General features: G+C 45.6%; 1 protein-coding gene across 1 annotated transcript; it reads left to right on the top strand.

Moving 5' to 3' along the window:
* The first annotated feature begins 30,978 nt into the window (after positions 1-30,978).
* Positions 30,979-81,209, top strand: LOC8035218. Its single transcript, XM_040205828.3, has 31 exons — positions 30,979-31,043; positions 39,844-39,885; positions 41,313-41,473; positions 42,560-42,808; positions 43,327-43,473; positions 44,712-44,907; positions 45,691-45,931; positions 47,328-47,493; positions 48,132-48,299; positions 49,096-49,245; positions 49,680-49,824; positions 50,457-50,740; positions 51,244-51,366; positions 51,786-52,114; positions 55,137-55,319; positions 56,052-56,322; positions 56,884-57,025; positions 58,334-58,440; positions 58,554-58,707; positions 59,566-65,945; positions 67,458-67,778; positions 68,694-68,859; positions 70,170-70,345; positions 71,858-72,141; positions 72,537-72,877; positions 73,937-74,172; positions 75,901-76,267; positions 76,815-77,582; positions 77,887-78,329; positions 78,993-79,430; positions 80,554-81,209. Exons 1-31 carry the CDS (start codon positions 30,998-31,000, stop codon positions 80,641-80,643), a joined length of 13,314 nt encoding a protein of 4,437 aa, XP_040061762.1. The 5' UTR covers positions 30,979-30,997; the 3' UTR covers positions 80,644-81,209.
* The last annotated feature ends 62,970 nt before the right edge of the window (positions 81,210-144,179 follow it).

The raw sequence follows: 144,179 nt of genomic DNA, 5'->3' as shown, positions 1-144,179 counted from the left end.
ATTTTGGAAATTGTTTTCGCAGCTTTGAAGAAGAGAGGCATGGCAAAGATAATGGCAGTGCAAGCGAAACCAAACACCACCGTGTGACGTGCGTCTTTAGTTTGAGTACAGAATGGTCCGATAAATTTGACGAGTGATCGGCGCCTCACGCTACTTGTCCGCGTTCTTTTCAAAACGGCTTTGAGCAAACGAAGACGCGGAGGAGCCCCCGACATTCTGGGTGTGTCCATCCTTCTTTAGAGGGAGAGAAAAAAAGAGGAAAATACCATAAATGTCTTCTCCCTCTGTCCTACTCAAGCTCGTGCAAACACATTTGGGAAGCGCGGCCTTCGATGCTGCCTAGCGAAGGGGACATAGCCCTCATATCCCCAGCAGTCTTAATGAAGTTTGCCCTAATTCAACTCAGAAAGATGACCTAAACCTTTTTTTTTTTTTAAAGCGCAGCTCTCAAGCGCCCGTTTCCGGCTTGAGCGGTGTCGCCGTCGCCGTCGCCGTCGGCGTAACCGCGCTTTGCATTATGGGACGTTTCCCATAATGAATGCGCATAATTCTTAGTGACGTCACGTTTGACGTCACTAAGATCACGAGCGACGTCACGAAGGCCACTCGTGAAGGTCACGACGAAGGTAGCGACCTTTACAGTGACCTTTCACGAGGCCATCGCGAGTGACCTTCGTGGCGTCACTCATGACCTTAGTGACGTCATCATGAAAAACGTCCATAATGACGTAGCGGGAGGGAGCGGGAGGAGGTGGAGGGGGAGGAGGAGAGGAGGATTAGAGGATACCCTTCTCTCCGTACCCTCCCCTCCTCCTCCTCAAGTGCTGCGCTCTAATTCGGCATGACAGGAAATTGTAAACGTTTTTCTTTCTTTTTTTTTTCATGGGGTCTTTTTATGCTCTGATATAGGAACAATAATGGGCCCTTAGTCAAGTCTATTTACGCTGAAAGTTTCAGACATGATTTTATTTCTCAGTGTGTTAACGGTTTTGTATTAAACCTTTGAGCAACCTGGATAACGCTTTTTATATAACAATGAGTTTAAAATGTTTCTGTGTCTTATAAGCCAGAATAAATGCCTTTGGCCTTCCAGAAGGAAGTTACATATTCAAATGTTCCTTAGAATTCACGGAAAGAAAAAGGGAAAGGAGACTGCGCAACAAACAACAAATGAACGACATCTTTAGTTACTGGGTTCTTGTTTCTGCCTGATTGGTTGATTTGGACGAATCAGAGATGGAAAGTATAAGGTAGCCAACCAGATCAGATCATCCATCTGCACCAGCCATATTTTAGTGCTTTGGTTTGAGTCACGAAAACACGGATTGTGACAAGGCATTGGTCTTCCGGTTGTGGCGTTCTTTTTAAGTTGTAGTTCGAATGCCAGGTCGCATGCATCTAACTCTGTGTGTGCGTGTGCGTGTGTGTGTGTGGGGGGGGGGGGGGGGAGAAGGCGGAGAAGAAGTGAAAGTATAGTCTAGTGAAAAAGGGTGTGAGAAAAGCTACCAAATACAACCAGTTGTCTCAAGACTTTCAGTGAAGACTTGCCACCTGGATCCTCAATAAATCTAGACAATGACTACCAAGTGCGATCCATCGATCATTTTAGAGAGACTGGTAAAGATGCTGGTCCGCCTGCTCTGTCCTTCCCGCTCAATACAACACGTGAGCGACTACCGCGGGCATCGAGGCAAAAAGGAGAGGACGCGACATACCGGCTCAACCCGTGGCCAAGAGAGAAAAAAGGTGAAGCGGGAAGTATAGATCGCTGTCAGTGGGAACTCCCTGAAGGTGACGAAAACAGCCGTTGGCGCCAAATCAGCTTTATTTTGCGTCCAATAGCGTCTTTTGATTTTGGTCATCGTTGGCGGCGTGTCCCTCCAAACCGGCAGTTTCACCCGACTTGACCTCTGGTGGTGTTATGTCGCCTCTAGAAGATTCCTATACCTCCGAAGCCACGAGCCATCTTTCAATCTGCCATCATAGCAACCGAGAACCGAGCACTATTGAGCACAATACTGGTAAAAAGATAGTTCGGCACTTCTAACCCAGGGCGCTTAGTGGAAATCGAGTCATAGGAGTCATTAGATTACCGCGTTTTGTTTGCCCATAAATACTTTGCTTGAAGTTATGATAGAATTTGACCCTTTTTTGAGCGACGCCATAGCTCGAGGCACAAACGTAATATATATAAAAATAACTTCGGCTTTCCAAAGAGTACTGTGTTAGCCAGTCATATCATCAGCATCATTGTTGTTGTCGTCGTCATCATCGCGAGGACCTTAGAAGAAACCTTAGACTAGGGCCCCGAAATCTCTTCGTTCGGCTCTGACAATTCGACCAGTGCACTATGACCGATAGCGTTTCGTCTTCAACACACACCACGCCGTAGTGACTACCCTAAAGCCGTGGTCACATTATTAATAGACCATAGAAGAAAAACACTGCAGACGCTGTCTGAGACGTGTTTCTTCCTTGTCTGCCAATCCTGTCACATCAGTCACATAAACAAACTGTCTGCACACATGTTTGTGTCCATGTTTGAAGTGTATCCTCAGATAAGTTTCTCATGTGTCCCTAAAAAAAACTTCGTGCAAAGAACCTCGACGGATACCGCATGATGGTGAGCTATTGTAGCTGTCTGATTGGTCTCATCATCTCGTACACTTTAACGAATAGGAGGTGTTTAGGTGTACATCCCTTGTCTCATATATAACGCCCCAAAACAGCAATTCGACGCAGACGTCGAACCGACGACCGCAACTATCAAGAGCGTCTTGATAGTCGCCCGATACAACTTATTAAAATAACTAATGTACGCATTAAAGGCTTCAGTAAGACAATCAAGGTTTTTTGGCCCTGCAGCAAAACCTCAGTGTTTTTTTTAGTCTGGATTACGCACATTAACTATTTAGTACGTTATATCCAACAGCTATCAAGCCGCTTGTAAAAGTTGGCACCACCTGCTCGACGTCGGTGGACTGAACGGCGAAATGCAGTTTTGGGGTGTTACATACGGGACAAGGGCTGTACTCCTATACACCCTCTATTTCTAAGAGTGCAGCGTCGGCTGCGTCTGGACTTAAGCTGTAACGAAGCTAGAGTGTGATGAAGTTACGTGAAGGGGGCTGTTCGCAAGCTTTTATTCTTCTAGGTGGTGTTGGTGGTTCAGTACACCGAATTATCCAGACACCCTCCTTCCCCTTCGCCCCCTTCACCCCTTTTTTACAATAAGAACAAGAAAAACGCTTCTGGATAGATCACGTTATCTGCGCGGAGAAAATGAAGTCTTAAAAAAGTTCATGTTGGTGTCCATGCGCAAGTCATAATTTCCAGCCCCCCAGAAATGTGTTTTCGAACTCTCCTTTGGCCGGACGCCTTCCAACATTCGCAGCCGCTGGCCTATCCACTTGCCGGAAAAAGCGGCCACGAGTGAATGCAACACCGCCTAGATATCAAGGCCGTTTTCTTAAATTTTTGACGTCATCCCACCAGACGCGAATGCGGTGAACAGGTAAGGTTTGTTCACACATATGCAACCGAGTAAGACCGAGAAAGACCAGGCCGGTTTTTAAGCCTCTTGCGACGTCTTAGGACCGGATGCGCTGCAGCGGAGCTGCAGCTGAGTAAGACCGAGTAAGACTGGGTAAGACCCAGCAGCAGCTCCGCTGCAGCTCGGTCTTACTCAGTTGCATATGTGTGAACGGCGCTTTAGACAGGAGTGCTGTGTCAGACGAACGCCAACGCGGCAATCGTTCCGAAGCCGAGTCCCGCGCTGGATTCGCGTTGACGACCCAGAAAACCCGGACCTAGTCTCTGGATAAGAGTATCCTACAATTACCGACATTCTTTGAAGCGCCGACTGCGTGACGGTGCCGGTTTCAGGAAGCAAATGGCGGCGCACGGCAGAGGTTTGAACTGAATGCCGCCATTTTGTTCCAGCGGAATGTGCTTTATCATTTGTTGTCGTGACTTGTGAAAGAAGTCTCAAGGGTCTTTAGGCGCTTCGGTCTGGTTATCTAAGGAGTGTTGGTGAATATCGAAATGGACCTTTTGCCCTTCGGGTGTGCGTGACTGTTTCTATACTTGCTGATGGAACCAATCCGGTGTCGGACAAAATACTCGACAAATGTATTTAAGATAAGTTACGAACTATCTGCTTCATATGGTATTTAGACTACAACTCAAGGTACTTCTGCTGCAAAATATCTTGAGTAGAGTACAAATATTTTTAGTCCGTTGCAACCTAAGAACGAAGGGCGACGGTAAGACGGGCCGGGGAGGAGGAAGCAGACGGAACGCTGGACAAGAGAGGGGGAACCCTCGTTCTCTCTTCAGCGTTCCATCTGCCTCCTCCTCCCCGGCCCTTCTTACCCTCGCCCTTCGTTCTTAGGTTACAACGGACTATAGATTGCTGAGTGAATTACTTTTGACGATATTTCCGCACTGTATAATTTTGATCAATTTCAGTGGCACAGAATACTTTATTTGTAAGAAACAGAAGGAAAGTAAACAAACTCGCATTGCTATTCTACGTATTGCAGCCCCGGTACTAGAAGTAGCATCGCTTATGCATGTTACGATATGATTTTTTTTTTTAAATATGAGCAAAGAAAGGCCACTTTTTATAGTCCCATTGCTGATAATCGCACCTTCTGGTAAATTTATAAAGCACACCTTGGACACATCGTACCATTTTGCCAAGTATCGTAGTTACGATATCCGAAGTTCACGTTAACCAATTTTTATACGCACAAACACTGACCGAATAATAAAGGAGGGCTCACAAATATTGTAGGCATGGCACTTGCCGCACCTTCTTCGATTCAATTCAATGTTTATTTACCTGTTTTTACAATGGCTGGGGCTGGGAAAAAAAGCTGCATGGACAGCTTGACGAGTTCTCAGAACCACAAAAGTTTCAGCAGCAGCAGAAATGCGAGTTCACACACAGGGTATACATATTAAAAGGAGGAAGAAAAAAAAAAAGATAAAAAGTCATACAATATTAGCTAATGCAGAGAACAGTAGATTTAAAAACGAAAAAGAAGCAACACAGCAAGTACAATACAATTGCACCTCAAGTGTAACCATATCACTCGCAACACAAAATGTAAGACTGTAACTCTTTGTTTAGGTTAGCATATTTAGGGTTAGCATATCAAGTAGAGTACCCCAAACGCTGCATTCAGAGCTGACTAAACTTCGAAAAGAAAAGCACACAGGGACACGGAGAAGCACCGCTGTCTTCCTCGTGGTTGTCGATTTCTTTACACTTTTTCCCATACTAAGCTCTAGGACCACGTCCAGAAAGCGTGCAACTTTGATAGGAATCTTTGGTTGCATTTCGGGAGCTCATCCTGCTCCTTGTTTCGTGCCTTGTTGCATCTTGCCCTCAAGGAAGCGTCGGGCTATCCCGGTTCTTGCTGTAACAAAAACAAAATAAGCAAAAAAAAATTGCGACTTTTTGTTTGTTTTTTACTTATTTCCTTCTATTTATTCTTTTGTTGGCATTTCCAGCCTGCATCTCTGGTCCTGGCTTGTTTCCTGTTCAGCGTTCGATCGCCTCCGTTTTGAGTTGGCAATCCGTTGATTTTTGGACTAGGGCGCTCCGATTACTATTTCACTAATATATTCCCGCGCCAATTTGTTTAAAAGCTAAAAAATGTATTTAAGAGAGTGAGTGTAAGGTATACTGAGAAATGTAATTAAGATAGAGTAGCAGACACTATCGACAAAACATTTGCAAGATACCGAATTACCACTTAAAGTAAAACTAACTGAAAATAGTACTAAGAGTAGCTAAAAGGAATGCGTCGAACGCGACGCGTTTGGTTCTCGGTCTCGAATGCGTTTGACGAGTGCACTGGAAGCGAAGGCAGCTGTGCGGGACGCAAGTTCGTCTGCTACTTTTGCAAGGGCTATGGCGACGTCAGAACGCCGAGTTCTGATTGGTCCTGATGCAAGGATAGTGGGTAGACCTCAAGGCAGCTAGTATTGAGGTCTACCCACTATTCTTTCAACAAAGCCAATCGGAGCTCGGCGTTCTGACGTCAGCATAACCCTTGCAAAAGTAGCAGACGAACTTGCGTTAAGCATATAGGTCTACGCACAAATCTTTCCAATCAGAGTTCGGCATTTGACATTCCCGCGCTCTCCCGCCTCCTCCCCTCCCGCAGTTTCTCTGTGCATAAAATAATTACCGCATCTCCACGTGGTGAATGATGTTGATTGGGGCGAAGCTCTGGTGGTGCTGATGATACTGTTTTTGTTTATAGGTTGTGCTGATGGTGCTAATTTTTTTTTTTTTTTGCTCATATGTAGTGCTGAGTTCCAAGTTGCGTTTCGACTTCATTATTACAGCTTTGTGGTCGGTGAAAGGCAGAGCCAGTGGTTCTTCTAGCGGATCAGCTTGGATCTGGTAGAATCCGTGGGAACGCATCTCCACCGCTTAAGTGAACGGTCCATGTCAGAAAGAGAATGTGTGGTATGGGTCGGGGTTATATACGCAGTTGAGCCTTTGACCGCAGCGCCCTCTCGCCTATAAACGTTGAGCCCATGCATGCCAAGTTTAACGCGATTATATACGCATTTGACCGCAGCGCCCTCTCCTGTATAGACGTTGAGCGGCTGCATGCAACGTTTCATCCATGACATCCCCAGCTCTTGAGTTACTACTATATCTCACAGCCCCCTACTCGTCCCGCAGTCGTGGCCGAGTGGTTCAGGCGATGGACTAGAAATCCATTGGGGTCTCCGTGCACAGGTCTGAATCCTGTCGACTGCGCAAATATTTTTTCTTTTCTTAAGAAAACAGATGGGATGTCGATTGATGTGAGCACGGACGCCGGACGGACAAGGCTAGACCCTGAGGAGCTTCGCCCCTAAAGAGAAAATCGTTGCGTGTAAGCGACCTTCGACGACGAGTTTCTCATCATGCCCAACTCAGTGGACACTGCACTGCTAACGCAGTGCGGAAGTTTCGCCGGGATCCCGTGGACTCGCTATCGTTGCAGGGTTCGCGGTTCTCCGCGAGGCTCAGAGATAAGAGTGCGGGGACGTGGTTGTCACGTGCCGCCCACGTGAAGGGCCGCGCGTACGACACCGACGACGCGAACGCACGGGCCTCCCTTTGCCTGTCAAGTGGGGCTGCTTTGCTTTGTTTCGCCTCAAGTCCAGACGCAGCGGACGTTACGAGCTGATGGGATTCATCAGACAGCGCTAAAAGAGCACCGTCATTGCGTTCGTCATGCTTCTGGACGTATTATCGCTGAACCGATTACAAACAGAAAAGACCCAGTGACTTGCGCTTTTTTACACTGCGTGATCGGACCCACTATACTTCGTTTCACCTTATGTCCGAGCGCGGCCGATGTTATGAGCCGAAAGGCCAATCAAAGAGCCAAAAAGGCACAACGTCATGGCGTGTTGTTTGCAGTTGTTGTTGTCGTTGTAAGCGTTGAAATGATAGGACCAGCCGGTATTCGCCGTCTCTCTGTGTGTGCTTCTCCGCAGTCCTATCAAGCGCAGAGAGCACGCCATGACGTAGTGCCTCTTTCGCTGTTTGATTGGCCCTTCGGCTCATAACATCGGCCGTGCTCGGACCGAAGCTGAAACGAAGTATATCCCGTAGCATCGGCTGCGTCCGGACTTGAGCTGATGAGCTGAAACCAAGTTTATTATACTTCGTTTCAGCTTCGGTCCGAGCGCGGCCGATGTTATGAGCCGAAGGGTTAATCAAACAGCGAAGGAGACACAACGTTATGGCGTGCTCTCTGCAGTTGATAGGACTAGCCGGTAATCGCTGTCTCTCTGTGCGCGCTTTTCCGCCGGCTAGTCCTATCAAGCGCAGAGAGCACACCATGACGATGCGCTTTTTGCGCTCTTTGATTGGCCCTTCGGCTCATAACATCGGCCGCGCTCGGACCGAAGCTGAAACGAAGGATAGGTCCGGGACGTTTGTCGGCGCCCTTTCACGGTTTCTGTTCGTGACGTTATGATCAGAATCTGCCTTGTCGTGACGTCATGAGTTGTGACCTTGACTAGTTGTATCATCAGTTACGACGTAAACGTTCGGCGGTGTGTGTAAAAATAACGATGGAAGCTCGGAGTCATCGCATTCTTAAACAACATCGTCAGAGGCGACACTCTGTTATAGATCCAATTTTCGTCGATGAAAGACAAATTAATCCGGGTAATGACGTCTCAGTAAGCGTTTGGCCGACTGTGAATGGAGACCAGGAGCGACGCTTTTGGTCTTGCACGTCGCCAATGCTGACCGACAGGCAGCGCGAGTCTTATTTTGTCCGTGAATCTTGCTGCGTAATTCGGCCTTTGACATTCTTATCGCATAGTGCCGTAATTCGATTGGTCGCGGAGGGGTGATAAAATGTGCGGAACTTGCCACGTCCTGTGTTTTTCCTAAGCATCTTGTTATTGCTCCACAAAACAAAATTGCTGCCGTAAAAAAAAACACATTTTGAAGACGTTTAAGCACTTTTTAAGGCCAGTTCTCATACGCAGCGAAGCGCTGATGTAGCGCTGCTCACGTGCCGTCAGCTACTTATCGTCTGCCATGAGCAACAGTTTTGACGGTGCGATACAAAGCTGGTGAACGCTCCCTTCGGCACGTGCTTAGCGCGAGGTTAGCGCTATGCTTGTAGCGCTCCGCTGCATGAGTGAACAGGCCTTTAGAAGTTGTGAAGGGGAAAGCATGAATGTCGCTTTTCCCCTCCCTTAGTTCGTCTGCGGCGTACGGGCATGGACGGCCACGTTTCGCCACTGCCGAGGTTGCGGCCGCCGCCGATAGAGATGGCGCCGCCATGTACCTCGGTGCCGAGAGGAGCAGAAGCGGCCGCAGCCCGCACGCCCCCTCCGGCAACGCCTGACACGAGAGTGGCGGCCGAGTGCGCGCTCTCGTGAAGCGACCGCCAATGGCTATCTTGGAGCTGTTTCGCTCAGCCAATGGGACAATGGGCATTGCTTTCGCGTTTTTTCGCGGTTGCAGACGCCGCCGGCTGCGCTCCATAAAATAATTAATGTTTTCGCATTAAAAAAAAAAAAAAAAAAGAAATACCGCCAAAGTACAAATAACAAAGGCAGAGACGGGAACCCCCCCTAACAAGAACCACACAAAACAGCGTTCCGGAAGTTCTTCGGGACTGTAAAGTCGTTGTTAAGGCTTCCAAATTCTCCACAATTTTTATGAATTACGCAGATATATCTTTAGGGCTCGGCTTTTACCTTAGAAAAAAAAAAAGTTCACTATTAAGTGTAATGAGGCACGTAGCCAGGATTTTGTTTCGGGGCGGGGGCCCGCCCATTACAAAATGCTGTACGAGGTGGGGGGGGGGGGGGGGGGGGGGGGAGAGGTCCCAGCAAGATCGAAGATTTTTTTTTTTTTTTTGGGGGGGGGGGGGGGCGCTTTATGAGCCGCCCCCCTTGCTACGTGCTGCGTGTAATACAAAAGTGTGTATCAGGTTCTTTCCCCGTTAAAGTTAGCGAGCAAATCATATTGGTGCTAAATTATACTCCAAAACAATTTATTTCTGCCACACTTTGCCAAAAAAAATAAAAGGGTATTAAAAAAAAAAAAAGATCAAAGCTGAGTCGAGTTGGTGCGTATTAATCGGGATGTTTAAAGCCCGATACTGAGAAGAAAACGTGAAGAGAAAGTAGAAGGGAGGGAAGACAGTGGGCACACAGAGTCTCAAGGCTGTGTGATCTTCACTCTTTTACGCTGTCTTCAAGTTTCCTTCGCAGTCTTGGAGTTTAAACATCACAGTTACAAAATGTATAATTACACATCAATTCAAGTTTCTTAGAAAAAAGAAAAACGGGTTGCAAGGAGGAGATTTTTTCAAGTTTTAGCACTAGTTTGGGGAAGTTCCGGTTGGAACTCGCGTCCAGTTACAGTAGTGAGGGAAGTAGTCGAGCTCTATAAAGCCGCAGTATACGTACATAAAAAAATTAGCAACAAGAACAACAAGGTGTTGGCTGCATACACCGTGACTCAATCCCCTGCGTATGCACGCCTCAATCGCGTTCGAAGAACGTGCGGCTCATACGTAAGCATGCTTCAACCATGTCCAATGTTTCAGGACAGTCATAGAAGGAAGAAACGCGCCTCGGACCACTGTCTTCAGGTTTTTTTCCGTACGACGAATTTTAAGGTGCACCAGCGGCCTAAAAGCCGGGGGTCACATTGTTTCACACGTCGTACAAAAGACCGTCTGCATACAGATTCGAACGCCAAGTCGCCGCGAGATCCGAGCTTCGAATGCCGAGTTTGAGGAGAAAACTTGGGCACGCGGCATTCGTACCACGTATACTGCGGTGTACTTGTGTTTGCAGACTGAATTTTTCTGTACGACATACGACCAGTGTTACTCCGCCGTATGGGGATCTCCGGAGCACAGGATGTGTGTATATAGGCTCTGCACATTGCCCATCTAAAGCCGCAATCCCCCACACTGCTAATACATAGTTAAAACCGAGTCCGCAGATCCATGCTCGTTGACGTGCATGCATGCGAAGCGTGGTTGACCCGGTGACACCGTCGTTGCTACGGGGTTTCAGTTGCTGCGTAGGCAAACTACACACAAATGTCCGAACTATAGCCACATCGCGATACGGAGTAGCCTCCGAAGAAATTTCATCCGCACGCGTTCACGTGCAAACTGAGACGCACATTTGTATGTAAGTAGATATGCCGATCGGAGCAGATAAACAAATTGTGCGGAAGGATGATGCTGATTGAGAGAGGGAGAGATAAACAAAGATGATGTTCTCCCTTGGGACTGTTCAACGACGCAATTGGGCGTATCAAAGCAGATCCAGCCAAATACAACCGGATACGACACAGTGGGCACGTGGAAAAGGGGAGGGGGATAGCAAAGGCGTTACAATCAAGGACATCGTGAAACGATAATCGCACATCGTGTGTGTCTGGAAAGCGACAATAAGATACGGTGGTACATAGATTGCGCAACTTAGTGTTTTGCAGACACATCAATGAGAACCTTTCCGGAAATTGGTCATGGCCTTCTGTTCAGTTCAGTTCAGTTTATTTTACCTCAAAGGCATTTCAAATGAAATGCATTACATGAGGGGGGATCAAATGACATATACAGATGGCAAAAAAGTGACGACAAGGTAAATAATACGAAAACGCAAAAAGAAAACAAAAGAACTACAAACTAATTGGACAGATATCAGAACATAACATGTATAAAAAATAATTAGCAGATAAACATGTTAAGGATCAACGCTTTTCAGGTGTGCCTTGCATAGTTCACGGAATGTCTTAGGGTTAGATTCACGTACTATGGATTCAGGAAGGGAATTCCAGTTAGTAACAGCGAGAGAAAATGGGGAATTTTGGAATTTATTAGTTCTGGCGAATAGAGGTTTAATTTTTAGGCTGTGGTCATGACGCAAGGAGATGTGAGGTGATGGCTGACAGTTGGTGTTTCGAAAATCAGAAGAGGAATAGTAAGTTTTGTGAAAAAGGACAAGACGAGCAAGTTGAGATCTTTGAGATAGAGGGCATAGGTCGAGGTTGAATTTTAGTGCAGTTACGCTTGACGTTCGCGAGTAGTCGTGTGTTATAAAACGTGAGGCGCTTTTCAGTGTGTCCAAACTTACGACGATAGGTACCCCAAAACTTCTTTTAATACAAAGAAGGGACAGATGTTTGCTCATGTGGTATTTCCTTGGTGGATCTTGAGCGATCCAAGAAAGCGCTTCCTGATCGCGCCCTCAGTACGCTAGACGCAAACAAGCACCTGCACGTTAAAAAAAAAAAAATTGTCTTAAAACCGGTTTAAGTTAACCAAGAGAATACACATCTTGCAAGATCGAAGCGGTCCTAACGGTGTAGTGCCGTGCAAAGCATCCGGGGTACCCCTCAGCCACAGTTTTGGTTTGCAATTTGCCAACCTCACTTTACTACACACCGTTACGAGCAAATACAGTGGTTGTATTTTCGAATATCTTACTTTTCTTAAACTTAAGCTCTTTTCTTAAATTCTAGGTGTTGTGTACCGATACGGATAAAATGCTGGGGCATATTTTTTAAAGCTCCCGACCTGCCAAAAAAAAAAAAAAAAATTGTCCTCGCCACCTTGGGTGGTGGGCTGGCAGGCGCACCTGCGTAAATGTTTTAACCTTTCTTCCCGGCCTGGCACGCCATCCAGGAAAATATCATTTTTGTGCAAATATATATTACCACTAATTTAATTCCTAATTATATATTATTATTATTAGTATTATCTATCTATCAAGACCTTCTTCAATGGTGACAATGACCGGCTTGCGTGTTTGTGCATATGTGTAGGTGTGTGTATACGTGTTTTCCCTTGAGTCTAAGTGTAATAAGTGTCCCAAATGTTATTGGAACTGACTCAAAATAATGTTTTTTAGTACGTGGCATAGTTATTTTTGAGGCCACTGCAGATAGGTTCAGTCATACAAGCCCTGGATGGCTTTGACGAACTTGACTTGTGACGTGGACATGCTAGTTTTATTAAATAAATTTATTATTATTATTATTATTATATAGTTGTTATTATTATATAGGGAGAAGTTGTGACTGCATGTTTCTGTGTGCATATGTTGGAATGACCATCATCACTTACATTGTTCTGCATCTGTAGTTGAATTTGAGTTTTGAACTTCTTGTTTGTGGGGACTCTTTCAAGCATGAATTGTAGGGTGCTGTCCCACAAGCCGCTTCTGGCTTTGACATGCCCGTGTATCTGCCTTGTTAAATGCGTGTTCCAATAAAAATGTATTATTATTATGTATTATAATCATCATTATTATTATTGTCGTTAGTTGTTTTTACGGCGGAATGTTGGTCTGCCTGAAGATAGTGACATTGTTACCCTCTGTAAATAAGAATTGTAGCCAGTGCAGTACGACTGCTAGGCTTGGATTTTTAACGTGCACCACGCAGTAGTGATGCGCGACCGCACGCCTGTACGATGCTCATCCAGATCGAAACGGGGAAGGGTGGGGATTGGACTGAGGATCCTTGGATATACACTGTGTTCTGGAGGGCGAACTTTCGCTCCACGTGCTCCGAGCTCGTGTGCGCTAGCCCACTCGCCACCAATCCACCATGTACCAGAGTTTGTGCGCGTTTAAACACATGGCTACGATAAAGATGTAGAAAGAATTATAATGAGCCGGTCATCCTGTTCCATCTACTCCTCAATGGGCTTCTTGAATTATCCGTGAGCAGGAAGGGTCTTTCTGCATTCTGGTGTGGTAGCCCGGTCGCCTACTTCTATTCCTCGCTAAGCCAAAGCAAGTCATTACGGCTGCTGAAGGTGCGTGTTTCAACGGGTCTCTCAGGAAGATGAATGGGTGCATTACAAGCGAGCTCAAACCTTATTTTCATGCAGTGCTGAGAAGCACTACTTTGTATCGAAATCGAAGCCATGCGACTCTTCTCCGTGACCAAACAGGTCCCATAATGCAGCGCGCGCAGTGTTGCATGCTGGAATTTTTGGAAGTGGCCTATTCCTTGATTGAAATTCAGCAACATAAGGAGTGGAAAAGTAACTCCGTCTGCAAAGCAAGCGTTTCATTCACCGGCAAACGAACCGAATGACATTAGGCGAAAATTCGTGTTTGGAATGCCAATCACGACCGAAAGGACTTGTTTCATTGTGGTTATAAGATCTTCAGTGTTCTAATCAGCTGCAAGGCATTAATCCCGGTATGTTAAAACAACTTTTAAAATAAATTAAAGCATTGCTAAAATAGACAAGGACCTTGTGTGCGCACTCTGCTCCTTGTGTTCCAAGTCGGATTTAGCGCCGTTTCACACTTTTATAGTTCTTATTGACTAGTGCCGAAATTTCACTGACTGTCAAGCAGTGTTGGCTAAAGCACAGCTAAAAAGTATTTCAAGTACAAAGTAAATGAGAGGTTATGTAGGTCAAGGAAGGTTGTAACTACCCCAGGCGTAATGTACGGTACTTGAAATAAAGTACTATAAGCACAAAGTACTTTCAAATTAGAGCACAAGTCCGTTTTAACATAATATTTCATATTATTTCAATTCCTTGTTAAGTTTTTTTAGCTGGTATGAAATTGCTTTAGAGGTAATCGGGGCTACATCAATTATTCTTGAATACATTCAAGTGATTTCAGAGTTGACAAACCATAATTTTGTGGTACAAACTTTAAAAGGCCAAATATGGTTATTGTATTATGAAGTCGGAAGTTGTTTTTTCCCGGAAAGTACAACGAAAAAAAAATTAAGTAAAGTATAAAAATACTCTGAAAATGTACTCCAAGTAAAGTATAGAAGTATTCTAAACCGCCTTAAAGTAGTACTTTAACTACAACGTACTTAAAGAAAATCCCAGCACTGCAGTAAAGCGGTAATAAAGTGCTCGAGAATCTCAACGCCCTGCATTCCTTGTGACTGCACAAAAAACTCAGTGCATAGTGGGTACCGACTACCTTCCGAGGCAGCACAAAATTGTGGCCAAACATTGAACAATGACTGGCATTTGCTTGGCACCTGCTTGGCCAGTCTGGCCATTGACAAAATGTTGGCCAGCGGTGATTCTAAGATGACTGAGAAAGACACCAAATGAGGCTTTACAGAAGGACATGGGCCGGTTGTCTTTTGAGAGCAGGGAGGCAATTAGTAGGTTGAAACCTGAGCAAAGGTTTACCGAAATCAATGCTATGCGGTTGGCTTGGAAGGTATTCAAGCATTTATACACGAAAAGCTTAAACACAAAATGGACAAACAAAAGCCGAAAGCTTGCGTTTAAATACCTACACACTGGTGATGGGGCTGAGCAGGCTACTTCAGTGGAAAATGGAGTTAAAGAGGCGAAAAGAGAAATGTGGGAGGTAAGAATGGGCAAGAAAATTCAGCTCTAACAATCCACAGGTAACTAAAACAGGACAAAAAAAAATGTTTTTGACGATTCACTGGGAAGTTCTTTACTGTTTGAGGTGAGAATGGGAGTTTTGAGGACGAAGACGTATAGGGCCGAATTTCAGGAGACAGACACATTATGTGCCACCTGCCATAATGAGAGTGAGACACTAGAGCTCTAGGTTTTTTAAGTGCCCGGGGCTTCGTGTTGCCCGCCCGTTCGCCCCCCCCCCCCCCCACCCCCCCCCCCCCCCCCCCTCCCTTCCCAGATGGGGTAACGGATTTGGCCGGGGCCCTAGGTTTCGCTGGCGACAATGGAGGGACCGAAGAGAGAAGTATTACAGTCACAAAGAGGCGATTAGAAGGTTGGTGGAATCTATCGAGGGAAAATTGAATGATGCGCAACTAACTAGCACAGCTGGGGACTGGCGGGACAGAGGAAAATTGGGACTCCCTCCCAGGTGGCTCCGGCCCAAAGTCTTAACTCTGTCCCCCGGTGGGTCCGGTGCTGGGGTAACGCCGACAAGGTTTGACTAGAGGGAAATTGTCGACTCCCTCGCCGCCAGGTGGGGGGCGGGGGGGGGGGGGGGGGATGCGGGGGTGATGTTTTTAGTTTTTTTTTTGTCCGATGCCTCAAAGGTCATCTTTGTGATATCCCACAGTACCTGGTGATAGTTAGGGGAAGAAAATTGGCTTAGAAGGGCGAGAGAAATCATGTTTCTTTTTCCAAACTTAGGCTATGTGGCGTAAGCTACCGCCCGTTATAAAGGATATAGCCATTAACATCCATCCATCCGTCCATCCATCCATCCATCCATCCATCCATCCACCCATTTATCTATCCATTCATGCATCCATCCATTCATCCATGGGGATCATCTGCTCCCAAATATCTGTTTGTTTTTTATTGGCTACCAATGTTCAGAAGCTATTCGGCATTCGTTTGACCATAGACGTACCATTTTACACTTGACCGCCAAAGTTCAGAATCTATTCGGCACTTGTTTCGCCATGGACGTGCTATTTTCCCCTTGTCCAACAGTGCTCAGAAGATGTTTGGCACTTTTCTGGCCGCGGACATACTATTTCCCCTCGGCCAGCATTGTTCAGGAGCTGTTTGGTACTTGCTTGGCCACTGATGCACCATGCTCGGCCCTTGGTGGTGAAGAGATGCCCTGCAAGCATTTGGCCTCAGATGGACCATTTGTACTTGACCAGTGATCCCCAAAAGATGACTGTGAATCTTCGTTCACAGACATCTGGGGCTCTAAACTCGTCAAACATAAAGTTGGGGCCGAAGTTCAAGGAGCGCACCGATTGTACTATCATGACGATGACTTCGTGCTTTTGTCGCCGGAGTCCAATCGGCGTGCTCCGCAAACTTTAGGCTCCAACTTTGTGTTCGACGAGTTTAGCGTCCCTGGTGTTCCTTGACCAACATTGTTCAGGATTTGTTTTGCTACTGATGCACTATTTTTACTCAGTCACTGACGGTCAGAAGGTATATATAACTGAAAAACATATGGCGTCAAATAAAATTTATGCTTGGCCACCGGTGACAAAAGGTTACCAACCGGCATACGGCCCGGTATAACAGTCGTCGATCTGGCAACAAAGAACTAATTTTTTCCCCACAAAACGCATAGTGGCAGATGCTCGTCAGAAACAAAAGAAACAGATGTCTCCTGAAGGCTTCAGAGTGATGGCCGATTTTTCGTTAAAAGCCTCGACGAAACGTCAGCTGCAACTTGGAGGCCCCCAATAGAAATCTATTTATTTCGCTTCTACCTTTGGCTATCAGTGCTTTGAAGACGATTTGTAATTCGTTGATCCCTGACGCACCATGATTGCTCCACCACATATGGTGAAAAGGTGTAATCACCAAAATTGTGTCATGTTTTAATGCGCATGTAAATTCAACCATAGAGGAAAGATTCAATGGATATCCAGCCGTCCGTGGACATCACGAGTCTGTAGAGCACACGCGTCACGAAAGGATATGCGTGAGGAAGAAAACAACCATATGAGCGACCCTAATAGGGGCATAAAGCTCTTGAAAGGGCAAACCAATAAATACACCGTTTTAAACTTGTTTTGCATGGGAATTTATTTGCAACTTGTGGTGCCCACAAACAGCTGCAGGCCTACATGATGATGTAACAAGACATTAAGAAAGGGCGGGTATTAAAAATAAGAGAAACAATTTTGCTGGGTCTCAGCAAAATATTATTTTGCTGGGACCCAGCGAAATAATATTTACAAAATGATAAAAATTCAACATTACTAACAATCTTCACAAAACATGTATCGCTAACATGCGAAAAGAATATTCCAATGATAATCAGTGGGCAAACGTACGCCACTTCTGGGCGCAGTCCTATGCAAGAGCCATAAACTTCCAAATGTAAAAAAGCAAAAAAAAAACAAAAACGCAGTCTCACATTGGTGCCTGGCAAAAAATACAAACAGCAGAGGTAAAGCACACAAACAAATAAATCATTCTTGGGAATATATTGTTAAGAATGCAAATCGCACACTTCTCTTTTTCTGGAATCACATTGTTAAAAAAAAATAGTGAGATGTAATCATCATCCAAAAATAATTTCTGTTTGAGCTAGGTATAGCGTCCTCAAAAGCTATATACATGAGTAAAGTATGTTTTTGCACTTTAGATTAGTCACAATTCTTTCAGAACGTTTCATATAAGAAAACGAAAGTCTCACGTCGGTAACAGTAAAAGGCGACTCAATGATTTAGAAGATACAAGTGTCATTTAAAGGATCCTGTACTTAGCTTTCAATTCTCATATTTTAAAGCATGAGATGTGATACTTCGCCTGTAGAAACTCAATTTGCAACAGAGCAAAATAAAAAAGTCAGGCCAAATGATGCATCGGAGTGAAAAAAAAGCAACAGTCAAAGCTACGCGCAGATAATGCCCTATTATAAAAACAAAAATTCAAAATGCAATCAAAGAAATAGTTTCGTTCATGTAAATGTACTTAATATAGTCTCGTCTGATTAGCTATTAACTAAGTCAGAGATGAACACAGCACTTGCACATTGTCACCATGTTGCATTGCTGTACCAGAGTATACCAGTTGCATAATATTTGAATAATTCGAAGTTGTCCGGAAACCATAATATATGAGAATGCCTTATGACACATGTATGAAACATATAAAAAAAAACAATGAAGCCAAATATGATTTTTGAGGAATATCCTGCTCGCGGACTTTTAAGTATACACGTGTGATCTTGTGTATTAGAGCATTCAGTCGATTTCCAACATAACATCTTATTAGGGATGTGTGAATATTTCAGATTTTGTATACGACTTCAACAATTTTCTTACTCAATTCGTATTGGAATCATGAATCGCATGTTCGTAGATCTCTGAATACACGGTTAGGGCCGTAAATTTGTTCAATCTATGAATATTTGGGCAAAAAGCAAAAATCCTGCACATGGGACATCTCCTGAATGTTCTTACCTTTCTCACGAACCACGTGTTTGGTCCCCTAAAATTACGGGCATCGGGGCTATTTTCCTAGAATTCTGTACCGTTCATGTTATAAAGTTGAACTACCTTATAACAACCCAGATATAGCAAAATACTTATCATAACGAACTAAAATTCCTTTTATACTCTTAGTGGTATGCTTTCAAAATAATTTTAGCCCGTTTGTAACAAAGAAACTAGAAGCGGGGCCTTGGGTATAACTATATGCTTCAGCGTTTTCGTGCTTTTTTTTAAATTCTGCGTACGTTTTTTTTTAACAGATATTTAAATATTTTTGGTGAATATATATATATATATATATATACGCTTCAATTTCTTATTTTTCAGCTTCACTCAAGCCAAAGTACTAAGAAGCTGATCGGTCAACGGTAGCCATGCGTCGTCCAAAAATGGCTCTATACATCTTGTTACCGCAGGAAAGGGAGGGGGGGGGGGGGGGGGGGGACACATCGGAGGCAAGAGAAGGAAAACCTTTTCCAAATAAAGAATGATACCAATACAACATTTTTTTATATATTGTGGTCAAGGCTGAACTGCGGACCTTTGGCCAGAGTGTAACTGTGGGTCTCTGGCCACAGTTAAACAGCGGGCATCAGGCTAAAGTTGGACCTCGGACCTCCGACCCAAGGTCCAACAATGACAACGCAAACCTCTGACCAAAGTTGAACCGTGAACCCGTAACCAAAGTTGAACTCCGGATATCTGGCCAAAGTTTGGCCAAGTAGATACCAATAATTGACCAATTACTCCAGAACACATTGGCCGACGGTTGGCCATTGGATAGCCTCTTCGGCCGAGGAACACAATTGACTACTTGGCAAGCTCCGTGGCCAAGCATTGGCCGGAAAAAAATTCACCTCGCCGAACAGGCATTGGCCAAAGATTGGCCGTCCAGGTTTGTGCTGCCTGGGTTATTATCGTTTCGCAGGCAATGATGTTGGGTACTTGTCGATAAAAACGCCGAAAGAAAAGAAATGAGAACATCATAATTTAAATTCTAAGACACTAGGAAATGAAATAGCGGACAGCCGGACACAAAAAGATCATTGTTATTTTATGTTTCCGTGCATCATATGGTTTAGATTATGTCGTTTCATAAGAAGCTCGTTTGAATACCTTCGCGTTTTGGAAGTCAGAAGGCAAAAGAAAAGTGAAGATGGTAAAAAGCTAAGAAGGTCCCCGTTTCTTATCAGCGGGTATACATATAAGCGTCACCCCCTCTCCCGTCCCAAAACATAAATAATAAATTTTAGTTTTTACATTAGAAGGACGCGGTACGGCTCGAGCAACAAAACAAAACAAACACAAGTTAGACAAAAAACGAAACGCGAAGAAGCGCGGAGACAACAAGACCCTCGAGTCAATTTGTGCTATCTCTTCAGCAAGCAGCCGCAGCGTGCAGCGGTATCGCAATCAACGCGGCGCGGCCATACTTGCTTCCCTCACAAGCCTTTGCCAGAGATGGCGAGATACGCGTCGCTCCGTCCAGGGCGGCCCATTTGGCACTGATCTGTGTAATCGGGTAAAGCGGGGGCGACCGGTGGGCGCGCTTGTAAGCAGCTTGTCGACCGGCTCCAGCCACTTGCACCCCGACCCCATCGAGTCACAAGCAGGCATGCAAACACGCACGCACACACGCAACGGCGCAACGAGACAAAGGGGCGACGCAGAACGCATGCATGCGCTTGACAAGGAATCCTGCCTGTAATCTTAGAGTGGCAGTAGACGGCGAGCGAGTGTTCTAAAATGCGTCTTTGGTGACCAGGGGCACAACAATCAAAGGACAACACGAGTAGAGAACGCGCCATGACAAGACAGCCACGCTTGCAGCGTCATTGGTTTGGGTGAGGGGGGGGGGGGAGGAGAGGGGGGGTAACAAACGCACGTGGGTGCATCCGTGTTCCGAATGCCGCATCATGGCAATGAGTTCGAGGAAAAAACTTGAAACGCGGTATTCGAACCACGGATATTGCGTTAACTCAGGTTTGCAGACTGTCTTTTGTATGATGGTATGAGCAGTGTCCCCTGCTTAAGAGTGTGATACGCCATACCTTTATTTTAAAGGGACACTGTCGGGGTTCGCCGAGGTTTTTATTTGAACATAATCTAAGAGCTCCACTACCCAGAACAAATTTGCGACTCGAAATTCGTTTTCTTTCAGCCCGAAAACAGCAACTCGACTATTGGCAGGTTTCAGTCGCAACCTTGAGGAAGAAAATGAGAAGGGACGGACAAACACAATCTACGTAGATGATTATCTTATAATTCATTCCACTAATTAAGATACCGCAGCGATTGAAAGCGTTTTCCAGAAGAACTCCTTCGGGCTCACGTCCACAAAAGAGACCCCTTCATCAAAGGGATTGAAGTTCCTTGATCCGAGATTGGTCCCCACCAGTGTCGGGATCTGCTGGTCCAATCAGCAGAGGTCTGCGAAGCCTGTCCTGCCGTTCAGCAGCTCGCACTGAAAAAACGTAAAAACTGGTATTGTCCGAAACCTTATTGCTGCTGCCAAATCCAAGTCGTGTCACCACCTTTCTGCAACTAGTCTGTCCAGTCAGATAGGTCTCCTTTTCAGGGCAGGTTACCCAAACGACTTGATCGAGCTTACCATTAAAAGGCTTGTCACAGGGCCTCAATCCGAAAAGCCGTTTCCAAAGTCCCGCTTCGCGTGCATCCCCTACATTCATAACATTTCGCATAGACTGAAATCAATAGCTCAGGGCTTCAATACCAACGTGGTTTTCTCGTTTAAGTTCAAATTGGCATCTATTTGCAAAAAAAGTCAGCAGCCCCGGACCGGCGCCCCCTTGCCGAAAGAACCACAAAACCTGTTACATTCAACATGATTGTAAACCTGGGACTGGGGCAGGAAGAGAACACAACAGAATGTAGTTTTACTACCTTCTGTTGTGTTCTCTTCCTGCCCCAGTCTCAGGTTTACAATCATGTTCAACTTGCACCAGCTCGCCTGCACTCTGACTATTTTTTCTGTTACGTTCCTTGCCGCAAAGAGTGTGTTTACTCAATTCCTATGTCCTGTGGTGCCCGATACATCGGCCAAGCGGGGCGCTGCTTAAACGACCGCCTGAGAGAGCACGCGAGCGAGGTTAAAAAAGCGGGCTCCACCGATTCAGAGGTTATTCACCACCCGATCGCCAAACACGCATCGGAATGTTAATACGGAAGTTTGTGTTTGTCCGCCCTTTCTCATTTTCTTCCTCAAGTTTAATTATCGATACCAACCCTCTCGTTCTGTCCTTTCACTCACTCTCTTTTTCATGTTTATGTAGCGTTCGATCTATGTGTACCCAACATATTTGAAATCGTGGGTCATCTAAGGCGCCCATTCGATATTCAAAATAGAAAATAATACGAACTCAAATTTGTGGCCTTAATTAAAAAAAAAAAAAAAAAAACTTAAAGTATGTTTACAAAAAAAGTTGCACAGGTTGCAGAAAGTACATGTACACGTCATTCTCAATATGGCGACGACATACAGTGGGCTGGACGACGCGATGGCGGTGCACGAGAGGCCAACGTTGCGACGGACGCGGGGCCGCTACTTCGCAACTGTCGTTCGTGGCAGCGGCGAATCGATCTTCAAGCGCAGAACATTAAGCGCGAGGGATAAAAGTATTAAACAATCGCACGGCAAATGGTGCACGGAACCACGTCGTCTGCTTCGCACGCCGAAAAAGCGAGAAAAAGAAAAAACGCAGTCGGGTGCAGCCACGTGACTTCCGGCCATGAGCTTCCGTGCTCGGGTTTCGGTTTCAAGCCGTACTTTCTTCTTTTTTTTTTCCTTTTTAAACCGTTCACGTGAATTTGCAGCAAGATATTGATTGGGCAGTCTCTCGTGTCCCCATACTAAATCACCTGGCAAAAATATACATAAAAACATATTTAGGGAGTGTGAGCGTCCCTTTAAACGACAAATATACGCTCAAGCCTAAAGCCGCGGTATTACCGCTAGTACATCGTACAAAAGAACTTCGTTAAAACATCAAAATGTTGCTTTAACGCATACCAGAAGTGACGACATTCAAGATGGCTGCGCCCTTGTAGAAAAGGTGTATAAGTTAGAGACTGCCAGCGTCGGATTGTACGCCGGGTAGGAAATACACTGCGATAACTGCGGTAGCAGAAACGTCAGTTAATAAGCCTCCTGCGCTGAAGCTTCAAACGTATTGTGGCGCCGTCCAGTGGCGGGCGACAGAGTGTCTTTGTAGTACAAGTCCCGCGGCCCCGCACATTAACAGAACTGTTCGAGCGGCTGTTTACCTCTGCACGCAACTATTATTTATGCGTTCGCGTGGTCCCGACTCAAAATGTGTCACTCGTAGTCGTCACTGCGCAATGTTACACTGGGGATTCGAGCTCGCCGCAAGCTAGTAATTTTTTACTGGTCCAAGCATGTCGAAACCGGGAGCAAGCAGCGCGGCCTCGATGCGTTCGAAACATCGACGGTACTGTTACGTCGTCAAGTGTCAAGAACAGGAAGAACCCCGGAGTAAACTTCTACAGATTCCCAATCGAAGCCGTCCGACGTCGAGCGGAGGGAACGATACGAGCGCATTGAGTAAGGGAGGCACTTGTTTTTCTCGCCCTCCAGGTTGTTCTGCTAAGCACGGCCACACGATCAAGCGGCCGTGGCATGCATCGAAACGTGTGCCATGCGAATTTTACGAACAAGAACACGCTCTACTGGCCGACCAGTGGAGAAATCCGTCTGTAGTACACCTTTTGTAACATGAGATCAGCGGTGAAAGCGCAGTCTCCAGCGAGAGCTTTCCTTTGAAAGGACGAGTGTGCACGCGCACCAATGCACTACAGAGGGAAACAAGCATGTGCTGAAGGCGGAGCCCCTTCTGCTGATCTTATGTGGCGTCAAGCTTACAACGGAAGTGCGCAAGAAAAGTTGCAAGAGCTCGAAAAGCAGACGGCCGGTCGCCGCTCGATCGCTTGCGTCTGCCTCCGCGCATTTTTGAGGTTGGTCACCAGCTGATCGCGTTGGCTGCACGGAGGGGCTGCAGTTTGGGAGTTTTTGCTTACAAGGCGCGTTAAGGCCGGTTCTCCCATGCAGGGAAGCGCTCATGTAGCGCTCCTCACGTGCCATCAGCTACTTATCGTATGCCATGAGCAACAGTTCTGACGGTGCGATACAAAGCTGGGGAACGCTGTCGTCAGCACGCGCTTAGCGCGAGGTTAGCGCTATGCTTGTAACGCTCCGCTGCATGTGTGAACGGGCCTTTAACGTATCTCGTAATGCCCACCTCAAGCTCGACATCATAGGAAGCTCGCTGTTTTCGTAAGTGACAACGCTTCTGCACCAAATTTGGGGTTTCTTTTACGGCACAGACGCAGCTTGCAGTAGCATGCATCAGTGAGTTTCTTCCTTTTGGGAAGAGTTGAGGAACGAAAAAAGCTTTCCACGTTAGGACTTGGCTCGATTCCGTACCGTAAAACAATCGCAAGGGGGTGATTCATACCGCCGGCTAACGTTTACACTAGGGCTGGGCAATTGATAGATTAACCTTCCGATTAATCGATTAAGGCTTTAATCGCGACAGAATTTTTTAATCGGTTAATCGGTTTTTTAATCGGTACTCAGAAAGAAGTCAACTGGACGCACGCATGGCTCTATCCTGGACGAGCTGCCCGAACTAGGGGTGACTCATGCCCCCCCCCCCCCCCCCCCCCTTTTAGGGAAAACGCTGCGTGGCGTGCATCCGGTCGTTCTGCCCTGAGCGGTTTTCTGTTCCCAGCCAGGTGCTATGAGTATAGACGCTTTCAGCGCGCGCCAAATTGAGCCGCCATAACCGACCTTCTCTGGTCTTACTGAGATGCCGAGCCACTGAAGCGGGCTTTGACGAGTCTCCACAGGGGCCTATGCTGGGAAGAAGGACACAGTAACACTTAAAATTACAATAACCTGTCCTGCTGTGGTAATGATGAAGTGGAGCGAACGGAATAAGAGGGAACAAAAACTGAAGGTCGGTTATGGCGGCGCCCATGCACAGCTGCCTGAAAGCGTCTATAAGCAAGGTTCAGTTCTCGTGCTCGCGAAGCGTCACGTGTTCGAGGATATACGTTACAATTCTACCGAGGCCAGACGAACAAGCCGGGCCCGCAGTTGATCCCTTTACAACCGCGAAATTTCACGTGTTGAGGATCTATTACGCATCCTGCACCGGCAAGACAAACAAGCAGAAAAACAAGCTGGGAAGCTAACAACGCCATGGTTACTTGTTCCAGTATTCGGCCCGTACAAATGGACGAATTCACGAGTATGAAAGGCAATCTCGCTGGAAAGCTGGGGGTTTAAAGTAAACTCCAGCGGTGAGGTTTTTAACTCGAAGGAAGTCCACTGCATCATCTGCAAAAAGCCGTTTTCGTACAGTGGAAGCGTGCGTTCGTTTCATTATCACCTACGAGCGAAGCACTCATGTACGCCGCTGCAACAAGGACCGTCCGCCAAAACGCAGACAACAATCAACGCCTTCTCGTTGAGGCTCTTTCTCTGAAAAAAGAAGAAAGCATTGCTTAAAGAAGCGATGCAACAATTTTTGTACTTTGCGCAAATACAGCTTAGAACGGATCCCTGACGTTAATGACCTATGAAACACGCGTTCGTTTTTCATCCCACGCAATAAAAGTCCCAGAAAAAAATTAAAAAAAACGAGCAGCGTTCACCCCCTCAACTCGCAGCCAGAACAAGCGGTCACATGATCTGGAGCCGATTATATGTTGATAATGTTGATCATAGCCACGCGCTGGGGTTGGCAAAGCACAGGACACGCCCTGAGTTCCAGACATTGTTATTGCTCGGCTATTGCCGTCGTTGCAGCGATTGGACACGGGCCACAACTCACTCTAATGCTTCTCGAGCTAGTAATTATCACGAGCCCCAATAGACTACTTCCATAAAGCCCTGCATGCAACACGGCGCGCGTTGCACTCTGGGAACTAGTTGGCCAGGGAGGAGAGTGGCATGGTTTCGGTTTCGATCGACACGTCGACAAGAGGTCACACACAAAGCGTGGACTATTAACGGGCGTTATCTCATTCTTTCTAGTCCCGAGAGCATCATTTGTGGTCTCTAAACTAACCTAAATGGCCAGACCTCGAAGCTTTAGCACAAGCCCGTATCTTGTATGCGGGCTTGTGTACTTGAGCCTTTCTGTTAGCGTTTCGAGGTATGTGTACGAGCCAGTGCAGGGAATCTCGACGCTGCGAAGCTCGGGGATTTTGCTTGTGTGCGAATCAGCAAGCTGCAGCAACCAATAAGTATGGATACATCGAGCTCGAGCCTTTACATTAATATTGTTGATCAGGAAGTTTGTTTCGTGCGTCCATAGACAAAATATAACGTTTTCGGATTACTGTTTTTCTTAATACGCCTGAGTATGCGAGGTAAAACTCGGAGGCGCCATTGAAAAGCTCCATTTAAACACACTTCTCATCTCTTATCTGTACTGTCCCACAGCACTGCACGAAGTGAAGTTTCCACCCGCTTGCATTCCACTAATGTTCAACATCGCGTATGCGCAAACAGTTATCCTGCAATCATATAGGCACAGTCGCACATACAAACCGTTTTAAGAAAGCAAAAGTCGAGCACTTGTGTGAAGAATGTCACACCATTCGCCGGAAATGCGCCGGACGGGCATGAACAAAACCAATATGCGGTGCGCCAAACGAACGAATTCATTCAAAGCGCATTTGACGGTTGCTAAGGGCTATAATATTTGTTATGTGTTTGCTTCCTTCCTGACTGAGTATGCCGAGATAATTTCAGACACACCGCTCAGGCACAGATCTTGGGCGTCAGGAAAAGCTCGTGCAAAAAGGCTTACCGAGGAGTAGGGGACTCTTGTTAGGGCCTCCGTCGTAGCTAGCCGATCACAGTGTTTGCGAAAACTTAATCTTCTATCAGCAAAAAATTTGAGTGGGAGGTATATGATGACACGAGGAAGACATCATAGTAACTTTTGTACAGTAGTGAGGTCGAATTTATTGCGTTTCCTGAAAAGCTCAATGTTGATACTCCTGTGAGGATGCGGCTTGCTTTTCGCCCAATGAAGTAACAAGAAGCGGACGTTTGGCAAGCAAAATACGTGCAAGGTTCAAGGTGACCAATTTTCAGTTGTAGTTCACTGGTACTAGACGGGATTACTGAAATTGAACTCAAAGACGCACTCGTGGGGTGAGGTGACTAGGCCACGTCTTACTAAGTTTGCATACGCACGCACAATATCCGGTGTTTCGGGAACCAGGGAAAGTGCCCCGGTCTTCGTTTTGTATTGCTCGAGAATGAGTTTATTGTACATTCGTGAAAAGTCAGATAATCGAAAACGCAATCAGCGCGTTCGGACGCGGCGCGATACCATGAGATGAAGCTGCTGAGTCGAAACCGAAACTGAGTGGCCAACTAGTTCCCAGAGTGCACTGCGTGGTATTTCGCCGCGATGGGGCGCGTCGGTTTTGGAAGCAGTCCATTGAGTGCCCACGCAATGCTCGGGTCCACTCTATGAAACGCATTCAAATATCGTCATTGGGATGTACTGCGATCCCCACAATACGTCATCAAATTTCGCAAAGGAGAGATTAAATGTAAACGATCGCTTTTGTCCTTGAAAATACACCGCAACAGAGGAGTCTCTTGGCCAGTGGCGTTGCGTGTGAGTATCCATGAGTCCCACTAGTGCCAGTAAGCTTGTGTAAAGTGAAAAACATTTCAATTGAATATCGTTGCACCGCTCCTTTAAACTGAACTTCTTGTCTTCCTGTCGGGGAACGTGGACACACTTCTTTATCTTCGGAGATGGAGCAAAAATATGTGAGTCTTTGAATCGTTGAACTATATGTATCCTAATTTGTAAATGTCCTTTGCGCTGTGTAACAGAGAGTAAAATAAGTCTTCAAAGGAAAGACAAGTTGTTGCCATTCTTTTTAATATATTACTTATAAAAATCAACGCAATCGAATTATCGTTTAATTAATCGATTAAATGGTGGCGATTAATCGGTTTAAAATTTTTAATCGACGCCCAGCCCTAGTTTACACCCGGTACAAATTCAAAATGCGCAAGCTTGTACTACTCAATATTGATAAACAAATCGCAGGGAGGGCTACAAGCCGGTTTTTCCTTTTTCCGCAGTCTCCTAGGCGAAGCAGGAGGCCTATAGGACCTTTTTCAAAAGTTCATCGAGCAACATTGGTGGTCACCATTTCTTGGACACGAAGCGCGTGATTGGGCCCGAGTCCTCGCCGAACACTGACGTCACAATCGTATCCAAGACGTGATTCCAGTACGCACCCGAAGAAATGGCGAACGCGCACAATTGGCGGAGCAGCTACTAGGTGGCGCGAATTTTAATAAAAAGAGTCCATTGCTCCCAAAATAATAAAAAAAAACAAAAAAACCTGGAAGTTTTAGGCAAGGTTTGAATGGAAAAGAAGTTTAGAAATGTTAACAAAATGACAAAAACAAAGAACCCTTATACTAACATAATGCGAACTAACATAGTACTGAATGCTACCTTCTTGTTCTTTATGTTGTATTTGTCTGTGCTTTCGTCAGTGACACGCCGTGTGTTTCATTTGATTGCTGTACCGTTTTTTTTTTTCTTTTGTAAAGTAGTGTTTGTTGAATTTCGTCTGCTGTAAAGGAAGCCCGGACCCCCGTTCAAGCTGCCATTGCAGCTTTTTGTTCGGGTCCCCTACTTCTATTTCTAAAATGAAACAAATAAAGAAGTTATTAATATTATTGTAATTTTAATAAAAACAACGGCAGAGACTGCATACTTTTTATTTGTGTGTGTGTGTGTGTGCTAATTTCCTTTTTTTTATTATTATTTGACCACGTGTCTTAAAGGGAAACCGTGGAACTTCGGGTAGTCGTGCGTATCACTCATCCATCGAGTGCCGCCATTCTAGCCGGGGACCTCCCTCGCCCCGAACACGACACGACCCCAGAATCAGACAAGCCTCGACGATAACTGTCTCTCTGCTGACGTTCGTTTCCCACCATCGAGGAGGAACAACAACACTGTCCCCCCCCCCCCCCCCGCCAAAATTAACGAAACAAATATATTACTCAGCCTCCCATTAACTCTTTCCATCTCGAGAGAAACCCATTGGCCGAAGGCTTTGTCCCGGAGTCATTTCAGATGACGCGGACTGGCGAAACACTCGTTTCACCAGTCGACAAGCCTGCCAAAACGTGAAAAAGTTGCACGCGTTGTTCCTGCCTCCTTTTTTTTTTCAAATTGTACATTTATGCAAATGTTTCGCACTTTTCGATCCTCGTTCGAGCACTTGCTTTATATAGTTCTATGGCTAGCACATCTTTAAAGACAGTCGCTTGTACAACCAATCTAACAAAACCATAATACAAAAAAAAAAAAAACGCGGACCGTGTTTGCTAATTGTCTATTGCGCGATGTATAGCAGCGCGAATGCCGACTTAGTGTTTTTTTTCCCCGTGGTGCCCCAAACGTATCTCCGACATAGTGTGCTTACAGCGCCCACATCATCGGTCCCTCAATCATACCGTGTAATGACGTCACAAAAGTGTCACGTTTTTGCGTGCCGCGAACCTGGCGGTTGTGCAGCGGCACAAGTGTATGCGGCAGATTACTGTTCTCTGTACTGCAGGTCGCTCCATAAGCAGCATGGATTTCGGCCATGCATTGGCCAATGGCTGGGAATGGTCTTTTGGCCAATGGACAAAGAGTGGCCATTCATCGGCCAATGCTTAGACGATGGCTGATGGCCAGTAGCCAATGGCCGAAAAAAGGCCAGCAATCTGCCAATGGAATGCCACTGGCCAAAGGACCATTGCCAGCCTTTGGTCCAATGATTGGCCAAATCTCTGCTGCTTGGGTCTTCAGCTCGATCGCCCACAGAAGCCTCGGCGGCCAGGAGTCGGGACGATGGCGGCCCTCGCGTTCTTTCTTTTGCTCCCTTTGCCGAAACTTGCGCCATCTTCCTCCGGGCTCCGAGACAAACGTGTGAGGCAGACATCTACTTTGAGCCTGCCTGAAGCAAGTCCGCGGATAAATTTGTCGCCGTGTCTGCGGAGAACTCCGTGTCTGCGGAGAACTCCGTGTCCTTTTGTATGATGTAGGCGCGGGGTGACTGCGGCTCAACACGCGAAAGTGCGTACGCCAGGGACGCGTTATCGGCTTTGACGGCACGCGGTCCAAGAGGGTAGGGGGCGGCAGCAGCGACAGCGGGCCGAAAACGGAAAAGGGGTGACGTTTCGCGACGCACAGCGACAGTGAATCCCAACGACAGCGTGGCAACGTCCACCACGGAACAAACAAACATCCCGAGAAACAATAGAGCACGCCGTATCACCGCCGGGCAGGTAAAACGGGGAAAGAGGCAAGCATGCAGAGTGAGCACGTGGGTGTGCACGAACTAATCTCTAGAATTACGAACTGTATCACAATTCTGCAAGGCGCCCAAGAACACAAGGACGTTTGCAAGGAAAGGGGGGGGGGGCGAAGAGAGGAAAGAAAGGACCGTTCAAACGGTGCTCAACGTTAGATAAGATTCCAGAGTACAAGGTAACTATGTTAAAGAGGAAACCAAATTAAACCCAGGCGTGCAACAAAAAAAAAAAAAAATGGACTGAGAAACGAGCCCTTTAAAGGGGGGTTGCAGGGTAAGCTGGACAAGCTAAGAAGCATGGTTTAGATAGCGCAACTTATTAGACTCCGGGTTAACCGGCACTTTAAACTGAATAATAATTGGAGCGTTGATGAACCTTGTGTATTTTCAATCTCAGCATCTCTAGGGCTAAACCGTATATCAGTCACGATGCAGGTATAAGATTCAACAATCGTTAAACGTCCCTGCTGTAACCCTATAGTCACAGAGGCCCATAGCAAGTTCTACGTAAATCCCTATACATATAAAACGAGAAGTATGTGAGATAAGAAAGAAAGAAAAATAGGCCTGACAGAAGCCGGCGATAGAGGATGAACAGAATGTGCGAGAAAGAACAGAGTGACGGCCTCAGCAGCAGGAGAACCTCGAAGCTTCGATTCGATAAGGCTTCAAGCACTCCAACCGGCCGGCGCGCTGGCTGCCCGTCGAAGCGGTACTTCAGGAGGTAGATCTCTCAAGACCCGAGTTCCAACTCCGAAACCTCAAAGAGAAAGAGAGAAAAGGAGAGCGAGACAAAAGAGACGGTAGAAAAGAAGGAAAGACCAGGGAATCCCTTTCCTATCTTCACCTTCCCTCCCTACCTTCTCCCAACGAACACATCCTTCATATCTCCAGAAGACCCTCCCCTTTTCCAGGATGAACCAATCAACGAAGTGCAAAGTTTGCACGACGATATAAGCCTCATGAGCGCGCGGGGCCGGGGCCATACGCGGTTGACGGCGGCATACGCCAAACACGCGTTTTATTTCATTCAACGTTTCATCTTCATCCTCTCAAGCAATTCTACGCCACCAGCCAGCCAGCTTCAACGGCGTGCTTCGAGCACAGCCAACCGCCAGACGAACGTCCCTTGAGGACCAACGGATGTAACTTGTTGTGACCATCATGAAGACAGCCGTACTACTAGCCTGCGCCGCCGTGGCCTTCGCAGGTAGGAACTGGATTTACCCGGGTTCACTACGTACAGCCGTTGAGTATACATCCCCTGATCCCATCCTCGTCGCCAGTATTGTGAACGACGTCACGAACTGGCTAATGATTCAAAAGTGCACGTATTTTCTGGAAAAGTAGATTTAAAGCACGAATTCTCCTCGTTCCAGTTAAAGAGGGAAGCAGTTTAAAAGGCCCGTTACATTTGACGGAAGTAATAATGAATGAATAATGGCACTATTACCATGAGAGAATATTCGTTTGTTTCGTTACACAGCGTTAATGATCTGTAGTGGACGGATCGTCTGTACTGATTTATTTCATGCTTCCGAGGCATTCTGGGTAAAGTAGAAGGCAAATGGCTTTTTTTATACTGGATAAAAAACGATAGTCACACCAAATGTTATTATGAGACGGCTACTGTTTAGTCAAGGGTTCATTCAGATAGCATACCAAACCAAGAAATTAGTTTGTATTTCGGCATGTTTCAATCTAGTACATTTCTACAGGAGAAGTACCAGCAAAAAGAAAAGTATTTCTGCTTTTAGCTCTTCTTGCAATAAACAAAAAATATGCACAATAGTATGCGCAATCGGCTATTGTAAGTGCTAATTAGGATGCGTAAGCAGTCAACGATATTTGGACGAACTCTATTACAAATTTAACCTAATTTAGACGCTAAAAAACCACCGACAGCCAAGCGCCTTTAAGAAGTGTCGATGCCAACCATGCATTGAATTCTTGCATTCGTATTCAAAGCGGCTGTAGAATCCAGCTTTCTATACAACTTTTGCGGGCCGGAATCGCTTGAGCACTATCAACCTTGAGAATTTTGATTACAGATTCGACTGCGACATACACATGTTTTCGCTTACGGTAGGCAGCGATAGTCGCCTATTGTTTCGCCGTGCTCAACTATATCAATAAGCATTCCGCACGTTCAAGAGTCGGTTGAAGTAGGCTTAGCTTCTAAGTGGCATTAATAGTCAAAATTCCAGACAAAACAAATGGCGACGTAATAATAACTGTACTGGTGGTATAACAAGCCATGGGGGGCCGAGGAGGAGGGGGGGGGGGGAGCAATAGCAAAACGAATGAACGACGCGCGTAATTCAAAATCATGAGTCTGCACTTTTAAGGCGGCGAAAAATAAGGCGATGCTTGAGGTTTCCACGCTGCAGCAAAGTGCCTTTTAAAGCTGAGAGGCCGATAGCATCCATAGAACGTTGTGGTGGTTACTTTGTGCTTTCGATTTTAATAACTATAAGAAGGCATTACAGCGCGGTTTGTGATAACTGTGGATAGGTTGAGTTTTTTTAGCTGTGGTTGGTAATCTTACTGATTTTCTAAAAAAATGTGATGCTTGTAACGTATTAAAAAACAGAGGAAACTAAATGTTCCATTTTGTGCCTAAAAGTGCTGGAAGAGATCTGAAAATGTGATTAATGCAAATACTAGCTAATTGTGTAAAATTGCTTTAGATTTTATTTGGCTCACCTTTGTCTTGTGTGTATTACTGAGAAGCCTCCCCAATAATAATTATACGGTGCTCGAAGCTGAAAGAAACATGTCGTAGAAAGTTGAAACAATCACTTAAAAAAAGCTGAGGCACAATTTCATTCCCTCGTGACTTAAAAAAAATTTCTTTGCAATTCATAGATTGCGCACCATTAATAAAGTTTCTATATTATTCAGAAAGCTTTATGCTGAAGCCATCACAAACATCTATTCTGTAAATGATAGATACACGGGGAAGCAAAGCGAAACATTTCTTAATTGTCTCAAGCCAGCAAGGTGTTGCACGATACAGCATTGATATACGATCGCCACATCATTTCATTTGCGATATGACTGACAGTAATTAATTTTCCAATGAGAAGACAACCCTGGTGATCATGTTGACGCTGAAGCTTAACCAAACCTGCTAACAAATCAGTAGCGTTTTAGCTAAACCTTTTAGACAAAACACTCAGGGAGATTTTGTACCGCGGGGCGATCTTAAGTGACACCACCAGAGACAACCTTCAACAATACCGTCAGTTTGTTATATCAATTACATTCGGGCCGTATCAACTGAAAAGTGTGAAAAAAAAAATCATATAAAAAGAAGCAAACACGAACGCGAGCCGACGCCAACTCTGTCTGGACGATATGATGAAGATACTTTTTGTTTTTGTTTTTTCGCTCGAGCCGCTGGTATCGCAAACACCCGTAGAAATGCGGAACTACGACAACGTGCACGCCCGCTCCCCCACAACGTGGAAAACGGCTAAAGCTGCGGCCTTAGAGAGCCAATCAGAAAATAAGAAAGAGGCACGTGACGGCCCAGTGACAGAGCTCTCTACTCCCAGGGACAGCTGTCACGTGCTCTGTTCCGTCTGTCTCTCTCTCTGATTGGCTGGAGAGGACCGTAACTTTCGCTCTTTGCCAAGCCACTCTCTACCAGACTGCCGTGTTTTTTTTTTACGGAAGTTTCGGCTTTGAAGCAGGCATCAAAGAAAATATCCGTTTAGAAAAAAGCACACAAAAAACAAGGAGATAGATGCCAAGCGATAGACCGATCTCACCAGCCAGTTTGACTACACCACCGCTGCCGCAAAGCATCGAGGGAACTTTAATCTTGCTGCGCGTGCGACAACCTCGCTTGAACTCTGCGCGTGCAGGGCACGAACAGTCTCGTGCACTGCCGATTGCTTCCTGTGAACTAAAGTTATGGCTGCCTCGCGCATGCGTCGAGCGCTTGGTGAGATCGGTCTATTCACTGAGCTTTCAGTGCGTAAAAGCAGGAGAGGAGACAGGAACGTCAGAAGAGGTCCCTGCGCGCCCCCTTCTCCTCCTCTCCCAGAATTTCTAGCCGTAGAGTCGATAGACCACTGAGCTGAGAAGGCGGTGGAAGCTACGTGACGTTTGGACCAGCCGGTCACTGGCTTTTAATCCCTTAAAGTCACGCATACAGCCCGGTCGAGCGAGAAAGGAAAGGGAAATAATTATTCCGCCGAACACGTAGATTCCCCCTCTGTCAAGCTCAGCGGTGAGCATGCTATAGTTTTTTATTCCTTTTTTTCCAACGAATAGTTTCTATTAATATTTCACGTATCTGTACATCTGAAGCTATAAGTGGCACAAAATAAAATTAAAAAAAGCTCATAATACACCCGTATTATCAGCGTAGAACGACGGTACATTTTTATCTCGCCAAGCTGACTCACAACCCGGGAAGCGTCTTCGAAACAAATACGAATAACAGAAACACGATCGCCAACTGTTATTTTTCTTCCCTTTTTTTTTCTCCGCGCCTTCTCAGCACGTCGTCTAACATTTCGCACGTGACTCGACAAAAGAAAAATACGAGAAGAAAAAAAAGAAGAAAGCTGGCTGCGCCAGAGAGTCCAATCTTGTAAGCAGATATGGACGATATGGTCGCTGACTGCGCAGTCCCCTGGCAGCGTTCAGAGGTCCTTGGAAGGACAAGTCGCCAAGTTTCGCCGAGAAAACTCGATGGAAAAGCGTCTCGCTCGATACTCGTGTGCATCGAAAACATAAGAGTGTTGAAAGAACAATGGGATGTGAATGAGATTAAATGAAGCTGAGATTTATCGCGAATGCTTGTTGAGATATTCTTCGAAAGAATGGAGACGACGATCAGTGACACGATCAAGACCTTTTTCAGCCACGATGGAACAGTCCACTTCGACTGGGACTGAGTTTTAGATTACGAGAAAGTGTGGTGAGTGAGAAAGAAAGGGTGAAGGAGGAAAATAATATATTCTTTTTTTTTTTTTTTTTACAGAGCTTAACTGCCTTATAGAGAAAGTGCTAGCTAACCCTGTAATCTCGCCCTCGGGTTTAAATTGCGGTTAGATTGAGTCGCCGTTACTCCTCGAACCTCTTAGCTGGTTCCAAATATGTTACAAAAAGTTTATTTTAGGATGTTTTTTTGAAGTTTATACTGTTTTTATTTTTCGTTAGGCAGCGTTAATGTTTAAAACTGCGCCTCCCTCAATTTTGTCTAAGATACGAAATCATACATTTGGATAACAAAACGACGGCTAAAAGAAAGTGTTATTTGCCGCACTATACCAAGTAAACCAAATATTATTATCACAAAGTTGCATTCATCGATTTCATAACTCCTAAAATATTACTTTAAAAAAAAAATCTTTCAGCCTTTTCACTCCGGTGAAGAAGGAAGACCAGCGGAGTTGTACAACGGAAAGTAATGGCCGACCGGAAGTCGGCAAGTCAGAGTGGAAAGGCTGCCGCCATCTATGAGCGACGGCGGCAACCAGATACGTGGTTTGCCGCCGTCGCTCGTAGATGGCGGTGGGTGTCCAGAGTTCGGTGTCTTCATTTCTTTGCGGGGGACACGATCCTGGAGAAACTAGCCCTTAGCAACTCCGCTGTAAAAACTCTCCCGACAAAAAAATGCGAAGAAGCTGGGCCTGTCGTAATACGAATGGCAGCAGCTTACCCGAACGCCTCGGAAAATCACAGCACTTATCATCTACGCCGAGACTTCATTATCAACTATCGAGCCTCTCTTATCCGTATTGGCCGTTATCTGTTTTCCTTGGAAACGCAGGCACTCGAAGAAGGTCTCTGCCTCGTAGAAATGTCAACGCGTGCACGATAATAAACCCTTGTCAAAATCTCCATCAAGCAACACTGGTGCTCGCACGTAGAAGAAATGATAATGGAAGAATGAGCAGAAAGCGTTCTAGGTGAGCTACAAAACGGGTTTTGAAGAAATAGAAGGTTAGAAGACAACTTATTCATCACTTAATCTATAAACGTGGCACGGATGAGTAAAAAACCGTTATGGGTAGCATTTTTAAACATTAAAGGGGCGTAAGACAATGCAGGTGAGGAAAAACTTTGGGTAAAACTTAGAAAGTATGATTTAGCTGCACATTTGGTTAGCCTTTTACAACAGGTATGCACAAATAATAAAGTTGTTATAACATGCAATGCAGAACTACCAAAACTGACAGAAAAAAAAGAGAAAAGGACTCAGGTAGGGTTGTTCGCTATCGCCCCTGCTTTTTATTATATACCTGAGTAGAATGAAAAAAAAAAAAATCAGAACAGTGTTATCCATGTGTTGATTTGTCATACATGGAAACTTAGAAAGACGATACTATGTTCTTTCATGCTCACAAGATTTTCACTGACATAATTTGATACAGCCACCCACAACCTCGAATTTTGGTTCGATGGAAATGTGGCTTAAGTGTACATCGGCTCGTAGGTAAATTTTCTTTTTCCTGTATTATCTTTCGGTCCAAGCGACGTCATGTAGTCAAAATATCGCAATTTATCATCACTGCACTAGCCACACATTGTCACGGAGGTTCAGCTTTCTGCGAAGTGTAGCTTATTCACGCGGGCTAAAAGCTGTGTTTACTTTTTTTCGATCAAACCCCGTAGTGTAGTTGATACCTACACGTGACTTTATCTTCCTACAATTCAATTCAACCATTGAATTCGCTTGGGTAGACCTCATTAACGCTTGTCACGTGATCAGTACGTTCTTGCTCAAGTTCTGATGCGCAAGTGACATGTTCTTTACGCTTGCTTGCAGGCCGTATTTTGGACAGGAATGAACGCATACATGATTGGTGTTCCCGTTGCGCAGTCACAACGCAAAGAACGATACGTCACGTGCTTATTTCTTTTAGCAAGAATGCAATATTGCAGAAGCTCACAAAGCATGTGCACTTATAAGCGGATAGTAACTACAGTCTAGCGTAAGCTCTCACATGCTGGCTTGCATGTTTGACAGTGGCATAGCGACGAAATTATACTTACTTCTCACTTTAGCCTAGATTGCAAAATTATATTGCAATTATAAGGTAATTATAATACAATTATAATGTAATTATTAATGTTTTAACTCGCAATATTAGTTAATTTATTAGTGTACGTGAAATGTTATTATGATTTTGATGTCGATAGCGCGTAGTTCCGGGAAGACTTCATTACACCAATAATGTCTTATATTTCGAGGGCCCGACTACTTCGCGTTAATTTGGGAAAAGAAAATCCGATATTTTTAATATGTGTTTTTTATTATTGGTTATCAGTAGTTTAATTATTCAAAAAATTGAGAAATTCGCCCCTTTTTTGTTTGTTTAGTTTTTACTTATCCACCAGCGAAAGGTTTCGATTACCCATATTATCATTGTTTTTATTTCCGCAAATACGGGACGCCAAAAGCTGCGCTCAAAGACCGTTACACTTGAAATATTCGCTCGACAGCCTGCCCAGACGTTCGCAAAGCGCGCCGATTTCGTTCCCAAAAGCAAACGAACGCGGGCCTGTATCAGAAGGTCGAAGGGGACAGCTCTCGGTGCCGACTCCAGTAAATATTGCTTATCGGATCGAAGGCTCGACAATGCAACAATACTGCTTCTGCGGACACAAGCGACGACGACGACGACCGGAGCCCTTCAAGTGCCTGATACGGCGATCTTTCTTTGCTTGCGCTGGAACAACGAACAAAGGCTGACTGACTGGCTGGGTGCTGCTGGCAGTGCGGTAATGCTTCGAGTGTGCGCTGAAAAAGAAAAGAAAAGAAAAAAAAAGACTCGCGATTAGACGTGCACCGAGAGCGCTTCTTGTGCTCCAGATCTTTTTCAAGTCATTTTTTTGAGTGGCAAAGAAGACATTATAGAAGAGACAATTGGGTCGAGTTGAAAACCCTGACAGATTTCCGCGGAAATTGAAATGGCTGAGATATTTTCAAAGACGTACGAACCTGTAGTCAGTGACAGGTTATGCATCATGGGAAAACTCCTCTCATCCCTTTGCACTTAAGCAGAGCGAGCGCTGGGAAGGAGGCAATCTCCCCGCCTGCGTTCGCTCCGTTAAGGTAGAGAGGGGTGGGAGGAGGTTCTCCTGACCTCTCAACCTGTCACTGAAGATGCAGACGAAACAATGCACGAAAGTAGTGGGGAGCGGGTAGAAAGAACTGGTAGAAAGATCTCGTAAAAAGAATTGGACAGAAGATCGGGTGGAAAACACTGGTAGAAAGTACAGGTAAAAAGGTCTGCATGGAAGAAAAAAACCGGTAGAACAAACTGAGAGAAAGCTGGTCCAAATAACTGATTAAGAGAACTAGTAGAAAGAACTGGTAGAAGGAATTGGTACAAAGAACTGGTGGAAAGCATTGGCTAGAAGGGACAGGTTTTTTAATACATATTACAGCGGGGAGCGTGATCTCACCGCCGGAGCGTCGTTTGGAAAAGGAAGACGTGGCGCGCTGTTTGTAGAAATGCGCGGCGTGTAGGAATGCGATAGCATTCCTACACGTAAGCAGTCTTAAGTGTCTCTGTCAATTTCTTTAGGTCTGCTCTAGCCAATCATTTTTCTCTTGAGTATGAGTGACTGTACATTATTTTGATCCCAACTTTGCCTTCCCCCTCTGTATTGTTTTCGGGCCTTAAGGGTAAAGCAAATAAATAAATAAAGTCATAGAAAAATTGGTAGTAACAACTTATGGAAAGAACTGGTACAAGGATGTGGTAGAAATAACTGGTAGAAAGAACTGTACAAAGGACTGGTACAAAGAAGTGGTGGATAGAATTGCTAAGAAAAAAATGATAAGAAGAGAAGTGGTAGAAGAAACTGGTGGAAAGAATTGGTAGAAAAACTTGTACAATGAATAGGTAGAAGGTGGTACTAAAAACTGGTACATAGAACTGGTAGAAGGAACTGGTACAAGGATCAGGTAGAAATAACTGGCAGAAAAAACGGGTAGAAAACTGCTAGAAAAAACTGGTAGAAGGAATAGGTAGAAGTGGTAGAAATAACTGGTAGAAAAACTGGCTGAAGGAGTTTTGTAGAGAGAACTGGTAGAATAAACTAGTGGAAGGAATTCATAGAAAGAACTGGTAAAGATGGTAGAAAGAACTTGTGGAAAGCACTGGTAGATAACACTGGTGATAGAAATTGGTAGAAATATTTTATAGAAGAAACTTGTAAAAAGAAGTAGCAGAGGAAGCCGGTAGAGGGAATTTGTAGAGAATACTGGTAGAAGAAACTGATAGAAATAACTGATGGTAGATATTGGTGAAAATGACGGTTAGAAAGAACTGTTGGAAGGAACTGCTAAAAACGAACTAATAGCAAAGACCAGTGCAAAAACAAAAAAAAACTAGTAAAAGGAACTGGTAGAAAAACCTAGCAGAAAGAGCTGGTAGAAATAACTGGTTAAGGAACTGGGACAAAACTTTAGAGAGTGCCACTGAAAAAAACAGTCAGAAATTCTCGTGAGAAAGAGGAATTAAATGTAGTGTGCCGTTTATTTTTGCCACCTGTAACTCAGCAAAACAAACACGCTAATTATAGGGGCTGGACGAACGGTAGTTTTTGAAAAAGTAATTTTCACTTAAAAATGAGATCTGCGATGCGATTTTCGTAGAATCAGCTCACGACTTGCTGCGTCAGAGCAAAAACAAAATCTATAGGTTACACCAATTTTTTTTCTTAGTTGTTTTTAAGGCGTCTCGTCAATTACCAGATTTTCTTTGTGCATTTTAGTAATTGACTTGGCAAGTTTTCTGCAGAATAATAGACGCAATGACCCTTGTTTTGAGTTACTCCAGGGGACTATGGTGACCTCAGAAGCCAGTTGTCATTTGTTTTTTATGACAAACAACAAAGGCTGGTCGAACGTTTGACCTGTCTCGTCTTGTTTGGCCTCTAAATACTTCATGCTAGCCGTAATGAGTATAAATATGAAACACGCTTTCAATTGTTTCACAACTCACATTAGGAAATTTCCTTGTTTCTTTTTGCAGGCCCGGTGGACCGAAGTGGCACCTGTTCTAGGCATTGTACTGGTAAGTGTTAAGATCACGTCAATGAAATCACTTTTCAAGTCAATTTGCTATAATGTTGGGCAAGCAGACGAGTGGGAATTAGGAACTTATCACATTGAATAACTCCTTGTTTATGCTCATCGGATTCTTCATTATCTATAGACCAACACGCTGTTTACAAACAAGCCCACGTTTGCCCACATCAGGTGTGGGCACTGCGCATGCGCAGAAACCAGATTCGCGTGAAGCGTCTGCGCATGCGAAGTGCCGTCGACAGCGCCATTGCAGCTGCGTGACGTCAGAGCCGCGTGTTGGTCTATACGGTCGGAGTGAGAATAAACAAACAATTTTTACCTGACCAATTCTGTAGGGTAACGTCCTGTATTTAGGTGCTTAGGCTTTCACCGTTTCTCTTTAATGCTATAATTTAGAGTTAAGATATTTACACGATTTAATCAATATTCTCTAAGTTAACCGTCGCTTCGCAATGTCTAAATTTATTTTCAAAAAATTTAATGACTGGACTTTAAGCGAAGTTCGTGCTTTATACGATCAAAGAAAATATATTTCTACAAAATTGAGTGATGCATGTTTAAGCCCATGCATACAACTCAGCAGAGGCGTATATTTTTATCGCAAGTGTTCGTACTTTAAGTGTAAATCAGCTGTCAAAACAGAAGCAAGAAAATGCACAGCTCACTGACTCAGAAACCTACATACTACCAAGACCTTTGTATAAAATACTCGAACGTTAGTCGATTATAGGGAGTTTTCGTAGACCGCGTTTCCCCCTCCGCTAGTCCCCCCGCAATGATGAGGCCGCTACTGCGCCTGCGCGCCGATGGCCTTGACTGTAGACTTCCGGGTATCGTAGAGGGCGGCGGAGAGCATTGCGTGACGGCGAAAACGATCTACGAAAACTCCCTATGATATAGGCCAAAAGTGAGAGTTTACAGTTTTCTCTAATGCGAAATTAGAGCGCGGCTCTTGAGGAGGAGTAGGGAAGGGTACGGAGGGGACCGTATGCCCCTTTGTACCCTCCCTTCCTCCTCTCTCTCTTCCATTTAGCGGAAACATTTTGCTAAATTTGACGCTAAATTTAGCGGGCAATTTAGCGAAAATTTTCCCGCCAAATTTAGCGAAAAATGTAGAAAAAAAATTTCCCGCTAAATTTAGCGGGAAAATTGACGTCATGTGACCTCCACAGCAATTCAGTTTCCCCGCTAAATTTAGAGAGAAGCTGTGACGTCCCGTAACGCAACGCGTGCGCTTACGCCGACGCCGACGTTGCTCAACCCGGAAACGGGCGCCTAAGAGCTGCGCTCTAAAATATTAAATATAGAATTATAGGCTGTGTTCAACAACTCTACGCTTCAGTATCCGTGTCGGCAAGCTTTACAGTCGACCAGAACCAGCATGCACTACAGCACCTGTTCTCTTTCACGCAGAGAGTCGAAAATTTGACTACAAGCCCGGCACCACGTATGTCTACAGCTACACGACCTCGACGGAAACGTCGATGCAGGGAACGACGTCCGACAAGGCGGCCGTCTACCTCTCCTGCCAGGTCGAACTCGAGTCTCTCGGAGGATGCGACTTCACCATCCAGGTGAGTGATCAACCTTAATGGGGCGATGCAACTATACCCAGTTGGAATGCTTCTTTTTTCACTTTACACGAGCTTACCGGCATTAATGGAACCCAAGTATATACGCACACAACACCACTGACCAAGAAACTGCTTTGCTGCGGTGTGATTTCAAGAATAAAAGCGATCGTCTTTCTTCAATTTCCCCTTCGCGAAACTTGATGCTTGGAGGTCGCTGTGTTGTCATAGTCCCCCAGTGACGATATTTGAATGCGGCTCGTAGATTGGACCCGAGCATTGCGCGAGTACTTGATTTAGTCTTGTGATAATCAATACTACTCAATAGCTCTACAAGGATTCGTTTAGTGTATCGTGTCAATCGCCGCAATGACGACAATAGCCGAACCTTAACAATGTGTGTAACTCGGCGCGTGTCCTGTGCTTTGCCAACCCGAGCGCGTGTTTACGATAAACAGTGGCGGAATATATTAGGCTCCAGATCACGTAGCCGCTGGTTTCGGCTGCGTGTTGATCGATATTGAGGTGGCCGATATGTGCCACGCCCGCCGGTTTTACGGCTGTCGGTTACTACAGGGGCCCTAGACCCGCCAACCGCAAAGTTGGGATTGGAGTTCATGGAGCGCGTCTATTGGTAAGTTGCTACAATGACATCGTAGCGTTGTCGCAAAGGTTGTTTGAATGGGCTCTACGAACTTCGGCCTTGACTTTGTGTTAAAGGAGCGACTCAGTTGAATACGCCCCAACTCCCAAAAGCAACGCTACGCCATTATTCGTCACTTTGTTTCTTTTTGCTGTCCTTTATGCAAATGACTAGAATGGCTCGCGACGAAAAGCATCAAAGATGTTTGTACTGGTTCCAAAGGCACCAGTCGGTGTTATGGGAATCTATTTTTGATCATAGCCAGAAGACCTTTGTGTCACTTCTGCTTCAATACGGCATTTAAATTTGTTTCATGACTCAGTGTAATGCGATAAGAAAAAACAGTATAATATGAAGCTTGTTTGAATCCGCTTTCTCTTATCTACGTCAGCGCCTAAATTAAGGCGCGAGTTCGTAGTAACGCCTTTCTGTCAATGATTTTGCAGATTCGGGGTACGAGCTTGGAAGAGCAAGACCCTTCGAGTCCTGGTAGGCGAAGGCCTTCCCCAAGCCATGCCGAACTCAAGCAGGCTCTTGAGCTGAACCCGCTCAAGTTCTCCTACGAGGATGGTCGCGTCGAGAACATCTGTCCCTCTGAAGGAGATAGCCCACGTGTGCTCAACATCAAGAAGGGTATCCTCTCGGTGATCCAGAACTCAATGCAGAGGCTCGAGGGCAACGAGGACATCGTCGAGGTGAGCTCTTTGTGAAAATCTCTACTGTTTCTGACACATCGTCATCGGTGTCTCTCAGATGATGATCAGACTGGTACTTCTATCATTTAGTGCAGCCTTTCTATTCCCTTTTTTCTAAAACACCTATTTGCGGTGTCACAAAATCTATCGTAAAAGTGCCTGGACACCCTAATCTAAAAGCGGGTTGGATGCCCATCAAGGATGCACGTTTCTGTTGTAAATCTAGACAGAGTGCAGCTTCTCGGCACCGTGAGCGCTAATTGAACCTAAACGAAGCGTTCAGTTATATTTCCCAGCAGTGTACCAAGCTTTTGGGCTATTTAGGATACCCTTGTATCCTAAATCCTTGTATCCTAAACGTAACCTAAATCTACCTCACCTCCACAGAGACAATCCTCACAAACCAAAATGGCCTAAAATTATTTTAAAAAGTAATATCATGTTGATATTGCTGTGTTCAAAACGAAGAGTAGAACAAAGTTGCTCATAATACAAACATATTATCTCGATGTCTCCAGGTCGACATCTCTGGAAAGTGTCCGACTGTGTACGAGACCCTTCCCAAAGGCTGGACGTCCCTGACCATCCGCAAGACAAAGGATCTTTCCCAGTGCAAGGACCGCGAAAGCAGCATCACCGCCCTGCAGGCCACGGCGGAAGAAGGCGTAAGTGACCAGCGAAATCAAAGACAATGGTATCGGTGCTTCTGTTTCGCCAGAAATCTGAGCAGTCTCAAAATAGACGACATAAACACAAACTTGAAAACTAAAAGTGCATGGTCACGCCCATTTACTGCGCTTTAGCGGTGTAACCGGAAATAGCACCTGCACAAAAAAAGAATTAAATTTTTTGTCGTTGTGGTGGCGCTTTTGATTGACATCAGCGGCTCGTAGCGTCTACTGCACTTTGATCGATGGTAAGCAGGAGTAAAGGAGGAAGTAATAAAACAAAACAGCTGCTAGCTTTATCTAGCCACATAAAAATTATAACCACCCGTCAAAGCCGCAATACTCAGTGGTGCTGGGGCCAATGGCGTCGAGCTTGTAACTGATACAATGAGTGCCAACAAAAACTGGAATGTTAGGAAAAACTCGGAAGACATCTGTAGCTCGGTTTTACAACAGAACACTTGGTGAGCCAATCACTGGGATTAATTCAGGAAGCTCAGTGAATGCCGTGACGGGAGGTATGTTTAGACCTAAAAATGAAGTCCTTTCTTTGACACTGAGCATGACATTACACATGCTCCCTCCCAGCGCAATACCACATCGTAGTCTTTGTTTGTAGGTTGAGGGCATCTGTTCGGTCAAGTCATTCGCCGATCCGTCATTGCAGATCGCAGTGATTGGCTCTATAGTACTCTACTGGGAAGTATATGCATGGAAAGGTTTTCCTAGACGCGATGATAGAAGTTATTAAAGGTTTATCTAGGGACGACAAATACAGTAGTGATAACTACACAGCTGTTTGATGCCTCGTACATTAAACTTCCGGAGCAGGGTCTCTCTCTGTTTTTGGTTCTATATGCTATACATTAATTCAGCTGAAATTGTCCTTTTGTGTCAGTGGAAACACGTTTTGTCACTTCCTGAAGACTAGCCAAAAGAAACTGTGCAGAGCTGCGAGAATACACTGAGCTAGTCTTAGCATTCTCAGTCCTGAGATAAACATCACGATTTGTTCACAGTTCTTAACCCTCGTCGAAGATATCAGTGATTGGCTACCCATGCGCATTACAAAAAATTATTAAGTGAATGATAATATTTACGGTGTATTCGAATCTCAATACTAGAGACCCTCCGCCATGTATTTTATAGCTTCATGCTGATAACATCAAAACTGTTTCGTCTGGAGTAATGCGAACTCCTGTCTTGATTGCTGCTTGTCTTTGGCCGTTTCACAGAATCTGCGGTCCATGCCCGTGGTGAAGGGTGAACAGGAGTGTAAACAGACATACAAGAACAGCATCCTGGAGTCGGTCGAGTGTAAGGAGAAGCACGTGGTACGTCCGTTTTCGAGGCAAGAGAACGGAGCCGTCACCAACGTCTTCCAGAGCATGACGCTTCGCACCCAGAGACGCAGCGTTCCTTCCCGTACCGGTGAGTTACTTTCATTTTCTATGCATGTAGCAAAGCTACCATGCATAGACTGCATCCAGTGTTTCCTGCATGTGCTAGGCAGCAGTTCTACTATGGGGAGTAGTCGTCACTGCGGTTGCCTTCATATACTGAGTAGGACTGCATTCTGGCGAATATACATTAGTGTGTGGGCAACGTGTAAATTGGACTTCAGTTGCAATTCCAGACACTTTCAATATATTTATGCTGTAAATATTTCATGACTACATAAATCTTTTGCCTGCTCGTTCGACCCCAAAAAGCAGCGAGTGAGCGTTTATGTGCCACGTGCCTTATTGCAACCGAATTCGATTAGTTTGTTATTAAGGGTAAGCTATGTTGGATTCTGATCCATGGCTACCAGAATATACATGCTTCTGAAGGTCTCCAGCTGAACGTAGAGCGAAAAACGGGGGGGGGGGGGGGGGGGGGGGGGGAGAAAAAAGAGACACACACTGCTGTGTTTTTCTCCCTTCCTTCGTTTTTCTTTATACCTTCAGCTGGAAACCTTCAAAGCATGTAAAACCAACCAGCTCAACTCCAGGCAGTCACAGAAGATACATTTGAGCTCCGGCGAGAACATGCGCACATGTGGTGGTTCCTTTCTGTTCCTTTCAATGGGTAACCACCGAGACACGCGGAAAAAGTCGAAGAAGGGTGGCGTATTAGTCGAGAAATAAACTAAACCCGGCGCGTATCCAAGCAGAAGTCTTTTACGGACTCCACTCTTCGTCCTGTCAAGTCTCTGCTGTTCTGTTCTTTCAGTCTATACCGCGGCTCCAGAGACTGACATGCTCTTCGACCACGACTACGATGTCGAGGAAGCTGCAAGGACCCTTGCCCGCGCTGAAGAAGTTCTCCGCCAGCTCGTCCATTCTTCCGGCGAGGTCATTCAGTCTTCCGCACCAGGCATGTTCACCGAGCTCGTCTTCAGCCTCCGCAAGCTGAACAACAAGGACCTGCAGACTGTCTTCCACACGGCCCGCAACCTGTCCCCTAAGGCCAAGTACGATTGACGCACGTTCCTTTTAAGTTGGGTCACTTGTATGTGCTAGACTCCCCTAGACCTGAACCAATACCACCTAGAAGACAAGTCCTGAGCCTCACCTCCCTTTGTCGCCATCACAAGTGGATCCACGCAGCACCGCCTGACTTGCGTCAGCGTCGCCGCCAGCGCGTCTTGCAGCGTCTCACAACGAGCGCGACGTTAGCAGGCGGCGACGCTAGGACGAACGCGTCTGCCGTTTCGCGGCGTCTCTCGTTTAGCTTCAGCGAGTTTGCTGCTTGGGGCGGGTCGGTCGGGGATCCACTCACGATGACGCCACACGAAGGCCTTATTATTTTTAGCTGGGATTGCCTGAACGCAGAGTAGCTTACACAGAAATGCGTTGTCACGCGGTGCTCATAGGAGCACTTTAATGATTGATCAAGAGGTTCATCCTAACTTTTCTTTTCAAAGCCTCTCTGCTTAGTAAGATTGCGGGTTAACTTTCCCGCAGAACAGGAAGACAGCCAATTACGGTGAGAAATAAACGAACCTCAGCGAATGAAAAGTGTTGAAAATATCATTAGAAAAAACTAGAAAAAAAAACAAAAAAAAAAACGTGGCGTGCGCAGGGACAATGGGCATGGTGTTTCTCTTGCTAATGGTCCCTGCGTGAATTTTTTTTTTTTTTTTTTTGGGGGGGGGGGGGGTCTAAAACATATTTTGAGCTTGGTAATTCCCTAAGGTCTTATAGTTGTTCCCCGTGAACGACTGTCTCGGTATTCTGCAACAAAGTGACCTCGCAAGGCGCTCTTTAGAGTGTAAACTATAAGCATCGTTTTCGCACTTGCATGCTAAATACTGGACAATAATTTGAGGCAATCGGTCTGTATAAATCACGGGATACAAAGTTATGCTTGGAACTTTGATGACCAAGTCCAGACACGCTCCGGGGCTGAGAGCAAGTCACAGGTGTATATTATTTTAAGTCATCTGAGTATTTTGGAGCCTCACCTTAACGGTTATCCTCGTCGTTGATTTTCATTACTGGACTACAAAATTGATCGGATCTCACACTTTCATATACCTGATATTACAGATTTTTTTAAATTGTGCTATGAGTACTAACAAGGCTCGTTTCGTTTTGATTCTGAAGAATAACCTCACAGTTTCGGCAACCAGTCGCCAACTGGCTCTCGGAAAAAGTCCGTCTCCATCTTTCGTGCCATGCTTCTGCACTCGTCTCGAACAGAGGATTTCTTGGTGCGCATTAGAAACTCATTAGAAATTCAAGTATCAAATGAGTTTTCATTAAGCGTCAACAGAATAGTAAATGTTTGTCTGGTATAGTTTATGTTAAGGTGTAAAGTAACGCTAGTTAACAATCTTTCTGTTGTTCCGACCGGTTTTTCTACAGGAAGTTCTTCATGGACGCCTTGCCGTCAGTGGCCACCGCCGCGTCCGTTCGCATGATGACAGAGTCCATGGTCAACGGAGAGGTCATCGGTATCGATGCCGATGCTTGGCTCACTTCCCTCGCCTTCGTCTCTCAGCCTACTCTGGAGATGGTCAAGGAGGCCCTGGTACGTTCACGTGGTGTCGTTCACGCAAGATGTAACTGTCTTGCGGGAAGTCTTCGGGCGAAGGTAGTGTCATTTCCACTTCGTCTCATGCGCTTGTTCCGAAGAGCGCGTGAGCGTCATTGTTCTTAACTGTTGTTAAAAAAATATGAATAGTTGCCGTAGGGCATAAACTCAAGTCGGTTTTCAGTCGCGTTTACCCGTCACTTCACAGAATTCTTTAGTGAAATGAATATAATACTCGATTGGAGTCACTGAAGGCTTCACTAATTCAGGGCGTGGCCAGTTGTATTCCTGCTTCGTGATTGGTTATTCAATGTTCTTATTATCTAACGGCACAATCTGATTGGATGTTGAGCGGTAATTAGATGCACGGGATCTACCACGCCCTGCGTCTCTTAATATGCCATTGACTCTATCTGCGTTCACTAAAACTGGCCGCGCACTAAAATGTCTGCAATGCTGCTGTGTCTCGAAAGCATATCGTGTTTTCGTACGCGACCGCGGTGCTTTTCGGCGCGGTGGTGAAAGAACGAGACAAATTACACCGGTGTGTCAACACCTGACATTTTCCATCGTATTTAACGCCAATGGGATTCAGTGATTTGAATAACAGTTCCTGTTCGAATGTATTTTGGCAGCCCCTGATCAAGCTGGATAGGTCTCAGGCCTACCTGGGAGTCTCGACCCTGGCCCACTCTTACTGCCGCGCCAACCCGGACTGCAACTCTGCCCATCCTATCAAGGAGCTCGCCCGTTCCCTGTACCTGACCCTAGGCGAAAACTGCTACGCTCGGGATGCCCGCACCGTGAGTATATCATTCCACGTTCTCTAATGAACCTTTGGCCGTGACGACTGTCCTGCATTCTCAACCGATTTGGGTTCTTTTTGTATCTTGAGCGGATGTGCAATACTCAATTATCAACAAACACTTTGGAATACATGTTTTTTTTTGTTTCTTACAGTTAAGTATTCGAACAGATATTATAGGTTTCACTCATTACTTGTTCATTTTGCTTATTTACAAAGAGCCGGTTGTCAATTTCGGTAACGAGGGCATATATGTATACCCACCCTAGTAAAAAAAATCATTTGTATGAGAAATTTCTTGTGTCCAATAAACACATATGAATCATACAATATATATAAGAACATATAAGAACATATAAGAAACATATAAGAATTATATGAGAACTATATAAGAATTATATAAGATATATAAGAACCCCATAAGAAACGTATAAGAAACTTCCCACTAGTTTCTTATATGGTGCTTGTATGTTCTCATATATCTTATATAGTTCTTATATAGCTCTTATATGGTTCTTATACGGTTCTGATATGCTTTTATATATCTTGTATGATTCATATGTGTTTAATGGACACAGAAATTTCTCATACAAATGAGAATTTTCAATAGGGAAATATAGCCTACAACACATAAAAGAAAAAAAGATGCTAAAAATGCGACGTAGAAAAACAAATGAATGCTAGTAAACTACATTTACAGTGTCAAGAACTACCGATCACAACGATTAGCGAGAAACGCTGCGATTCCTTCCTAGAACCAAATCGGACAGTTTACATGCGAATTTCTATTCCAGACTCTGATGGTGCTGAAGGCCCTGGGAAACTTGGGCGAGTCCGAAGGATCGGAGGAAACTCTGAACAGGTGCTTCCAGAACCCACAGCTGGACATCGAGATCCGTCTTGCGGCCGTCGAGGCCTTCCGCCGCTTCAGTTGCGACATTCCAGTAAGCAATCAACACACATGTCTCCGACTTATCTATCATGTTCTGATGAGTACAACTTCGTCTATAAGCTTTTCTTTCGTTAACTTTATGTTTTACAGTAAATAGACGTCTATTGAGAGCATGGACTAATGGGTCGGCTATTGGCGTGAATGAACTGTGAATTCTGGGAATAAGTCGCGGAGTTAACTGTATCCTTGTCGTACGGTCACAACCAGTGAAGCATAAGTGCCATCAACAAATCTGGTATGGAGCAAGGCGTAACGACATATTCAGGACGAAAAGGTAGTTTTGAGAGCGGGCTGAATGCAAATCGGTGTTTTCAGCACACGGTTGTACACCACCATGTAGTTCGGGGGTATGTTACAGTAAAGCAAAGTTCAGTGCCCCCAATCAAACAGGCACAAGAAATGACTTGCTCGACTGCCTCTTTGCAGCGTAACGAAATGCTCAGAACGTATCAGAACGTCCACGAAAACGTTGAGCTGAGGATTGCCGGCTACCTGGCAGCGATCAAGTGCCCCAGCAACCCTGTCATCGAGAGTGTGAGGGACGCCATCCGCAACGAGTCCATCAAGCAAGGTAACCCTAATTACACCATCAAAGAAGAAGCGCAGTTCCGATATTAGATTGATATTGACACGAACGTCGTCGAAATGTTGAGACACTGACTGAAAAGAAAAGAAAGACAGCAAGAAAATGGAGGAAGTTTGTTACGCACGGACTGAAAAGACGTATTTAAATGGAGTTTGTTTATCTTATCCCATGGTTACACGCCTCAAATATATTCTCGTGCATAAATGTCTTTTTTTTTTTTAAAGTTAATCGAGATATGTTTACTCGCTCGCAGGACTTCATCCTGTAATTTTTATTGGCTCTAGTGACATCGTAGGATCAAGTCAAAACGGCTCAGGATGGTTGGTCACACAGACGGATTCAAAGCCTCACGAAACGACTACATGTGTTTGTATGCGGTTATTAGCCAGTTTTAAGACATTACAAAACTTAAGAATATGAGCCTGTGTCCTACTTCAGTGACCTGACCTTCCAGAGTTTAATAAGGAATACAAATGCAAGTACGAATACAAATATAAAATCTATAAAATGTGCTAACACCCGAAGTTTGGAGGTGAAATTGATGACTGTAGTTTTATGGGAAGTTTCTGTCGTCCGACTAATTTGTGCTTACCTGTCGCTAAATCTCCACTCCGCAGTCGGCTCCTTCGTCTACTCGCACATCCGCAACCTTGCCAAGGAACCAAGTCCGTTCCAGACCGAGTACCGCGCCATCGCCAACGACGTGGAGCTAAAGAACAAGTTTGAACTGGACTTCCGCAAGTTCTCCCGCAACATCCACTACCGCATGTTCTTCGACCCCCTCGACACCGGATTCGAACTGGATGCTAACGTCATCTATACGCCAGAGTCCTATTACCCTAGAAGCCTGATGGTCGGCACGTCCTTCGACATCTTTGGCAAAAAAATCAACCTGTTTGAAGTAAGTTTGTGAAATTTGTATTGGCTTTACTTACTTAGACCAACTTATAGCCTTAAAAAACCAACCTGACACTCCTGGTTACATTTTGAGAGGATCGTACTAAACGTAATTCGTCCTGTCCTAATAATAGAAGACTTATCATAAAGCTATTCTCTTCAACTATACCCAACATGTCCTATTGCAGTTTCTGACATCATTCTATGTTCCGTGTGAATAGCCGATCTAACCCCATCTGAAGTAACTCTACCCGATCTGGCGTGATCCTGAGATTAAATGAGCTTGAAATACTTTGAAGAAACTAGGCCTAATGAAACTAGTCCTTGTCGTTCAAGAACAGGACCCCTAGTCGACATTGCGTCTAGGTCACAACGGTATAAAGTATCTCTGTACAAGTAGACATGCGATCGAATAAGAGAGGAAAATGGCTAGAGCATATATAATATCACGTTTATCAGACCATCAGACATGAACTGAATTTGTGTTTTACGTTTTACCCTTAACAGGCTGGAGCTCGAGCCGAACAAGTGGACAAGTACATCCAGAAGTGGTTCCCACAGGACCAGCAGAACACTATCCGCTCCAGGAGGGCCATCAGTGACAACAAAATTGACGAGCTAGGAAAGAAGGTAAGCATAAACTTTCACGACAGGGTAGTCTTTCAAACCATTTAGAAAACTCCTAAGCTAAACAAACGTCTTGATAAAAAAACAAGAACAACGACAAAAAGAAAATAACAAGAAGATGAAAAGAAACGTAATGCGAAGATAAAAAGACTGTTTGCTACAAAACAATGGCTTGAACTATCTATGTTTCGTCACTCTAAGTGCCTAATTCCACCATTTTTTATTTAACCTCAAATTTCAATCATAATATAGGTCCACCGTTTCGTCTGTGCGTTTAATTTCCTTTCTGCAGTTGAACTAGTTTATACATCCCTTCACCCGTTTTCGTCTTCTTGTTTTGTAAACATCGTTAGGCTGGTATTGACCATCTCAACGAAGATTTTTTTTAACATGCATTGTATCCACCTCTTTTACTTTCGTAGTTTGCAGTCAAAGAGAAGTATGGTGGTGACGCCAAGGCATCCGGATACCTGAGGTTCTTTGGCAACGAGATCGCCGGCATCCAAATTGGCGGTAACGCAGCCACTCCCTTCAGCGAGCTCTCCGAGTGGATCGTCAAGATGTCCGACTCCAAGGGCCTGGACCTGAGCAAGAGCGTGCTCTTCGCGGACACCTCTTTGACCGTGCCCGCCAGCAACGGTCTTCCACTCCGCGTCTCCGTCAACGGATCGGCAACCGCAGCCATCAGCGTTGGCGGAAAGTCCCAGATGAAGAAAGGAGGTGTTGACATCAACGGACAGATCAAGCCAAGGTGAGCCGTTGCAAGCAGACATTTTTATCAAACATATCCTTTACTAAGTACTACCGTAAGTACGAGGCGTTGTTGACAAGCCATGCATAACTTATCATCTTTTTGAAATAATACCTGAATTTACTGAAATTACTAAAATTTTGTGCGCACGTTTTTTTTTTGTATCCTTCCTTTCCGCGACTACGCATAATAAAACGCCTTCATTCTGTTTCAGGATGGTAGTAAGTCAACAACTAAACAAGATCTTTTTTTTTATAGGCAATGGCAATCCAACTATTATATGCATTAGTAGTTCTTGATCAGTTGGAGTCGCGGTAAAAAGCATGGCCCTACTGGGCCGGTGAGCTGAGTTTACTTCAAGCTGACAAAACGGGTCAGTTCGTCATCCTGAACAAACAACAAATGCAAGAGAAATCCGACGAAGCCCTAAAGAAGAACTTTATAGGCCTCAAAATGCGGCCATCCGGATCCCTCAGGTCCAGGGTGAAGGCAATGTGCGATTCATCTAACCTCTCTTCTTTAAAAGTGCCGTTCTTGCCCCAGCGAAGCAATACCTCTCTATTTTCTTTTCCGCTAAAACCCACAAACCAGGCGTGTCGTTCCGCAGCATTGTATCCGAGACGGGGTGTTGGCAGAGGCCTTTGGCGAAGTTTCTGCAGAAACATCTCGGCACGTTAGAGCTCCCCCAACCTTTCAGACTAAGAAATTCGGAAGATCTCCTTCCCGTGCTGGACGAGTTACACGCCGGCACTGAAGCTGTAAGAGCGTTCTCGCTCGATGTTGTAGATCTCTACTATAGCCTAAACGTGAAGACCCTCCTGGGCTTCATTTCTGACGCCATCCACGAGACAGGTGTCATAGACTTTCAAAATTCATGTGGCGTCTCGCTGTCCTGATTTCTCGAATTGACACAGCTGTATCTCCAATCAACGCTTGTTGAATATGAGGGTAAAGTGTACATACAAAAGGCCGGCGTTTGTATCGGGTTTTGCTTGGCTCCCGTCCTCAGCGAAATTTACCTGTTTTATGTTGACGCCAAAGTTCAGGCGGACCTTCAACGAGATTTTCCCGATACGAAGGTTTTTCGTTATGTTGACGATTATCTCATCCTACACTCCACCATCTCCGACTCTGCAGCCATAGAGACGGTGTTCCAGAAAAACTCACATGGGCTTACGTTCACCAAAGAGGCCCCCTTTCCTGAGGGCTTACTGTTCCTAGATCTCAGGCTGGTCCCAACTAGCGAAGGTATCTGCTGGGATCACCAGCAGAGGTCCTCTAAGCCCGTTCTTCCTTTCAACAGCTCACACTCAAGGAATGTAAAAAATGGGATCGTTCGAAATCTAGTTGCTTCGGCAAAGGTTAAATCCTGTCAGCACCTTTTCGCCCCCAGCCTATCCAAGCACATTAGTCGCCTCATAAAGGCAGGATACCCGAGAGACCTGATTGAAACAACAATCAAAAGACTTGTCGCGGGGCAGAAGTCCAAACCCCTCCCTCCTAAGTCACGCTTCGCGTGCATCCCCTACATACACAACACCTCACATCGCCTGAAATCTATTGCGCTCGGCTTCAACACCAACGTTGTATTTTCCTGCGAGTTAAAATTAGCTTCCATTTGTAGAAAGGTCAACAACCCAGGTCCAGCGCCCCCGTGCCAGAAAAAGCACCAGACCAATTATGTAACCTGCTGCAAAGAGTGCGTGTATTCGATTCCCATGTCCTGCGGTGCTAAATACATCGGACAGACGGGCCGATGCCTAAACGATCGGGTGAGGGAACATGCAAACGAGATCAAGAAAGCCGCCTCCGACACTTCGGAGATTTGTTACCACCCGATTGCCAAACACATCTCTGAGTGCAGCGAACCCTGTTCGGCCGACCTTCCCTCGACCACCAGGATTGGAGGTCACGCCTCGAGATACGGACGAGAGATCATGGAGGCCTTCGCCATGCACTACAGTCACAACCCCTTCGGATCCCCGTCCATAGGCTTATCCAGGAGGGAGATAAACTTCCTGGGGCCAGAGCTGACGTCCCTCGTTTCAGCGGCTCCGAGCGATTAGATGTCTACCCCACGGGATCGTCCCTCATTTCCCTGGCTCTACACTCTCTCCCATCGCTTTTCCACTTTCCAGTGTAGCGTCTTTCACCCTCCCCTCCTTCACCTATATATGCAAACTTCGGGTCAATAAATGTTGTTGCTAGTTGGAAGTCTTCGTTGTCCGTCCCCCCTTTCTATGTATCTTCCTCATGTCTAACTACTGAATGCCTATGCGACGGTCTCCAACGCTATAAAAGACCCTTTCGACGAGGCACTTTCGGGAGGATGCGCTGAATTCGCTTTGGTCAGGCACCCGGTGCTTGAGGTGATGAAAGAAAAAGGAGGATCCATTGGTTGATCCTTGGGAAATCAGTTAGCACAACTTGTAGGAAGTGCCCATTGGTCTTCCCTTTAATGTTTACCGGCTTTGAGGGTTTCTGTTGGAAATTTCTTTTGGGAGGGTGTTTTGTGACGTATGCCACGTATCTTTTTCGGAGGACACATTACATGTTGTGTACCCCGTCTGCTTCTTTCACAATCTGTCTTTTTTTGCCGCCAACTTGAACCAGCGCTAGTACTTGGCTCGCACTTCATTTTGTAACACCAACCAAGGCATTCGCGCTCCGCTCACCTGCATCTTCAGACTCGCCCCAGCATCCTCGCCCGCACTGGATTCCGCCCCGTCACGTCGCCTCCCTCTCCACTTTGCCCTTCCCCACTCTCCTCTGTACATGCGCGCTTCCCTTTCCACTCTTGTTTACAGATGAGCACCAACACTTTTTCCCTGCCATGTGGGTAATAATGCTAACGCATTAGTAAACATTGGTACTACTTTTCCTCTAAATATAAATGGCCTTTGGTCAACGTGCGCTTAGAAGCTCATCATAAGCAGTCTCAGTAAATGGGTCTTTCGTTTTTTAAGACTACATTCATCGATGAGCGGCCTAACTGATGGCAGTGATTTTCACACATCTGCAGCGGTGCTGTCGAGCTGTCGATGCTGATGAGCGTGGATGCTCACAAGTCTGTGTCCGGAGTCAAGATGGTGGCCACCATGTCCTCTTCCTGGGTCGTTGACGGTTCTCTACAGGTGCAACAGGGGCAGGCAGTCAAGGCCCAGATCAACATGCCACGGAACGAGATGGAGCTCATTGATGTCAAGTGAGTACAGAACCTAGACTCACGAGGGTAAACTGGGATGTGTCTTAATAAAACTCAGAATTGTACATGCCATTTCCAGCAGAGACTCAGAACTTGGAATACATTTTAGCGCTCAAAAACAAGGACAGACTAGAATCAGACACCATAGTGCGCGTAGAAGAAGAAATTGCTTAGCTTCTGATAACAAACTGGGCAGAAACCAAGTTCATTTGATAACTATAATGTTTAAAACTCGAAACAGAAGTTGTCCTCGGAGGCTGCTTGGCGTATCGAGAGCCTTTCGAGAAACATTTAATTGCAGTAAAAACATTGCTAAAATTACCAGAGACATACTTTTGCTCCAGCATATCCTGTCTATAAAATATACTTTCTCACTCTGGTGACAATTTATAGCAGATTTGTAGTACATCTTGATAAGTGTTTCATACTTACGCCATTTTTGTCTTAAGTGCTGTTGCTCTCACATTAACCATGCCGTGTCCAACGATTACTTTAAACTAACGAAAATACTTTTGAACTGTTAAGACGTTCTGTGGGCGCTTTGGATGTGTCGTATGTTGTCCTGGCATGCTTTTTGGGTGTCTTTTTCTTGCACCTAAACGTAAAAGCAAGTTGTGAATATTCAAACAAACATGGTGAAGGTCATTGCATGTGAAATAGCCAACCTCCCTGTTGACACTTGCCATCCTTCTACCCACAGTCCTAATCTGCTCGTGCTATATTGTTCTTTAGGAGCAAGATCTTCCTGGTGAACAGCATGTCCGAGGTGGAGCACCGCAACGAACCCCAGAAGAAAATGGAGACGGAAGCGTGCACAGGATCCACGATGGAGAAGATGCTGGGCATCCAGATTTGCGGCAAGGCCGAGTTCCCGGTGTCAAGTCAGACGTACGGTGCACCCATGTACCCGTTCAGCGGAAACGCCGAGCTCAGCTTGGTCCTCAAGAAGACTGACGCGTCCCTGACCTCGTACAATTTTGAAGCCGGATGGACCAACAACCAAGTACGTATTAATTAGAAAGACGATGCCAAACGCTCCAATATTCAAGAGCACAACAAAATGGTTCAGCCCTCTTATCTCCTTGTGAAGACACGTATTAATGTCCCGCAAATTTATGGATTTTAAAAAGCTGTTGTTGCATTCGTCCATAGAAGAGTACGGGCTTGGGCTTGGGGGGGGGGGGGGGGGAGTGTTCATATGCCATAACTAGAAATATTAATAGCACCAAAGAACAAGAGACAAGTAGAAGCACCGAATTGACAGAAGTGGGCCTGTTCGTTCCTTCTGCTTCACTTTTGTCTTCTGACACTTTTTATTTTACACATTCCTTTAACAGAGTTTTCAACAATGGAGTATAATTGTGCTATAAAAGGGACATATCCTAGACTTTTCAGTAATTTTTGGCCAACGTTAAAAGAAGCAAATCGCGAGCTAGATCTAATGTGTTTTTTTGGCTAAACAATCTAACATTAATCGGTGCCTCACCATTGTTTATCTCAACATTCATTTCGATCTCCCTTAGAATTTGACTTGCAGTCTAACACTGACTTTCCTTAAATGCAGGATGTCAAAGGAGCCATGGTGACAATGAGCACGCCCGGCACCACGATGGACCGTGAAATCAAGGCTGAGCTGCAGCACAACATCCGCGATCGCACCGTGGCACTTCGCCTCAAGACACCACCCAAGAAATTCACACTCGAAGGTGAGGAAAATTGTGCGTTCTCGTAACAAGCGCAAGACCCATCTTAGAAACAAAAACACATGTAGTAAATATGGTAAGTTATCTAGAGAGAGCAGACGTATAAGGGCGAGAGCGTTGCTTGAAGGCAGACGTAAACCTTGCTCCTTCCAGTTTTTATTGCTTCCTCCTAGCCCATGTCCTCTCCACCCTTTAACTCGCCCTAACACGACTCCCCTCTGATATTCAAAAAGGAGGTCTTCTTTCCTACATAAAATTATTTGTACTATCGAAAGCAAAGCAGATTAGGTTAACGTTTACGATTGGCCTAGTTGGTAGTTCGTTATTAAAAGTACAAATAAGGCAACGACGCGAACAAAGTAAAAGGGCTTTTTTTAGGAGACCGCACGCTTGATTCTCTACCTCACGCAACAATGCGTCACATCGTCACAAGTAGTTCTTGCAATAATTGGTTGTCTAAGGTGCAATCACATATATCTTAATTCAACACACATAGTGGGAAATTGGTTGCATTCCGCTAAAAGCCGGACTTTTTCTACTCTGATTACTGAGGTGAATACGAGTATAGGACGGTTATATTAAGCTGGAAGCCTTTTTATGTATAAACATCAGTTAAATGTAATATATATATATATATATATATATATATATATATATATATATATATATATATATATATATATATATATATATATATATATATATATATATATATACATTATTGAGAACAATCAATGTTTGACAGATATTTTTTTTTGTGCTTTGCCACCCGGTTTAAGGAAAAACGTATTTCGGGTTGACTGCTGTGCATTTAACAATATACGAGATGTTTGTCTAGTCGGTTCAGAATTGCTTTTTTTCAAAGGAAGCTTATGTTAGTGTGTCTTTAACCTTGGAGCAACGTTGGTGGCCAGGGCGGTCTTACAAGAGGAAAAATAAGTTAGTTAAACAACTAACACATTTTAAATACTTACTTTTTAAAGTTTTGAGGCATAATGTATTTAGAGAAGTGAGGCCTCACCTCAATACCACCTCGCCGTGCAGTGCAATTTTTAATAAAACATTCGTAGTCCGCGCTATGGGGCAAGAAATGTCACCCTTGTACACGGCGTTAAACTGAAACTAAGCGATCAAAGAGCGGGAACATTTCAGCCAATTGAGGAGCTGGCAAAACGCAAAAAAGATCCACATGAAAAAAAACAAAAAAAAAACTCAACGCAAGTTTTTTTTAGTTGACCGAAAGTTAAGATATCTTTTATAAAGCTTATCTCACAAGTGAGAAGTTATTTGGGACCTGCCTTCCATCCCCAGGAAAGTACAACTTCGACGAGAAACTGAAAAAGATCGACCTCAACGCCAAGCTAGATGAGGCCTCGATATTCCAGCTTGTCAGCGAGCTCAAGGCTGATACCTCTCAGGTGGGTGCGATATTTCAGAATCAGAAACTGTATAAACAATCATATTATTACCTACCAAGCTAAGAATAGCTGTCAAGGTCCTGCATTTATTATCTCATGCTACTCTATTACAGAACGACGTTACGAGGTACAGCCACTTCCTTGAGATCCACAACCATGGCACCAGCATTTTGCTTTTGAACGGACAGTGGAACGCAGTCCACGGACGCAAGTACAGCGGAAATCTCAACATCGAGAAGATCACCGAAAAGCCTGTTCTACTCAAAGGTCAGTTCAAATAAAAAAGCTCTCTGGCGCTAAGTTTACTTTACAAAATTCGTTGTAGAATCTCAACGTCAAATATCATATATTTGTTTTGTTCTAAAAGTTTTGTTTCATCGAATTCAGGTTTGTCTCCTTTCTGCGTCCGTAATCTTTGGTGCTTTAGTCATCTACCCATCTTACTAAAATTCATAGGTGTACATATATCGTGTCTTATTATAATTTGTGCCGGGGCCTTGACATTCATGAAATCAGTCACCACACCAGAAATTTATACTTCCGTTTCACCAAACACCTTGAGAAAGGCGGTTAACTCCTAAACAAAATGTTGATGGGACAAAAGATTTTGTACGGGTGATCATCTCCTAGGACCTGAAATTGTTACAAAATGGAGTTCTGATTGGTTCGATCGAATAATAGTAAGTAGACGTAGACCTCAAAGCAGGATGCCTTGAGGGCTAGCCACTATTCTTCAATCAGAACCAATCAGAGCTCGGCGTTCTGACGTCTCCACAACCCCTGCAAAAGAAGCAGACGAACTTGCGCTCCGCCTAGTCGCTGACATAATGATAACGGCACAACATATCTTTCAAAAGCCCGGCCTCCGGCATGCACTCATTGATTTCCGTTGTCCTCTAGCGGCATATGCTCGCTTTAAGCTCACGAGGGCGTTGTCGAAGGTAGGAAGCTCGTACTTGAGGCGGGACAACTGAAGCTTCTCTCCGCCGTTCTCACCTAGGTAGTGACTACAGACACTGTAACTACATTTATATACGTTTGACTCATTTGAAATTTCCGCAGCCCAGCGTTCTTTCAAGAACTCGGAATACTTACCCGTTTTCGTATGTACTCTTCTACCCACAGTTGACTTGGACATGATGGACAAGAACCGCGTCAAGTACGAAGCTGTCATCAAGTCCTTCTTTGTCGATGGCAAGATGGACGGCTACACTCAGTCGGGCGAGAACTGGGCCACCAAAATGAACGGCGAGTTCAGCCTCATGGAAGGACGCCCCGAGAAGATCGACTTCACAGCCAAGTTCCGCGACCTGTCCGCGGGCAGCCTGACCAAGTACAACGGTGCAGCCTCCCTCCAGAACACCTTCCACCCGTCGCTGAATACCGACCTGCTTTGGGACTGCCAGGTGACGGATGGGCTCATCGAGAACTCGCTCGAGATCAAGAGGGGCACGAGCGGCAAGAAGACCATCCGCATCCAGCAGATCGCCAAGTACACGGGCACCCTGAGCAACAACAACGCCGGACTTACTCTCAAGCTCAAGTACCCCCAGAACAAGATCGACTGGTCTCTGGAAATGAGCCATGAAAACACCGAGAACAGCCTTCTTAACAGGATGACTCTCAACTACGCACCAGGACGCCAACTCAGCACCGCTATTGACGTCGCCATTCAGCCCCAGACTAAGTTGGATGTGCAAGTGAACTACCCAGGCCGCGAAACGAGGCTCAGCGGAAATTACAGGAACGTTGGCTCGGACGAATACAAAGGAAACCTGCTGGCCCAGTGGAGCAGGGAGAAGAAAATTGAGGCCTCCGGTACATTCAGGCTCGGCGCAGAGAGGAGGCAGTACAGCCCCAGCTTCGAGATTGAGATCCTGATACCGAACCGCCGTCCAGTCACTGTCAGCGGCGCACTGAAAGCCGCCAAGGGTTACTACACCATCAAAGGAGCGTCTCAGTGCAGCGTCGGAAGGCACGAGCTGAACGCTGTCTACAGGTCCGCAAACCAGTACAACCACGACGCAAGCATCAAGATCGAGACCCCCAGGGACAACTACGCGGCTAACGGTGTCTTCAAAATTGAATCCAACAAGGTCGTCGCCAACGCCAACGTCAAGTTGGGACGTGTACGCGAGGTTAGCATCGAGTCCGAGCTGACTTCAAGCAGAGATGTCAAAATGGTCAAGTTTGACTGCAAGTGGGACGCTGCCAAGGACCCATCTCGTCGCGCCACCATCAACGGTGAATTCCGTCGCGTCTCGGGTGGATACCAGGGTAACTTTGTCGTCAAGTGCCCAAAGCAAGACATCCGCGGCACCGTGTCTACCACCACCCAAGGTCGTCTTGATGGGGGTCTTCTGCGTATTTCCAGCACGGGAGAGATTGAATGGCAACCTCGAAAGAAGGTCACCTACGTCGCCAACATCGACTGGAACCCAGAAACGTCCCGCCGCGTCCTTAAGGCTGACATGACAATCACCACACCTTTCCAGAAGGCCGATATCCTTGGTCTAACACTAACTCATCGTTACGACGGGCGCGAATGGGCATCTGAAGGAAGAATGACACTCCCTCAGCGTCGTATTTTGTCCATTGCCTCAGACGGTGACGTCTTGATTGACAGAAGCCGCAGGATCATCAAGGGAAATGTCAAAGTGAACACTCCGGCCGGAAAAGAGTTTTCTCTCATGGCTACTCATTCCCTTTCTCAGTTCGAAATTAACAACATGGTCAAATTTCATTGGGATGAAGGGAAGGCAGTGGCTGCTGAGGTCTCCGGTGCTTACGGCAGGGGAATGCTGAGGGGCAAGGCTGAGGTGATCACTCCAATCATTGGATACGAGCGTGTTGGAGCTTCTTTTGACCACGCACACGGACCAGCTTATGTCAGGTGCCAGGCTTCGGCTCAGTGGAAGCGAGGTCAGGAAGTGTCCTTCAGCTTGAACGGGCAACACACTTCCACTGGACTTAGAAAGGTTTGCGAGGCTGACATCAGGATCACGACACCAATCAGGGGATTGGAACTGATGTCGTCGAAGATGACGTACAACAACGACGGCAAGAAATTGAGCGCAGACATTGAAGCAAGCAATGGCTACAACAAAATCACTACGGGGCTGTCGGCATCCAAGAAGAGGCAGCGTGGAGGTGACGCCTCAAGTGAAATGAGGTTGTACTTTAACAGTCCCGTGCAAGGTTACGAGAACCTCGAGGTGACTGGAACGTACTCAGTTCACCAAGAGAAGGTCATGGTCAGTGCGGACGCTAAGCTTCCGTACTCGAAGACGGCTTCCCTTCGCAGCCAAGGCAGGGTTGCCTCCATGAACAACTTTGATTCTTCAATCACGATTCAGCTGCCCATCCGAAATTACGAACAGCTAAAAATGGAGGTTGCCCACAATATTCACAGTCGCAGTCTGAAGACAACGGGCCTGATCGCCTTTGGACGCAACGAGTACACCGCAGTGTTGAACGGTGACATCATGTATTCTCAGGGAAGTTCCGACATAACCGGCATGCTAACAATTACTACCCCAATCCGTGCCTACGAAGCCATCAGCATGAATCTTCGTCAAACTAGAAGGGGCGGAAACCTCGACTGCCGTCTTGGGGTCGCCATCGGCCAGTCCTCTCTGACTGTCGTTCACGACATGAAAATTGGAGACAATGGAAACTTCGAGCAGAATTTGGAAATTATTACACCGTTCAAAACTATGTCCTCCCTGACAGTCCGAAACACAAACCAGCTGCAGAATGGCAGATTATCTCACAGTACCGAGATTGAATGGCAGCGTAGGAACAAGGTCGCATTGAACATTGACGCGTCTTCTAGCAGCACTCGGAATGACTACAACATGGATGCTAATGTTCGGCTCATCACTCCATGGAGAGCCCTCAGCAACGCCAACATCAAGGCCAGCAACTATTATAATCACCAGGAAGTCAAGTCCAAGGTCTCCACTGAGTGGAACAACGGCGAAAACATTGCTCTGGAGTGGGGCTTCCAAAACGACCGTTACAGAAGTCTGGAAAGCAAGCTTCAGCTCACCAGTTCTATCAAGGCAATCGAAATGGTCACTGTGAACGCCAAGTACGACGTTTCCAGCGAACAAAAGACCGGAGAGCTGTCGTTCCAGTGGGATCCTCGCCCAGAAAAAATGGTAACCCTGACCGGATCGGCCTCGCTGAAAGAGGGCGCGTCTGACATCGATATCTCCTGCACTACTCCCATCAGTGGCTACGAGCGCGTTCAGCTTCTTTGCAATTATAAGAACGAGTACAACGCCAAGAGCGCAAGCATCACCCTTCAGTCGCAATGGAAAAAGATAGCTCTCGTTGGTAACCTACAAAACAGCCGTACCGGGTCCACTGCTGAGCTGAGCCTCGCAACTCCGATTCGTGGCTTGGAGCTGCAGAAGATCTCCGGCGAGTACAGCACAGAGTTCGGCAAGCTTATGTCCAAGGTCGACGCTGAGTGGAGTGGAAAGATGATGTCGCTCGAGAGTGAACTTGAGAAGGCTGACCGCAGGGCATCGGCGAAGGTGACGTTCAAGACTCCGTTCGAAGGCATGCGCAACATGGAGATGAGCTTAAATGGAAATTTTGAGTCTAACACAAAAGTTTTGTCTAGCATGCTGCAGTGCGATGCCAAAACGATCGAGCTGAGCGCAACAATAGACACGACTGACCGCACAGCCAAGCTCCAACTGCGTAGTCCCTTTGAAAACCTGGAGGAAATTGAACTGAATGCAGGAATTGAAGACCGTGGCCGTACGAGACAAGTGACGGCGTCCATCAGCTGGGCTCCAGGCAAGATGATTAACATCGAATCGGCAGCTGCTCCGGAAAGCATCAAGCTTACTCTGACTACTCCGTTCCGGGGATATCGTAGACTGAGCGGCAGCGGTGCCATGGAAAATCGGGGTGGCTCTAGCACGTTTAATGCCGTCTTCGAAAAGGAGAACAAAAAAATTGCACTTTCTACTTCTAACAGCTACAACCGAGACCTCGAAGGCACTATTAAGCTTACCACACCATTCAGGTCGTACGAAGAACTCAGCATGGCTTACTATATCACGTACGAGGGAATAAAAAACATGAAGGCGTCCTTTAGCTTGCGGACACCGATTGAGGGTGCTCAGACAATTGACATCAAGGCAGAAACAAGCGTCGCTGCAGACCAGTACAGAGGCTTGATCAGCCTGGAAGCCCCAAACAGCCGATATGAACTTAACGGTCAGATGACATACCAGGGCATAAGACTTGTTGATGGACAGATGTCTCTCATCACGCCTCACCAACAGCTGAGGACCGCAAACCTGAAGGTTAATCTTAGAACGGGAGGTCTTAGGTTCATCAACGGAGGGATTGCGTTAACCACGCCCGGAGGCGAGCATGCCTTGTCCCTGGACATCAAAAACAGCGGTCCCTTTGAGGGCTCCTTCGAAGTTAACTGCCCACTCCTTCCGCAAGGTAAAGCCACAGTCAGTTACATGGTCAATGTGCCCAACAAAGACTTCGCCGACTTTAGGATCACAGCCGGTTTTGGTGAGGAATCTCACAAGGTCCTCGGAAGCTACGAAAACAAACGGAGTATCTACAGAAGTCAAATCAGCCTTGATAGCCCCATGCTCAAGGAAGGTCCCGCTTCATTCAAGCTCGAGCTGTCTTCATTGCGCCCACGGGAAATTAAGGCAGTTCTGAGTTTTGGATTTGAGAGGAACATGAACACAATCAACATCGACGCTGGTGCTAACGGCGGCGTTCTCAAATGCAAACTGAGTGCCGAGTCTCTTTTGTTGCCAAGCCGTTCGCTGACTGCTGAAGGCATCGTAACTACAACGAGGCAGGGCGCAGACATCTCTATGATCTTTGAAGATCCCAAGACGAGCCACCGCTTGAACGCCAATTGGAAGCAGGTTGCTGGAACCGCTGACGGACAGCTCAGGATTGAATCCCCACTGCTTAGCTTTAACAGCCTAACCGGTACCATTACCTACAGTAACACTCCAAACTTGATGGAAGGTACTCTGGTAATGGAAACTCTAAAAAAGACTATCAAATGCTTCGGTGCTCTGCGCGGCAGCAGCCTCCGCAACTTTGAAGGCAACCTTAACCTGGAGACGCCCTTTGAGTCCCTCCGCTTCGCAAACATCGACATCAACTTCAACAATGAGTACGACCGAGTCATGGATGGTTCCTTGTCTATCAAAACGTCTGTTCCATCTCTGATCAGCGACGCCAACATTTCTGGTCAGATCCGAAACAACCCAGGATCTTTCGAAAGCAGTCTGAAGGGACGTCTGCCTATTGGAATGCTATCAAACTTCGAACAGACCTTTGTATGCAAGTACAACAACGACCTCACGAGCATCTCTCCTCGACTTACCGTTACCCTGCCAAACTTCAAAGTTGTGGATTACGCCGAAATTAACTACGCTCGTGGAGGCTTCCAGCTCACGGCAGGTCATGAATGGGGAGCCGACCAAAAGATTGAGGCCTTGATAGCCATCAAGAAACCCGCAGGGCAGTTCAAGGTTGACGCCAGTTTGTCGACGCCATTCAGAAACATGGAGACCTTCGAAGTGAGCATGATGTGTGCCAGGGAGAGTGACAAGCGAGTCTTCCGTGCGTCTTACAAAGCACCATCCAGGAACATCTATGAGATCCAGCACAGCAACACCTATTACAACCCGCTCAACTTCAACGTTGAGAACTCAGTTACAACTCCAATCCGTGGCTTCGAACTAATGAGCCTTCGCGTGCGACAGCAGAGTAGTCGATCCCGCCTGGTCAGCAACCTGGAGGGCAACCTCTGGCGCCGAAGGATGATCTTCAACCTGGATCACGACAAGAACGCAAACAAGGGCAACGTTCAGATTACCAGCCCGTACCAGGAAGCACGAAGCGTCAAACTGACGTACGACATCAACAAGTACAAGGTTGACGGGGAGCTGACTGTCAACGACAGGAGGATGATCAAGATTGCCGGTAATTCGGAATACGTCCACAACCTCCGCTCTCACAAGTGCGACGCTGTGGTTGACATTCCGGCTATTCGCACAGCTCTTGAGGCCCACTACAAGCCCGTATCCTCTGGACTTGAGCTTGCCTCCAAGTTTAGCTCGAGCAGGCGCACCATCACCTTCGACACACTCTTCCAGAAGGCCCCGGAGAACTTCGTACACCAGGCATCACTTAAGTGGGGGCAGGGCAAGGGCGAGGAGTTTTCCTACGACATCCGGGCAACGCACAGCCGACGCCGTGACCTGAAGAACACGGACATGTCATGCAAGGTAAACTTCCCGCTGAGGGCTTTCGAAGTCCGCGCCAGCCAGAGCCAGAAGAACAACGTGAAGACAATGTCCTGTGACCTCTTCTGGGATGCTGCTCGCGACCAGAGCAAGCACATGACACTCAACTTGGAACACCAAAACCTTAGCAGCAGGTCCGTCTGGGCTCACAAAGTGGCCGCTACGCTGTCGCATCCAAGGCTCAGCAAGGTAAGAACCAAATATTTAGCCAACTACTTTTCTGGCATCTGGTCACGTGAGATGTGACCATAACGCTTACATATACACTTTCTGGGTGTTGAATATTTTTCTAGATTTTGATTCAAATGTTTTATCCGTACTCTTTTTAATTCCGGACTACTATAATGAAATATAATTTAAAAATAGCGCAAGGACGACAGAGGGAAGAACGAGAGACAGAAAATAGCGCTAACTGTCTCTCGTTTTTCCCTCCGTCGTCCTTGCGCTATTTTTTAATTATGTTTACCCAACTAGCCCATCAGATGATTTTATTACTATAATAGAACAAGTGGCGTAATTCCTTTCAAGAATGTAGAGTATATTTTTACGCGTTTCTAAAAATTAGATGCAGTTTAAATCTTTATGATGTGGAGCTCGTCTCTATTTCCTTCTTGTGTAACGTCAATATCCGACCTAAGCCACATGACCGCGCAGCCGTCTGCTTTTTGCTCTGGTGGTCAAAGCTATGACCGGATCGCGTTCAAAGGCAAACACGAATGTAAATATTTCAATTGACAAGACAACAAGAGGGTAATTCAAACGAGTTGCCACTGACGCGATAAATTTATTTCTGATATGTTTATTGGACACATTTTTTATATCAGAATTTATTGGGAATTTCATATTCGTTTCATATGTCCCATATAAGTTTCAGCTGGGCTAGGTGGCACTAGGTACCGCCCAATTCATATGCTACAAAAAAAAGTTTTCTTTTGCTCATGTTTTTATTTTACTTCGGGCTCTTTGGCACCTCTTATACACACATGTAGATACATTAGACATACCGCTAGCATCAGCCGAACGTATACATTGAGCACACACACATATATATATATACGACACAAGAAACATGAATGCAACGGCACACCCGATAACTACTTCTGAGCTCTGCGTTTCCGCCTTTTATACTGGGCTTTTGAACGGCTAAGGCGATGAATCTCTGAGTAAAAATTAAACGCTGATGCCGTAATTATATGAAAGACAATAAAACAAGCCGCTCCACTGCGGATCCAAGTCACGTGTTTGCTTCCCCACACGGCACGTCGTATACCAAAAAAAAAAAAAATTATAGTAATTTATTTCTGATATGATTATTGGACACATTTTTATATCAGAGCTTTTATAAGCATACCAGTTCTTATATAAGCATATCAGTTCTTATATGTCGTATATCTGTTTTCTGGTATTTCATATCAGTTTCATATGTCGCATATCAGTTTTTGAATAATACATGTCAGTTTCATATGTCGCATATTAGTTTTTGGGAATTTCATATTAGTTCTTATTTAGATTCATATAATTTTTGTTCAACAGGGTTCGTAGGACGCTGTCAAGCTTCTTGGTGTTCCTTAATGCAATTCGTCCTAAACTGTGCTTCATTAGTCTGTACATTATTTCTGCATTGTTAACACGTCTATAGTAAAGAGAGAATACTACCCTAGTAAAAAAGCCATTCGTTTTCCGCTTCTGGTCCCATTCTAGGAGATCGTCATGCGCCTGGACGGATCCATCAGTTCCGACGAACTGCACGGCAAGACCGAGCTGGAGTACTCCCGCGACCAGAACCACAACCTCGTTTTGGAAGGCAGGTGCAAAAGGCGCGGACCGTCCCACGTGACCGTCGAGCTGACAGCGCGCCAACCCGTATCCTCCATGGACATCCGCACCATGGCCGAGCTGAAGGATGCCCGTGACGAAGTATCCGCTCTCATTAGCGTCAACTACATGAACCGCAACCGACAGATGCGAGTCCATGAGCTCAAGGCGTCCATCTTCAAGCTGAGGAAGGCCATTGACATCCTGGTAAGCTCATTGGCAACAGGTTCCTGTTTATAGCGTTAGTTGTTATGGCGTTAGCTACCAGGAACCGTCCCTTAGTGTCCCACTGAAACTTTCAAAATATCCCTTAACTTGAAGGGTTTCGTGTTCGCGGTAAATGCAGATGAACTTCGATAAACAACCCCTAAGTCGTTTTCTTGGAATCGGGGAAAATCGAGAAACCTCGAATCGGACCTAGCCTCGAACAGAAAAATGTATAGTTGGGCGAGTTGGTGGGAATTCATCTTGGGGACACAGCGCGAACAACAGACGTGAACGAAGAAGAAACACACGTTTCGTGATGTTTTTTTTTTTTTTTTTTCATCTGCAGCATTTTTTCTGTCGGTCTGAACGTAACCCGTACTAAATGTCCTTAAAATTGGTTTTTTTTATATATTTTTTTATGGAGTGGAATAAAAAAGGACACCGGGGAGGTGGCGGGGGGGGGGGGGGGGAGGGGAGGGTTGGTCATTTGGGTTCATAGATTGATGTACAGTATATGTATCTGTTTTCTAACATTAGCCTCGATAAACCCCAATTTTTATCCGCACTTAAAATAATCGCCGAAAAAACACGAACTCCGGGGGGGGGGGGGGGGGGGGGGGAACAATAAACACCAAAAAGAAACCAGGAATTTGAAGAAAAATAAATCCCCAAAACACGGAACCATACTTAAAAGTAATAATCTTCAAATCCGATAACGGTTAGTTCCGAAACTTTGGAATCTGGTCCAAATCAGATGCGTTCGGACGGAGAACAGGCGTTCGCTAACCCGTAGTTTATTTCTGCCAGCGAAGAAAACATTGTAAATTGTTTTCGTTGACACGCTATGAAACGATCGTTGCCGATCCTTCGTTAATCGGTTGCACGCTTATTCCACCGGTTGTTCATACAATGCAGCTGCGAAGCGGACGCGACCAGAGTCAGCTGAAGGGCGAGATGTACAACCGTGACCAGGAGTTTGGCATGGAGTTGGAACACCAAGTGAACCTGCTGCCCCCGACCAAGACTCATCTCCGCATCAACAAGAGGCACAGCAATGTCGAGATCGCCTACAACTCGCCTGGTGAGCGAAGCATCAAATGCCTGGTCAGAGAGGCCCCTCGAGCTTATAGACACTTCACACACGCGCCAAATTACAGCCGCCATTGCTAACCTTCTCTTGTCTTACCGAGATGCCCAGCAACTGAAACGGTAGTTGGCGATCCTCTACAAAGAACGATGCTTTAGAAAAGGACACAGTTTAATCTAATATGGCAATAACCTGGCCTGCTATGGTAATGATGAAGTGAAATAAACGAAATTAGAGGAAACAAAAACTAAAGGTCAGTTATGGCGGCGTCCATGCACAGCTGCTGCAAAGCGTCTATAGCAAGAGCAGGCTGCCAGTCTCCCTTCATGGGAATCAGCTTGCTTAAAGCTATATCCTCAGAGACATCTTAAGAACCGGCTGGCGTGGCGAGCCCGGAGGATTTTATTAGCTTCGCGCAGTCAATCAATTTGCGGCATTCGATGATAAGAGCGCCGAGGAGCCGATCACGAAGCGAGACGCGTAAACGTGATGAGCCGTGCGCTGCATTTCTTTAGCTGTCAATAGGCCACCTTCAAAAATCCCTCCATGCCACACAGAGCGCGTTGCGCGCTGGGAACCACTTGGCACACGGATCGGAGTGGCATGGTTTCGGTTTCGAAAAGACAGCCGCTGTTTGTACTCTTGCAGCCAAGCACGTGAACTTCCAAGCCTGCATGACTTTTCTTGACGCGCATGTGAAGGTGCTTGTATAATGGGGCACCAGCAGGGATGTTGCAATCCATAGTTCTACATTTGCCTACCTTTTCCCAAAATCCGGCACATCGGGAACCACAAAAACAGTTCCAAGTGCCGTTTTTTTGTTGGGAATCTCTCGGCAACGCCTACAGTATTGTACACTTGTAGGAAGTCGCAGCAATGAAAATGCAAGCAGTGTGTTCCGTCACGGCATGAGGATCGTGACAAAATCTGAAACTGAAACCAAAACTAAGGGGCCAACTGGTACCCAGAATTCATTTCGTGCCATCGTGCCACCAGGGGCGCTTCGATGCGAGAAAACTCTATAGTATAAAAAAAAAATGTTTGCCAATTGCACGTGACTGCTAGACTCGTATATATTTAGCCTTCTTTCCATATCACACTTAACCTGCCTGAGCCCAGAAGAAACTTACGTTTCTTCTGGTCACCGATGATCACTTCCCAGTCAATAAGACCGCTCCCAGTCAATGAGACCGAGGCATTAAGCAATAAGAAAGCCGAGGAACGAATCACGTTTATTAAGCAGTTCAGTGTTTACAGTTATCCTCAACATATACACTGACCCCACTCTTCTGTTCTTTATCAAGACGACTACTCGGCCATCATGTCGGCCTCCGCGTCGCCCGACAAGCGTGAGCTGAAGCTGTCCCACAGGACCCTCGGCCGCAGCGTGTCCGATCTCCTCCTGAAGATGGCGCTCAAGGAGAAGCGCTACCTCGGCTCCGAGGTCAGCTGGAGGCCGGAACTGACGAAAGAGGCTAGGGTAAGTCGTCTTCGTCACACTAAACACTCCAACGCACCGTTTATGCGGAGCGCAAGTTCGTCTGCTTCTTTCGCAGGAGTTGTGGTGACGTCAGAAGGACGCCGAGCTCTGATTGGTTCTGAATGAAGAATTGTGGGTAGACCTCAAGGCAGCCTGCTTTGAAGCCTACCCACTATCCTTCGATCAAAGCCAATCAGAGCTCGGCGTTCTGACCGTCACCACAACCCCTGCAAGATAAGCAGACGAACTTGCGCTCTGCATAGACAAGCCGTCGTACGGCCACACCAGGTGTGGGGCGCCGCGAGCGCTCGGAGGGGGATTGGTATTTTGCGAGGTGAAGCGTCTGCGCGTGCGCCGTGCCGATAGCAGCGCCACCGCAGCATTGCGACGTCATAGCCGCGAGTTGATCTGTACAGTGTTTGACTTTACGATGAGCTGCGAAAGACGCCAAATAGCCGTCGTGGAATCGAATGCCGCGTTTGTGTCACGTGAACTTGGAAAGAGGGGCACTGACGCGTACGAAACGTAATCACGTGATACGTTCGCATCACTGGATAAGCTGTGACGGTTCGTACCGCTTGGTCCGGTCAGTGGGAAGGCGAGACGGAGTATGGCGACTTCCGTAAGCCATTTCTGTGCACATGGAGCGTCGAGAGGTGGGAAAGAAGTCATCTTTGCGCGCTCCGCCGAGCTCGATAAAGCTTATGCATTAACTACTGTACAGCGGTTTCAGAGTAATTTTAGTAACCCTCATTACTAAAAACAAATTATGCAGAGCGAACTAAGTATAACACAATCTGCAATTGCTTACAGTTGATATTTGGGTATGACGACTATACGATCTCAACGCACTTTCAGGGAACAATAGTTACGTTTTTGTTTTTGTTCTACGATGAGGTTCAAGTTTATTTGTTTTAAAGAGATCCGTAGGGATTGCTGCATGATGAGAGCGTGATAAACTCAACAGAATGGGGAATGAGAGCTCTTAGCATTAACACCGTGAAGCATATACAAAGTAAAGCGTAAGAAACTACGACAAACACAATTTGCGAATGTTTTAAACTTAGACTGAAAACATGAACGAGTAACAGTTACAATAAGCTCATTGGGTGGGTACTTGTCGTTGATAAATTGGAATGGTGCGAGAATCTTTCTGTTTATTATTTCGATATTTTAATGGGCTTATTTCGGGAGCGTGCTCACGCCGTTGAGAAGTGTAAAAATAGTGCCACTAAAATGAGCTAAAACTAGGCAGGTTACAGGACAGGTTAGGAAAGCTCATCTGAGACCCTTCTTTACATATAACGGTGTGCCGAGTTTAGATTTGTTTTCTTGAAGTAATTGACGTTGCGTCACTCTCCACTATTGCAACAAGTTGCGCCACACTTCATTCAATCGCTGTTGCGTGCGTTTGTTTCACAGGAGCAAGTCGTCATTTTTCCGCGAAATTTACAAAACGCTTGTCACGTTCCTGTTGTCTTGACTTAATACCTTTCCGTCGTTTGTATCCAGGAGTACGCGTCTCAAAGGTACAACACCCTCTGCAACGAAGCTTCCCGCCTGTGGAGCAACTTCGCCTCCGAAACCGAGCAAGAATTCAGGGCAAAGAGGTTCATCATGGGCCAATCGCTTCAGTCCCAGATCAGCCCCGTCCTCGAAGACATGAAGAGCGACCTCGGCGTTCTCAGCTCCGAGATCTCGCAGGCCGCAGACAAGCTGGAGGCCATGTACTACCAGGACGAGTTCTACATGAAGACCGTCCTCTCCACGATGTCCGCTGCGGCATGGGAAGCTAGGTGGGTCATTTCTGCGCAGCGACTGACAACTTGAGAAACTCAGATCATGGCTGACTATCTTCACGCTTTTTGCTTCGTGATTAATTCTTGGCCCTACTTTTCAGCTAATCACGCAATCCCATTGTTGCGTGATTAACTGACAATCTCAAGTTGTCAATGACCATAAAGCGGCAGCCACCATTTTGTTAGCAGCCTAAACATTCTGAAGGAAGGTTTAGATTACAGCATCAGTTAATAAGGGCATCGAAGAACGAACCGCAAAGTAAGATTCGTTGCTGCGTTTCTTAAATTTTCGTTGACTATCCTGACGACCGACTGATATTCTCGAGACTCTCTCGCGATGCTGTTAAGCAACACGTTGACCATTTCTTTGATTTCAATTCTTTCCTACGCAGGTGTGCCGCCCTTAAAATTGGAAGGTTGGTCCTGGTCGCCACAAAGGGCGCCGTCGACGTGTGCACGAACGTCATGACGGCTGCCGGCGAGAAGATCACAATCGCCGCTGACCGTGTCGCCTTCGCTTGCCGCCGCTCTCTCATCTTCGCCGAGAAGGTCCTGTCTGTCGTCATTGATCGCACCAGCCTCGCTGCTGCTCGGGCCACCGAATGGGCCATGTACAAGGTCGAAGGGGTTGCGTCCAAGCTGATGCAGAAGACAATTGCCCTGCTGGAACGCTATGGTCCGTCTCCGTCCATCGTCCGGGACGCTTACAACCAGGCCGTTAAAATGGTTTCCGGTGAGTTTTGGCCCCGCTCTCAAGTCGCGGTCGCACTTCTAGTGCATCATACAAAAAACAGTCTGCAGACGCTGTCAGAGGCATGCTTCTGCCTTGTATGATGGTCTTGTTCATTGGGCACACAAAACCTGTCCCTGCAGCTGGTCAAAGTATACAAACGTGCTTAGGGCGTGTCCGTAAATAGTTCTGTCTTCATGTCCGCAGCAAACATCATGTCCTTTGTATGATGTCTAAGCAATTTGACTGTCTTTAGTCTCGATACAATGATGTAGAGAAATTTTCCCATGCGAAGCAGAGTCGCGCAAGAATAAGTTGACTTCCACTCGAGAAGTATTCCTGCGTATATCATCTCCACATTTGGAGAGTTTGCCTAACACATTTTATCTCATCATCAAACGTCTGAGTTCATCCTTGTGAGAGTTACGAACAAACCCCATGACAAACTGTTAACGTCATTTTGCTGGGCTGACGACGAGCTCTTGGTTAGTTCAGTTCGTAGAGTGCTCCGCTAGTGTCAGAGTCAATTTTCAAAGGGGGCGAAATTTTTCAGCGGCCACCAGTCGCCTAGGAGGCGCGAGTTGCGCTCCATTTCAGGTGCAAGTCAATTTATTCTTGGACTCGCACCGAGACCTTCTTCTCAGGAAGAGCCAGCTTTCCTTTAAATTGTCATGGTATAATTTTAGATCTTAAGGCAGATACTAGCCTCCGGGCTAAAAAAAACAAAACAAAAACGTCCGATTTTTTTATAGAAATGATTACCACATAGCTTGATATTGTTAGATAATTAACATAATACGTTTATTTTGTTCTATCTAAGGTTCCATTCTAATCTTCTACGTTTCGCGACACCGTAGCTGTCATGAATCCTTACATTGTTTTAGACTACTGGTTTGAAGCATTTCGCACAGAAAGGGTAGGATGCCCCGCTTCCAGCAATCGTGGTTTAAGGTTATGCTTGCCGAAACATTCATTCACATTAATGAAATAAGATGAAATACTTATGCCTGCCTTTATATTGTATATTTACCACTAATTATAACAACACGTTTGATGTTTCAGTGTACACGGCCCCCATCATTGAGAGCATTGCAAAGAACCCCCTGGTTCAAGGCTTGTACCGCTACGTGGAACGTGTGTGCGCCACCTTGAACGCCTTCAGCATGGAATCTATCAAGAGGCGAAGCTACTACGCTTACAACACCGTCGCCAACAACGTCATTGAAGTCACCGACAACATCCTCGTTCACCCGCACGTCAAGTACGTCAAGAACATGGCGCAGAACATCGCCAGAAAGGTTAGTCTATTGCTAAGTAGTTATGTATTTGAGGCCCTAACTCAGTCTTCTCTAAGACTGAGTCATCGGCGACGAACTCTTGAAAGAAGCGTCATAAGTCGGCGCGGGGTCTCTTAAGAAATATATTCTTTACTATAGAGGGTCCAGGCACTTTTTATGACATTCTTATAGCCCTGTTACACGGGCACCCTTTTTAACCGCGGTTAACTCAGCTTTAACTGCTGTTACGCGGCACTACAGTTACTGCATTTTACTCTCGGACAGCTCTTTCAAAAGAAGTGAAGAGCGCGCGTGCACTGCTTTGATGGGTGCTCAAGATGCTCAAGCGCACGTTCGCCCGTAGCTTTGACTGCATATCCGCAGAATGTTGTCCGCAAGTATATCGTACGCAAACTGTTGCTTGGCGTAAGTGCAGTTACGTGTGTCCGTGTACAAGGGTATTAGTCGTAAGCTCGTGAACTACACTTTGATCACCTTAAATTCGAGCGCAACCGATGCTACGAGTTATTGACACGAGTCAAACAGCCCCGAAAGCGCAGCGTCTTGGTGTTCATTATGTTTTTCTTTGTGTTCTGTTATCTCGAAACGAATATTGTAGAAGGTGTTCCAAAACAATTAGAGTTTTTTTTTACCTCTAAAATAAGCCGCATTGCCGAACGCTTAGCCTCTGCCCAGATGCAGCGCTAGCAGTCCAAACCGGATGTCAAACTTTCAGAACTCACAGTTATCTCATTACAAAGATAGAAGTGATTTTTTTTAAATATTTTAATGGGAAAATGGAACCAGATTTCGCTAACTGGCGCAATTGGCCTGTTGCAAAACGTGCAACGCCACGACGGCAAGGAATTTCGGGAACCCTCTGTGCAGATCATGCGCATTCTCGTTGCGCTTCCGCGACTGCGGTACCGCCAGCAGCCGCTGCAGCCATCCGCCATCCTGCCTATCCGCCGGAAGTCGTACTGCATTATTTGCGGCGAACCGTGTCTGTGGCAGCGTAAACGCACTGCGGCAGGTATAACTATTAACTAATTTGAATACGTTATTCGTCGCAACCCCGACGCGGCTCTCGGCTGCTCGAACGTTGTTGCCATGGTAACCTGCGGCTGCTCACGTTTGCCACGTGGCAGCTGGAGGAAAGACCAAGAGAGGGACGTACCGTGGTCCGTGGGCTCCCATTATTCGTTGCGTGGCGCTCGCGGGCTTTTGGGATTTGTGCCCACGGTCTATGCAGCTTCACGTATTGGAGGGCACCATTGACCGTAAATTTCCCATTGAAAATTTCAGAGAAATGCTTATAACTTTTGAATAGGGGTAACAGTTACTTCGGAAACTTGGGAATCTGGTTCAGACCGCTATCGCTACATTTGGGCGGAGAGTGCGCATTCGGCGATGCACAGTTAATTGTTGCAATAATAAACAAAACAAAAAAAAGCATTGCAATTTATTTTTGGGACTTCCTGTATAGTAAAGGTCCAATGACTTGCAATTTTAGTATGTTTGTTTGGAGTTATACCTGTTCATGCCTTCTGAGCTGCTTCCGAACATAAATGAAACAAGGTATGGATATTATACCCGGCTTTATTCAGTACTATAAATTATGTTATATTTATTCCTTCATAGTGATTCACAACGAGTTTACATTTAAAGAAAAGAAAGTCATTTGATCTGCCTCTTGGTGAAGCAAGTAGGACGATTCTAAAAAAAAAAACATGCTTTCCTCTTCTCCAGGCTAGGGACATCAGCGAACAGCTGGGCATGCCCGACATGGCCGCGGGAGTCATCGAGATGGGCAAGCAGCAAATTCAGGACGGTCTTCTGAACGGTCTTTCGGACGCGGTTCGCGAGTACTCCAACCTACGGTCTGGAATGCGCGTCGAGTATGCTCCCGAGCGAGGCGTCATGAGCGCTGAACTGCGCCTGCCGTCGTCCAAGGCCAACCTGGCTGAGGCCCTGGACATCACCAGCTACCCAGAGTACGACAAGATTATGGGACTCAAGGACAACTACTACGGTGTCGGCGCGAACTCCGTCTGGGACGCCTACTACAAGTACAGCCACTACGGCAACCCCAGGCACTGGATGCCACCGTTCAAGGGTGAGTCCAGCTGAGGTGTGAAAGTGCGGGAACAAAGTGAGACCTGGGCGTCAACATCGACCTTATATTTAAAATGCTTCTTGTTCATAAGTCATCCTAGAACTTAAATCTATTCAGCGTCGTCTGTACAAGGGTGCAGCGTTACTTGTTTATTCCTAAAGAATGACTAGCTTACGCCATATAATAGAAATATTTAATTGCAAAGAGGTTTTGATATAACTGCTTGCGTCTTGATAGTCGAGCGCCCGTAACAGAAGGATGACAGAAAAAAAGATCTTGCTAGAAACATTGTAAAAAATAATTGACGTAGAACAGCTAATTTAGTTGTGATTCAATAAAGAGCAGACGTGTAGCTAAAATTTTGGTTTGTTATGCTCGGTCAGAAGCAAATACCACGAATATTCCAAACAATATAAATTCGATTCCTCTCATAATTCGGCGTCCCTGCCGACATATTTACAACAGTTTCCCATATGATGTCACTTAAAATTTATGCCATCAAAACGTGTTCGCTGCTCACTTCAATATTCTATTTATGCTTTTACAGCTCGAGCCCTGATGGCCGGACCGCAGCATTACCGTACCTTCGACGGCTTCCACTTCGAATTCGCCGGCGAGTGCAGCTACCTCCTCGCCAAGGACTTCCTCAACGACCAGTTCGCTGTCATCATCAACTACGTCCGCGACGGACACCGCGTCGTCAAGAAGTCCATCACCGTCAACAGCGACGGGCAGCGATTCGACATCAGCTCCGACTACAAGGTCACGCAGGGCGGCAACAAGGTTGAACTGCCTCAAGACACCGGGGCCACCACCATCCGCCGAGAAGGACACGTCGTCATCGTCGAGAACAACAGTGGCCTGACCGTCCGCTGCAACCTGTACTACGACCAGTGCGTCACCGAGATCACCGGAGACCACTTCGGCAAGACTGGCGGCCTTCTGGGAACTTACGACTACGAGGACAAGCTTGACCTGATGACCCCGGACAGGAGAATTACGGACGACCCGACAGTCTTCGCCAACGAATGGGAGGTTGGACACGGCCGCTGCAGGAGCCAACAGAACATGGCACAGCCTATGGTTACCGACAGCAGGGCTACCTCTGTCTGCAAGAACCTCTTTGAGGAGGAGAAGTCCGTGTTCAGGAGCTGCTTCAAGATGGTAGACCCCAAACCCTACCTCAAGATGTGTCTGCACGACATGAGCAGTGCCAGCTACGACCAGATGGAGAAGGCAACCTGCGTCAGCGCAGCCGCTTACCGGGAGGAGTGCAATGAGTTTGGCGTGGAACTCGAGATGCCCAGGACCTGCGGTAAGTTCTATGTCACAAGCACTCTTATATTAATTGTGAAGAAAAGCAAAGAAATGAAAAGCACGGTCATTAAGCGTCTCATTTGATATGGTCCTTTTCTGGTTAAAGGACGTACAACAATAATGCCAGTGAAAAACAAAAGCAAAGTCAACCCTGACCCAAGGGCAACAGTATGCCCCCTAAATTTATCATGCCGTATTCTAGCTAAATATGAAATTTAATTTTAAGCCCGCTGCATCAAAATTGTCGTTTTCTTTGATATTCGTCTTGAAAGAAAAACATGTTTTTGTTTTCTCCTGGGCAGTGCGCTGTGAGAAGCCCGACGGCTCGGAAATCTTGTCCGGCGAAATCACCACTGTCACGGAAGACGAGTCTGTGAACACTGCTGACGTCATCTTCGTCGTGGAACGCAAGCTGTGCAACAAGAACGTCATGCCCAACCTGATCCGTCTTGCACAGGGCCTCGATGAGCGCTACGCTTCCAAGGGATTCTCCAACATGCGCTACGCAGTTGTGGGCTTCGGTGGCGATGGCGTAGCTGAACTGCCACACATCGTTACCGCCGACGGACAGGTCTTCAACAGCATTCGATCCATCATCTCGGCCTTCAGCAGCCTGACAGTCGGCAACGGAAACAGCGATGTGTTTTCTGCCCTGAAGTACGCTGCGAAGCTGCCCACCAGAATGGGATCCAGTCAAGTGATGATGCTGGTGAAGTGCACGACTTGCACCCCTGGAGAAGATCCAGTAAGTACTAAATTAGCCCCCTACGCGCTAACAACATTAATAACTGTGGCCTCCTAAGCGATTTCTGATTAATGGGGTCATGTAGAAGGCTCGCAAAATGAATTTCTCAGTTGATTGTGAAAACGTGACCTCAAGAGTTCATGGTGAACTCGCTTGATATAAATAGTCTTTCAAAAAACGCCGTGATAATGTAACATCCCGGCCCAGATATTTAGAAAATAATCGGCCGACATCTTTTTTTTTTTTTCGCCTTTAGTGACATTTTTTTGTATTGATTCTTGAAAGCAGCACTCGTCACTTTTATGCTTTGTTCAAAGTCCGTTTTTAAACAAAACAGCTGTAAATACAGCATTTGTTCACATTCTGTTCTAGGACAGTTAAATAAAATAAAATGAATATCACATTCATAAACCCTAATTAATTTAATAGATGGAAATCACATGCTAAGCCTTAAACGAAAGATCCTAGAAGTCTGCTGCTCTAAATATTTCGAAGGACTTATTTTTAACGTTCTTACTACAAGCTTTGGCAACCTTCGGACTTTGTTTACCCATTTTACTACAAGTTAACAGCATTATGTGGCCTCTTTCCTCCCTCGCTGCGTCTATTTTTAGTTGGGTGAATACCCAACGTCTGATTGCTTCTTGTTTCTTCCTTTCATAGTCGGTCTACACTGACATCTACCGCATGCTGATCGACCGCGGTATGCACCTGCACATCCTTGACGACGACGACTTCGCCGTCCGTACGGCTGCCAAGCCTTCCAAGAGCAAGCGCATCTTCGGTGTGGACCATCGCCTAGCCTACACCGCCAAGGACCTGAAGGAGATGCACGGCGACGCCGACATCCACTCCCAGATCCGTCTGCCCAAGGACTTCTGCGTGCCGCTGGCCCTGGAGACCAACGGAACCCTTTTCAGCTCGCTGAAGATGTTCGAAAAGAGGAACGTCAACAAGAAGTTCATCGACGTCATGGCTCGTCGCGTTGCCCTGTCCGAGGCCCCAGACTGCCAGATCTGCGAGTGCGTCAGCGCTGAAGATGGTGTCGGACAGTCACTCTGCAACCGCTGCGTGTCGCCGACGTTGGGACCTGTGCGATCGGTGAGGCGGCTCTTGTTTACTTTTTGGGGAGGGGGGATCGATGGTCGAGTGTGTCTACGAACCGCAGGTAGGAGTCCGTGCAGCAAACAAAAAGCTCGCGCCGCAGAACCTAGAGACTTTGGGTTCAATCCCGACCACTGCCCGTTTTGAAATGGCTGAGCATCGTATCGGTGTGCGGTCGTGTACCGCTACTGCATGATGCACGTTAAGGACCACAGGCTAGCAGTCGTACTGCACTAGCAAAATGTCTCATCCACAGTGGAGACATCGAACGTTCATTGGGGCTGTTATGTTTAGACGTTTTACACTGCGGCTACCGCTTATCCCGGCCGTGTAAGCTGGATAACCGCCCTGTCACGGGGGCATAGAGCTCGGTTGGTGCCTTTATAAGCGGCTACGACGTCAAGCAAAAGGTTTTTGCTTGGTCCCGTTGCCGGAGACTAGACACTACCAGAGCCACGCCAGAGTCTTTGAGTCGTCGATTCTCCCGCCAAAACGTAAAAGGGCTGAATAATGTCCCACTGTCTAAATGCGCCCAAAACCATAAAAAAGAAAGAAAGAAAGGGGTCGTACGAATTGTAAGAACCGTCACCATCACGCCAGAATTGATGGTGGTGAAATTATAGCGCGAACGATGAAACGCGAAAGTCAACGATACTGTCTCTTATGCGATGGTTTGCGTTGAATGTAGCGTCTCGAGTTACAACCGTAAGAACTGCAGTTCCTTGGATTTACGACTGCAGTACGACGATAAACCAGACTTTTAAATTTTTTTTTTTTTTAATACCGGAACCATTAGGATAGGAAATTGAACACAAGATGTTTTGAATCTGAAAGATGAGAGGAACTTTCGCTCCACCTGCTGGTTGTTTTATTTCTAGGATGTCACGAATCAGTTGACTTACATCGATATTAATAAAGATAGACACAGCAATTGGGCATGCATCAATCACACCAATCTATTTACTTTGTATCTTGTTATTGTACGCGCATTGCTGTTTAAGCAATTTTGTAATAGTAGTTGGGAATACATGGGAAGGATGATTCTGTCGGCCGCTTTGCACGTATGCTGACAAATTTACCTAGCCCTAAAATTTCCCTTTCGTTTGTTTTTATTTTGCAGCCGGATTTCTCTCTTTCGATGTACGACGAGGTTGTCGAGCGGAAGGGATACAAGCGTCCCAAGACCAAAAAGCTGCGACACCGCAAATGAACGTATTTGCCTCTGCTCTCCAACTGACCGAATGTTGTCTTCTTGAGACTTAGCTCTTAGAATGTTTCCGTTTCCGCTGTTAAGCTGACAGCGCTCTACTTCTCTTCAACATCTGCATTTCTAATTCTTTACCCTCTCCAACTTCCAACTGTTTCCTCTCCTAAATCTCAACGGGAAAAATATCATAAATGAGTAACGTACACGCATTTTATCAGGTATTTTGTTTTATAAAATTAATTCAACTCTACTTTCTGCTTTCATACGCACTTTACTTTTTTTTTTCAATTTTTCAGAGCGACGTTACTTCTATTCTGTGACATTACCACCTCCTCTACTTCTTTCTTTTTTTTTTTTTCTTTTTCGCTGGACGAAAGTGGTGTGTGAATATAGTCAGAGGTCTTTTTGCTGAAGGGCGAAAAAAAAGTGTACTAAGAAAAAGAAGAAAAGCGTCATTTCTTGTAGACGATGTTTTTGTTTATATAAACAAATAAAGTTGAGGTGCAAGTGTATTTATGTTTCCATTTTTGTGCTGTTGTAAATAAATAAAAAATAGATCATCCCTATAACGAGGCATCTATTCGTTGCATCCACTGAATGTGCCCACATTCGTCTGTTGGGAACTGTCAGCAGATCTCACGACAGAGCCTGGGAGAAATGTGCCCTATGAGGAACCCAGGGATCCCGGCTTCAATCCCCACCCCTGCCCGTTTCGATCTGGATGAGCGTCGTACCGGCTTGCGGTCGTGATTCACTAATGCGTGGTGCACGTTAAAGGGATACTGAACCATGGAATTTAGGACAAACATAAATCTCCAAAACAACAGCTAGGTGACTGGTGAGCGACCGAAAAAATCCGCCTGGTCCGGGTATCGAACCCGGGACCTCTCCATTACAAGTGGAGCGCTCTACCAACTGAGCTAACCAGGGGTTAGACGTCAGTAGAGCAAACGGTGTCCGCATTAAGTGGCGCACGTTCTTTCCACGAGCCAGCAGCCGCTGGTGTGCGCGAGCACATGCAACAAAAATGACGTCAAAGACCTCCATTCACGGTGAAGATGGCAGTGAAATGTATGGACTTCGGGCCAAAGGAGAATAAAGACAAATTTTTAATGTACACAGTGGTGTCTGCTGTAGAAGTTAAGCGATTTATTGGTCTAACAAGCACGTAGCTTTTACTTGTAAAGATGAAAAGCCTGTCTTTATTCTCCTTTGGCCCGAAGCCCGTGCATTTCACTGACCTCTTAAGCGCGAATGGAGGTCTTTGATGTCATTTCCGTTGCGTGTGCTCGCGCACACCGGCGGCTGCTGGCTCGTGGAAAGAACGTGCTCCACTTATTATGGACACTAAATTTTTTGGTTCATATCCCTTTGAAGACCCCCGGCTAGCGGTTGTACTGCACTGGCTAAATTTCCCATCTACAGCTGGGAGACAAGTCGCCCATTGAGACAGACTAAGTTCAGGCTGCATAAACGTACACACACCCCATTTCTCTGCACTATGTATAGCCCGAAGGACATCAACGAGTTTATGTTTATAAAACCTTCTTCCCCAGTCTCGGGTTAAACTTTTCAGCAGCATTGCTATTCCAGTGACCTCTTCGAGCTGAGTAAGTAAATCCGCTAATATTATGCCAGGAATCGCAACACTGATGGTGCAAAATAAAGACGGTAGACGCTTACTGTCTGCACGCGCTCAAATGCAATGCATATGGTTATTTTTACCAAGAAGAACAAATCAGGTACTGCGAACTCTGTCATGCGAAATGGTACACGCTCAGCAACAAATCCACCCCAATGGAAGCTGATATGACGTCTGTCTCATGGCTTTGAAAACACGACATTGGACGTGTTACATAATTTACTCGATCTCACTCCAAAGCACTATGCAAGATACTTCTTGGGACCTCGGTGGTGAGGACATATATTACGGTGAAGGCTATGACGCGATCAACCAGATAAAGCCCTATTGGCGTGTGCCCCAGTGGCCAATGACGACGGCGTCTCCGCCAGTCGGAAGGTGCAACTTAGAAAACGAAAATCAGACGCCGTAGAAGTGTATTGTTGCCACGGCAACCGAGCGTGGATGATGTCCGCTCGGCGCGCTTGCTCCGACCTTGACGGACGCTGGCCTGACACCCTATGTTGCGCTTTTTGGACTCCCATGGCGACTAGGGAGAAGGAAGTGACCTCAGTGACGCAGTAAACGCAGGTTGGATGTTGATTGGTGAGAGTCCCTGATGACGAATTTCCGCAGAAGAAAAAAAAAAAGTGAGCTTTGTTTTCTTCTACAGAAATTTGTCATCAGCGGCTCTCACCAATCAGCATCCAATCTTTGTTTCCTGCGTCGCTGACGACACTTCCTTCTCCCAAGTCGCCGTGGGAGTCCAAAAAGCGGACCATAGGGAGCCAGAACACCGCGCCGAAGGTCTGTCCGCTTCAACGCATTCACAAAACTGTTCTTGTCGCCGTTGAGGCGCGAAATTTAGATATAACGAGGCTCTGTTGAGGCAACGAGCGTAGGCAAGTGCCAAGTTCTACATGGCACGGCACACCGAGAACAGCTGTTTGAAAAAAAGCACGTCTTCTATAGAGAAGCACGAGAAACCGGCCCTGCGAGAGGCTACCGCTAGCCACCAGAGCCATTTACACTGAGAGGGTTTGGCCATTGGGCGGAGGCTGTTGCCTGCTAGAACCAGCGGATTTCGCGATAACACAAAATGGTGTTACTTTTTCCTCTTCTTTATTCCTGATAAATCGCATAAAATTCCTGCGAGTCAGAGCTCCAAAATGACGGAGGGAAATATTCATCCCCCGGTTGTAAGACTACGCTGCTGTGGTTGCCAGACTGTCCAAATCTTCTTGAGAAGGACAAACTCTCGCAGCCTTCGCGGCGAAAAACTCTGAAGGGACGCTTCTATTTTCCTCACTATAGGTAGCGCACGTGCTGCCCACGCGGTTATGTTTTATATTTTATAGCACATAGAAGGCTCGGAATTGCACGTGTTGGCACCAGCAGGGGAGGTCGAAATATCCTCACTCTGGGTTGTGACAATATTCCACCAGGCACCGATACCGAAACTTCTCGCCGCAAATAAACATGTATCTGCTAGCCGCATGTTAAGGAGCCATCTGGTGGCACCGCTCGCTACGAACGCGAGGAGAGGAACTTATCTGGATACTACGACGCACGCGGTGTCCGCACCTCGTATTTATTTTACACCATGCTACAGAGTAAAGGTTGTGTATACCTGGAATTCAGACGGTGACTTCGTTTGTGTTTTCGGGTGATATGACCTACCGGTGAGACTCGGATATATTGGGAAGAAGATTCAAGCGTCGCGACCCCTAGTACTTAAAGTGAGAACTACACCGACGGGGACAACAACAACTACATAGATTATTTGTTGGCGTTTCGACGCAGCGCTCGACCCACGAAGCCGAACGTTACGTCCGCGTTTGGCAGAGACTTGGGTTCAGTCAGTGAAGTCGAACGCGGACGCAGCAAAAACATTGGGCACGAGTCGTGCCCAATCTTTGCCCCGCGCTCATTCGAGAAAGATAAAGCATATAATCCAGTGCATGTACCATGTGTTGGTAAACATAGAACTCTGGGGAAAACTAAAGCCCGTTGATGTTTCAAAAGTAGCGCAAAGTGCGTCGATGCACGAGGCACATGCAACGTGCAGCCCTTGGGAAGATCATGGCGACACAGCCCAGCACTGAGCTAGATTTTAGACGCCATGAATGTGCCGTGCGCCATCACGGCACGTGCCTCGAGCATTTCTACAACAATGAATGGTGCCACTTTTCCCAGGATGAAGCGGCTTTAGTATCGAGCATTTCCACAACAATGAATGGCACCACTTTTCCCAGGATAGGGGGCATTAGCCTCGAGCATTTTTTCAACAATGAATGGCACCACTTTTCCCAGGATAGGGGGCATTAGCCTCGAGCATTTTTTCAACAATGAATGGCACCACTTTTCCCAGGATAGAGGGACTTCAGGGAAAACAAGCTGAACGTAGCGCCACCTATGGTTCGATCTCTTCGCCAGAACTCCAGTATAATTTTTATCAGTCAATATGGTGGTACATTGAACACCACTAAATATAAGAATAAGAGTACCATCAGGGTTTATTAACAAACATTTGAAAGATGGTTACAAATCTCTGTAACGCGAAATTAGAGCGTAGCTCTTGAAGAGGAGGAGGGCAGGGTACGGAGCGAAGGGTGCGCTCCTCCTCCTCCTTACCCTCTCCTCCTCCTCCGATACAGGAACAGCAATTCAATTCCCCGCTAAATTAAGAGGGGAATTGAATTGCTGTTGAGGTCACGTGACGTCAATTGTCTCTCTAAATCTAGCGGAGAAACTGAATTTGTTCATAGGTCACGTGACACCAGGTCATGGGACGTTATTTTCAACGCTAAATTTAGCGGGGAAACTGAATTTCTGTTGCAGTCACGTGATGTCAATTTTTCCACTAAACTTGGCGCGGTTACGCCGACGTCGACGCCCTGAAACACGGAAACGGGCGCCTAAGAGCTTCGCTCTAAATACAAAAAGAACAGCGACTTCTATGCGCTTCTACAAACAGGATCAGTGTTTCGAGAGCTCGCCAGCTGGCGATGTCTTTTGCGCAATCCCGCAGCGTCACTCCCTCACCCTCGCCAACAAGCTCTGCCCAGACCATCATCACCATTTTTGTTTGATCTCTACGATGCCATTGCATCGTCGCTGGACGCGGCGCCACGGGCATTATACGGCGAGCAAGTGTTCGAAAACGCTTTCTTTGGCGCATCGAAACCCAACGAGGAACAAGCCGCAGTAAAGTAGCAATTGGAGCTAGTAGCTGTCTGTGCGCTGTTTTATCATATTAGGGGAAAGCCAATCAAAAAGCACTGGCACCGCGAAGCGCGCACCGTGATTGGTTGAGGATGGAAAGAAACTAAAGCACCTGACCACATCTGGGGGGAAAAATTCACGAGGTGCGCAAATAGCTGACGAACTTGGACGCATTCACTGGACAACATATTTGGCGGACTGCTCACAGCGCACGCTCGGCATGAGTTTTTATTTATGATCTCCCAAAAAAGAAAATCTTGATGATGCGCAATGTGCGTGTTGGAAGCGGTGTTTAAGCTTGCCATAAGCACGTGCTCAGCAGCAGTGAGCTCAGCTATGGCCGTTAACGAATACCACTCTTTACTGGACGCCATATTTGAGTCGACTGCCCATAGCGCGTGCTCGGGATAAGTTCTTGTTAGTGGTCTCCTAAAAAAAAGACAATCTCGATGGTGTTACTATAGGTATGTACATCGGGTTTGAATGAGATACGAACCAACTTTACTGGAGCATGCTCAGTTAGATAGATAGATATTTATTTGTACATTTAAGTACAGGTTGCATAGAAGGTGTTTCTGCCCGTACACATATGTGCCTATGTGGCCAGCTAGACGATGATGGCTCCGCCTGCGACGTGGGCTCAGTAACGGTCACGAGAACTAGCAGCGCTGAAGTCGAGTTTTACTTTCGGATTGTCTAGCCCGCGAAGCTTCCATAGCAATACTTCAGCTCGGGCGAGTTTGCAATTCATACTAACACTTCACAACGCAAGGAAACAGACCCACACAAGATAAATTTTAAACACTCAAAGAAAAAACACCCACAATGCGCTAACTCTCATCTCTGTGGTCTATTACACCTCATCTTCATCATCTTTTTTGCTTGTATGCACATGAATGTAAAAAAAAGGAAGAAAAAAAAAAAAAAGAAAAGAAAGCTCTCAACGCGGTGGTATAGTAGACGACGCGCGAGACGGGGAAGCAAGATCCGACTGCAGCGCCGCTAGTTCTCGTGACCGCCACCTGGGCCACTCGCCCCTGCAGGGAGCTGCGAAACTGAGCTTGCTCTAGTTAGCTCTAGTAACGTTGAGTAGTTGATACGAACAGCGGAGCGCGTGGCCGTCGACACATGCCACGCTTTCTGGTGGCCTCTGGAAACTCATAAAATTGCGGGTGGAGACTATGGCGCTGAAAGGGCGTGCGTCCTACTAGTCCTACTTCGATGTGTTTGAACCAGTAGGACGTGGTTTTAACCTCGCTCAGCAGAACCCGAGCTTCTACGCTGCGCCGGCGACGCGCTGGAAGCTCCGTCACTGTTGACATATCATTCGAACCTGTTAGTACGTACGTGTGACTTACCTTTCTGCGCTGCCACGGCTATCTTGAGATAAAATAAATATACACCAATATAAACTGCGCAGATTTCTAGAATCTTGCAGAATGATAACAATACAACAAATAAAGGCAAAACAGATTTTAGCCTGTCTGTCACTATTAAAAAAGTATCACAAGGTTATCATTAGGTATCGTTTATATCCGAAAACCATTCCATTGACACAAATCCGATGACAGAAAATAAATCAGCTTCATTTTGAAACCGTTTCGTTATCATGTGATGCGTGAGCTGCGGCCAGCGGAGCCGGTGCGACCAGCGGGACTAGCAGCCGACACGTTTTCCAAATCACGGACGCGAATTCAAACGGCGTACGCGTGTCGAGAAGTTGACCACTCGGTGACTCGTCCGCTTCGTCCAAATGCAGCACACCCTTGTTAATGTTCGGTTGAGGACCTTGCTGAAGAACGTGCGCTTCCGAACCTTCGTGAAGTTGGAGGCGACTCCTGCTAAGCGCCGTGTCCACGGAGTCGATGACCGGAGGGTCGAAGGGCAGTGTCATCCTGGACGTTCTGAACCGGATCCGTGAAAGGTCGAGGACCCTCTCCAAAAGCAAGGGTTCTCCGCGACGAACCGCTTCAACTGGTGCCGTTAGGAGCGAGGAGAGTTGGAGAGACGTGACTATCGGTACCAACGTCGTGAAGAACTGTAGACTCTTCATGAGGCCGCTGGCATGATTAGCTTGATGCAAGTGTAAGGGGTTGTTTGGTTTTCCTGCTTTTGGAAGGAATCCCTGGCGTTTTTGTTGTCGTCATTTTCGTTGTCGTCGTTGTTCCTTCTTCTGTTGACTTCTTCTTTTCTTGTTCCTGTTGCTTCCAAGAGGGGGGGATCGGTGGCCGAGTGGGCTAGCGCACACCAGCCTGGGGTGCTATTCTGGGGTGCTACTCTGGTCACAAACGGTCACGTTTGTGTTTCTCGAAAACTCCTCCCCCCTGCGAACCGCGCGCTCCTATTGGCCACAGCCCGCGTGATAATTCCACGCGGTTCCCATGGGAACGTTCGCGAAACACGAAAGCAACTGTTTGCCGTAACTGTCACTCTTCGAGCTCGGACCGTGACGACAACGTGACGTATGACCACGTCCGAGCTACGTAGCACATAGCGGAAGTCGCGTAACTAGATTAACTGCGGTATTACTCGACACACCCTACTCTCTGTTTCACTATGAGTGCGAGCTAGTGCGGGTGTAGGAGCTATACAAGAACGTGCTCCGGGCTTTCAACGTCCCTGTCGAGCAGGCGCACTTGCGCAGTGCAAACCAACGTTCGTGCAAGCATCATTTTGGGTGATGTGCTCGTGCTTTTAACTTATGTTTCTATTGCACGAAGGGGAACAAGCTTTGGGCAGGATTCTAGAGCGTAGAAAATGGCGGCGATGCTTGTTGCGCAACGATGGCTCGATTAACGCGTACAATGACGGGTTTTCCGCGAGCACCCGGTAGCCTTCGCAATGCACGACGACTGTTTCTGACGACAATACCGCTTATCGAAAAGCACCGTGTGATCGCAGTGTCACCAGCTGCGCGACGAGAGACGGCGACGATGAGAGATGATGACCGTCGAGCAGCAGCAGACTAATTGAATCGCACTGAGATTTTTCGCAGCGGGGAACTACAAGAGCGCGGTTGCCACCGATGATCACATAACTAATGTCCAGTGGATGGTGATCAGAGCCGTGACGGCCGTCGCGAGTGTCGCTGTCAACCGGCTGGGAAGAGACGGCTGGGTCGACAAAACCCCGAACCGAGGCAGCTGAGGCATGTGCGAAAGAAGGCTTTTGTCGCCACCACGACAAGCACACCGACGTCGTGGGGTGCGTTGACGGAACCTAGAATCTAACAGAACCTTCGTCACCATCTTCATCGGTCTGAAGGAGATCGTCACCGTTCTGAAGGACTCCAACACTTTTCCGCAAACACCACTTTGTCATTAACAACTTGGTGGTAAGTTTACGTTAAATTTCAGGGTTTCTACCTCTTCGAAGTTAGTGCACGCTTAGTACCTATGTCTTCAGTTGACCATTTGTTGCGGTTTGTAGCTACTGTCAATCACGCAATAAAATCTGGATGGGTTGCTGATGGCATTTTATTGTATCAACTAGATATTTTACCTTTTGACGCCAAGCTTCTGGAATTGCATGTCAGTCATCGGACAGTCATAAGAAACACTTTTCGATGCCCTGCAATGAACTACGAACAGTGTGTCCTAATAATGATCGTTAGTTGTTTAGACAGCAGGAGTTTAGTCTGACGGAGCATGGTAACATTGTTACCCACTGTAGGCGAGAAATTTAGCCAGTGCAATCTTGTGGATGGTCGTCATCTCCATGACCAAGAAAAATAATAAAGATACAATTGTCCTCCATTCAACACCCATGTGTTTAATGTAAAGGTTATCATACAGATTAAAAAGATTGTCGTTTCGAAAGTGACAGTAACTCGTTGAAATTATAGAGTAGTGTGAGCTGGATTTTTTTTTAAAATTTGCCTGTAATGCAGAGCACATACGCACTGTTGAAGCAGAGTAGATGTGTGAGGGAAAAACGAGCATATGTACTAAAGAAAGAACCGCTACGTAACGTGAAAAATGTCAGCAACTATCTTGCCATTGTGGTACGAGTTCAGTCGCTCTGCACATGCTTATGGCAGCCTGTGAATGTAGGATGCTCCCCTTATGGCATCATCCAGTGGCAAAGCCAGGGGGGGGGGGGGGGGGGGCTTATCTTCGCCCCCCCCCCTCCCCAAATCCGGCGGGCCCTAGAATATATACACAAATTTCGACACCCCCCCCCCCCCCCCCCCCCCGCTCCCCAAGTCATAAACATCCCAGCCACCTGAAACCCCCTCCACCCTCACCCCCTTAAAAGTTCCTGGCTATGCCACTACTATCAATAGCACTCAATTGATAGCCAACATAATCAAGATAAGCGAAATTTTCTTTATTTTATGCAGCATATAGGCAGTGTTTTTGTCTTTGTATGCGTGCAGCCAAAGCACACACGGTAGAAAACACTTGTGTGAAGCCTGCGTTCACAATGCGGTCCCCGTCAAACGTTCAAGGCGTTAACGAATTCCACAAATTAAATTTTCAACAAAACGCATTAGTTTTGCAAAACGCTGGCAAACTTACGTTGCGTTTTACATCATTCACCTTTGTCGTCCGATGAATCAGCAGTCAGCACTACACAAACCTCAATGAGCTTGTGGTTTGTTTTCTTGCCGTTGGGGCGATCGCTGGCGGTCGTGGCGGGGGCACAATTCTTTCTCAGACCGTTGGCTGCTTCCTCCGTGCTCGCGGAAACGTGGTTTTCTTTGTGTAAAAGGGAGGTTTTGAATCTTGATGCATGGCAACGCTGAATGAAGTTATATTACTGTCTTCATAATCTCAGCAAGGCTACCGTACGAGCCACAACACCGCCACCACTTTCAAGCTTCATAACACCGGCACAAATAGAAGCCAAGTCTTGCATCTCGCCAAGTGTTCAGCTCACTGTGCTCTTCGACCCGGTCCTGCCGCCGAATGGGCTCATCCAACAGCACGAAAGCATTCGTGTGCGCGTTGTCCGAGTGACAGATCGCATGTCAAACCCCCGCCGCGGTCGATCCGACGAGCATCGCGGCCATGTTCTTTCGAGTTTAACTCGCCAAGGGTACGGTTGTCGAGTTAAAACAATGCAAATAGTCCCATGCATTCTTGTTCTTACGTCATTTTGTCGTCAGAACCCGAACTAGAAAAATGACTGTTAGCGGCAAACAGAGGCTTTCTAATTTCACGAACGTTTCCATGGCAAAGAGCGTTGAATCGTCACGCGCAATGAAGCCAATGGAATAGCGAGGTACCTATGTAGGGAAGTGTAAAAACGCGGAGCACGTGAAGCGAAAGCTCGCGCTGCAGAATCCAGGGATCCTGGGTTCAATCCCCACCCCTGCCCGTTTCGATTTGGATGAGCATCGTACCGCCGTGCGGTCGTGTATCACTACTGCGTGGTGCACGTTAAAGACCCCAAGCTAGCGGTTGTACCGTACTGGCTGAATTGCTCGTTTATAGCTGAAAGACAAGTCACCCGTTGAGACAGACTAAGCTCTAGGCTGCATCAAGATACACACACCCCGTGGGAACACTACCCAATAACAGGCTGAAGTTGAGCTAGTTGGTACATAATTTAGGTGATGAAGAAGAAATATAAAGAACAGTGATGAAGAAGAAATATAAAGTCTTAGTTGATAGCCAGCGGTGTGTATGTCTCTGTTTTTCTCCCTGTCTGTGTTTGTCCCTCTCGTTCTAGCTGACCATTTACCTAAAGAACACAACCCTTCGCGAGATCTCTTGGAGCACGCGAAGTAAAGAAAGAAGCCGAGACGTCTCGAGCTTAGAGAACGCGAGGCTGCGATGTTCAGACCATCGAGACGCTAAACCGCGGTATCCGTTTTTTTACGCGCCGAGAAGACACCCACGATACCGCAGCCTCGCAGAGAAGTTTCGGGAGAGTCATCCACACAAGCGCCAGCCATGCAGACAGGCTTGGGGGCAAAGCACGTCGTCGCCAGCATCCTATTGATCTTCGCGGCCGGCAGGACTGTCGCCGACGTCGTCCAAGTCCAGCCGTTCCCACTCGAACAGGTCTTCGGACCTCTACACCAGCTGGCACTGAGCCCAGAGTTGAAATATCCGCAAGAAAAAGCAGCCCTGGACAGCCTACGGTCGACGTTAGGGTCGAGTCCGGAAGCCCCGAGAGACGACGAAGAAAAACCGACCGGAAAAGTCGGTTACAACGGGGAGACCATCGGGCGTCAAGGACCCATCGCTGAGACCCCTTTGTCAAAGCCTTGCGATAGCCGATCTCAAAGTCTCGACCTTATGCAAGTCCTGTTGAGCAATTTTGGACGACTTCCAGGAATGAACCCACGTTTCTTTGAGGTCGGTGCCGAGTCTTCCGGCAGGGAAGGGCCGGCACCGAGACCGCGCGTCAACAGGACTTCAATCGTCGAGAGGATTGGCGTCGGGCAGCCGGACGTTGGATTCATCGGCGTTGATTTGGAGGTGATCGTCGTTCCGGAGCTCAACGAAACGCGCCGGAGGAATGCCAGTCGACGGTCGTCCATGAAGCACAGGTTCCTGCCGCGAAATCGCAGTGCCTACGTCGTCCTGGATACCTACCCCGTTCAAATGAGCGAAGATTCGAACGGCCGGGGTTTCGGTTCGCAGAGCATGAACAGGTACTGTGCTTTTATTTTATTTTTTTCTTTTATTAATTTTTTTAAGAGGGGGAGGGGGTAGAATTTCTATTATTAGTGGCCTATGTTTTGACTCCACTGCACTGCAGCATATGAAGAACTGCAGTGACCTCAAATTCAACGTCTCTCAGGAATTGCAGTCTCAGTTATGCAACTTCTGCGTTGTGGAATCGTTATGGAAGTTGGGCGCTAGCGAGGGTTCAGCAGCAGCGGCAAACTCAACAACGCAGAAAATCTGGCAATACTAGAAACGAAAGAGTCGACTTGCCTTAGACGGTTGAATTGGGCCTACTGCTGTTTGGTATTTGGTATTTAAAAAAATTCTAACAATGATTCCACCAGCAGAATGTGTCATCCAATTTAGACCTGAATTGTCTCGCACTCTCATCATCATAACTCAATTATTCAAATGCCTTTATCGCGAGAACACGACAGTAGGATAATAGAAAGTTGAACCCCCAAACAATTTGTGAACACGAACACCGCTTTAACAGACGGATTGTTTTTGTCCGTTAACTAGACGCTAAGTTGCCTTCGTTGGAGAGTAGCGACACTTCAGCACACTTATTGGTAAAAATTAATGTTGCCAGTTATTTCAAGTTTTATCTGATATCGCAGAAAGCAGTCTTCGATCTTCCACGAATGCTAGCTGAGACGGCGACAGTGCTAAACAAGAAACGATGAGGTACTCGCCAGGCGACAAAGTTAAACGATATTTCTTGGGCTACCCGACGCCGTACCTATGGTCGGTGACAGGTTAAAAGTTCCGGGGAAGCTGCTTTCACCCCTTTCCACTTTAGCGGAGCGAACCAAGAGAGGAGGTCGCCTCCACTCCAGCGTTCCCTAAGCTTAAAGTGGGAAGGGGCGCAGCGACACGGTCCAAAATGCGCAAAACTAAGATACCAGAAAGAAATAGAAAATCTTCATCGTGACACGACCCGTGTTACGATGCAGATTCTCGCGATAACAATATCCAATTAATACAGAGTTTTAATATTGCGTTTAGGAGCAAACGCAAACCCCCTACGTTAGCGTTAACGCTGCGTTGTCCACACTGCGCATGCGCCGTACGTACGAACTGCAGCGAGCTATGCGTACGTACGATCGCTATCGATTTTTGCGAGCGTACGTAGCAATCCCCTGCGTGCCATTCTCGTTGCTCTCGTCGCACACGGGAGAGCGCGAGACTACTCCAGTTTGAAAAATAGCGGCGGTGAGGCAAACCAGCGGAAGTGCGCGTTGTACGGGTTCGCTTAACCATTGAAGATGATCTCAACCTTGTGAAAGAAAGTGAAAGAAGAAGGGAAAAAGGGCGAGGCTTGTGGCGGGCGAGTACACGCGGAGTTCGCAGCTGGAGACAGACGAAAGAGCCGGTGCCGAGCAAGGCCTCCGACAGAAGACCCGGACCACTAGACAGCCTTGGCCCTCCTCTTCATCGGACTCTGAACTTAAGTACAGATAAAACCTTTTCCCAATGGTAGCGCTTCCCCGTGTGACTTCCTCGGAGCGAGTGGAACTCGGCCTGATTGGGGCGGTATTGACAGGCGACCCACAACCTCTTCAAAGAAATCAACGCGACAAACCCTTTTGAGCGCCCACAAAGATGGGTGTCGATAGCCCAGAACGTTGCGACGCCGTCGAACCCAAATAGGTGTTTACCGTGCGGTCGGTACGCGAGCGGTGCGACCTATTGTTGCATACTTCCAAGCAAATTACGAAGCCAACGTATGGTAGTAAGGATCCCACAACTCACTGGAGCGAATTATAGATCGAACTGCTGGTCGCACAGTCCTAAAAAGAGACAAAACACGTTCACAACAGGCAACTGGAAAGAGATTCACACACTTCGTGGCAAAGTGAGGAGCTTGGCGGTGTTGGATTGGCTTGACCGAGTACCCTCCTTGGATTTTTTGAAGCAGTTCGCAGGAGCACATCTAGATGGCGCTGCAAGTCTTTACGTATGCTCCAAAGACATATGCCCCAAGGAGGCTATGGGACTTCGTTTAAAATTTAATACCAGCAAGTCAGCGGCGGTGGTGTTTTCGGGCTCCCTCGAGACGACTCTGTCTCGAGGGAGCCCGAAACGAATGTAGCAATTCTTTTCCGGCTCCCTCCGAATTAAGAATGTACCAATTCTTAATTCTTACAAGTACTTGGGCATCACAATGTCGAACGACACAGACTACCTAAAAGGCCATCACACCCATCCCCGCCAAGCAGCCCTACGAGGAGCCCGCATTCTCCGTAAGCGATGCCTCTGGAGTTGCAACAGGTTCATCGTTTCACGGGAATTGTGGAAAGCAGTAATGGTACCCAGACTAACGTTTGCAAATGCAGTGGTGTGTGTCCCAGGAGATGTCCGCGCCAATATGGAGCGTAGGCAGAGAGACGTGGGACGCCAGGCACTGGGCTACCATGGAGCAGTCGCCAACGAGGCAGTGCAGGGTGACCTGGGCTGGTCCTCCTTTGAGGCTCGGGAGGCTTCAAGCAAGGTTGCGTATGACGGACGCCTTCGACTTATGGATAGATGCCGTTGGGCGAAGAGACTGTTTATATACACCAACTTGACTGGGCTGCGGACCCGCTGGCAGAAGCGCTTCTATCAGCTTCAACACAAGTACGGCTTCTTCTCGGAGCCTGTTGATGCGTCGACAGAGACGGAGTGGACGTCGGAAGTTAGGAAGAGAGTCTGAGACTGGCGAAACCCAACAATGGCTCCAAGAAGCCCAAACGAAATCGACGCTGGAGGTGTACCTCACCAACAAAATAACCATCGCCTCGGAAGTCCGGCTGTATGACAACAGCTCGGGTAGCCGCTTCTTGTTCGAAGCACGTGCCGGGGCACTGCGGACGCTGTGTTATAGGCGTCGTTTCGACACCACTGTCAAGTCAACAATGTGTAGGTTGTGTGGGGTAAATGACGAAACGTTGGAGCATATTGTGCTAGACTGCGCGAGACTTAAGCCGTCCCGGTCACAGGACAATGGCCCAAGGCGTCCGAGACCCTTAGCGCTCGCTGAAGCGCTGGGCTTCCCTGACAGTGAAATCGGACAATCCACAGACGTCTGCCCAGCTACAAGGATGAAGGTAGCCTCCAACGACACAAAAAGGCTTGTTGCAGACACGAAAAGGAGACTGGAGGGCTCGTGGCAGAAGATCCACCTCAGGGAGCATTAAGACACCTACGCTCCCAGGCTTGGGCACAAACCTTGTTTGAGTCCTCCCGATTCAAAGGGAAATAGCCGCAGCATCATCATCATCATCATCATCATCATATGCGTTTGCCTCCCGCTATACTAAAAGTTCCCGTTGAACGCGATCCGTAACGTTCCGTCGACAGCTTTTGTGCGTTGTACGCAGTGCTGACGCAAGGGTTTTTACGCTATTCTAAAACTCTTTAATAACGTGGGAAAAGGACCCCTCTCGCCGTATTATTAATGGAGCATTGTCATCACCCGCATTTCCATTCTTAGTCCCCCGCTTCATGGCTGTGTAACTGTGTTAAAATTCCACTGCGTTCTCATGTACACAGCACTTCATGTCCTTTGTCACAACTATTCCAAATTGTAAACGTTAGTTTTATTGTTCTTAATAGTCTTCTGCAAAGCGCACATGCGCGAAATTTCCCATGGTCACAAGTAATTAGCTAAATATTGAATTGCAATGTGAATTATATGTAATCACCCAACTTAGTGTTTTAATGCTCATTCTAACATCCATTTCTATGTTTAAATGCCTGTCTAGGTCTATTTATTACACTTTTTCTTTCCTACACTCCAGACTGTAAAGGTCGCTAAGTCGGCCTATTAACCAAGACGTTTGGAGACACCTGCTCTAAGCTTAGCTTATCTAGTAGTTTGATCAGGGACAAATGGCGTCGAATAGCTAGCTCCCTTGACCTTATATCTCATCTTTACTAATGCTCGCGCCTTCACCTTCATGGCCGCCTTGGCTCCTCCCAGGGCCTCGGCTGAGTCCGACAGCAACGGCGGCGTGCTGAAGCTGAGTATGCTGGCGCTCTTTATGGTGATGGCCTGCGGGGTGTCCTGCGTCCTGGGCACCAGCCTCCCGATCCTCTGGAGGAGGCACCGGGCGGACAGGACTTCGGTCTGGGTCACCAAGACGGGGAACTTGTTTAGACTCCGAGGCGGGCCCGACGCCGCACCCCACCTGCCAACCATCCATCGTGTGGAGGGCGACTGGTGCGCCTGAGTCGACGGAGCGTTCCCCACGTACAGACGTCGACGAGAAACCTTTATCTCACTAAAAAATTAGCTTTTCGAAATAAATGCTCTGTGCCCCTTTACGTTTTACCCGTGTGGTATCTTCAATATGCTAGGATAAAAATTTAAGGTAGAGGGAGTATTCACTGGCGGCCATATCCGTGTGTGCTGCTGCAGAGCGCGTGCTGACGGCGAGCTTCCATAGTTCTTTTGGAGCGTGCATTTAGCACCACCATTCTTGCCGGTCTTGGCAGGCTATTAATGTGAGCTTGTTCTGAGCATGCGCTCTAAACAGCGCCCACAAATATGGCGTCCGGTGAATACCTCCTATAGGGAGTATTTATTGACGGCCATAGCTGAGTCCGCGGCAGATTGCAGTGTTTTAGTAGCGAGCGCTTTCACAGTTCTTTCGCACTGTGCATGCAACGCCATCAAGATTGCCGATCTCGGAAGTCTACAAGTGTGAGCTTGTTCTGAGTATGCGCTGTGAGCAGAACATTCAAATATGGAGACCCGTGAATACACACCCCCTCCCCCAAACAAAACAAAACAACAACAACATATGCAGATTATTTCGGTTAACCAGTTATGCTAACGAGGCTTCTAAAGAAAGGTATGCATTTATTTTTGACGTAGTTTGTGGTTGTCTGCACCAAAACGTTTCTCAACATCAAGAAAAAAAAAATAACGAGTGCGGCGAGCTACTTTATGTGCGAGCGAAGCTGAACTATAAGCACGAGCATGTAGCCCTGAATGGTGCTTGGAAAACAGGGGCGCGCACGTGTGGTCGGGACGTTCCCTCTTCTAGATGCTTTCAAGACGTGGCTCGACAATTTTTAGTCTATAGACCTCTCCAAAAAGATCGCCTTTGGCGCGCTACCATCTTCGTCTGCCTGGCTATAGAACCCATTCTGAGCATGCGCTGTAGCCCTGTTCTGCGGTATATCCCACACTGGGCATGCGTCCACAGCTGAGTGGCTCAGCATTTGTCGCACGGGCGATGAACGCTGGAAAGGTCCACAGTTGCTGACGTGTAAAAAAGACCCAGTGAATGCCCTGCCTTCAGCAGGCGCTTGCTGGTTGGTTTCCGTCAGACTTTGACTGCGCGTGTGACGAAGAAATATCAAAGAGAGAACCACCACTCGTAATATTTTCATATGATTCGTTAAGTTTGTATTATAACCTTTTAAAAATCTGTTTCTTCAACCGGTAACTGTGAAGCGGTAGAGCGATGCGTGACATCTGTTATCTAAATTGGGTTGTGTGTGTGTTTATACAGCCTAGAACTTGGTCTGCCTCACAGGGGCGACGAGTCTCCCAGCTGTAGATGAGAAATTTAGCCAGTGCGGTACAGCCGCTAGCCTGGGGTCTTTAACGTGCATCACGCAGTAGTGATACACGACCGCACGCCGGTACGATGCTCATCCAGATCGAAACGGGCAGGGGTGGGGCTCGAACCCAGGATCCCTGGGTTCTGCAGCGCGAGCTTTCTGTTATCTCCACTGCACGTCACTAGCGTCCCTAACGCGAGATTCTAAGCGAAAGGTCGGTTCACGCTGGGGAGTTTTTGGTACGTTACGATCGCTTACGACCATTTATGTCGCGACTCACGAAAAAATCCGTGCTTGGAAGGAAACGTAACGACCGGTTCAAGGAGTAGCTTTGCACGCCACATACGAAACACCAAGGTCCCGTTGTCTCCTCACGTAGCGTAAGAAATTGTAAGCAAAGGCCCTTGTGTGAACCGACCTTAAAACGTACGAAAATGCAAGCGAAAATCAGACCAAAGTTCAGTACATGCAAAAATTAGACTACGTTATTTTTAAAAAAAATCAATGGTATTTACTGCCAGTATAACGCAAATAGTTCTTGGTAAATATCGGCCGAGCGAAGCTTTGAATGTCGGCGCCAATCCACGAGGCTTTCGATGTAGTTCTGCGTTCATCCGATAGATGAGGCTCTCGCTCAATTTGTTTGTCGTCTCCGCCCATAGATGGCGCCAGCAGTTCTCCAACACGACTTTTGCATCCTCTGTTTTCTCTCGGTCCTCCTTGCCCGATCTTCCTTCCCCACGCCACCGTTTTAGACGACTGCAGTCAAGCGACGCGGCGGTTCATTTCAGTTTCATCGAAATAAAACGTTTCAATAACAATATCTTCGTTTCCAGGTAAATCCCGATATACACACCCGGAACATGTTTCATGAAATTCGGGTTAAACCTGATTTTTCCGTCAACTCAGAAATTGAATGCCACCCTTTTCTAAAATCATTTAAAAGCTAATGATCTGCTAAAAAAATATTTTTAGAAAGCAAAGTACTGGTAGGAATGCCTTCGCTAGCTCCAGATCTCAGAAACGAACCTAGATTATGTTGGCTTCAGTGAACTGCATCAACATAAATCGAGCATAAAATGTCGCTTTTATGTCTATCGTTAAGTAACTTTAGTCCATCTTTTTGTTTTCGTTTCAAGCAACGAATATATATATATATATATATATATAAGGAAGAATGTGAGCCTACTCTTGAAACTCTGTTTGGAAAGAAAGACCAGATATTTTGTTCTTTTCGAACTGAAGTGCATTGCAAATGAGCGCGTAAATTGTAATAAAAAGAAGTTTTTTTCTGTTTTAGTTTTTTTTTTTTTTTTTAAATTTAGGTATGTTTAAAAAACCAGACAGGATTAGGATTGAGAGAGATGTTGTCCCCGCAGACGATTGCGTGAGCCGTTCCAGTGCTATCTGGAGTGCTTCAATGACTTGATTCTGAAAATAAACATTCCAGATATGGAAGCAGATCAATGTTTTAACGGTACTACACTTATATATTTGTAAATAAAACCTGAAAAATCTGAATTTCAGAACATATTTTTTGAAAAATACGAAACCCGATAACAATAACAACATATATAAATATATACGGGTATTTTTTTTCTTAAAGCGCAGCTCTTAGGCGCCCGTTTCCGGCTTGAGCGGCGCCGGCGTCGCCATCGGCGTCGGCGTCGGCGTAACCGCGCGGTATATTATGGGCAAATTTCCCCGCTAAATCTAGCAGAAAATTTTCCCCGCTAAACTTGCGGAAAAATTTCCCCGCTAAATTTAGCGGAAAAATTTCTCTGGGGGTCACGTGACACCCCCCAGGGTCACATGACCCCTCCCCCCCCCTCAGTACCCTCCTACTCCTCCTCAAGAGCTGCGCTCTAATTCGGCATTACAGAGAGTTGTAAACGGCCTCCACTTTTTTTTTTTTTCTTTTTAAGCTTTACAGATTTGTTTTAAAGAAGCCGTGCAAGTTAGAGTTATGCTGTTTGCGCTGGTGAGTTATACGGTCAGGGGGACATAGTATAGGGGGCTAATCGTAACGATCAGGCGGCTTATCAATTATAAGTCGTTAATTAACTTTTTAAATTATGAAAATAGACATGTGGTTTCAATTAGAAACTTGCTGAGCGTCATCGAAAACCACTAAATCCGTAATTTTCAGAAAGACTTTGAGCACGTGAGGAGCGTAGTAGTGCACTAAAGTTACCACTCGTGGAGCAGGTACAAGGCTAGCGGTTGCGGAACGCGGATGGTTAGACTCTCATCACGTTCCGCCACTGCTAGCTGTGTGCCTGCTGCACGCGCGATAACTTTGGTGCGCCCCCGAGTTTCCCATGAGCTTCAAGTCGTTCTAAAAATAGTTGATTTAGTGGTTTTTGATGACGCTCCGTAAGTTCCTAATTGGAACCTAATGGCTATTTTTTCTAATTAAAAGTTAATTAACGAGTTTTAATTAGTTAGCCGACTTATCACAAAAATTAGCAACGCACATAATGTCCCCCTGGTCGTATAACTCTCCTTCACGAGCCGCGTAAGTGTAACTTTCACGGCTTTTTAAAAACAAATCAGTAAATGTTAAAAAAAAAAAAAAACACCCTGCATATATACCGGGTGTTTCAGCGAAGTATGACAAAAATTTCTGCAATTTGTGTATTCCAGGCAAAAAGATAATTTTCCCGGGACCGCATTATTCGGGGTGACGGAAGTAAGGAAATGCGCTATACTTATCCTTTCGTTCGGTAATTAATTAAATTTGACTAATTAACTTTTTAGTTAGTGGAAATTGATATATGGTTCCAGTTAGAAACTTGCCGAGTGTCATCAAAAATCAGTAATTTTGAGAAAACTTTTGAGCGCGTCAGGAGATACCACTCGTGGGGCAGGTACTACAAGGCTAGCGGTTGCGGTCAGGCACCCGCGCGATTTTTCCGTCTCTTATGAGAGCCCCAGCCTTGTACATACCTGCTCCACGAGTGGTAACTTTAGCGCACTACGACGCTGCTCACGCGCTCAAAGTCTATCTAAAAATTACTGAGTTAGTCGTTTTCGATGACGCTCAGCGAATTTCTAATTGGAACCATATGCCGATTTCCACAGACTAAAACTTTAATTTGCAATTTCTGTTCATTAGCGAACTGCGTAGTAAGTATGGCGCACTTTCTGCCATCCCCAACTACGAGTAATGCGGTCCCGAGAAAATTATCCTTTTACCTCAAACACACTAGTTAAAAAAAAAAAAAAAATTGTTGTCAGTTTTTGGTTTGAAGCAACCGACGGCCCCCTGCGCTGGCCTTGTCACAAGGTGCAGCAGCAAGCGCTCCGGCGCTCCGCCTTAACTCGGTGCCCTATCGCCATACGGGACCCTCCGACGTTCGCCGGCTTCGGAACCGACGACGTCGACGACTGGATCCCAAGCTTCGAACGTGAAATCAGTCACAACGCATGGGACGACATTTGAAAACTCGCAAAAGTGTTTTTTTTTTTTTTTTAATCTACGAGACAGAGCTACAGTGTGGTTCGATAACCATGAAGACAAAATATCCTCGTGGGATGCCTTCAAAGCACACCTGTCGTATGTTTTCGGATGTCCCGTCAGCCGCAAAAAAGATGCAACGCATAGGCTCGCTACAAGAGCCCAGTCTGCAGGTGAGTCGATTACTTCAGACATCGAAGGCATGATCGCGCTGTGCAGCCATGCGCCAGTCAGAAAAGGTCGACCATGTAATGAAAGGAGTCGCCGAGGACGCCTTTACCGTGTTGACGTGACGAAACACAGACTGTGAAAAAAAAGGAAACTCCAGGAGGACTGTCATCACTGGGAAGGGCTTCGAAATAGGAAGCATATCTCGTCCCGAGGCCGTCCACCGACTCCAGAATTGTTATGATTATAGTGCAATTAAATGGAAGGGTGTAAGCCTTTTCATTTAGTAATCTCCAAACACCTGGCTGTGTTTGGAGATTTGTGTTTGTCCTTTGTTCCTCTTGTTCCCCTTCTCCAGGGAATATTTTCGTCGTCCAGAATTGTGTGCCTCCCTCCGGAGCGAACTTGTACGTAATCTGTTACAAGTAACCCAATTACTTGTAGTCCCTTACATTTGTCAGTAATCTTGTAGGAGAATGTTTACATATTTTTCAAAGTAATTGTAAGGTAATTTCCTTACTTATTTAAGTAAGGGAACGATTGTAATCCGGTACATCTTTTTGTTTTTATTCACGAAAAAAAAAAGAGCGGGAATATAAAGCACCAACAGCCAAAAAATCGTTTCAATATCTTTTAGCTAAGCTTTTTTTTTTTTTTAGATTACACTCTCAACTGGGGTTGTCCAGTCGCTGAAAACCTCTCTTCAAGTCACTTAAAACCTCGATTCCAGACTTTTTTTCTTTTTTTCGTGGCTGGTAGTTTGCAAATAGTAACTCGTCAGTTTGCTCGCCCACGGCGAAAGGGGAAGCCCACTGATACAGAGAAAGAGACCCTAAGCGCAAAAACAATATTAGGCAAACTCGTGAAGTCAAAGTGTTTCCTTCCTACAGAAAAAAAACAACAACAAAAAAACACTGCCAACCTGCATACGAGATGGTGTAGCGGATCTGTGTGTGCCTTTTCTTTTTGTCCATTCCCTCCATCTTTGCTTTCGAAGACGCGGGAAGAACACAAAACGATCGTCGACCGAGCGTCCTCCAAAAGCTCTAGAGTCCAGACAATTAACAATTCCCTCCTCGATTATAGCGACTACGACCGTTTGCATGATGTCACAACCGGAGGGGAAGCTTCATCTTTTGCTGAAAATATTTCATCCCCAGAAATCGACTGAAAAATATGTGACATGAACTGGCATGCTGCTCAAAAGATATTAGAAAACTTATCATCTTTGGCAGATACGAATGTTTATTGGATTTCTTATGCTGCTTTTCACCTAACCTCTAAAAGCTGCAGGTTGCCTACATCCATGTCACCCTTTTCGTGCGTCGTGTTTTGTTTTTGTATATCTTTTTTTACTATATTAGAAAACATTGGGCGGTAATATATAGGAACTTTCAGCGATGGTGGCACCGCGGTGTGAGGATCGCGCTCCCTAACTCCTGGATGATCGGCCTCAGAATGGAGGTGCTTGTTTAGAGCTCCCAGACCAGGAAGTATGAGGTTAGGCTCTTATATAGCTCGTATTTTACAAAATTGGAATTACTGCTGTCGCTGCGGGCGGTCGCCGCCGGTACCTTACCTGACATTTAGCCGAAGAACACTGAGCTGTGGTACGGCCGACCCGAGATACGTGCGTTTTGGACGGCATGAAGAAACTCGGGCACGGCACACGTGCGTCTACATTTCCGTTTTAATCGACATTAGGTTTTTTTTTTTTTTTGAGGAATCCCCTGATGTTTTTTTTTTTTTTTTTGGTAATACATTCAAAAAGCTCCATCATTTCATTCACCGACGTCTCAACAAGGTACGGCATGTGTTCAAAGCTAATGCAAGATTGATATCAAAACATGATGTAAAGTTTAATTGTTATGTGTAATTACTGTGCCTCACTAAGTTCTTACACCACCGTTTAGCGATCTTTACTGGATAAAATATATTTATGCGATGTATTCACGCACGTTGATTTTTTTGTTTCGAGGGTTATTTATTTGTATTACAATTTTTTTATAGCTTTGCGATTCTGACAGCATCAAGCTCGGGCCGTAACAAGGAAGCTTTGCGCTTTCACCCAGGAAGAGACCTTTTTTCTTTTTTCTCAAGAAGCCTCCAATGCAATGCGTCAGGCATTCGTGGGTGTCTCAATACACGGATGTCACCAGTCAGACTGACTACGCCACAAGCTGCCGCAATGTATCGAGGGAACTTTTGACCTGCTGCACGTGCCACAACCTCGCTGGAGCTCTGCGCGTGCAGAGCTCGGCACGTCTCGGAAACTGCTGCCTCCTTGCTGTCATAACCTCCTCTATACTAAACTATACTATACTATACTATACTATACAGCAGTGGTTTTCAAATGGGGGTCCGCCAAGCCCTGCCTCATTAGTCAAACTGGCAATAAAAGCTCTCTTTTTTTCAGATCTAGAAGGAATTTTTCAATTTTCGGGCAAGTTTTCTTGTGTGTATACTTTACATTATCCCTTAGCTAAATTTATTCATTATATCAATATTATTTTTGTACCTATACCTTTCCCCTACTCTCACCACGAACGGGATCCTCCATCATCTCCGCCGATCCACAAGGGGTTCGCGAAACATCGATAGTTGAGAACCACTGCTATACAGTATAGAGGAGGCTATGCTCCTGTGAACCAAAGTTACGATGGCTTCACACATGCGCCGAACGCTTGGTGAGATCAGTCTTTTGAAAGGGTGTTCAGCGCAGCGGCAGACATCTTCGCTTAGAAACGAGGCATGACATTCGACGAGAATTTCGAGAGCCCTGTTGCTCGAAGTCCGAAAAGTGTGACTGGTGGCGACAATAAACGGTTCCATAACGCTCTTATGTTTTGTGTCTTACCCTAGAGCAGTAGGGCAGAAAATAACGCCGGGAAAGTAACATATTACTTATTGTGGTAACTGTCACTTAATTTACGGAAGGGTAATTTTAACTGCAGTTAGTTACAATTTTAGTCGCGTGGCAAGTATATATAAAAAGAGGGGCAACCGGCGTGAGTCAGCCTTCCTTGGAATTATTGGATAGTGAGGTCCTGATCCCTTGTTAGCATCTACGGTCACCGACTTAATAATAATAATATTAATAATAATTTTTTTATTTAATGTGCCCAAAAACAACCACGCGGGTCTTCCCATTGGCGCACACAAGACAAAAAGAAGAAACACAGCACACGCACAGCTTAAGATGTACAAATTAGCATGACTACAAATAGGTCGCACACTTCACACAAAATTTAATCGAGTTTCAACTTTTAACTAGACTTGCCAAGTTCCGGCGAAAAACTAGGAGACCTGTGAAGATGTCTAAGCTAGACGATGCGATTGTATTAAACGAAATTTGCATACGGGACAGTGGTGAGAATTTAGACATGAATTGAGTATAAAAGACAGTAAAATTTCTGGTAACATGACAAGGAACATAAAAATCGACAGAATTCAAAAGTTGATTAGGATCAGTCCAACCATTTACCACCCTGTGCAAAAAAAAAAAAATCAGATCACGCTCGAATCTTTTATTTGACAAAGACTTAAGTAAAACGCTCTTAAGAAGAAATTCATAATCATAATAAAAGCGACGCTGAAAGTGTCTATCATATAAAATGCATATCATTCTTTTTTGCACTGATTCAATACTTAAAGACTGTGTACTTGTTAGAGAATTCCAAACAACAGAGGCAAATTCAAGCCGTGAACGAACTAAAGCACGAAATAGACGAATCATATACAAGCAGGGCGTCTGAACTTTTTGGTCATACGACATATGATACCAAGAGTTTTCATCGCACGGCCAACAATAAACAAAACATGAGCATCAGATGACAACGCGCTATCAAGGCACATGCCGAGATCTTTCATCACAGTCACGCGTTCGATTGGAGTTCCTCCCAAAGAGTAAGTAAAATGCATAACAGTGAGTCGTCTGCTCAAAGAAAAAACCTTAGTTTTGGTAGGATTTAGGAGCAAATTGTTCGCCAAAGTCCATTGCAGTGTGTTGTTCACTTCGTGCTAAAGAGCATAAAGGCCTGTTCACACATGGAGCGGAGCGCTACAAGCATAGCGCTAACCTCGCGTTTAGCGCGTGCTGACGGCAGCGTTCACCAGCTTTGTATCGCACCGTCAAAACTGTTGCTCATGGCAGACGATAAGTAGCTGACGACACGTGAGAAGCGCTACATCAGCGCTTCGCTGCATGATAGAACCGGCCTTTAGAATCAAGAGCGCGCTTTGACGAGGCTGAGGGCGGAGCGCGCCGATCGAACCTTCTTTTCTTTCGCTTCCGCGATGCTGATAAAGAGACTTGGGCTCAATCAGAAAAAAGACAATTAGACAACGAATTCGTATACGTGCCTTCATTGCAATTGCATGTAAATGTCATAAATTTCGTATAGTTGTCACAAGGTTGTCGTAAAGATAACAGCTTCGCTGATCCTCCATCTTCAGGTGAAGTGGAAGGTCTCTACAATTTTTTAGTAACGACTACAAGTCTGCTCTGGAGTCCCCTCAGATGGGGACCTTACAACTACCCTTGGAAAGGTAATCACGGAGGAGACTGCATTGTTATTTCCGCATGGTTGCCACCATCAACAAGACGGCTCACCAAGCCTTACACCAGATGACCTACGAGCTCTAATTCGCACCAAGTTGGCACAATCAACAGCTCCACACGCTGAAACGGTATATGCTACGACTTCGGCACGACGTGATAATACCGTCGAACCAGCACAGATTACACAACAACCCAGATACTTCGAAAACTCGGGACCACAACGCGCATGGTCACAGCCCCAATATTTGGTTATCCGTAAACAAACCTGCTTTTATTGCGTGATACCTGACCATATTAGGGAGTTTTAGAATAACGTACGCAATTTTAGCGCACGCTAGCGCTGAATTTAGCGCTTGTATTAGCGCACGCGACGCAAGAGAGTTTTAGAATAGCGTTTCTCCGCCTCGACGCAAAAGCCCAAGCATCTCGCGCTTGCGACGCCACCGATACAGTAAAAAATTTTATTTCACACACGAAATGCTGTAACTTTAGAAAAAAAAAACGAGTTTTATGGTCCAGAGTATCATTTTAATTTGCTTAAACATGAGAACGCGACGCGAGCGGTTGAGCGGTCGTGTCCATTTGCGTCGCCTCGGCAAGAGAGGTCTCGTGTACTGACCTCCGCACATCGTTCCTTCGCCGTGAAATGTTCGCGCGTCGCAAGCATCAAGTTGTCGGTGATCGCTGCCAAACCGAGTACAATGTCGTCCCGTACTGAAAATTGCAGTCACGAGGATACCGCCGACGTCGAACTCACGACGCCGCCAAGGCAGCCGCCGACATAATCCTGGAAGCCGCCATTTTTTTTAACTGTGCTCGTCTTGGCTTTAGCCAACTTCTCATCACGAATCCTCCTAGGAGAAGCGCAAAGGCTCTTTGCGTACGCACGCTATTTCCGAGAAATAGCGCACGCTAAAACTGCACACGCAAAGCGCAAAACCTGCTTTGTGTTCGGGGCATGCGCAGTGGCGACGACGCTATTCTTTGCGTGCGCAAAGCTTTAGCGTGCGTTTTCTAAAACTCCCTATTGTCCGTTTCTGTAGCCGCCGCATATCGGATACTTCGAGAATGGTTCCCGATTTCCGTCCGTCCTTCTATGGCACGAACCAACCGCACACTTACAACGAACACTACGACGACCTCCCACACAGGTACCAACGACTATTGGCATCACTCTCCAGTCACAATGCTCGAGACCGTATTCCTTCTCCCGGATACAGACGCCGCTCTCCTCTAGGCGCTGACCAGATCTTCCCCAAATCGTTCGTCGATGGCGAAAACTAGTAGACGAAGCGCAAAGGGGTCCACTGCTTCTGTTTTTTCTCGACATCCCCCACCGACTGCGTCAACATTCAAAATATTAGACGTTTCCATCAAGAACGTAAGAATCAAGGCACTTGTTGACACTGGAGCATTCATTTCAATCGTTCGTCAAGATGTACGCAAAATGATTAGACTTGTGTGTGCTCCTTGGAACGGTGGCACTCTTCATAGTGCGAACGCGACTTTACTTCAGCATCTTGGTATCGTTTCCGTCGAACTCACTATTGGAAATAAACCCCACAGGTTATCCTTCCTAACTGCTCCCATGATATCATTTTAGAATGGGACTTTTTAGCCACTCGACGTGTCGTTATAGACTGCGCGACAAAGCCGATTTATTTCGGCAATCCGATAGGTTGCTTCCAGACATTTTTTCTCCCTAAGTTAATTTTCGTGCAAAGTGTCATACTCGTGTTCAGCTGTAAGTCGACTGTAAAGTGAGGAGTGGATTCGACCACAATGCCCAGACAAGTAAACTAAAAGAAGTATGGTCCGCACCCTCGAAGACGATGCTCTTAGCCTCGCGCCGTGCATTTTTCAGCCGTGCCTCAAGAGCGTGCTAGAATAAAGTAGCGCATATCAAAGACAAAGAGAAATCGACCCCTTCGCGTGAGGCTACATCATCTGTAACGCGAGTTGTGAACCCGCCAACAGAGGGGGTTTGACCCGGGTTTGATGTCTGTACAGGTAGCGGGAGACGTTGAAGAAGTTGGAAAGGGTGGAACATTATAAAATACAAAAACAAATAAACGCGAAGAGCTTTCTCCTGCCCTGGAGAAGAGGAAAACACGATGGAAGGCAACGAAGAAAATTGTGTTTTCTTTTCGGCTATCCTCCCCTTCTTGATGTTTTCTATCTTGTTGAACTTGATCTCATTATGCTGCTTAATGTACTGTTCGTATTCCTCCAGTTACTGTATTATTCCTATATTTAAAAAAAAGTAACGAGTTATGAAAGTCATCCGTTACAAATATTTTGTAACGAAATTGCATTACAAATTGCTTCCGAAAAAAGTAACGTGGCAATTACAAAATTACCTGAAAAAGTAACAGATTACAAGTAATCCGTTACTTGTAACGGGTTACCTCCCAAGTCTGTTTGCGTGATCGAGTGTACACGTACCATATACAATAAATTGACGTTTGTAAAATTCCTAAAACGTCTTTTTTTCTCGAGCCAATAAAAATATATATATATAAAAAAAACGACTTCGCGAAAAAAAAAAAAGTTTTATGTTCATGCTTCTCGTCTCGCGTCCTTCGGCATTATTATACGCGAACGCTGTGAAGAATGCAGAATATCGCTGCTCTCCTGTATGGCAATAATCATACTCACGACGACGACGACTATGGTGATAACGAAATATTTTGTCTTGAGTTTTGTGTCACGACGGGCACTTGTACGGCATCCTGATGAAGCCCCTCATTTTTTGTTTTCGATTCTTTGACATTTCTAGGTTCACATACGGATATTTCTCCCCCTCTTACCTCTTCTAAGTGAAGAAGTGGAACATATACTCGAAGCCTAAAATGAAAAAAAAAAAAAGAAAAAGAAAACTGAAAGAACGTGTTTTGTGCTGCGGGTCACGTTCGGGGGTGAGAAGGCCTGCGGCACCGGTGGCTCCCTCTTGTGTGCGTTTGAACGGCGAATTTTTCCAGCGTGACAAAAGAACGTCTTATCACACACGCTGCGCAACGTTGCGCCACTCCGTGCGGACCTTTGTCACACACAGAGACCTCCAGCTATTTGTCCCACCACGAAGACGTAAAATCAGAAAGAAAGAAAAAGAAAAAGGTTAAGACAAACAATGCGACAATTTACGTCTCGTGGTAATGAGACTCCCCCGAGAAAGATTTGTAACCCCAAAAGAGTCTGAGTCAGCAATCACTGGAAGCACCGGGACCATTTATTTAAAAAGCGAATACATTTTCTTTTCCTTTTCTTTGTATATGTAGTTGTTTTCAAAGCCGTGGTCACACGAGTAATACATGAACACAAAACTGTTCGCCGACAGTGTCTGAGACGTGTTGCTTCTTCCTTGTATGATGATACTGTAACACTGGTCACAGAGACACTGTCTGCTGCAAACATGTTCGAAGCACACATACGTGTGAAGCAAACATCTATGTGCAAAGCAAACATACTTGGAACATTCTTGAGGGCGTGTCTGCGTGTGATTCTGTTATCGTTTCTGCATCAAACTTCGTGTCGATTTTTTTTTTAATGGGGTACGATAAGTGTCCCTGCGGCTCAAAATACACGCCAGCATTGCTAAGGGTGATTCACACACTTGCGTCGAGTCCGACCCAGTGCAACCGCAACGGCTTACTGCGTACGGGTTGCCATGGCGACACTAATGAAGAGCAAATAGGAAGGCGCGGTGCTGCACGACGCAAAACGGTCGACGCAATTGTGCGAACCAGCCTTTAAAATGCGAGTATATACCATCTAAATACGCATCAAAAATAAAATAAATAAAAAAATCTCAGCTGACGCTTTTATAACCACCAACATTGATCCCTCTGGAAATTAACTAAAAAAATAAAAAATAGCGAACGCAGAGAAATGCCCACCACCTTGTTTATGTACCCCCATTCGAGCCAGTAGGGTAGTTCTTTTTGGTTCGGCAACGTTTTCATTCCCTGTCACTTAACGCTGACGGCTCTCTCGTGTTCTAGCGTTCAGAAAAGCGGTCTACGAGCCGAACGCCACGTCATGGCATTCAAATAGCGACCCGTGACGTGCCGACGTCACATTCGTTGGCGGGACACCCCTGTCAAAACAAACATCCGACAGATTGCGTACGCCTTTCATTCGCGTTATCGCTGCTGTTTTTATTCAGACACCCAGATGAGGTGAGATGAGATAACGGTCGAGTACGTGTCTGGCACAAAAAGACACCATGCTCCGTTTTACCTTACTTGAGGCCGCGGCGGACGGTGTGCCGGCCATCCCGGCCAATCAAGCGCTGCGAACATGTCACGTGACTCGCGTCTCCCACGCGTCGAAGTGTCCCTCCCAGATGTCACGTGACACCGCCGCGGTATTGGATTGGTTTTGACGCTATGAGCGCGTCCTCCGCCGTACTTCCTAATGTGAAACAGAGTATTCATCGAAGGCAACAGGCCCGTGTAAAGCGCTAAAAAAAAAAAAAAATTACATCCTAAAAAAGAAATCCGTATATGTTATTTTTTGTTTAGTTTTAGAAACGTCAATCAAAAAACGAGTACCATAGGGAGCGCTGTCGTGTCGCGTGTCAATCTGTCACTGTCGATTCGTGAGAGTCAGCGGCGCGGAAGAGAGGCGCGAAATAGGAAAAGAAGGGAGGTAAAAGAGAAAGGGGAAATGGCGGCAGCGAGGCAAGGGGCGGAGGAGGGTAAAGATGGAGGGAAAATGGAAAGAAGGAAAGCGACCCGGGGGGGAGGCTTGTTGCTGTACTCCGAGATTCAGTGGCCCGGATGGCGGTCATTTCGAACCCGTTTTCACGCTGCACAGGAAAGAGAAAAAGTGAGAAAAAGAGTGAGAGTAAGAGAGAGAGAGAGATAGACACTGGGAGAGAGTGAAGTAGAGAGATAGCATGAGAAAGCTCAGGAGAGGAAGAGAGACGGCGAGAAAGCGTAAGAAAGTGAAAGAAAGAGTGAGACAGGGTGAGGGAAAGAAGAAGAGAAGGAGAGTGGGAAACAAAGAGAGAGAGAGAGAGGTGGAGAGAGCGATGAGTAACGGGGCCGTGAATTGCAATTTTCGCCGTCATAATGAAGCGGGATGGCGAAAGCTGATTGATTGAGCTCGCCAGATTGAGAACCGATTTTGCTGTCCGAGCTTGGTTCTTTTTTTTATATTTTGTCACTCACTAGTTACGAGGCCCGTGGTTTTATTCCGAGAGTTTCCCCCAAGGGGACAAGATGGATGACGGAGAGAAAGAAAGGGTAGGGAGAAATAGTAAAGCAGAAGCCAAGAGGAAGCTGCGATGATTGCGAATGCATGGGGCCCTTTGAAGTAATACTATAAGTAGGTGTTTATTGTGTACCGGATTATGCAGAAGCCGGCATAAAAGAATCAAAACGTATCACACTTCTTGTCTAGTCTTTATACCTTTATATAAAAGATTATAATTTGACTCAAAGAGGATGCAACATCCTAATCGCCATTCGTTATGGGCCTATTTTGAGGCCATCACCGAGGTTCGCTGCCGGTGGAAACGGAATCTAATGAGTGTCAGAGAAAAGGCGATATTGGTTCGGTAACAGAATCCGGTAGACGTGGACAGAGCAATGGGATGGGATATACAAGTTACTGTATACAGTGACTCTCTTCAATTGAAAGTCGGCGCTTTTTCTTTTATTGGATTGAATTTAATGGCGTCTTTTTTTTGTTACGGGGGGGCCGCTCGTCGGAAGTTTCCTTCGAGGTCATGCTAAAAGTTAGACGGAAATGTTCGCGCTCCAAAAAAGCGCGAAAACCTAGCAGAGAACTTTGTGACTTTGTCTTATTGTGCAAGCAAAAGTAAATGAATAGCTTTCTCGTACGAATATTTATTAGGACGTTTTATTCGTTTTATTGTCAACAAAGTGTTTGGGGTACATTTGGTGGTTATTGGGAGATACTTACTTTAGCATTTGTCTCTGCCTTCCTTTTTCAGATCTCGTTAGTTCGATTTCAGCTAGATGTAGTAAAAACCTTTTTGACTTGTGTCCATATCGCCTGTGTGTTAAATATAAAGCTCAAATGAGTATGAATGTACGACATCTTGCGAACTTAGCTGACTTAAAAGAAAAAGTATATGCATATCCAAAGAGAGCCACAAAACCTTGGGAAGTCCCATTTTTTTTTTTTTTTTTCAGAACTAATTACGGCCTTTAGACCGCGGCGTTTACCCTCCCAACCACCCTCAACTATTTCCGTGCGCAACTCATAGAGCTGAAAAATATGTCTGTAAGTAACCAAAGGAACATAATAATTAGCCAAACCAATCAAATTTAAGTGGCTTGTTTAAATTTTTATTTTTGGTTATATCAATAATATTGATACTGTGACTTCTTTCGTTTTGAACATCTGGTTGATGTATCATATGATTTTTCAGTGAACTTTTTTTGCTGCTGTTACACTTCTGGGAGATCGGAACCAGTCAAGCTGTTAAAACAGCTTGACTGGTACCAAGCCCCCAGAAACACCGTACCTCATTGTTGGAAATAAAGCTATTATTATTATTATTAAATGGTTAGAGTTGTAACAATTTTGACTTCGTCTTGTTCCATCTTTGTAAAATTACTACCAATATCTCTAAAGGGACCATGAAGACAGTTTTGAACTTTTTTTAGTAAACGGTGTTTTCCGACTATTAAAGTCAGGGGTCACACTGCTCATACGTCATACAAAAGACAGTCTGCAAACAGATTTCAACGCGAGTTACCGCGAGATCCGTGCTTCGAATGCCGCATGGCATTGAGTTCAAGGAGGAAACTTGCCACGCGGCATTCGAACCACGGACCTTGCGGTGACTTGTGTTTGCAGACTGCCTTTTGTATGATGTATGAGCAGCGTGACCTGGGCAATTCACTGGACGCCATATTTGAGGCTGGTGCTTAGAGCGCATGCGCAGAACGAGCTCACATTAAACGCCTCCTAAGACAAACAATCTTGATGGTGCGGAATGCACGTTGCAAAAGAACTGCGGAAGCTGGCCGTCAGCACGCGCTCAGCCAGCCGGGCACACAGGTATGGCCGCCAGTGAATACCCCCTATTCGCGGTGAGAGGCTCACTAGGGGCGCTTTTGTTTTCCTCCCTATGGGTAGTGCACGTGCTACCTACACGGTTATGTTTTAAATTTCACAGTGCAAAGAATCCTTGGCGTCGCACGCGCTTGCACCAGCAGAAGTTGAACCATCCTCACTCTGGGTTGTGAAAAAAATCCACCAAGCGGCGGTACCCAAACTTCTCGCCGAAAATATGCTCTTTTTTTTTGTACGGGTTTATGAAGCTTTTTTTTTTTTTTTTTTTGTAAACGTATAAGATAAAGCAAGGAAACCAAAAGTGACGTTCAGCTTTTGAAGTCGAAAGCGAGTTGTCAGTTTCGGCGGAACTAAGTTGTCGTGAGCGTAGATGGCGCGGTGAGCTGTTGCGGCACTTTGGGGTTTTAAAGAGTTGCACCGCGATGTCGACGCAATGCAGTCAAACCGCATTCAGACGCCACTGTGTGTATGGCATCGGTATAGAGTTTTTTTTTTTTTGTTTTTTTAGAGCCAAGCTGTTAAGGGCTGGTTTCCCCAGGATCCTGTCCCCCGCAAAGAAATGAAGATATTGAACTCTGGACACCTGTTGCCATCTATGAGCGACGGCGGCAAACCACGTATCTGGTTGCCGCCGTCGCTCATAGATGGCGGCAGCATTTCCGCTCTGGCTTGCCGACTTCCGGCCGGCCATTACTTTCCATTGTACCCAGCTCCGCTGGTCTTCCTTCTTCACCAGAGTGGAAAGGCTGAGAGTTTATTTTTGTCAACATCGCTTACTGCCACTGGCGTTGAGAGCTGCTTTATCGCATTACAAAAAACAATCATTGTTACATGTTGCTGAGGTTTCAAGTGAGACTAAACACCGTGGCAAGCTTAACGCGGACGCCATCAGCTTTACTAACCCAAGATGAGACAAATACATGGTCCTGCTCGAGGAGGCTTGCCGTAAAAGCGACGAGGTCCTGGACTCTCGCAGGGACGTTTACCGATGTCCTCTTTCCTGCATATCCGCGCACGACACTTCGGCATACCACAGGCGCAGAGAGGTCTCGCTGGATGAAAGGCTGAATGCCTTTCATCCAGCGAAGGTGCAGGAAGGATTAGGGCTTCGCTAGACGAGGTCTGACGGAAACGTTTTAATGCGAGAGCCTTAACTGGTCCCATGGAGCTAGCTGACGTCATCAGTTTGAAGCGCAAAAACGGCACCTAGTTTCCTTCGGTTCCATTGGCTGGCGCGCGTCGACGGGGCTCCCCTTGGCCGCTGCGCTCGTCAGTTTCGGGGACCGCTCACCCCATGGCGCTGCGTGTCCATCACCGCGCCGTTAACACAGAGCGTCCAAGGTCACCAGGGGAGCACGCGCGCTGACCGGCAACGAAAAGTACGCAGCAAACGAAAAAGGGAATGGACAAGCGGCTTGCATGCTTTCGCATTCACAACTCTTAAGAAATGCTTAGGTGTACCCAGATATTTTTTATATGGTCCCGGAGGAGTATACCGAAAACTACAGTGCGTTAGCCTGGAGCCGTTTCTGCAGCTCTTTTCGCTTGCGTGTAACCGAGAATCGCGCGACAACCTGACAAAACACAATAAGGCGCCATTTCTGTGTTTCTCATAAAAGAAGAACTAAATCCTATGTTGTTTTTACACTAAACACTTTTCAAGTCAGTCCTCGGCCATTATTCGCGAGTGGAAGGCGCTCTGCTTTCCAGTCTTTTCAGTCCACGCGCTCGCGGACTCATATAGTATTTCATTTCTGTTGCTGTAATCCTTTCTGGCCAATGGACCAGTCTTCCAGATAACATTACGAGCACATCGTCCATCGAAGAGCCGTCGACAGCGCTTCAGTGTTAATTTTCAAGTTCATCGACTGTTTGTAGCTACTCTGTAGTCTTGAATTTCGTGTTGTGTCTTTTTCAATTGTGAATGCCTCCTCTTGCCTTGGCAGTCAAATAGCAGCTGGAAGTATGCATAAATAAGATAAATAGAAATATGGTTTTCGTTGTTAATTAATTTTTTTTTAATACATTTTGGTAGCAACTCAAGGTCGAAACCGAAGACAAGCGAACTCTCTTCATTTCGAGCAATCGTCTAACGAGCCTCAATAATTGTCATGGTTCGCGAAACTCAAAACCTTAATTATCTTCTTTTTTTTTCAGTCTTGGGCCTTGCTGTTATCGGTCCCGGTGTAATTTTCGGCTGGATCTGTTAAAATAATTTGTGAGGCGCATAAGCGCAACGTCGAGCTAAAATGTCGTCAACATTACAACATTACAACAAACACCTTGGTCGACTTGCTAGAAATTACGTCTCAGCTGAGACCGGAGAAAGAGAGCACTGCTAAAGCCAGCGCAAGAGCTGAGCAGGATTCAAACCGCGTCTCGAGACGCTTACGCGAACCGACCTCTGCAGTGCTTTCTTTCACCCAGTTATACTCAGTCTCGGCTGAAACGCGGCCCTGACATAAATTTCAATCCTTAAACTGAACTTCCAAAGCGTCTTCGTAATCTCTTTAAAAAAAAACAAAAAAACATTACATTAAGACGTAAAAGAGTTGGCATCAAAAATGTGCATTGACCCATATTTAACCGTGAGCACAGAAACATTTGATCTATCTCGAAGTCTCGCAGTGGTTTTCTAGGTCATACATGGTTTCAAGCGCATGTTTCGATCGGCGATTAAACCTAGCGAATGATGAAACTAAACATAAGTTTAGATCTGTAAAAAAAAAAATGTAAGTCTTTGTTTTGGCACTGAGCAAGGAGAAAACTCCGTGTTCATAGCAAAAACTTTTTTTTTAATGCATAAATATATTTTTAGCTTACCCTTTTATGGAGCCGCACATTGTAACGATTGGCTTTCCTGAGTGGTCTGCGAGGAAGAGGGAAGTGAAACGCTCCAGATTTCTTCATGCACAACTGCGAGTTCCGGGCAGAAGCTGGGGTTTGTGGAGGTGACGAAAGGGGGTGTTAGAACGCCGAGCTCTAGGTTCGAGTGATCAGCGGGTATAGACCTTTGCAAAAATCACCTTCTGTGAGCTGCCATCTTTGTCTGCTGGGCTGTGGAACGCCTTCTCAACATTCGCCGTTGCTGTTCTGTGTGGTTTATCAGACTCTTCGCATGTTTCTACGGCTCAGTGACTCAGCATTTTCCACCCGGGTGATAAGCGATGGAAAGGTCTATACACGCAAGGCTAGCTGCATTAGTCTCCACTGCGCGCTCGTCGCGTTCCCACGGGAACGCGGAAAACGCGTTCACGTTGGAACGATTGCTGCGTCAGCGTTCGGCTGCTTCGAGTCGACTTTTGAGCCGAACGTTGACGTAAATCGTCGTGTCCGATTTGTGACGAGCGTTGGCCTTCTCCGATGACGGCATCTCTTGCAGTACTACGGCTTTGTTATATAGGAGGTGTTGCACCGCGGCGCGTTCGGTAAGAGGAGGAAAGGGTGGCGTGGTGCGGAGCGTGAGTTTGTCTGCTTCTGGGCAGGGGTTGCGATGATGTCAGAACGCCGAGCTCTTATTGGCTGATCGAAAACAAAAATAGTGGGTAGACTTCGACGCATTTAGCATTGGGATGTTTACTCACTATCCTTTCGATCGAAGCCAATCAAAGCTCGGCGTCGTTCTGACGTCACCCCAACCCCTGCAAAAGAAGCAGAGGGCTTGCTCTCCGAATTAGTATAGACCAGTGTCTGCTCGATTAAATGGGCGCCGCCATGTTTCTTCAAGCTCATGCCATGACACAGTGCGGAGATTACGCTTTTTCTATTTTTTGTCTTCTTTTTTTAAATTTGATAGATATCGTTGTGCAATAAAGTTAAGGCCCATTCACTCCCTTGCGACCTCTTAGAACTGGGTGCCTTGAAAACTCTTAAAACGAGAGGACACACTGGCGCCATCTATTGGGTAGCGGTGCAAACTTGGTGCTCCGGCATATTTTCTATTTCTCTCGCCCATTGTCCTTTCTTTCTTGGCTCGAAAAACTTTTGTCAACGTTATAAACGTTTCTTATAGGTATTACGCACATTTGACCTCGGAAATCCCGCAAAACCTTCGCTCTTGTGAAATGCAGTTCCAGGGTCACCGCATAGATGGCGCCAGAATGCCAGTGTGTTCCCTCCTCCTAAAAAATTGGAAGAGGTTTCAACAGGTCTCGTCTCTCACGGTTCGTACTCGGTTGTAAGAGTGTGAACTGGCCTTTCAAGAAGCATAGTCACGACTGTTTAAGAACAGCACCGATGCCAAGAATGCCGCAAAAAGACAAATTTCTTTTATTTTTCGCAGCCCCTCTCTTCACAAAAGAGGGGCAGCTGAGGTTATTCTTCCCCATTTTTTATCGCTGGGGGATAGGATCGCGGACAGTGTCATATAGATGATTACAAACAAGGTGTCTCGCAGCCGCCACGTTCGTGTGAGCAAGCACGCGCGAGGCAAGCCTGCCAAAAGCTACATTCACGCACATGGGGACGTGCTTGCAATCCTGGGCACCAACGAGGCGCCATGCTGGCATTGTCTATACAGAGGACTCCGTGCTTCCGAGTCTTCTGCAATCCTTACCCGAGCAGTCAAAAGCACCGCGCGTGCCCACCTCACAAGCGGAAAGCGCAAGGCAGTTGAAACCTCTGGGTATGGCGTCACACCTAGTGGTTGGTTTTTCGTGTTTTCTCGAGTTTGTTTACATGTTCGGGTTCAATGCTTATGATATTCAAATTCACAGGACAAAATTACGCTAACGTACAGCACTAACTCGTTTTCTTTTCCCCTCGAGAACCCTTTCAACTTTTCATTAATACGAAACGAAATATAAATTCAGTCTTATTTTTTTTCTCTCCTCTTTTTCTTAAGAAACGTTGACTCATATAGGTTAAGACAACTCACACTCAAAGCACTCGCTCCGCAGAAAGAGGCGGTCGTGAAACCAATAACCTCGTGAAACGACAAAAAAAGAAGAAAGAAAAGAAAAGCGTCCACAAAAGAATAACGAGGCTGGAAACGTTGCCGGACTCGGACGTATAATTGCTGCCCGGTCCGGGGAACACCAATTGGGGTTGCCTGGAGAAAATGTGTGAATCAGAGCCCGGCCGCCGCCATTCTCTCCCTGCCTCCTTTTTTCCGCCCCTCATACCATTCAACCCGGCGCCAATATAGTACGAAAAGAGTGCGCCAACTAGAGTGAGAAAGACTCGCTACACAAGCTTCAACTACACTCCGTTTCGCACTTATAATGGACCGCGGTGAACGCTACGGGCGGCCGGAACCAATCAAGAGCTCGAAGCGTGTCACGTGTCCTCGCGCTCTCTGGGTCTTTCCGCCCAATCGGAAGGGCACGTGACACCGCTACGAGCTGAAGGTTGGTTTGGGTGGCTCGTACTCCCCACTGCGGTCTACAGTACGATGGAACAGAGCATCCCTTTGGCTGATGTTGCTGCTGCTGCTGCTGCTTAAATCAGCCAAAGGGGGGGCCCAACTAAGCACGAACGCCTTTCTCCCTCTGTACGCGTCGAAATAACTAGCCTCCCTGACACATCTCCCAACTTCCGTACTCGACCCCCCCTCCACTCGGGTGTTACCCTACTGCTCCCAACTTTTCCCCTACGCTTGGTTTGATGAAAGGATGGTCGAAAGGATTCGGAATATAATCACCGTGACGAGGGCTAACCCCCTCTTTCTTTCACGTGTCCCTCTCGCTTTCCTGTGACTGTTTTTATGTTAGTAGTTTTATTTCTTTCTTTCCCGTCCTTCTGTTGAATATGGCTTGAGTTACATACCATTCTTTCCGTCTAACTCCCTCTTTTTTTTCTTCTTCTAACTATTTATTCGAAACTGCATATCGCTTGTTTTTTTACTCTGCCTCCGCGTTGACCTTACATCACCTTTCGATCATGCCAAATGAGCTTTTTTATACTTCGCATTTCACTTTGTAGAGCTACTTTTGTTTTCTCGCGCTGTCCGCCTTCTTCTCTATTCGCTTCGCCCCCTTCGTTAATATTAAAATGTCCTTTTTATCGTAATTTTGTTCTACTTGTTTGTTTTTTTTTAAACCCATTATTGGAGTTTTTATCCTGCACTCAATCCGCATGTCAGAGGACATTCTTCAAGCCATATGATGCCACTTCTGCATTTTAGCTGCAGTTCTCTTTTTCTTCTTTAATTAACACTAGGTTGATATGAACTTCTAATAGTTCTTGCTGAAACAAAAACAACTGGCTAAAAGGAAATAAAATTAAAAAAAAAGAGTCAACAGGCGGAATATTACGAACCAAAACAAAAACGAAACCAGAAATTTGCTGTTTTCCCTCACTTTTCTGTTCCGCGACTCGAAAACCACTACGTAATTTTTTTTCCCTCTTCTCTCTCCTTTTCTTCTCTTTTTTTTTTCTCTCTTTTTTTCTTTCTCGTCACCTTTTGCACACGGAGCGCCGAGAAGGGGTTTGCCAACTCATTATCGCAGTTCCAACGAAGCACACAAGTTTCCCCGCGCTTTTGCGGGAGCCGCTTGCAACACTTTACCGCCAAAACTTATTCCCCATCCCTTTTTTTTTTTTTCTCCCGCTCTTTTTTTTTTTGGTTTAGAGCGAAACCGTGACGATGAATGTCGGTAGTAACGAGGGCTCTAACTTCGGAATGCGTTCGCTCCGTCATGCTCTATTCGTCATTAGCAGTTCGTTACGATTTGGTGCGGAAAAAAAATTGGCGCATCTATTTCTCGAAGACCTCTTAGAAGGAGGCCTTTGCGCGTTACCGCGGCGAACAGACTTTCTTCGTGAACTTTGATAAATGACCGCTCTCCGCTGACTTCAAATCGCAAGTTTGTTACTCGAAAATAGATTCTAACTTTCAAAGTGCCAACCATGATTTGGATGTTTTGTTGTTCTTCTCCTACACACAAATGTAGAGTGCATACGAAAAATAAGTGTGAAGATAATATGCCGAGCCTTACGTTTCATCCGCTGTCAGTTACCATTAGGGAAGTCGCGAACCTGCTCAGTTTCGAGTTCGATCGAGTTAGACTTTTTCGACCTTTCAACGTGATGTTCGACAAAGGTTCGACTGAAGTTCGACTTTTGTGCGGATGTGCGAAATAAAACAACAGTCCACTCCACTTGGCGTAGGAAAAGTGCAATATTTAATGGGTGTATTTCATCACTGGTTCCGATTACTAACTAACAAAATTATGAAAATTGCATATTTTTGCTTTTAAACGGTGTAAGCATTGGTAACTAATTTATAATATATAAAAAAAACTACTTTCTAAATTTTTTGTCTCCGAAAATTTGAAATAGTCGTGTAGAAGCCGGCCAACACTGTTCATTAGTTGAACTTCTTCGAACTTTAGTGAAAGGTCGAAGGCTCGGCGAACCAATCGAACCTTGAGATTCGACGTCAAAATCAAGGTTCGACAAAAGTTCGCGACACCCCTAGTTACCATTGAATGCTACGCATTTTCAATGCAAGGTAAGTATCCCTTTTAATATGCCATTGGTAGGGCATTACTACTTTACGTAAAGTGACGCATGTTTATTTCACTTTAACAACCGTATTTTTGTCAAATACCTGAAAAAAAAAAGCGGGAGGGGGTAGATTGGTGGCCGATTGTGCTAACTTATAGCGAGTTTGTTTCACACGCACTGGCATCGTTCGAGTTCTCTCCCAGAATGCATCGCACTCGCAGAGTGTTGCACGGAGAACTGGACTCAAAAGTACTCGCAAAATGCACCGAGTGCAGAAGACTGATCCTGCCGCCATCTGTGTTGTAGGAAAGGTACCGACCTCAAACCGAAACTAGCGCCTTTCTGTTCGGAGTGATGGGTGGGAATGCGAGAGTGCAGTCGCTACCAACGTTTATCTACAAACGTTGAACGCTGCAACCTGTGGTTTATATCTTATACAATCTTGTGCGCAACCACTCTTCTTGATGTCAAACCAACTCGCCCAAACAACCACTCTTCTTGTAGTTTATAGTTGCGATAACTTCAAGCAACTCAGCTGTCGTAGAGATAGTTACGGACGGAGTAAATTTCCGCAACCAGTTGTCTACAAAGCAACAGGTTGCGACCTTTCAATTCTTATAACCGTTTACACTGAAGAAAACTGATGATGCTGTCTGAGCACAAGCTTGATCCGTTTGAGCAGAGTATTATGTGTGAACCACTAAAAGGGTACGGCTTAAGACTAGTCTGTTGGAATATACAGCAAAACTTTTCGTGGGACTTTCGATTTCGATCGTCATTACAAGTGGATCAGATATTAGCCTTGGTGAGGACGTCGAGAACGAGAGCTTTCTCGAACAAAATAAGACGAGGAAAGTTAGCCGACGTATGTAAATGTTAAACATGATGATGTTGCCCAAGCCTCGGGTAAAGTCACTATGTTTAGGTATAAGGTTTAAAAGCGCAAACAGACAGGAACAATAGAAAATAACACAAACGACAGGGACAAGGCGCCTTGTCCCTGTCGTTTGTGTTATTTTTTATTGTCCCTGTCTGTTTGCGCTTTTAAACCTTATACCTACCATGGACCAACTAGCCCAAACAAAAGTTTTAATGAATCGCTATGTTTAGTTTTCTCTGATGCCTATTTGACAGCCAGAGGTTTCCCACGAGGAAGTTTTGTCGACAAATGTTCAATTTTGCACCCTCACACGGATGTTGAAAAACATCTCGGGGGCCGCTGGTGCGTTTGTTCTGAGCTTTTCTTGACACACTGGTATAGTTGAGCGTCTGTACGGTAACAGAGCGATTTAAAACCTGCAAATAAAGCACGGGTTGTCAATTGCTTCCTTCATGAAATATCACACGCTCACAATTCAAGCTCGCGTTCGATTCCGTTGCCCGCGGGACGCGATTTCTATCAGAAAATCTTTTTTTTTTTTCCTTTCGGTTCCGCGACACATCGTAGCAGATGAACCCTCGTCGTCTGCTCCCGCTCCTCGCCGGCCTCGCCGGAACGAAGCATGACGGGATTGCATTTTGGCGCACGCCCGATTTTCTCGTTGCAGCGAGTGCACGCACGCGTGGGGTGCCGCCGCTGGAACGAGCTCTGAGAGTGCAACTACTCGTGGAGTGCCTGCCGAAACGAACTCGCTTTACGCCGCGAGTGGGCACGCGTGGACACGAGGGCCGTGAAACGAACTCGCTATTAAACTCTAGCTCGGAGCATGTGGAGTAAATGCCTGCGCTGCAGAGCCCAGGGTCCCTCGGTTCAATCGCCACTCCTGCCCTTTCCGATCAGGATGAGCATTGTGCCAGCGTGGGGTCGTGCATCACTACTGCGTAGTGCACGTTAAAGACCCTAGAGTAGGAGTGGTACTGCACTGACAAAATATCTCATCAACAGCGAATATACCAGGCCTTTATTAGGCCCGATTAACGCTCCCTAAACAACTAACAAACAATATTTTAAAACCCAGTTTATCGGTCGCGGTTCTCAGTACTTATCGCTACACGCATTATATACTTTAATATCGTAAAACTAAATGTGATATTTTTCACGAACAAAAAATTCAGTCTTATCAATATATTTGCAAACAAATTTGCGAGTGGCAACTAGGGAGAACAATAGCTGGGCAATCCTTTAACAGAAAAGCAACAAAACAAGCCAAATCACTAAAACTGAAAACATAAAAAATGTGATGATGTTTAGCCGACATTATCTTATGACTTGTCAGCAGTCGAGCTTAAAAGTTTCCGACGTCGTGTCGCTTTGCGATCCGTCGGCTTTTGCAAAAATAAAGGGAAAAGAAAAAAATAGTGCCGAACGTCGTCTTTGCGAAAGCGTGTTTTCGCCACATCAAGAGCGTTGGAGAGGAAAAGCCGAACCCCAAGGAACCTTCGCGAAACGGGGCAACGTTACCCGTTGAAGCGGCGTTGTTCTTGACAGCGCGGACGCGACGCGCTTTCAAAACGCGCGCTGTCATTTTGACGATGTGCAACGTTAATGTCGCGAGACGATGACACCCGAAGTGTCTTGAAAGGCGAATAAGTTTAAAAATAAAAGGAATGGGAGAGTGTTATCTTCGTGTTGGCACACTGCTAATCACACGCGCTTAAACATTTTTAAACTAAAGATCTCGGCAATGACGAGTTTTAACTTGGGTGATGACATTAATGGGTCACGCATCATCTTAAAGGTTTATTTCTGCGCAATTTGAAAAAAAAAAACAATATTGCGATAACTCGTCTTTCTAAAATCATGCACGTGTGCACTGCGTCCAGATTCAAGGCAGCTTGTAACTATGGACATTTAATACGGCTATGAAAGCGTTTAAATGAGCACTCTTAGTTTAAATACGTGTGCATGAAATTTAAACTCGCAGCATTCGAATTAATAGATATAGCCCCTCGCGAAGCATGAATCATCAGCGACTCACTCCTAATCACTCCCGCATGAAGGAAGAAACCCGCTTCGTCGCGTGTGACTCTGGAAAATGGTGCTCAGACACGTGACGTTCGGTCACGTGACCCTTTTTCAAAAGTTCAACAGGCAACCTTGGCGGTCGCCATTTGTGTGGGACAGGTGGCGCAAGCAACCGCCCATTACAGAGGGTATAGACATTAACATCCATCCATCCATTCATCGGGCACGATTCCTGTGATTGGATTAGAGTCCTCGCTGAACGGCGACGTAACTCTCGGGCGAAATATATGTTCAGAACACGTGATCAAGCAATGGCAAACAGGCGTTTACAAGGAGTAATAAAAAAACAAATTTCACTGTTGAAAAAAAATTAGAAGTAAATGTAAAAGCCTAGGCAAATGGGCTTGGAACACAGATGTGCAAATTTACCGCATTCATCTTGTTAGAAATACAATTCAGCAATAATTGTAGCGTGAAAGCGATTCCGTTTGTTTCGTGTTCGGTGGCTTGCAGATACTATACGCCAGGTATTCGAATGTTTTCTTTACTTTAGTGAAACATATAAAATAGCGCAAAAAGAAGACAAGGACAAGAAGCATTCAGAACAGGCGCTATTCTGCTTATCCTTGTTTTTTTTGCGTTATTTTGTATGTTTTACTGCGATGAACCAACTAGGCCAACAATGTACCCTACCATTCTTGACTTTCGTCAAAAGGCCGTACCGGGAAACTATTTGTTCAATTAAGTAAATAAGATTCCGTCTTAGCAGGAACGATAATTTTTCAACTTTCCTTGAATAGTTTAGGCCAACGTGATGGTAGTATTAACGTATTTTTTTGTTTTCCAGTTCACAGGCGAAATATAAAGTGTCTTTAAAATTTGCCATAATCGGCTCGGGTTCGATGACAATATTCAGGATGTCGCTTCAAAGCTGGCGCGTGCCCACCGCCAGAAAAAAAAAAAAAAAAAATAAACCGAAATTTTAGGCTGTTCTTGCGTATATATAAACAAATATTAAAAATTTTAAATCAAATAAAATTTACGCAAGTTCTTTTTTTGCGTTATATTCAGGCACCCCGGAGTTCACAATTAACTCCTCAGCGGGGTGTCGAACTCGAGACTTCCGCATCTTTTTTTTTATATATAAAAAAGCATAGCTAATGGCACGAGATTAACTCAACTTCCCTCCTGCTGAGGTACAAAAATAAGTAAAATACAAAACAGTTTGGGTTCGTGGAGTAATTGTGAACTCATCCATGCCAAGCAAGAAAAAAAAGAGAGATCATTAGCCTCAAACCTTTTCGCACTCTCGGCTTACAGACATAAAACACAAAGGAAGTCAAAATAAAAAAGAGATCTCGAAAAAAAAAAAGCTATTTAATAGCATACATAATCACGTAGTTTCATAAAGAGTGATACGTAATAAATACGAAGAAAAATATATTTCTCGATCTAGTAAGAAATCGAAATTGATTTTGTCTTTTACGATCACCACACGACTCCAAATATGCTTAACTAAAGTTATCTGGAAACTTAAAGAAACTTTATAGTGTAGTTTTTTTGTTTTTTTTTTACATTTTTGCAAGTTGCAAGTTTTTCGGATAACGGATACCTCAGTATTCTGAACTATAATATAAATGTATTATTTTATTATACTTTAATATAATATAATGGTATCATCTAAATAATACCGCATAATATAGATACGATATGATAAGTAACATAATATGAATATATTACAAAATAAAATAATATTGAAAATAGCGCCTTCTAGAGCACACACACGAAATAATTATATCTCGATTTATACAAGGACTCGCTGACGAAGCAAGCCAAAAAAACGCATAAATTACATCCGAAACCTCTTGTGCTGCGAATTGCTCAGAGTGGCAACGCATTTAATAACGTCGAAACTAGGGGAATACCAATGAGTTAAACATTAAAGCGGTAATAAAACGGCAAGCTGAAACACCGGGGCTCTAATTAAACCCATACCTAAGTTTAGCTCGCAGCTCGCACACGCAATCACGCCAAAAACGTGCCCCACTAATTGGAGCAAAAACCCGCAGAGAGTGCGACACAACTCGAGCGGTAGTTTTTCTTTTCCTTTTTTTTTCTTATTTATTTAATGTTTATCTAAAGCGCTGTCAGCAAGACTACGGTGCCTGAAACGCGCGTTCGACTGGCATGTTGTTTTTTTGTGTTTTGTTTTTTATTGCTGTTGCGTTTTTTGCGGGTTTTATTTTGCTTATGCATCGAAAGTAGTCCAGGAATGGGATCAAATTGCGTCCTAGATGTCGCCGTGTCACGCTGTCGGATGTCACGGTCCTGGCAATTAAATGTAGAAATTCTACAGCAAAAAAAAAAAAAAGAAAACATAGAGGAGGCGAGCGGACGCTAGGATCGCTGTCGTTGCGACGTCCCGACTCGCGTCTGCGTTGGTTTCTGTCGGCTGTCTGACTGCAGCGCTACCTGCAGCGGAACTGGCGTTTGTTAACTAACAAAAAAAGCATTAAAAGTGCATATTTTCTTTTTTATAGAGTGTAAAAATTGATAATCATTTTATGCTGTATAAAATAAGAATAAAACACGGATAGATCGTAACGAGCAAAAGACATGACCCTTTTATGAAGTCGTCGGGGGAAAATCAATGGACCACCTTTTGAGGACCCGAAAAATACGCTAGTCAACAAAAACACGCAAAAAATAATAATATTACGTCAAGTGGCATTTTCTTTAATTTTATTTTTTTATTTCGTGTTTATTTTTGGGAGCACCGTGTCGACACTAAACGCCAGAAGCAGAAAATCGAATCTCGCGTTTATCCACGGGGTTGGCGACATTGGCTGCTTTCATATTCCGGTCCAATTAGCTATCGTTCCTACAGTTCACTCGGAGCTTTCTTTTGCAGTTCCCACATAGCCACGGTCTAGTTATAATCACACTAAAACTTGTAAACGCGTTTTTTTTAATCAAAATTTACTTTTTTATGAGGCACGCAAATTTTAATCTGGAAATGGCAATCCCAGACGAAGACCAGGGGAATTTATTGCAGCGTCATACGTTCCCACGTGAATGAGTTCTACGAGGATGCATTTGTCAGCATATTACAACCTTTTTGCTTGAGCGCACATAAAGAACTTTTTTTATTATTCTTTCAAATTGTGTAGCCACCTTTCAGCGATTCTGACAAATGTTGTGCACCTACGACTGAGTCTAGTTCAAGTTTAAGCGTGACGTGCAGCAATGCATCTCTCGTTCAATCGACTAGAAAAAACAAACAAACACAAGATGCAAATAAAAAAATAAAAAAGACGCGACTTCGCGGTACGAAATGTGAAACTCACGCTCCATTTCTCAAAAGCTATCGACCCCCACACAACATCCCGACACGTCAAAGGTTTCAAACACACACACATATATACACACAAATAAAGGGGGAATCGAGTTTATTCGTAAAAAAAAAGGCGAATAGATAAACAAACACAACCCGTCTACGCGTCCAGCAGCCTCAACCACTCAATCCACTTTTAAAAACAAACAAATAGCGAGAGACGTAAAAAAATACAAACAAACGCACTCCAAGCATTAAAGAAGGAATGTATCGAGAAAAAAAAATACTTCGAAAAGATTTAAAAAAAGAAAGAAAGGAAAAACGCATTCGCATTTAAATTGTGCTGCAACCCCAAAGTTAGGAAGCGATTCGAAGCGTTCGGCCTCCGCTCTCGGCTCGATTCTTTACGAATCTCTGCTGCTGCCGGGACCAAAACCCGAGGTGTTCGTTTCTATTCCAACCTCCTCTCCCTCGCATTCGCTCTCTCCCTCTCTCTCCCACTCCTTCTCTTTTCTCGGTACATTTTCTCGGATGCTGTCAGTTTCTTTGTCCTTACCATCATACGCTTTAGGCTTTGTCTTTTTGGTCTCCGGTGACTACGTGGGAAAGCGTTTGTTTCAATTTCTATTTTTGTTTTCAATGCGATTCTTTTACGATTTTCTAAGCGCGACCTTTTAGCCCTGCAGTATTTTAGTTACTCCAGACCGATTAGACTGCCGAACTTATAACTTCATCCCTAGGATTGTATTCGCACTTTGGTTTTTATGCATTTTCCAAATTCATTTTTCTGTCGGGTGACAGGTTCATTTTTTCCGACACCAGGTTTTCTGCAGTGCTATCCATACAATTCTATCACTTTTCTGCTCAGTTCGCATCAGAAACTATAACTTTTACGTGTTGGTTTATGCGCTCCAAACTCAACCGCCATTTCGGCAAACTGTTTTCTGGCTTCTACTCTGACCTAAGAATTGAAAACGCAAAAGCAACGCCCACACACGGAGCCTGTAGAGCTATCTTGATGATGATAAAGGTACCACCCAAAAGGTGCCCAGTGCATGCTTTGAAAATCGCTCGATGAATATAGAATAACCGTGTGGTTGCTTCTCTCTATAGACACTTTACCCACGCGCCAAATGACAGCCGCCATTGCTGACCATTTGTTGTCTCACGGATATACCCAGCCACTGAAACGGGCGTTCACGAGCCTAAACAAGGGCCAATGCCGGGGACGAGGGCACAATAGAATCTAAAAGGGCACTAACGTGACTTTCTATGGTAACGATAAAGTGAGGTAGACGGAATAAGAGGAAACTAAAACTTAAGGTCGGCTTATGGCGGCGCCCATGCACAGCTGCTGCAAGACATCTATAGACCCTTTGCTATAAAGCGCCAGAAGGAGGCGCTGTTTGCAATTTACGTTCCAGCGAACCACCGGTCAGACGAGAGGTGACACAATCCCCACCATTGTGCTGCTTCTTTTAATGTTGATGGAATATCTTAAAACCAGTTCTCTATATGGTTAGCTGAAGGACCGTTTAGCGAGAGATTTGTTCGAGATTTTTTCTTACTCCTCTAAGACGACCGATTCCCCCTTTATGCGTTGAATACCACAACTCAAGGACCTCGCTAAATCCCCAACTTCGTCATTTGCGTACAACTTGATGTTCCCAGAAATTTCGACGTCAGCAGGTTCGGAAGGGCCTGCCCAAACGTAGCAACCGAAAGTCTCTTAGGAGCCAGGTGAACGGCTTGTGTTTGGGAACGGTAAAGAGTATCTGCGCATGCTCCAAACACGTCCTAATGCCCAGAAGTCCAATATAGCACCACGCAGGTTGCGAACATTGGAATGGCCTAGCAACTGTCAGCTTAAAAAATTTAGCGCGTGGCCTCATGCAGCCATCTTGTTAACTGCACAACGATACTAAGCTGACCAGAAGTCGCTACGCTTTGTGTTTCTTCAGTTGTTAGTGAGTATATCTGCAACGCGTGTGATTGTGGCAACACGACGCGTATTTAGTTCAATGTGGATGTTTTCACTTGCTCGCTCAAGTTTATCTACGGCTTATCTGACACTCTTTCATTAAAAAGCGCAAATGTAACGTTAATGTAGCGACACGTTCCAATCGTAGAAACGGAAAGGGAATGCGTTCCTCTCAAACCACTGGAACAAACCTGTTGCGGGAACTCGTTCCAAGGTTGAAAAGGAACAAAGAACGAGCGTTCGCTCCTGTTTGCAAGGAACACGTACACAACTGCTATAATCTGCCTTATTTTCATGGTAGTAGAGGCTATACTGGTAGGCTCTTCTGCAGATGATCGTACCCGACCATCACCTCTCTCTCACTTTCCCGCTCCGCTCCCCCTCCCCCCCCCCTTCCCCCGGTTTTGACCACCTTGCGAAATGTTGTCTTTTTATTTGCTTTCTCTCCCTCTCTTCCTCTTTCTCCTCAATCTACCGCATATCTGATCGCAAACACACTCCAAATCAGTCAGGAAAAATATAAACATAAACCCGGACGTTCGACGAAACAAACTATCCCAAGTACCACAGCAAACACGATCGAACGCTACAGATGATGGGAGATTGCAGGAAGAAAAAAAATGGAAAGGGTGCGAATGGGGGAGGCATAGAATAAAGAAGGGGAGAGGGAGGAGGGGTGAGGTCGTCTTTCTAACCAGGAGCACCGAAAAGAGAAGAGGGAGAGGGTGTTCCTTCCTGCAAGAAATTGAACACAACGTAGAGGGCGCCAGCAGCCGGTCGCCCAGTCAGTGAATAGGAGAGAGTGTAGGGTAGGGACATCTGGTGGCAGCAATTGAAAGCCCTGAGAGCAGCAAGAAGTGTGGGGGTTTGTGTGGGCCTCTACGCGTGCTTCACTGTGTGCGTTTGTGTGTGCGTGTAAGAGAGGGGCGGTGGAATGGAGCGCAGGTTCCAATCAATACGCAGCGAGAAAAATGAGAACACACACAAGAAAATGAAAGGCATAAGCGAGCGGTTCGGACGACCGATGCAGACAGGGCTGGGCAAAATGGAATGTGTGTTTTCCGAAACACACTTTCTGCGGACCTTTGCGCATTTAGTTTTTGCTTGTGCGGTACGTGTTTTGGGTCATCGAAGGCAAGTCTGCGCCCACCGCCTTTCGTTTTTCTTGCGTTTTGTACAAGCGGCGTCGAAGAAGGACTGCGCGTGTAGAGAGAAGTCTGTCTGGGATTTTGCTTCTGCGTTCGGAGGCCGCCATTTTGGGACCACCCTTTTGTCTTGATTTTTTTTTTGTGTTTGATTATTTCGATCTTTCTTTCAGCGGCTGCTGCGCCACCTACACTCGCTCCTTCATTATACGCTTCGGGGTGCCTTGACATAGATCTTTCCCTTTTCGTGTTCTCTTTATTATTATTTTGTTCTCGATTTCGTTTCGGTTCGCCTTGATTTGGCGTCCCTGCTGACTCTGTTCCGCTTGCCCTGATATTCCACCCTAATATGAACGCCGCGATTTTGTTGATTTGTGTTTCCTGCTTCCTGCATTATGACGTCTGCTCGCCGGTTTGTTTTCAGCATTGGTGTCTCTATAAGTTTCGGTGACTGAGCAGAAAGTGTTCGTTTGCTGGTTATGCTTCATAGCCTTGGCCAATCAATGGCATTCCGTTTGTGCTTGACGGTCACTGCGTTCGTATTTGGGCAAAGTGTATCATAATACGCCAAAAAACGATGTTCAATAATATATAAATAAATATATATATATATAATCACCGTCATTCTTTTACTTATTGATAGTAAGTTGAATAACTTTACCCTGTCATATGTAATTTTACCGAACATAGGTGAGGCGGTTACTCCGCAAACCGAACCACATTTGAGACCGGTGGAATAATCTGACAATAGAGTTTTAGTCGATCGTTCTGAGGACACCGTTAACGATACCAGAGACTCCACCGCCGCCTTTGCGCACGGATTGTATTGTTATCGGGTATCGTTATCGGGGATATCGGAACGATATACTAAAACTATCTTATACCAAATAGATGTGCGGAAATGTTTTTTTTTTCTGTTGGTTTTTTGCGCAAAAAGTGTTAAGGTACGTAGTGAAAACTGTGTATAAGGTGGTTTATGCGCGATGGAAAACAAAAGAGCGTGTACAATTGATGTCATAAAGCGAAATCACAGCCCTGATTGGTGGTTGTGGTGCACTATACACAGCCGAGATAGGTACAAGTAGGGTAACAATACATAAGTCAATGCCGATACCCGGTTTAAGATAGCGGCACAGCTTTGTAGTCTGTCGAGAACGACAATTCACTTAATTGCTGTTCCTCCATTCTGCCAAAAAAAGAAAGAGACGACTGAATTTAAGCGTTTGTATGCAGAGTGGAAACGTTTCACATTGTTTACGTGGTGGATGGGACAACTGTTCAATGCTATAACGACTCTACACCCAACTGGAAACACAAAACTGCTGTACATGTGGAAGTTCGTCGAGTTTAAACGCGCACACTTCTGAATAAAATACTACACATTTTAAGGACATTTGTTGATCCTTGCGCGCAACTTTATCATTATATGCAAGAACGAACGAATGCAACGAGAACGAATGAAGAGTTGGAGTTAGGATGGCCACCGACATAGCAGATGATTGGAGTACCACAGCCCTTAGCCGAAATCACGTAGACATAGAATAACCTAAAACACAATGACCTAACTTCATTTAACGGCGAAAAAAAGAAAACCGTGATAAGCATAAAAACAGGACCGAGTGCTCGAGGACGCATTGTTGTAAACTAATAAAGACCACAAACGGGAAAACTTTGTAAATTTCGCGGTCCGGTAGCAAATAATACCCCAGGTAGACGATTGTAAGCAGGCACGCTACAAAAGTTAGTCTGGCCACCGTGGAAGGAACACGCTGTGTTTGGGTGCTAGTCTGGCAACCGTCGGTACCCTTTAGTAAGGTTTTATTTTTACTTTTCTTTTTTTCTTTTGGAAAAGGGGGGGGGGGGTAGATTCAGTATTGTTAAAACGGTGGTCGCCCTATACAAAGAGTTTAGCCACCATATCTGTACTCCTATTCATATTCATAAGTTTGACTAGCAGATGACCTACACGGACCGGCAACAAGATGTCGGGGCCTGAAGGCCGTACTTTCAAAGGTCATGCAAAGCGCAAACTGAGAGGAACAAGTAGTACGTGTGAGGATATGACCTCTTGTAAAAGATATATATACACCTGTCAGAATAAAGTAAACAAAATGTCATCACATTCCTTAAATAAGTTTCTTTTTTTGTGTGTGTTTGACTAGATCAATCGAGACACCTAGTGTGTACAAGCTTTACAGTTGTTTGGACGCTGCAGGCAGCCGTATTTTCCCATAGCCCTTTTGTCCGATTCGTTGTCGGCGCGTTATCGGCTTAGGTAACGAACCGCACGTCGTCTCCACACGCAGGTTCGTAAAATCTACACCGGTTACCCGTCAAACAAGAATAGACCCCACAGGAATACAAAACAAAAACAGGAAAGGCAGACTGTTATTCCAGATCTCCGCAACGATCCCCTCAGAGATGGCGCAGTCGTCATCTGTGCCTACGGATGTCGTCTCTCCGGTACTCCGCTCGTTTATGGTGCACAAACATCGGACACTCAAGAACGAGACACAAAACAAAATAACATATCGTTAGAAGCACTGAAAGGGAGAGACAACCTCCAGTTTATGTCCCAGTCTGAGTAGGTCGCGCGTGCGAAGTGCGCGTACGAAAACACCAAACACCAGAGGGACGCCAAACATAATAACTCCTCACAAAAAAATAAAAGAAATGAAGTAGCAGTTATGTTGGTTTGTATGTCTGTTTTGTCGTGTTTCTTTGTAAGCTCGAGCAACTGTGATTGAATGCGTTTGTGCATTCCGAAACTTACACATTGAATGCGTGTAACTTTTTTGTGATGTATTTTGTTGTACAATGTTCTTTGTGTCTTCTGCTCGACAGTATTACGCCAGTGGTCGCCACCCCGCGTCGTATAGGTGGCGCTCGCGCTCGTGTGAATGTGTTATACGGAGTGCACCTATGTTCGGCGACGTTGGTGTGCCTGTGTTCGAGTTTACGGTCATGTCAGTAGAGTCACACTCTTTCCTGGGGTACCTTAGCGATCGCATCTTCGCATTGATTTCTTCTTTTTTTTTTTTCTTTTGCGAGTTAGTGTTTTTTATTTTTATTGTGTGGGGTTTATGTAGCGGCTTACCGCGCCTGCACACACGGAAAATGTGCTCAAGTGTGTGTGTGTGTTTCATGTTCGGGGGCGCGAATATGTTCGAGTGTTGGTGAAATGGAATGGAGAACCCCGGGTTTTGTCAGTAAAACGAGTCGAGATGTCCCCCGAGGCCCGCGGTTGGGCCCGTAAAATGTACGACCCCCTACCCATTTTGTTTTTGTTTCTGCATTTATTATTTAGGCGCTACGTTCCTTTGTTGGTGGAGAAATTGATTCCCCGCTGTCCTGTCGTCGTTTTTTTGTTTTTTTTGACAACACCTGGTTGTGAAGGTTGAGAATGGCTCTCAGGCCACTTGGGCTTGGGCGGAGGGGTAAAAAAGATGAACGCAACGAAAGTGCGAGAGAGGCAAGGTGCAAAAAAACAACAACGAATTTTTTGCCTACGTCGACAGTTTGGTTGGGCCGGGTCATTTTGAGAACGTTACGACGCTCGGTTCAAAATAAAATGTGTTCTTTTTTTTTTCTTTTTTTTTTTAAGGAAAGGGTTTAAGAAGAAATTTTATGGCTTGGTGTAGATGAAGAAAGCTGCGTTTTCGCAGTGCCCAGATTGTGCAACGGACGGACCTTGAAATAGAGCGAGCTAGATAGAATGGATAGATGGATAGGTGAAAGAATCGGTGAGGTCTTTAAATTGGGTGGACGCTTGCGCCACCAGGATGGGTTTTCATTTATACCGCACTTACCTTCGGTATCCGAATATCTTTAACGAAATTAAGATGAAGTATAAAATAATTACTGAAATGAAAACGCAGTATTTTATTCTTGGGGTAGAGGCGCATTTTTAAAACTACTTTTAGGAAAAAAAACTACGCACTGATATGACCCATATACCATATACTACTACCCTATGAAGGAACCTTTGGCCCATTTTGTGCATTTTTCTCAATTAGGAACGAACATGTGAATTGGATGTTTGGTCATGATATTCTACCATATTTTCCATTTCAGCTTTAAAAAAAATGTGGCATTGTTTTCTCCTGTTTGTCTTCTGTAATTTTCCGATGTGTGATATTTTAATTCTTTAAGTGTGGCGCACAACGCCGACAATAGTTGGTGTGCTTTATAGGTATGATACGCGTAGGAGTATAGCCTAGCCCGTCCGGTGTAAGACTCGGTACATAGTCCAGAACCCCATAAAAAAGTTAAGTTCCCTTATAACTCGGGTTCCGAGTTTTCGGCATTTATTTTTCTTCAAATTCGGGGGTTCTTTATCGGTGCAGGTTGATGAATTTATTTTTTATTCATCAAACGTTTTTACCCAGGTTTAAGGAAAAGAAAAACATTGTTTGTGTGATAGCTACACTGTTTTAGAAAAGTATTTGTAGCGACGTTTGACCAGTGCAATCTCCTCTTACAAACTGATCTGGAAGCGCGGGGCGGTAATCCAGCATTTTGACCTTCTCTTCAACACCCTTGGCGCCGCCATAATAGTTCTTACACTGGAATGCCAGAATTTTTAAAATAGGTGCTGCATTGGTTAATAATGTGTTTTTGCCTAGTTTGTAGGCTGTTGACAATGTCACTCAAGATGCTGAAGCACAGGAACAAACTCACAAAAATGTATTCTAACCCCGATTCGCGCACCTTCCGATGGGCATCGAAACCGTGAAGCTGGAAAAAAGCAGAAACAGCTCGCATCGACAGCTTGTTTTGCTTTTTTTTTTTTTTAACTTCTTTATTCTCTTGGTGTTGGTTCAGCACGTACCATCATTGTCATTTTCTTGAGTACAGTAGTCAACGTAAAAATGATCGCGTATATTGTATACAAAAAACGAGGAGCGACTGGTGAAACTATATCTCAGGAAACAAGGATCCCTGCTCCCGAGAGCTGCTCTTGTACCTGCTACTTTCACGCTTCCTTTCTCGCTGCTTATTCATATTCATATGTTTATTTTTCTTTATCTCACTTCTCTCTTGTCCCGTTTTTGTCCGCCTCCGAGTAGTCATCTTCCAAGATGCATGGGGAACCGCTCTCCCGAGGGAAAAGCGGGAAAAAGGACAGGTGCCGATCGAGGTGTTCGCCCGACGTATACATGCTCCGTCCTCTTTGCTAAATTATTCCGGGTGTTTTGTGTGCGTGTGTGTGTGTGTGTGTTTATTTTCTCGTTTTTCTTGTTTCTTGAATTGATCGCAAAGAAGTAAGTAGAGTACACAAAAAAAAAAAAAAAAAAAAATCTCCTCAGAAGCAAACAAGTGTCATACGGCTCAGCGTGGCGAGAAACGTGTTTCGCTGTGCCGGCAATGTTAAATGTCCGCCAGGTAAACCTCGTGCCCCACTGCACAAGTAACTACTTATTTTTGTAGTAAGTAAAAGAAAAACAATTATTGTCGACTTCGTTTTATATATATATATATATATATATATATATATATATATATATATATATATATAACGGGCATGGTGGCGGGAGGCCGAAGGCGTGGGTATAAAACTGAGAAGAAAAAAACCCTTAGTGAAAAACAGCAACAACGGACGATTTAATCTTCGACGTTTCGGCCGGAGTCCGGCCTTCGTCAGGCCGGACTCCGGCCGAAACGTCGAAGATTAAATCGTCCGTTGTTGCTGTTTTTCACTAAGGGTTTTTTTCTTCTCAGTTTTATATATATATATATATATATATATATATATATATATATTGTAAGTGTTGATTTATACAAAAACAAATTTCTGCTGTGAGTTTTATTAACAAAAAAATTGCGAACGACCAGACGCTACGATTGACTTCTGCAACTGTCATGTTGTTGAAAGATGCGACTTAAAGGTCTGCTTTTGTCTATGTGCCTGGGACATTTTTCTTTTATAGGCTTCCTGCTTTTAGTACACCGGCTGTCAGAAATATGCTATTCGTGATAGCCGCTTACACGTTGCCTTATGTGCGTGATAGGCAGGGTCCTGAGCCATTTGCTCTCCTCCTGCCACTGCAACGCGCTTGCCCGGCTTGCCTCTGGCAAGCCGGGCAAGCGAAGGAAGGAGGACTGCGAAGAATGGCAATGTCTGGGTGTCCCGAAGCGATGCGGCGGCGGTAAAAGGGAGAGGGGAAAATCGGGAAAAGAGGGAACGTTAACTGCTCGAGCTACCACTCTCCCTTCGTTCGTGGCGTCACTATCTCTGTCCCCGCGAACGGGAGGGATTTTCGCGTACGAACAACGCCGGATGTTGCCCGAAAGGGGCACTAAAAGCTACCGCTATAAAATAATAAATCGGGTGTACTATATTCTAAAAGTAGAAAATTAGTCTTATGGCCTATTCAGGCCGGGGGGGGGGGGGGGGGGGGGGGTTGGACTCGTAGTAAAATATAGACCGCTCCATTAGGGTCATAGCAGAGAGGGTAGAAAGAGAAAAAAATGCCCTCTCCCTCTCGCCCGCATATCGTCTGCTCCGCCGAATGGGCAGTACCTGGCATCCGGCTGGCGTACAAACCCTGTTTGAAATCGCGTAATTTTGGGAATTTCAAGCGCAGATGCCCAGATTTTGGTATGCCAGTTATCGTGAATTACTATGCTAGATAAAAAAGACTAACGGAGTCCAATTGTGCTGTTATCTGCGTGCAAATAAAAAAAAAAGGGAAAACTGTGTCAGACTGGCTGGTCTCTCCGGCGAAAAGTGAATCCGCTGGCTGTACCTTTTTTTCTATACAAAGTTCCTAGTAGTGTAGGCCTCTAGTGACCATGAGTAGAAGTTTGAAATAATAAATAAAAACGTGCTCTCCCGCCGCAATAAACGCAGTAGTTGAGGGTAGTTCTGCCGGCTGACTCAACTGCTATTTAAGTAACGGAAAAAAGATACGTCAGTTGATCATTTACCGAAGTAGAACAACAGAGAGCTCTAGGATGATTTTAGAGTAGCCATAACTATTCTAGGAACGCGAACCACTTCACAACGGCAGTCACGAGTGAGAGTTCGATGTTCCGTACAGCCCGCCGACACAGCTCAAAGATGGAAAATGGCAACCTCCCGTTTTGTCGTCTGCTAGCGGAGTCGGGCGGTTGCCCTCTCTCCCGTTTTACCCCGCCGAACCCGCTGAATTTCCCGGATGTATGGAGAGGGCGCTGCTGTCGAACAAAATGGTGCCGCCCAGAGAGCGCTAAATGAAATGGTCTATAGCACCTGCCTTAAACCCGTCTCAAAGTGACCCATTTTGATGCTCTTGGTGTCATAACGTTAATATTCCAAACTACTTAAACTTTTTTTTTTTTAATTTCAAGCATTTCTGTCCACTAAACACTTTTTTTTGTGGTTTTGTAAACAGCATTTGACCCTTCGCAATTTAAGTGGTTCTTTCGACCTACGCACAGGTGACTGCAGCCTCAATAAGCGAGCGATGTTACGCTACATGGAAACGAATGCGCGTCCGAAAAATGCTCTCAAAAACCATAGCGCGACCAGTCTTCTGCAGATGCCATATTTGTAAGCCCTGTTTTTTTTTTCCTCGGCTATCGTCTGTCAGACACTCGGCGTGTACGCCGTTTCGAATTTATAATTCAGTCAACATCACACCCGCATGACCTTTTTGCTCCGCTTCATTTTTTTTTTTCCTATGTTTTTTTTTCTAAAGCAAGGGGCTTAATGCGACGTGGTGACAAAACCCCCAAATACCCAGAGGAGACAGTTGAGAGATATTCTGGGCACGTCCCAGATGCCCCGCGATAAAGCATGTCCAGCTCTTACATCCTCTCTTATTCTCTTTATTTCCTTTCTTTTTAATACTCTTTCTTCCGTGTTTCCTTTTTTGATCAGTTATTTCTTGTTTCTATTTATGTGTATCGTCAGCGATTTCGTTTTCTCTTTTTTTTTTAGTACGCTCGGATACAGTTTGCAGAAAGTTCGACAGCTGAGAATACCGGATGCGACAGTGTAATAGTCGGCGATCTATTACTCCTTTTTCACCGCGTCTTTTCCTAACTTATTTTGTTCTTTGCATTTTAGTTTTTTGTGTGTCAACTAGCGCTCGTACCTTTCCGTTCGAACTACAGAGTTTTCAGAATAGACCATTTTAAAAACTCTATCGAGGAGCATGGGTGGTCGCTATTTTTTTGGGGCGCAAAGCCCGTGACTGACAGTACAGGACTGGAATAATTTGTGCACCAGCAACTAGATGGCAAGCACTTCTGAAAAAAGGGTCTATCGCCGTAGAATACGTGCGGCCAAATGAACTATACACGCTATAGAAATCCAGAAAACGTGGGAAGATGACTGATGATAACTTCCAACGACAACTGCTGTTGAAGCTTAACGAGGTGTGAATGACAAAAAGAACTGACCTTTTTCGGAGTTTGGCCACGATCGTGGCGCGCCCTCGCGGGAATCGCTCGAAACACTTTTGGTGGCTCCCGGAACGTCTCTCCGTCGTCCGCGCCAGGCCTGGTTTGTTTCCCGGTCCATGTGTTTGCGTGTCTTCTCTGGTGGCGTTGTTCCCCCTTTACCGATTTGAATGTGTCTTTCTGTCGTCGCTTCGCGTGCATATTTTCTTCGAAGTGGCTGAGAAGGACCTGGAGGATTAACAAAAGTCAATGTCTAGGATACAGAGGACCTTGTTCGTTTTGATACCTTCAGGGATCGATAGACCGCCGACGCCGCATCGGTTCTTACCACCGACTCGGAGTCACTTCATAGTCACTTCGGTGTGACGTCTTGCAAGCAACTAAAAAAAGGGGTCTGCTTTCAAAGCAAAGTCGAAGATGTTATGTGAGGAAAGTAATGGTGACCAGCTTGGATACCGACCCAACCATCTACCTTGTGCGGAGCTTGTGAGCTTAATTTATGATTCCCGGCTACTACAACCAGCTGATTTTACTCTCCTTGATTGCTTAAGTTATTCAAGCTTATCGCATCCGTCACTTCTCCGTCCTGTGTGCCGCGCGAGGGCACGGGACATTGACGTATTCGGGAATGTGTAAACAAACTCGTTCGGTGCGAAATCCGAGCCGTCTTGATATCGCGAAGGATTGCCTGCACCGTCAAAAAGTAAGGAACGGTATGTTAGAAACAATCCATCTTTGAATTCGGCACGTGTCCGAACCTTCGACAAAGTGGGCCCAGCAAACAGATGGGTTCACGGTTGGTTGCCAATAAGTTTCATCAAGGTTAGTTGTCTCCGTAAGGCTAAAATTCGTTTCGCTCCCTTTATATGTTCTGCAAGCTTCTTTTTCTTTTTTTTTTTTTTTTTTTGTTAACGTGGCAAGACGCGAATATGTATAGCGCACGCCTGAAGAACAGAAAACTTTTTGTTTTAATTTTTTAATGGAGTACCAGGTACGGCAAGATTACCTCGCACAACCCCGTTTGCACGTTTACTATTAGCAAAAAATGGTCAAAGTGCTGGCGAGCTGGTGTAAGTTTAACATGATGGAAAACTTGATATATGAATACATGAAAGCTTGATGGAACATCGAGGACAGGGACGGAGAGAGTACTTCTTTCAAGAAGTCCTGTAACCGTCCCCGTCCTTGGTGTTTTATCCTTTCATGTATTCGTATCTATTCACCAACACTCTCATTTCTAATTATTAAACCTGAGACTGAGGTAGGAAAAGGAAAACGCAAAGGAAAAACGGGCAACGTCTCAAGAGACGTTGCCTGTTATTTTTCTGTGTCCTTCTGCGTTTACCTTTTCCTACCCCAATTTCAGGTATATCATCAGGTTCACATTTCTGTATTTTAGTTAAAAGCAGAATGTATCGCTGTCACATTGATGATCCAGCCACCTGACACGGGGGACTGTCCTCATAGGCTTTTGAAAGCAGGGCAAAAAGGGCGGGGTGTTTGACATCGGGTACTTTCGTGGACCACCCACCAAAAGCTACAAGAACTTTATAAAATTTGGCATTTTAACAATGTTTACTTCTCTTTGTGCAACCCTCTGCTGCGCCATGGTGAGGCATGACGACTATGAAGCCAAGCCGCGAGAATACCGGAGGAGTAAAACATAACCAGCACTGTCCGAGCGACCGAGCGGGCGGGAGAGCCACCAAAAATGGCGACTTTCCCATTTTTCTCCTCTCTCAGAGTCGGCGCATGCGCCCAGCGATCTCTGAAAAAGGTCAATTGAAATGTAATCACTTTGAACATGATTTTGCATTTTTGATTTCGTAAAATAAAATCGGCTACTTTCTTCCAGTAACGCGCACAAGACTCCCAAAACGGAACTACAAAAAAAAGTCAGATATGATAAGCAGCCCATCTCAAACACAAAACAATAAAATATGCAGCGACATTTACCTTCGAAGACCTCTAATGCTTGAAATGCATTATAGTGAATTTCGTGAGGGAACCAGTGCCTCACATGACGTATTTTTTACCGCTAAATTTAGCGGGGAGACTGAACGGTTGTACTAGTCCCTTGACGCCCTGTCACGTGACGTCGATCGGTGTGTTTTTCAGAAGACGTGAATTTTCCAGCTAAATTTAGCGGACAACGGAATCGGCGTGTAGGTCCCGTGACGTCATTTTTCCGCCAACTTTAGCGGGGAAACTGAATCGATGTTTTGGCCACAGCAAGTGAGTCTTTCTGCTGAATTTAGCGGGGAAAACTGAGTTGACGTATAGGTATTCCGCGCCGTCGATTTGCGCAAGGTTACACGACATTGAGGAACATCCCCAGAAGATGACGTTACCTGGATCGAAAAATAATTGAAAAAGGCGAAATATTTCTACGAGCCGATGCCCATTTAAGCCTAATATCGCCAAAACAAAAAGTGACATTGTGGACGCCTGTAGAAAGTTTGTCAGTGAAAAAATTAACAAAAAAAACATGTGAGCAAAAACGAGGTTCATGTTTTCTTTCTCGCCGGAAATTTTCATCTTTCTTTTTACTGAAATAGATGCGACAGGCTCGCCCACGATGTCATTTCTGCTTTTGACAATATTAGGCTATAGGTGGACGTTGGCTCATAAAGAAATTTTCGTACTTCTAAATTATCTTTTGATCTAGGTAACGTCACCTTCTCCCAGAGTTTGGCGTTCTCTCCCCACTACTAGCGTCACACTCTCGCGGAGTTTGAGCTTTCATAGATGCGTAAGTTTCCTTGTGCGGGTCAAAATACATGGTTTTCTTTTCTCGGGAACGCCCTGTATTTGCGGACGACTTCATGTGGGCTTGTCACTCTTATGAATTCCGCTATGCTTTACAGGACCTTGTCTGCGAAAACGTTCTCTTGATTTGTCGAATAATTCGGCCATTTGTTAAGCCTCGCATTCCTTTCAAAACAAAAAAAGGCAGACGAAGGAAACCAAAATCAAAGAAATGCTACAAAACTGACTTAAAACAAGATATGAAGCGCAGAAAAAAAAACAAAAAAAAAAACGGTTATGCAGACAAACGGAAAATATATTTAAAAAAAAATACGGTAGTACGTCACAAACGCCGTGTCATGACGGGTGCGTGTCGGCAATTCGGGAGCTTACACCAAACCCCGAGTCCGCCGTGATTGTTCGCCCTCTGCGGACGAATAGCAGCGCCCCAACGACACAGACAAAAAAGACAGACATTGGCCCCCCAAAACACAAACAAACGCGCGCCTCTGAACGCACGCGCGGACACACAGAAAAGCCTACACGGGGAACGCTGGAAAGATATAAAAAGTAAGGACTGCTGCAGCGATCCCAAGCAAACAACGAACACCTAAAATGAAAGGGAAAACAAAAAGAAGAAAGCAGACGAAAAAGACTGGCAGCAGAAGAACTGCGGAATCCCCGGATGTATTAGTTGGGTCACGTTCTGACGCGGAGGAAAGGCTGCTTCCAGGGGCGGAAGGCCGCAAATACTTCACATTCGGTCGTGCTGTTTCCCGATTACGGCACAAATCTGTCATTGCTGCTTTATTTTTTCATACCCGATTTTTTTTTTTAACCTTCCGGCTGCTTCTGTGAATGTCTTTGAAGATGCTTCGACTTCTGTTTCTTTTCTTTTTTAAAAATACGAAAGCCTGATTTTGTTTTTTGATGACGCCGCCGAAATCAAACACGGGCAATAGACCATTTCAGCGCTTATCACCCGGCAGAAAAATGCTGAGTCATTGAGCTTTGTACCGGACAACTAACCAGGTACACGGGCTTAGAGCGATAAACTGGTGTCCCGTTCAATGAGCAAAAGTGACCCCCACTTGGCCGCTTCCAGTTTACCAATCTAATGCCTCCTACCTCCTTGGTATATATATATATATATATATATATATTTCTTTTTGAATTTGTCGTCCTTGAACACACGTCGTATAACTAACTTTGATACTAAAAAATAACATAAAGAAAAAAAAATTGTTTACGGGGTCTGGTTTTGATATGCTACTCAAACGTTAAAAAACCATACAAAAAATGCTTATGCTTCCTCCCATCAAACTCTTGCGAACAGAGAATCGATTGGCTTCAGATTAACTAGTGTTGCAAAATTTACGGGAAGACTTATACGGTCAGTCATTCATGTTTCATCAATTCATGGCCTCTATTCTCTTTACAAGATCACTCCTGCACACCACAAAGAAACGCAAATTTTTAGTTGTACTCTGCAGTCAGCAATATCAATAATCACTACAGTTCTGACAACTCGCAAATTTTCTCGTGATCAAGAAACTTCAATATCCTCGAAGTCCAATCCCGCGTACGCGGCATGTCTTCCTGCTTTGTTGGAGAAAAACACGGGAGTATTATCGAATAAAAGACAACAAAAGTGAGGCAGAAAATTCAGCCAATGTCTCTGACATGTAAGGAACGGAGACATTGAGAACGCGTCAGCACAAAATATTCGGAACGTATCTTACAACTTTTATTAAAAAGAAAAAACGCACGCGAAAAGAAAAGGACACAAGAGAACGAATTTTAAAGGTATGAAGTTGGTGAGACATTTTGAAAAATAAAGAAAACATAAACACCGAAGCTTTTTGTTTGCATAACGTCACGATCCACTTCTAAGAAAAAGAAATCACATGGGTCATATATTTTTTCTTTCATTCCAACGCACACACAAACACACAAACAAAACAAAAAAAAAAGAAACGCTGCGTTAAAATTTTTTAGTTGTTCCGGAACCCTGTCGAAATTCCCAAAATGCTTGTGTACAACCTACGTGCAAAGCAAATAAACAAATTCCAAGCTTCTTACACGACTCGTTCCTCGTGGGGACGTGTTATACCACGATCCTGAGGTAAACTCAGTTACTGGTTTGGAAACTTCGCTGGTTTCCGCCCTAGTATGGTTATTGTTATTGTGCCTGGAACGCGGCTCCGACTGGTGTGTTTACCGCTTCCAAAAAAGTGGACCCTCGAATTGCGCCTGATGACGTCATGAAAGTGCCATGCTGTCGCCAGTCGCGACCCTGGCGGCGTCCCAGCAGCTGTGGTGTATGTGGCAGGCGCCTGTTCTGCTGCAGGTCCCTCTCCAGTACGGCAGGCCACGGAAGCCTCGGCAGCCAGAAGTTGGGACGCCGTGGTGGCAGCGACACTCGCGTTCGTTCATGGTACCCGCAGCTTCTCGCCAGCATTTCTACGACCAACCGCCAGGATCGCGACATCCGACAGCATGACACTTTGGCTTCTGTGACGTCATTTGTTGTTACTTCGGGACCATTTTTGATGTATGGGCAGCATAGGACGCAAAACACACCAGTTGAAGACGGGCTCCATGCAACATAGTTGCGTGGAACGCGTCTGCGACTGGTCTGTTTAGTGTCCTATTCCGCCCGTGAACCGAAAACGGTCCCGAAGTGTCGACAAATGACGTAAAAAAAATCGGAGTGTCGTGATGTCGGATGTCGCGATCCTGGTGGTCAGCCGTAAAAATCCCTTCCAGAAAAAAAAAAACAAACAACAACAACCAAGAGCACATGAGATCTTTGCCGCTGTCGCAGCATCCCAACTGCTGGCTGACGAAACTTCTGTGGATTCTCGAGCTGGAGAGATGACCTGCGGCAGGACAGGCGTCTGCCACATCTATGACCGCTGCTTCGAAACCGCCAGGATTGCTGTCGGCGACGCCATAACACGTTTATGACGTTATCAAACAAAAATCAAGGGACATCTTTTTTTTCTTTTGACGTGGTAAACACATTAGTTGGAGACGCGTTCCAGGCAACGGAGTCCGTGTAACTTGTGTCACGCCAAGTAGCGTTAATGCAAGAAGAAGTACAGAAAGGGGAAAAGAACTGAGACGATTAAAAAAGAAATATATCGAATATCAAGGAGCGGGCAGGCAGGCGTGCTGGTCAGGAAACATAATAACTTTGAGACCTCGTTGTGTTTGTCCCTTTCTTTCCCCCTGTCTCGATTTTTGTTTGTTTTTTCAAGTTTAAACGTTCAATTTTTGTAAATCATAATCTAAACTCCGATATGAGGAGAAATAAAAT

Source organism: Ixodes scapularis, unplaced genomic scaffold (assembly GCF_016920785.2).
Source record: "Ixodes scapularis isolate PalLabHiFi unplaced genomic scaffold, ASM1692078v2 PGA_scaffold12__126_contigs__length_90152505, whole genome shotgun sequence".
Classification (NCBI taxonomy): domain Eukaryota; kingdom Metazoa; phylum Arthropoda; class Arachnida; order Ixodida; family Ixodidae; genus Ixodes; species Ixodes scapularis.
Note: the sequence above shows the minus strand (reverse complement) of the source record. Positions and strands in the feature narration are given on the sequence as shown.

Coding starts and splice junctions, on each gene's coding strand:
- LOC8035218 (XM_040205828.3), top strand. CDS start 30,998: ATGAAGACAGCCGTACTACTAGCCTGCGCCGCCGTGGCCTTCGCAG. Junction 58,708..59,565: donor AAAGCCTGTTCTACTCAAAG/GTCAGTTCAAAT, acceptor TTCTACCCACAG/TTGACTTGGACATGATGGAC. Junction 68,860..70,169: donor GATCGCCTACAACTCGCCTG/GTGAGCGAAGCA, acceptor TTCTTTATCAAG/ACGACTACTCGGCCATCATG.